This window comes from Pleurodeles waltl, chromosome 2_2 (genome assembly GCF_031143425.1).
Source record: "Pleurodeles waltl isolate 20211129_DDA chromosome 2_2, aPleWal1.hap1.20221129, whole genome shotgun sequence".
NCBI lineage: Eukaryota > Metazoa > Chordata > Amphibia > Caudata > Salamandridae > Pleurodeles > Pleurodeles waltl.
This window is the reverse complement of record NC_090439.1, coordinates 1055588058-1055732236: the sequence shown is the minus strand read 5'-3', so window position 1 is coordinate 1055732236 and position 144179 is coordinate 1055588058.

Genomic DNA, 144179 nt, shown 5'->3' with positions numbered 1-144179 from the left:
TTGGGAGGCCATCCCCAGCAGAGACTCGGCGGTCTTCTTGGTCCCGCGGCGGATGTCCTCCCACCTCTTGCGGCAGTGGGTGCCCCGTCGATGGTGGACCCCCAGGGTCCGGACTTCCTTGGCGATGGCACGCCAAATCCCGATCTTCTCATGGGCGCGGACCTATGTGACACGTACAGGGAGGGAGAAATACCACGTTCAAGTTTGTCTGCATTTTCGTTGCCAGTGGCCCAACGCCCCCCATCCCCGCCAGGCCCCCCGCCAGGCCCCTCGCCAGGCCCAACATGCCCCCCATCCCTGCCAGGCCCCCCGCCAGGCCCAACATGCCCCCCATCCCCGCCAGGTCCCCCGCCAGGCCCAACATGCCCTCCATCCCCGCCAGGCCCCCCGCCAGGCCCAACATGCCCCCCATCCCCGCCAGGCCCCCCGCCAGGCCCAACATGCCCCCCATCCCCGCCAGGCCCCCCGCCAGGCCCCCGCCAGGCCCAACATGCCCCCATCCCCGCCAGGCCCCCCGCCAGGCCCCCAAGCCAGCCAGTGGCCCCAAATCCATATTGAATTAAACTCACTTGTTGGTCTGGAGGACCGTAGAGTAGCGCATACTGGGGGAGGACCCCATCCACAAGTTTCTCCAACTCTTCTCCAGTGAAGGCAGGGGCCCTTTCCCCAGGCGCAGCAGCCATTGTCCCTTCCATACCGAGCTCACAGCAACACTTGCAGCATAGGTCCTCTCCTGTGAAAGTTCAAGTCGCGAGTGAATAAGTAGATAGAAAATGGCGGTCACGCCCGCGGCGGTGCGTACCGCGGCGGTGCGTACCGCCACCGCCGGCGCCCTTCGCCATTGGCTCCTGAAACCCATAGGCTTCAATGTTAATCAATGCGGCTTTGCGCCGCGGTCTTCGACCGCCGACCGCCGCGGTGTGCCACGCCAGCGCATTGACCTCACATCCCATTGTCACACTTCACAGGTCAGGCAGCCGCCATTTCGAGGGTCCACATGGCTCAATTTCAACTGCGTCACACAGGCCTAGGCCTTGCATAGCCACTCAGACACGCCATTAACTGCATAGAGAATCGTTTACTGTGCAAGCCGTGAGTACGTACCTGTGGGTTGCTTGACTCTGTGCTCCATGTTGTCCTTCCTAGGCACCGTCCGCTGGGTTTGGCGAGGAGACGGATGAATCCTCGCGTGTACCGACCGCTGGTGGACCTGTCGACAATGGAAGAACGCCACATTATCCTGACCTACCGGCTTGACCGTGCCACTATACATGAACTGTGTGCCCAGCTGGAGCCCGACCTGATGTCCCCCATCCGCCAACCCACAGGGATTCCCCCTCTGGTGCAGGTCCTGTCAGTACTCCATTTCTTGGCAAGTGGGTCATTTCAGACAACAGTGGGAATTGCTTCTGGGATGTCTCAGCCCATGTTTTCGAAGGTGTTATCCAGAGTGTTGTCTGCCCTGATGAAATACGTGAGGAGCTACATCATTTTCACTGAGGTGGGCGAATTGGCTACAGTGAAGGGTGATTTCTACGCCCTTGGACATATTCCCAACGTCATTGGTGCCATTGATGGGACCCATGTGGCTATGGTTCCCCCAAGAGACAGGGAGCAGGTGTACAGGAACAGAAAAAGTTACCATTCCATGAACATCCAGGTGGTGTGTTTGGCTGACCAGTACATCTCGCATGTAAATGCCAAATTCCCAGGGTCAGTGCATGACGCCTACATCCTGAGGAATAGCAGCATCCCTTACGTGATGGAACAGCTAGAGAGACACCGTGTATGGCTATTGGGGGACTCTGGGTACCCCAACCTGTCGTGGCTACTGACCCCAGTAAGGAATCCCCGGACCAGGGCAGAGGAACGGTACAATGAGGCCCATGGGCGTACTAGGAGGGTGATCGAACGCACCTTTGGCCTCCTAAAGGCCAGGTTTCGGTGCCTGCATATGACAGGGGGATCCCTAATGTACTCACCTAAGAAGGTGTGTCACATCATCGTGGCCTGCTGCATGCTTCACAACCTGGCTTTGCGCCGCCAGGTGCCTTTCCTGCAGGAGGATGGTCGAGACGGTGGTTTTGTGGCAGCTGTGGAACCTGTGGAGAGTGACGAGGAGGAAGACGACGGGGCTGAAACAGACAACAGGGACAGAATCATTGAACAGTACTTCCAATAGGACACAGGTAACAATTCAAACATAATTTAGTAAATGTGAACTACTCTCCTGCATCTCTGCTGCCTGTCTATTTGCCCCAGTGTATGATGACTGAGTTGTGGCTTTTCCCTCCCTATTTCAGATCTGGGGTCCCCACTACGAGTCCTGTGCTTCGTTTCCCCATGGACTACAGCTTTGTGGCAGCTGTTTGTTGACTTCACTATGTACAAGGACATATTTGCAATGTCATGTCAATTACAATATTTTGAAATCACAGCCAGGCTCCAGATAGTTTTGTGCAAAATAGGTGTTTATTTCAGTGCTCAAAATGGGATGGGTGGTTTCAAGTGGGTGGGGGCTATGGTGAAGGAATGTCCATGGCAGAGTCCAGAGTAACAGTCACACAGGTGCATTGTCCAGAGGCCTGTGGAGAGATGGAGCATGGGCAGTTCAAGGATGGACAGGGTGACAATGTGGGACAGTGGGCTGACATCAGGTGGTATCCTTTGCTGGCGGGGGTCTTGACATCCTACTCTGTCTTCTTGCGAGATCTCAGGGCCCTCTTGCGGGGTGGTTCTTCTCCTGCAGGAGGTGGGGGTCTGGTGGGCTGCTGTTGTGCGGGGGCCTCCTGTCCACTAGCGCCGGCGGAGGTGGTTGGCTGTTCTTGGTCCAGGCTAGTGGCAGGGGCCCTTTGTTGTTGTAGAGTGTCCGTCCTGGTGTTGATGAGGTCCTGCAGCAGCCCTACCATGGTAACCAGGGTGGAGGTGAGGGCTCTGATGTCCTCCCTGTACCCCGATAGTGTTCCTCCTGCAGTACCTGGATCTCCTGGAACCGGGCCAGTACCGTCGCCATCGTCTCCTGGGAGCGGTTGTATGCTCCCATGATGGTGGTGAGGGCCTCATGGAGAGTGGGTTCCCTGGGCCCGTCCCCCCCCTGTCGCACAGCTGCCCTCCGAGTTGCCCTGTTTCCCTGGGCCTCTGCCCCCTGGCCGGTGTGCCCACTACCACTGCCCCCAGGTCCCTGTTGTTGTTGGGGTGGTGGGTTATCCTGGGTGCCCTGTAGTGGTAGACACACCGCAGATTGACGCGCCCTGGAGACAGAGGCATGGGCCCGCTGGGTGGGAGCTGTGCTGGTGTTCCCAGAGGGGTTTGGGTCTGTAGTGGCCTGTGCCTGTGTGAGGGGAACCGACTGTCCAGAGGTCCCCGATGGTCCGGGCTGGTCATCGGTGTCCAGGTCGACAGAGCTGCTGTCATCGCTGACGGCCTCTTGGGTGGGGGGTGTGGAGAATTCTGGGCCCTCCGTGGCGGTGTGTTGACGGTCGGGTCCTGCAGGGGTATAGAGGCATGGTTATAGTTTCAATGTGTGCCATATGGGTGTATCTGTGGGTTCCCGTGTCCCCAAGTGCTGGCATTTGTGTGTGGGGGCTTTGGTGAGGGTGGCTTGTGGGGGGGATGTGTATATGCATTGGGCATGCTTTGGTGATGGGTGTCCATGCTTAGTGGACGCATGCAGGCCTAGGTTTTGGGATGTGTGGGTTGTGATGGTGAGACATTGGCAGGGAATAGGTGTGCTGGGGGTGGGGGTGAGGATGGTGGTGGGGGTGAGGATGGGGGTGGGGGTGAGGGTGGTGTTCCAGGATGGGGGTGAGGGTTGGGGTATGATTTGGCATGCAGGTGGGGGGGGAAGCAGTATTGAAGCTTCAACTTACCAGTATCCATTCCTCCGCCGACTCCTGCGAGGCCGTCAGGATGCAGGATGTTCAAGACTTCCTCCTCCCATGTTGTAAATTGTGGGGGTTGAGGTGGGGGTCCTCCGCCAGTCTTCTGCACGGCGATGTTGTGCCTGGATACCATGGAACGCACCTTCCCCCGTAGGTCGTTCCATCGCTTCCTGATGTCTTCCCGATTTCTGGGGTGCTGTCTCACAGCGTTGACCCTGTCGACAATCCTCTGCCATAGCTCCGTCCTCCGGGCAATGCTGGTGTATTGGACCTGTGTGCCGAAGAGCTGGGGCTCTACCCGAACGATTTCCTCCACCATGACCCTGAGTTCTTCGTCTGAGAAGCAGGGGTGTCTTTGGGGTGCCATGGAGTGGTGTGTATGATGTGTGGGGTGGAGTATGTGTAGTTAAGTGTGTTGAGTGTGGTGGTGTGTGTTGTTTTGTGTGTGGATATTGTGTGGGTGATGGTGTAGTGTGCCTCTGTGTGATGGTATTCTGTGATCGCTGATGTGTCTCTCAGTGCTTCTTTCTGAATTTTTGGTCGTAGGGGTTTGTGGGTGATGTGGGTGTGTGTTTTATATTGTATTGTGTGTGTGGGAGTGGTGTGTGTATGTGTATCAGGTGTGTGGAATTCAAATCGGCCAATGTGGCTGAGTTTTGTTCGTTTGTGTGTATTCTGACCGCGGCGGTGTGTCCCGCCAATGGAAAACCGCGTTTGAAAGACCGCCGCGTGGATTCGTGGGTCGTAATGGCATGGGCGTATTTCTGTTGGCGTGACGGTGGAGGTTTGGTCACCTCCACTTTTCCGCCGACCGCTGGTCTGGCGGTCTGTTCTGGCTGTCGGATTTTCGGAGGTTTGGCTGCTGCGGGTCAGAATGACCGTGGCGGGTTACCGCGACCGCGGCGGAATTATGGAGGATTTCTGACCAGCGGTAGGCGCCTTTTACCGCCGAGGTCAGAATGACCACCATAGTTACCAATCTTGGTGCCCAGGGAAGAAAAGGAAATAACTGTGAGTGAATGTGAATGACAAAAAGTGTTCAAAGAATTGTACCATTAGTGTCACACAACCCAGCAACGTACTCAATCCAGGTACTTTCAGGAATAGATATTGGTTTAATGGATTCCATGATGCATATAGCTTGACCAATCTGGTGCCAATATCTTCTCTTATTTTTAACTTCGCTGCCATTTTTATATCATGCTATGTGCAATGCTACAATTTAACAAAGTGTTTTTTCTGGAGTATTTACTTTTTTCATAAGAGATGTGATTAGTTTTTTGCTTTCTGGAGGAAATAACTTAACATACCTTGAAGCAAGATGTGTTTACTTTTATATATAAATGTTGCTCTCTCCTCTATTTGTTAACATATTATCTAGTTTTCCTCTGGCTCTAACTTATTAGAGTGAATTATCTGTGTAAAACTCTCTCAGGTCTGCCAGTGCAGTCTGTGTGTGCAGTATTAAACTGCCAATTCTACCTGGAGCAATAAACATCTTGCTAGGCTCACTCCTGCCTTTTTAATACACATGTATTCCCCTAAGGTAGGCCCTGAAGAGTCCCAAAGGCTGGTATATAAATAAGTAGGCCATGCACGTTTAAGTTTTACATGTCCTAATAGTCCTGATAGAGAAAAACTCTTCAATGCATTTTTCATTACTGCCAGACCTGCTTCTCCTGTAGGATAACATTGAAGTTACCTCATTACATTGAATAAGCTGTAACTTCCAAATGGGAACAGGTAAAAAGTTCAAGCCTGGTGTCTTTGGAATTGTAATGGAAAATCCTCTTTTATTGTAAGGTCAGACTTTGAATTACAAATTTGAAATGCCACTGTTAAAAAGTGGGCATTTCCTGTCCTATCCATTTAGTGCTTGTAGCCTGTCTCTGGGTCACGATTGGGAGTAATTGAAAGTTTGTCTTTCTGTATTACTCCTACATTTTCACACACAATAGATAGCTTAGGTATGCCTGCATGGACCATCACTGGCAGGATGGGAGTGAGGAGTTAGGCAAAACCCCACTTACAGATGGATAGACTGCCTTCACACAAAGGACTGCATACCCCCTGTAGTTAGTCTGGAGCCTGGGCAGGGAGGCAGGAAACCTGAGCACTTCAAATGGAATGCGCTAGGTGTTTCTCCCACTTCCAAGTAGGTATGGGGTATGAATATTGGATCTCAGACACCAACTCTTCTGTACACCTCTCGACCTGTAGATCCTACAGAAGAAGGACTGCTGTGCAATTTTGCTGCCAGAAGAACTGCCACTCTGCAGCCCTGCACTCTGCTGCTCTGCTGCCTGCCACCATGCTTGCTGAGAAGGAAGATTGGAACTGCACCCTTCATCCCAAGCAGTAATGACTTCACTGGTCATCCAGCTTCTGTTCTAGGCCACAGAGACATAACAAGGTATTGAGGTTCCCTGTAGCTCCCCAGCTGACCTTCCCCAACAGCACATGCACTCAGACCTGCCTGAGCTCTGCTGACTTCTGCTTGAGTGAGTTCCTGACCCACAAGTGGGGCCCCCAGGTCCAGGACCCTTAGAGAAGCATTAGTTGTGCTCTCCTGAAATATAGGATATGATACTCTAGTATGGGGTCTATTAGCATGCTATCCAAATGGTTTCTCTACCAATGTAGTGGCAGGATATCACTCCCCTTACAATGCCTTTGAAAATGAAGAATCAGTCCTGGGTGGATAGATTAGACTTCTTTCATTTGGGACACTTACGTCATTTTGTGTGTCTGTAAATGTGCTCTTGGTTCTGTCTTTATGCAAGTATTGGCCATGAGAGTGTGTCCTGAAAGTATTTGTGCCTGTGGGTATGTGCATCTGTGTATCCAGTGTGTGCCTGTATGAGTGTGCTATTCATGCCCAGGTTGTTTCCCTGCATGTCCCAGTTGTTCCTACTGATTTGTTGAAAGATGGTTAGCATTGAGTTGGTGTTAGAAATGAGGTCTTTGGTTGGCAGTCAGGTTACCCCCTGTCCAAGCAAGGACCCTCACTCTAGTCAGGGTAAGTCACACACAATCCAAATTATCCTGTGCCCACCCTCTGGTACCTTGGCACTGAGCAGTCAGGCTTAACTTAGAAGGCAATGTGTAAAGTATTTGTACACTATATAGCATGACAAAAATACACCACACAGTGTTTAGAAAAATATATAATATTTATCTGGATATCTGCAGATCAAAACGATAATAGATGCAATAAGATATTGTAGAGATTCTGCTGAAAAGTGATATGAAGTGTCTTAAGTCTTTAAAAAGCAAACAAAGGGTGTTATTCTAACTTTGGAGGAGGTGTTAATCCGTCCCAAAAGTGATGGAAAAGTGACGGATTTACCACCAGCCGTATTACGAGTCCATTATATCCTATGGAACTCGTAATACGGCTGGTGGTATATCCGTCACTTTACCGTCACTTTTGGGACGGATTAACACTCCTCCAAAGTTAGAATAACCCCCAAAGTCTCTTTCAAGCACAAAGTACCTGGTTTGGAGTGAAAAATCTCCGCAGAGGGCCGCAGAGGAGGAGATGCGTGGAAAACGTTGTGTGCGTCGGTTTTGCCCCTTCACACACAGACTTGCGTCGTTATTTTTCACGTGGGGAAGACGTTGCATCGATTTCCGGCACGGGGACAGTCTCCTCTGTGGGTTGCGGGGTTTTTAGACACCCCGTGGTCAGTGCGTGGAATTCTGGGCTTGTTGTCCGGCTGCGCGTCGTTCCGGTGGGCTGTGCGTGGAATTTTCTCCCTCACGGCAGGCGTTGAGCTGATTTCCTCTCTGGAAGTTGGGTGCCGTTGTCCAGGCGGGCCGTGTGTCGAAATTCCGGTCGCACTGCAGGCGCCGTGTCGATCTTTTCCTTGCGAAGTCGAGCGGAGTCGCCCCGGGTTGGCGTGCAGTGAATTTTTCACCGCCGAGCAAGCTGTGTGTCAAAGTTTTCGCCACACAAGGAGTCCAGTTGAAAGAAAGAAGTCTTTTTGGTCCTGAGACTTCAGGGAACAGGAGGCAAGCTCTATCCAAGCCCTTGGAGAGCACTTCTGCAGCAAGGCAAGAGTTCAGCAAGGCAGCAGGCCAACAGCAAGGCAGCAGTCCTCTGTAGAAAGCAGTCAGGTGAGTCCTTTGGGCAACCAGGCAGTTCTTCTTGGCAGGATGCAGGTTCTGGTTCAGGTTTCTTCTCCAGAAAGTGTCTCAGGTGGTAGGGCAGAGGCCCTGTTTTATACCCAAATGTTCCTTTGAAGTGGGGGAGACTTCAAAGAGTGGCTTAGAAGGGCACCAGGTCCCCTTTCAGTTCAATCCTGTCTGCCAGGGTCCCAGTAGGGGATGTGGCAGTCCTTTGTGTGAGGGCAGGCCCTCCACCCTCCCAGCCCGGGAAGACCCATTCAAAATGCAGATGTATGCAAGTGAGGCTGAGTACCCTGTGCTTGGGGTGTGTCTGAGTGAATGCACAAGGAGCCGTAACCTAAACCCAGCCAGACGTGGATTGTAAGGCACAGAAAGATTTGAGTGCAAAGAAATGCTCACATTCTAAAAGTGGCATTTCTAAAATAGTAATATTAAATCCAACCTCACCAGTCAGCAGGATTTTGTATTACCATTCGGGCCGTATTAAATATGACCTTTCAGATCAGCAGCTACCACTTCAATAATGTATGAGGGCAGCCCCAATGTTAGCCTATGAAGGGAGCAGGCCTCACAGTAGTGTAAAAACGAATTTAGGAGTTTTACACTACCAGGACATGTAAACTACACAAGTACATGTCCTTCCTTTTACCCACACAGCACCCTGCTCTAGGGGTTACCTAGGGTACACATTAGAGGTGACATATGTAGAGAAAGGGGAGTTTTAGGCTTGGCAAGTACTTTTAAATGCCAAGTCGAGGTGACAGTGAAACTGCACACACAGGCCTTGCAATTGCAGGCCTGAGACAAGGTTAATGGGCTACTTAAGTGGGAGGCACAACAAATGCTGCAGGCCTACTAGTAGCATTTGATCTACAGGCCCTAAGCACATACAGTGCACATTACTAGGGATTTAGAAGTAAATTAAATAGTCCAATTGGGTATGATCCAATGTTACCATGTTTAAAGGGAGAGAGCATATGCACTTTAGCACTGGTTAGCAGTGGTAAAGTGCGCAGAGTCTAAAAACCAGCAAAAATGAGGTCAGAAAAAGAGAAGGAGGAAGGCAAAACGTCTAGGGGATAACCCTGCAGAAGGGCCATTTCCAACAGTTGGGTATCAAGAAAAGGGTGTCGGCACCAAGATACCCCAAGGAGTAAACTTGTACTTTACAAATACAATATGCATGCTCTCCCTGTGGAGTAGGAGCACTGCTATAGCATGAGATTCCAATTATAAGAGCAAGGAAATTGGAGAATACCAATGGAGAGGGAACACTCTTTCTTTACACCAGGTGAGACAGTGTGTTTATGTGTCTTGTGTTTGCATTTTGAAAAGAAAATAAGGTTTTTAAACATTGCTAGTGATGCAATAGTTCTGGGATGAGGGACACTGTGCACCTTTTTCATTAAATTATATTGGAAATTTTACAGATTTACATGTCTAATGGGAAATAATGTATGGTGGTGTCTTGCATGATTTTTTTAACAGACATTTTCAGTGCAACCTAGTCTCCAAGGGCAGAACATTACACAGAATCACTTAGTGCAAACTTTGTATGTCGCTGTGTTTCATTGATTACTGAATTTTCCTTGGTGCAGTTTACATTCCTCCTAGGCCTATGTAGAACTATTTGGGAGTGTTCCACCAGCTATTATACTGTAGAAAAATGGCCACGGCTATACCGCCGGCCCCTCCACTATACCGCCAGGCTTCTGCCTGGCGGTCATAATCCCCATTGCAGCAGTGCAAGCACCGCTGCCCTGGAGATTATGAGTCCCCGACCGCCAGCCTGGCCACAGCAGTAAACACTGCCATGGAAAAGTTCGCATTAAGGGGGACTACGGTGCCCCTGGGGGCCCAATCGCGCATTTCACTGCCCGAATTTCGGGCAGTGAAATGCGTGATGAGTGCTACTGCACCTGCTGCACATCAGCATTGCCACAGGCTCTATTATGAGCCAGCAGCAATGTTAATGTGAATTTTCCGCTGGTCCAGCGGACGGTAACACCGTTACCGTCCGCTGGCCCAGCTGAAAAGTCCAAATAGGGAGCCAGAAATACCACCAGCACTGGCGGTATACTGGCGCCCACAGCTTCACAGAAGACCGCCGAAGTTTTAATGAGGGCCTAAGCCTGAGTGTAGAGATTTTCAACACTTTGACCATTGCTCCCTGACAATGAGACTCCCTCCTCGGACACCACCTGCAGCCTTTCCTGCTGAGCTTCACCTTGTCAGAAAATTTTGCTCTGAAATTCTTCGAAGTGTAAAGGTAAGCGCAGAACAGGCCCAATCCACTCCATGTATCCCAGCTGTGCTCCATTGTGGTTGGACATATTTTTCGTCTTTGCCCGGTCTCACACAGCTAGATGTCCATGGTTGGCTCTTTGATCTTTTAGGAGTTTGTTTTTATAAAAAAAAATAAAGATTCACAACTCCAGTTCTACTGATTGGATTTTTGTCATTTTAGTGTCAAATAATTTATGAAAATGTACTCTTTTTTCCAAATTTGCATAGCATTTTTTGGGTTGTGTTTTTACTTCATTACTGTTCGCGTTCTGCCTAAATACTTTACACGTTGCCTCTAAGTTAAGCCTGACTGCTTTTTGTGCAAAGTTTCACCGGTTTAAGCACACGTTCATTTAGTGACCTTTTGTGGTTCGCCCTGCAAGGCATTGTGGCTGTTGCTTGACCAGGGCTCACACCCCATTTAACCAACAACCCCATTTTTTATACCTTCCATCCTCTGCATACCTTCTCTTTCTGAGTATAGTCTCCTTTCAGCCTCAGACATGCCTGCCTGCCTCAATCCTTCTTCTTTTGATTCTGAAATTGTCTGACACCTCATTTGATAGAACATATAGGACCTCATTTAGAAGGAACTGACGCATCAGCTCTGATGCACCAGTTTCTTTCATCTCCCTGTGCCCTCCTAATGACACAATGGTAGCACTGTATTTATAATACAGTGAACCATGGTTCTAGTTAGCACAACAACATTGTTGATGCAGTTGTGGCCCTTTGCTGAACAAGCATAAAAAATTGTGACACTAGTCCAGCAAAGCTCGGGATGGTGGATTGAAATGAGCTTAGTGTCAGTTTAACACCTGCCCTGGGAGGCAATAACAAATTATGCTAGAATGGTGCAGTGAGATCTTGTAGATATTACTGCGCTATTTTTTGGGTCTCCCTGTGGGGGAACGCCTCCCTTGCATTCATTATACCTGGCGCAGATATAATGTAGTCCAAAGGTTTACAATCTGGTACAATGGTGACATTGCCCCAGTTGGTTAATATGGCGCATGGTGGGGGACTGTTTTTCACCATTGTAGCATCAAAATAAATGATGCTACGCCAATTCAAGGGGCTTGTAAATGAGCCCGTTGATCCTTAAAATCATATCCCTGTAATCAAACATTACCTATTGTTCACCAACCTATTTATCTAACCAACCATTCACCTGACACCATATAGCCCTCACTAATGATCACACCTACCTGATATTAATACATTACAAAGCAACTGGAGTGAATGCATGCAATTTTGTTTCTTGCGAGCAGGTGACTAAGATATTTAACACAAAGACCGAGGTGAGAGAAACATAACCCTCCACACGTCCTCACAGAAGCTAACCAATACACACCAAAGGTGTGGAGGGGGAACTAAGTTAAGGTGGGTGTGTTCACTTGAGGCTCAACCAAAGAAGAGACATAGCAATAGTTCCACGAGTAGGTGTGCTCACTTGAGGCTCAATACAAGAAGACAAGAAGAAACATATTAATAGTTACACAAGCATTTATCTGTTGACTGGAGTAGCAGGAGCTCCTCCTTTTTGGAAGAGGTGGTCTCACACTCTTAATAGTGTCATTCTTCATCATAGACCACCTTTCCACACCCTGGTAGGACAATGCCACCAGAGTGGACTCAACCTCTTTGTTCGGGCCTCCCAGAGGGAGTTCTTGGACCAAGGTAACAAGCTATTAATGGAATCTAGGTTACTAAAAATACCTAGTGGACTACCAGTGATTGACCTTTAATTAGGGTGTCCACTAATATGATTAAAAACAACAATCAATGATAAGTATACATGCAATGACTCAGCTCATCTTCAAAAAAGTCAACATATTTCTGCCCACTCTAAAAGCCTGCATTGGTCTGGGGCATCCACCAGGGCTGTGGATCCTTATCTAAGTTAGAATGGAAAGTTGCCAAATTAGTTATACTGTGGAAACAAAGATCACTTATGGCCTACCTGAGTGGCTATGATCATCTGAGAACCTAATTGGGATAGATCACAAGTCAAAAAATAGGAAGACAAACTATGTCATCATCTACAAGGGACCTAAATAGTGAATATGCAAGGTGTGAAAGACACTGCAAACCACTGCAAACATATTTGATTAAAAAAAGTGTTAAGGTAGAAACATGCAACCCTATCTTAGTTAAGCTGAGCATATTCCAAAAAACACACTTCCTGGAAGCATCCTGTAGGTATTGTAGATCTTTGTGCCATGCCACCTTATGGCACGTCAAGAGAATGTGACTTCAGTAACACATTCTTATCCTATTCAGATGAGTTAAAGGCATTGAGTCTGGGATGGGGCGATGCCCCTTGTAGTTGCACACTGTCGGCAGAAGGAAATTATGCAGATGCTAATTCATTGGCATATCATAAATAGTATAACAAAGGTTGAGTGGTAGAAGGCAATTCTTGTTGTCATCCACGTCATACATTGATCGGGCTGAGATACTAACAGGGTCAGTAAATATTTAGATCATCAGAGCATTGCTTATTTTATACTCTAGTGTATGAAATTGGTTCCCAAGAAGTTCAAGGATCATTCTGCTGCTACAGTAAAAAGTGATGTGTTCCCCCATAGAAATACCCCTCATAGTTGATTTTATTTGTCCATCCCCTCGTAGAATAATCTGTCCAGGCTCTGTTGGCAGGGTTTCCCTGTGGCGATCCCTGCAAGGGGTAAATGTCCCCTACAGCCAATTGTGCATGCAGGAAGAAAGAGCATGAGTGTGGTCAGGGTATAACCTGGCTTTGATATGCGTGCAGGAAACAGGGTAGCATCTAAGTATTCACTGACCCTCTTTGCATCTCAGCCCAACCAATGTTTGATGTGGATGACAGCAAGAATTGCCTTCTACCGCTCAACCTTTGTTGTACTATTTGTGATATGCCATTGAAGTAGAATCTGCACTACCACATTTTAGAGAAAGAGCACAAGCAATTTAGCATTGGTTAGCAGTGGTAAAGTGTTCAGAATCCTAAGGGCAGCAAAAATGAAGTCAGAAAAAACAGAAGGTCCGAAGGCAAAAAGTTAGGAGAAAGCACGCCCAGAATGCCAGGTCTAAAATGAAACCTATGTAGCCAGCAGATTAGAGCAGTGTCAGAGAAGGTTCACTGCTGCTTTACCATCCTCCAGTAAGTATTCAATAAGTTGGACTATAAAGTTTTACGTCAAAATTGCAGCCCTTAAAAATTATTGCTGGGCTTCTTGCAGTTCTTCAAATATTACAATCAGGAAATTGGATTTAAGTAGAGATAGTTGTGAATGTCAGTTTGTCCAGGAGGGTCAAAGTCTCAATAGGGCTCCAGCATATTTTTACATTGAGGCCAAGTCATGTTCGAGAATTATTTAGCAGACTTTCTGGTATTGTGGGCAGTGTACATTCTTTCTGATCTAAAGTTGTTTTGCACTATCGTTCACGTCTTCTTTATACAGCAAAGGAAATAGGACCATGCCACCTTCATGTAATTTGCTTTCACATATTTGCATGAAATTTCAGAAAAATTATGCCACATACACGTAATTATCCAAAGTAAAATCTGTCATTTAGCGCTATGTTTTAGAATGAAATGTGTCCTCGCATCTAATGAGGCCTCTTTTATTGTAAGACTATAGAGCAAAAAGCACAAGAGCGATGAGCAACAGCCACTAATCTTCTGGCCGTTTGTGTTATTCCATGCGCTCAGGAATCGATTTTACTGCGAAAGGCACAAAATTATGTGATGTGGCTTCCTGTCATAATTTTGAGATTTTGTGTTGCAAGCATATGCTAAATTACTGAAATTAAGGGCCAGATGTACAATGCTTTTTGCACGTCAAAAACTGCGAATTTCACTGTTTGCAATGTGCAAAAAGCACTTTGCAATGCACAAACCTCGTTTTGCGATTCAGTAACCTGGTTACCGAATCGCAAAACGGCTTTGCGAGTCGCAATTAGGAAGGGGTGTTTCCTTCCTAATTGCGAGTTGCAGTGTAATGCAGGATTGGTTTGTGACCGCGAACGCAGTCACAAACCAATCGCAGCTTGCACCCTTTTGAAATGGGTGGTAACCCATTTGCAAAAGGGAAGGGGTCCCCCTGGGACCCCTTCCCCATTGAAAATGGCACTGCAAACATTTTTTCAGAGCAGACAGTGGTCCTATGGACCACTGCCTGCTCTGAAAAAATTTAACGAAAACGTTTTATTTTTCGTTTTTGTATTGCATCTCGTTTTCCTTTAAGGAAAACGGGCTGCATTACAAAAAAAAAACTGCTTTATTAAAAATCAGTCACAGACATGGTGGTCTGCTGTCCGCAGCATTCCACCATCCCTGTGAGGGCCGCCATGCGCAAGGGGGTCACAAATTGCGATCCACCTCATGAATATTCATGAGGTGGGCCTTTGTGACCCACTTGTGAATCGCAGTTGGTGTCAGGGAAACCATCCAACATTCCGAATTGCAACTCGCAAATTGCGAGTCGCTCTGACTCGCAATTTGCGGGTCGCAATTCGGAATCTTCCTACATCTGGCCCTAAGCAAATTATGCAGGTGTAATTTTAACTTCGCACAGGCCTAATTGCAATGCAACATTGGTGCTCTTTGTAATCCTTGCATTGTTAATAACCTTGAAATAAACATCAACGAAATGAAGGAACTTATTTTTAGGAAATCCCAATTCACTAATAAATTTGCCCGGTTGCTATTGTTTTTTTTAAAATCTGAGAACGCTCACTTGCGGACAGGGATTTATTTTTTTAAATCAGCAAAGAACTTAGTAGAACTAATTCTGGTTTAAGATGTCAAAGTCTCTTCCGTCCACCTTGGTTTGAACTCACTTTTACGGGGGAGGTGGAATTAACAGAGAAATAGAAAATCTAGGTGGCCATTCTAAAAGTGTGGCAACATTAATGAGCCTGCCTTAGTATAATGTGAAGGATGCGGCCATCTACATGTGTAGACAGAAAGGTCAGCTGGGTAAGAGCCAAGATATTCTTGGAGTCAATCAGTGTTTTCTAGTGGCATCTATCCAGCTGTTACAGTCATCCAGAATGAGAATTTGAGCCCAAGGGGCAATATGAATTTGGCTAAAGCTATGCCAAGTTTGTGGTTAGACTATAAATGGAGAAATTAAATTAGGAGATAGCATTGTTTTAAAAAAAGTCTCAGCTAACTCAAGAGAATGGCCAATCAAAGGGTCCACATGGAGGCAGAAGTGGAATGTCAGACCTCTTCGGTTTGCCATAAGGTTTGCAAATGGTAGGCAATATTATTTTAGGAGGTTTTTCTAGAGAACAAAATCTCCAATTTGGATTGTTCTAGAATTCTCTACATGGGGTTGGGGTAGGGGTGCATGGATGGTTGATGAGGCATTGTTGGATAGTCCACTGGTGCCTGGCAGCTAAAACTCACCCCCACTTTTAAAAAGCCCTGCCCTAGGCATTAGATAGTTGCAATGACCCTGGACCAGGAAGGTGACAACAGCAAAAAGAATGCCTAGCTGGAAAGAGAAGCCAGTTGATGCACTGCACATGGACTAAAGGCTCCACTCGATCTCCTTTTCAATCTTCTGTGGTAGGCCAAGGCTGAGGGTCAGAATACCAAATAATTTATTTTAACAATATCCCCTTTTTGGGGAGGAACCATGCATTAGTCCCCTCTATTCATACATTGTTATGACCCCGAATTCCCTCTCTCCCAGTGGCTGGCACTAGTATTCCCTTTCTGCCCCCTTTCCCTTTCTGTCCCCTTTCTGCCTGGGGGACCCCATACCTTGAGGCAAGGACACTTCCGCTTAGTACATTGCCACCCCTTGTGCCTGTGTCTGTGAGTGGGCATGTGCACACACCACCAAGTTGCTGATCCTGTCACAGGCAGGAGTGAAGGATCAAGCAGCTACCTAGTGGGAAAAGCAGAGGATGTCCTGGTGCCCACATGCTGCACCAGAGGTCTACAGGTGTGTGGGGAACCAAAAGGGCAGTTATGATTGGGTTCCTTGTGCTACCTGCAAACCCCTACATGCTCACGTGGCACCCAGGACCCAAAAATAAATGTAGAGGAAAACATGTGATGCATGGTCTCTAGATAGGCCAATGAGTGGAACAAGTTGCTCTTTTCATGTGCACTGAAATATGTGCTGAGCACCCCATTATTCCCTGAGAGGGCTTATTCAAACATTTCATTTTGCTTCTGCTGACAAACTTAGCAGGGGCACCATCACAAATTTTCACATGCACTGCATTTATTACAAAAACCTGGCCCTCGGTCAACCTGAGGCATAAAATTCTTCAACTTGGCAAATGTTTTTTTTTTGTTTTGAAACACTCTTCAAGCTGGAGCTTTTATTGTTGTGCTCTGAATGTGCTACCCCCACATGTTGGTCTTATGAATACATTTTGTGGCCTGCAGTAAATGAAGATAGTCTCAGACACATGGGTGGTCATTACAACCTCGGCGGTCTTTTAAGAAGACCGCCGAGGGACCGCCGTGCGGAAGACCTCCAGTAGTGGCGGTTTGCCGCTCGGCGTATTATGACCGTTGGCTGCCCTCCGTCGTTTTTCCGACGGAGAGCTGCCAACAGCCATACTTGCAGGCGGTGGGGAAGTGGAGGTTGCTCCACCTCCATCGCCACGCCAACAGAACACCGCCGAGCTAATCACGTCCTGTGATTCTGCGCGGCGGTGTTCTGTTGGCGGTGTGGTGTTGGCGGAGCTGCCCCCATGGCTCCCGTCCCCTCCCGGAGGATCGACAGAACAGGTAAGTCGATCGTCCGTTAGGGGAGGGGGGTCAGGGGGTGTTGTGTGTTGTGTGGGTGCATGGGGGTGTGCGTCTGTGTATTTAGGGGGGTGTGTGAGTGCGTGTATGCTTGCGGGGGTGTTGCGTGTTTCGGAAATGTGTGCGTGTCTGTCTGTATGTATGTCTGTATGGATGTGTGCGTGAATGTGGGTGTGCATGTCTGACTGTGTGTGGATGTTGGCATGTATGTCGGTGTGTGTGCGTGTATGTGTGTTGGTGGTGCCTGCGTGCGTGTCAGGTGTGTATGTGTAAGGTAATGTCGGGGGTCGGGGTGGGGAGGAACCCTGCCACCTTTGGGGGGTGGCAGGGGTGGTGGGGGGTGTAGTGGTGGGAGTCGGGGTAGGGGTGGGGGGTGGGGGAGACCCCTATCAGTGCCAGGTAAGGAATTCCCTGGCACTGATAGTGCTTACCGCCATGGATTTCATGGCGGTTCCTACCGATGGAAATCAACGGCGGTAAGCCGGGTCACAATACCGGCTGCGGTATTGTCACGGCCGCCGGGCTGGAGACCCAGGTCTCCAGCCCAGCGGTCGTCTCCGCCCTGGCGGGCGGAACGGGGAAGCAGCGGATGACCATGGCGGTAACCGCCATGGTCATAATACAAAAAAAAAAGACCGCCAGCCTGTTGGCGCTCTTACCGCCGCTTTAACACCGTCCGCCAGGGTTGTAATGACCCCCATGATGTTTTATTGAAATGCTTTATTGACAACCTGAATATTGTATAACAAACGTTTACCATTATGATGAATGCTCATTAATGTTAGTGCTGTTTTAATGGTGTTATAAGGTTTAATCATGACATGTTGACTATATTAATAATGACCTCTTGTCAAAGCCAGTAGGCCTATGTCATGTAGGTTGACATCCGGTCCAGTGTATGACATTGCAAAATTATAACATATGGTCATTATTATTTATGTTTTGACTCCTTGACAAAGCCAAAAGGTTTGCCTTACAAAAAATGACATGGCACTCCCTTGTATCATAATGTGTCACCTGATATAGGTGGGGGTATTGTTATCATAGATTTTCAGCACCCACAATGGGTGTAATGTGATATATGGGTGTAATCAAAAGTATAGCCATCTGTTGATGTAAATATGTTTCAAATGTAATGCATAGTATTTAGTAGTGTGTGCAATAAAGGTACATTTCATTTTTAAAAGAAAAAGCACTGACTGGACAATAATTTATTGAGTTTTCTTCCTGTGCACAAGAGAATTGGGATTTTCAACCCACTCCTTCCCCTGAATAGAGAAGAAGAACAAATTCAGCAGATTCATAAAATACAGTGGTGTTTCTACCAACACTGTAGATCTTAGCACCAAAATACTTTACTGATTTGCACTCACTTTGCACTCTACCTCCATGTTTAATTTCTCATGCTCATGGACACCTCTGAGAAATCCAATCTAACAATTGTGAATGGTTGTTGGACATTGAAGTCTGCATTTAATAAAAGTGGAGAAATGTGTGATGCAAATATCTGCAGTGTTGCATTGCATACATAGTAAAAAACACTGGTCCTGATATATAACTCAGCAGATGAGTTAGTCCATCACAATGGTGACGGAAGTACCATCCCCTGAAATCTAAATCCCAATATGTCCTATGGGATTTAGATTTCAGCAGGTGGGATATCGGTCACTGTTGTGACAGAGTAACCCGTCCGCTGTATTCTAAATCAGTCCCTGTTGGACCTGGTCCTTTTACAGGGTCATTCCCCAGACTTTTTATCTATTGCCTCCTTATTTTTCTGACCTTTGTTAGCTGACGTTTTGACTCTGAACACTTTTTCACTGCTATCCAGTGCCAAAGTGCATGTACAAAATTTGTATGATTGGCTTATACTTAATTGGTATATTTAATTTACCTATAAGTCCCTTTTAAAGTTGTATCCCTATACCCAGGGCCTGTAAATTAAATGCTACTAGTGGGCCTGCAGCGCTACCCACTGAAGTAGCCTTCTAAACCTATCTCAGGCCTGCTAGCGCAGGGCCTGGGTGAGCAGTTTTCTGCCACAGGGACCTAGCATCTAAATTTACTTGCCAGTCCCAGAACTCCCCTTTTACTACATGTAAGTCACCCATAAGGTACTCCCTAGCTAGCCCTTTGGGCAGGGTGCCATGTATTTAGAAGGCAGGACATGTGCCATGATTGCATGGCCTGTCCTGGTGGTGACAAACAGCCTAACTTTGGCCCATATTTATACTTTTTTTAGCGCCACATTTAAGTCGAATTTTTACGCAAATTCGGTGCAAACTTACAAAATACAATTGTATTTTGGAAGTTTGCGCTGATTTTGCGTCAAAAAAACGACGCAAATGAGGCGCTAAAAAAGTATAAATATGGGCCCTAGTGTGTTACTGCTGTGAGTGCTGCCTTCTCATAGGATTGCATTGGAAATGCCCTGCCTTATGTGTAAGGGGTATCGTCTGATTTATGAAGGGGTTGCGTAGGTTTGGGATGGTTGTGATAGTGGTGAGAAATGCTGCTTACTGGTGTTGGTGTATTTTTTATTAATACCACAGAATTGCCACTTCTAGAAAGTGTGCATTTATCTGTACTTATGACTTTGGTGTTTTGCAGCTTGCCTCCAATCCACGTCTGGGCAGACTGACAGTTGGGGCTTTGTGCATATTTTCCAGACAGCCCAAACAGAGGGAGGGTGGAGGTGTCACAGAGGTGCATCTACATATTGTAAAGCCTTCCTGGGCTGAGAGAAGGGATAGGCGGGGCACACCTGCATTTGTAAAGGCTGTGCCCTGGCCTCACACAATAGGGTTGTTTACCCCCCACTGATGTTTGGAGCCTGTGCTGGAGGAGAGAAAGGGCACTCCCAGAACCAGTTGTAACTGGTCGGAACCCCCCCTCCTCCCCATTGTAAAACACACTGAAAACTTAGTATAAGTACAGGGGAATTTCCTCCCACAATTTAGACATAATTTGACATCACAGGGACACCAGTAGAGAAAGAGGACCCCATAGATAGGGAGTCCCTTACTGGGTCCTTCCCTAGCAGCAGCTCCACCTCCTCAGGTGACAGGGTTGTCACCTGAGGAGCACAGAGATAGGTGGGAAGAGAGGGACCTGAGTCTAGAGACAGGCTGAGGTGGAAAAAGCCTCAGTCCAGGAGAGGATGGCAGAGGCTGAAAGGGTCTTTGCCAGGGAAAGACTCGCTCTAGAGCGCAGTCTGACAAATCTGGACTCACCAGTACTGCAGGTAAAGTCCAGTGGTAGCAGCATAAATTGTAGTGTTGGGCACAATCCTTACCTACCCACAGACTTAATACCTGGGTTTAAGGAGGGGTACAACATACATCAGTGGCTGAGGGAGTATTAGGAAGCTCTAGTTCCCTGCAGGATTCCTAAAAAGATTGGGGAACTGTCCTAGAAAGCTATGTTCCTGAAGTGGAAAGGGATGCCCTTCTGGACCCAGAAGGGAGTAACAGGCAGGGGTATCCCCACATCAGAAAAGTATGGTCTCACCCCTGAAGACTACAGGTTGAGGTTCAGAGGCAGCAAGAAGCGGTCTAACCATTCTTGGGAGAATTTCATGGGGACTTGTTGCAATGCACTAAAAAGAGGGGTGGAAGGTAGCAGAGCAACCACTTATGAAGGGCTGTTTAGTCTCATTCTAAGAGAACACATGTCCCGTTGCTATTTTTCAGAGCTACGCCAACACCTGTCACACTGTGAGTTCTCTGACCCTAGGGAGCTTGCAAAGGAGGCAGACCTCTGGCTTAGTGCCAGAGGAACTGGTCAGACATCAAGGGCCAACTTAGGTTCACCCCTGGAAGGGGTGGTGGAGGTTCTGGGTAGTCCAGGCCAAGTTCTCAGCGGGGAGGGAGTAGGATCGCGAAGGACCTATCCTCTTATGTATGTCTTAGAGGGCTCCTTATTGGTGCACCAAGGCGAGAATTTAATTTCCAACAGTCCCACTTTGCCATATACTCACAAGTAGCACACCAATGATGCCACAACGACTGTAAGAAATTGGCTTATTAGGCGAGAAGGGTGGAAGGCCCAGTCAAAAATTAGACACAACCATTGTCAGGGTGAACCATAAAAAATCACTACCTTCACCCTCTGGTAGCTTGGCACAAAAGCAGTCGGGCCTAACTTAGAGGCAGGGTGTAAAGTACTTAGGCAGCACACAAATCTTAATAAAAAGAAAACACAACACAAGAAAAATGTCACGTTAACTTAAAACAGCAGAGTAGATTTTGAGAAATAGAATTACATCAAATAATTATATTCAATCACTAGAACCAGAGATATGAATTTTAAAAGTTTTTTGTGAAAAGTAGCTCCAAACAGAGAAAAACGACAACCTTACAACTGGTCACACAATAAAAGGACAAAGTCATAAGTTGAGGCAGACTGCAATGGAGCATGAGTCAGATGCAAGTACCAGGCTTGCCCAGTTCAAGATTGACTTTTGAACTTAGAAGAACATCTGAAGATTTTCTCAAGAAGGTAGAGTCTTCAATGGTGCCAAGCAACAGACTGTAACTTAGTAGAGGTTGTCAACTACAAGGAGCTGCTAGAGGAAGTCTTGGTGAAGCCGTCAATGATGGCAGAACAGCTTTGAGTGGTAAAAACTGGACTTTCATGCAGAGGAGATTGTCGCTGTCAATGGAATGCTGATTGCCGCTGAGCCCTGCAAACATTTCTACTTTTGGACATAGAAGTTTTCTGGAACTTGAAAGAACCCAGCAGGACAAAGCTGCATGCTGGAGCCAAAGAGGGCTCAATGATGCTGGATACTGTAGTTGAGAGGTCTTTCTAAAAGTGATTTGCTGATGTGAAGAAGAAAGAAGCAAGAGCTGCGGCAAAGTCAATCCCACTGCCAATGCATCTTGTCTCCAGTCAGTTCTCAGAACAATTTTTGCAGAAAATATTTTAAGTCCCATGTTTTGGGTCTTCATGAGTGAGGCCACTTTAGCACCACACCAATGGTGTAAGACCTGGTGACAGGACCTGGGGACTAGGATTCACTCCAGCAGGGAACAGAAGCAGTGGGCAGGTTAAGTTGCATGGTTTCTGGAGCTCAGTGTGCTCCTGTAACTCACACAACAAGCCAGCCAGCTACCTTGGAGTCACTTTGGTGGCCTTGAGTTCAACAAGAAGGCCCAGTCTTCCTCCCTCAGGCAATACAGCAGTCCTTCCATCAGCGGAGCAGCAGAGCAGTCCTTCTTCTGGGTCTTCAACAGGTGCAGAAGAGATCTGATTTGGGACCTCGGAGTGACACATTTCATCTCCAGTGTCAGCCTTTGTATGTGGGACAACACCTGGCCCACTCTCCTGCCCTTCAGGGGTTTGGTGACAAAAGGCTAGCATAAAGTCCCTTTCTGTGTACAGCAGGCAAGGTCTTTGAAGTGTAAGTCAAGCTGAATACAACTCCTTTCCCAGCCATATTGCCAGGATAGTCCATCCTGTCACATCTGAGCCTTCTTTTGTTCCCATATGTGGGAGGAATCAACAATCCACCACCGAGAAAACATCTTAAAGTACAATCCAAAATTGTCCAATACATGTTTTTCTACCTGTTCCCAATCTGAAGTTAAACTTTAATAAATACAGCAAAGTAACCCAGTGATAGTCAATGAGAGAGGTAGACTGGCAACAGTGAACACTTAAAAAAATACAAAGGTTACAGGGACGTTATAGTTAGGCTCACATTTTAAACGTACCAAACCATAGAAAATCACCTGTTATAGTTAGAGTTAATTCAAGTAACTATAAATCGTGCCCTAAGTTAACTATAACTTGTGTCTTGTGCCATGCAGTTTTTCATCAAAAATGTTACTGCAAATATTACATTGACATTATCAGTGATATTATCTAAGATGTCATGAGTGCTGTATTTTGTGCAGTAATTAGCAATGCATGGCAAGGGTGTGAGCTATAGTTACCATAGTACATGAGTTAAAGTTACTTGAGATAAATATAACAGGTGGATTTCTATGGTTTTGTACATTTAAAATGTGAGCCTAACTTTAACTATAACATCCCTGTAACCTTTTTTTTTTCAGTGAATTTCTATGGTTTTTCTAACTTGTAGTAATTTTCCAACCACTAAGCCAGGCCATGAGGCCAACCTCCTATAAGCACACAACCTTGCACTGTGCACAGTCTTCGCCCGTGCACAGCAGGGGTTGCCTGAAAGGCCTGGCCTGCAGCCAGTACCTGGGGCTAACCCCCCCAACCACCCAACCCTGTTCTGCACACAGCCCCTTGACCATGCATTGCAGGAGTTGGCCGCAGCCTATTTATCTGGGTGTGAGAATAGGTGTAAGAGGGTGTATCTGGGGGTGAAAGAGGCTGTGAGAGTCTCTGGGTGTGAGAGTGCATGCATGAGTGTCTTAGTGGGTGTGTCAGTTCTGTGCTCATCTGTAAGTGAGTGCATGAGGGTATCAGTGGGGATTTGAGTGGGTGTGTGAGAGTCTGAGTGGATTTGTGAGTGGGTGCGTGAGTGTCTGAGTGGGTCTGTGAGTGGGTGCACGAGGATCAGACTGAGGCTGTGAGTGGGTACATGAAGGTCTGACTGGGTCTTTGGGTGTGTGAATGTCTTAGTGGGTCTGTAAGAAGGTGCATGAGGGTCTGACTGGGGCTGTGACTGGGTGTGTGAGTGTTGGAATGGGTCTATGTTGGGTGTTTAAGGGTCTGAGTGGGTGTGTGAGTGGGATAAAGAAATTGAAAAAGTGAGCGGGAGACAGAGAGTGAGAGTTAGAGGGAGAGAGAAAGAGAGTTTTTAAAAGTTTTGTGGATGATAAACTTAGAATGAGATATTTCTGGACAAACTGAAAAGAAAAAAAATGTTTGTCTATTAAAAAGAGTGAATTAACCTTTCAGTATGAGACATAAATGTTTATAGTTTGAAAAAAACTTAAAGGAGGGAAATGATCACGGACAGGCCTGGAGTAGAACCCTGAACTTCCATTGTGAAGGTCTGAGACTTTGACAATTAAGCAATAGATTTTTTTTAATGTTTTTGGTTTTGTGTCCTTTATGGGCTATCTGTGACCATGGGGTAGCCCCAGGGTCCCTGCCAATTGTTTAAAAAAAAAATGTTTAGCCCTTATAGGCTGGGAACGCGGGGGAGCCTCTAGGCCTTCCTCGTGGTCCCAGCTAGCTCCTACCTCCTGCATGAGGCAGCATTGCCCCATCAAGCAAGGAGCTGGTTTTGTGGAGCAATGTGTTCATCTGTCCTCCCTGAACACCTATCTGCATGCAGGAAAGACAGATGGAAACTCCGCTTTCTGACACCAAGACTTGTCTGACAGATCCCACTGTCAGAAAGTTATGTTTGATTTTGCTTGGAGGGATCAGTCAGCTCCCACCAAGCAAAAGTAAACAGCTATGTCCCAGGGGTGCACCCTGGGACATAGCAGGAGCTGGGCCTGGGGGTTTGGCCTCGTTCCCCCCCACCAACAATCTGTATTGCACCATGGAGGTGGTGGTCCCTGAGACTGCGGGGGTGCTGAACAGTTCCCCCGTACTTCAATAAAAACTTGTGCCCTGGGGACATGGTGGTCGCTGGGCTGGGAAGGGGGGCCACCTGCCCCCCGCATTGAATCTTAATAATGCCCCAGGGAGGTGGTGGTCCCTGTGGCTACGGGGGGCACACGGCCCTCCCCGCATTGAATTTCACAATACACCGGAGAGGTGGTGGTTACTGGGGGTGGGATCACATGCCCCTCCCCCACATATTTTATGTATCACTCCAGAGAGATGTGGTCCCCAGGGTTGTGGGGAAGGCCGCTGGGCCTCCCCACACATAAAGGTGTTTTGCCCCAGGGAGGCGGTGTCCCCAAGGCACGGGGGACACACATCCACTGCTCACAAATAAAAATCATCCTGGTGGGGGTGGTGCCCACTGGGTCTGTGGAGGGGCCAGGAGACCCCACAAATAAATACCCCTTGGAGCTGCCCCACCTAAGGGCTTTACAAAAAACTAATCGTGTAGAGCCGCATTTGCTTTATTTATTTTTTTCCACTAATTTGTGAATACTGTGAATTTGTGGGAAAAAATATTTAAAAATAATGTTTTTCTCTTGTGGATTCCTCTGGGACACCACCACCAGAGCTAAGGGGTCAGGGTGTCCATATATATATATATATATATTTGGGATATGCTTACCGCTTTACATTTTACCACGCATATGCCTTTAAAAACCATGTCTTTACACTGAACTTTTCATGCTAAAAGCAGATTTGTGGTTAAAGCTTTCATTGTATATACTTGAGTGGTAATGACAATGTATTGTAGTGACCGCGTTGTAAAGGCATGCGTGGTAAATGCATGCGTGGTTCTGTCATACATCGTTTTAAAGTGCTTCTTTATTGGGTGGCGCAATTTATTCTGAAGACCCCTTGTAGCTTTTAATGTACAGGCCCACAGTACATGTGGTATTTACTAGGCACTTACCAGTAAATTAAATGTGGCAATTAAGTGTAGGCCAGTTTTACCATGTGTTAAGGAGAATGCATAAGCGTTCTAGCACTGGTGAAGTGCACAGAGTCCTAAAGCCAACAAAAATGAATTCAGCAACATGGGAGTAGTGAAGGCAAAACATGTGGGGGAGTCTCACCCACAGGTCTAAGTTCCAACAGCCACGCTCCTGCAAAACTGCTATTTTAGAACAATACTAAGCTTTGTGTCCTGGTGCAAAGAAAGGCAAGACATTGGAGTCTATTGTAACATTGTGCTTGAGGTCCAGCCTCCAGTATAAAGTGAGAAACAATGACAACCACCCAAGGTAAAGCCACATGCAATTTGCAATTTCACAGAAAGGGATCTTGATACATGAAAAAGTCATGCAATAATCCACTTGCCCATTGTTTGAACCAGCATTTATTTGTTGCTACCATTTTTCATAAAGCCTGACTATATTAATAGATAAGTCTAGCTTGACATAATTAGATATTGTGCTTGCATCAATATTTGGGGCAAAATATATTTTACATTTGCCTTGATAAAAGCTACAAGAATACCTGGCATACACAGCAGAGAGGCACCCCCACCCCCTTCCCTGACCTTGACCACACTAATCCTTCTCCCTCCTGCAGTAATTAGTGACAAGGTCAAAGACTCCAGTGTGTCTTTTATAGTGTATCTCTTAGAGACTGAGCAGGACTGAGGCAGCATATTGACATGTGCTGCAAAACAGAGGAGATCAAACTGGACAAATAAACCAGAAAACCTGAGATGAATCCTGACTTCACCACCTGACTAAATTGTGTGATGAGAGGCACATGTTATATTTCCCTAAGCCTCCTTTTTCTTCATTATCACATATGGCCGCCCTTCACAAAACATGAACACAGGGTGTGTTTTGTAAAAAAACCTTTTTTTGTTTGTATTAATAGATTATAATAATGTTGTTTCATGTGTCATTAGAATCTATGCTACATATATGAAACACATGACAACTGGTTTCCCTCTTAGATCGTAAGGGTCGTAGAGGGGGGCAGAAATATTTCTACGTTCATGTTTAAAAACTATCACTTTTAATAAATGCCTTTCAATACAGTTATATAATCTGATGCACTAAGGTGATAGGCTACCACCTGATAAAGAAAGACATTTTTTAAATTTTGAAGAGATTTGTTATATCTTCTACCAAGGCAACTCAGTTTACATCCAAAACTATGGAAAACCAATGAGTGGCAACAAAATAAAGTAGTGCAAAAAAAGCTGCTAAAAGTGCAGCAGTGTGCCGCAAAACTTCACATATTGTGCCCCAAAATTGCCTTGCCTCTGTCGCAATAAATGCACAGTAAATCTAGGATTAGGGTTCTTAGGCTTCACACTGAGGAGCAGACTCCAGACAACACTCTGTGGGAGGTTGCTGAAAAGACATCTGCAGTACAATTAATTGGATTTTTGCTGTTATCTGTTGAGATGTGTTTATGTTGTTTACTGTCAATGCCTGTTCTTGCCTCAGGGCTGTGCGCGGCTTATGGCAATTTAGATGTAAATAAAAATCAAAATCAAATGTTTTATGACATGAGGACCTTCTGTCTAGTGAGCTTATTTTAGCATTTGTTTTATCCTGGTTCATCCCACAGTCTCTTAAGTGCTAACTTGTGCGCAGTGAGCTATAGTTAATAAATCCTTCACATCTGAAAACTGTTAATTTAGGTCATTACATTTGTGTGCTGATTTAGGTAAAAAATTTGATATCCCAGGAATTTTTGTGGATACATCCTCGCACGCAACGCTAGTTTACATGTTCCTTTTCTTTTCTTTAAGTGGATTATTGCATATTCTAGGAATCACCGGTATATTTTATGTATTTGGGCACAATTTTGCACTCTTGTTTACAGCATATTTGACATTTGAGAATGTGTACGAAATTCAGACCGTAAAAGGTCCTGATTCTACTTGTACAGCATGGGGCAGGAATGAACAATTCAGTAAAACCCAAACCATATTATCCCTGGTTCCTAAATTGCCAAACTCAGAAAAAAATCATCCCAGGGTAAAGTACTAAAGCCCTCATTAAGAGTAATCTGTTAATTCCAATGGGGCTCGTAGCTTGAGTTCCCTGCCCCATCAGAATGATGAGATCTGAGGAAACAGCACAGATCTCTTAACTTTCACCCGGAGATTTAGGCTGATAAAAGCACCTGAAATCTGTGGCTGCAGAACTCAGAGCAATTACTAGGTGAATCGAACCTGGAATTTCGCATACCCGCAGTAATTCCTCATGTGTTAGTGAATCCTCAGGGTGCAACCCATAATAGAGCGCTTTTTCCCACTCCCTGAGTTACGCATTGGTAACTCCGGGATGGGGAATTCTTGTTAGCCCACTCAAAATGTTGGCCGTACCCTCACTACAACTTCCCTCTTTATATCGATTTGACGGAAACCGAAAGTTCTTCACCAATTTGGCCTTATGAGGCATGCCATTATTTAAATTACTGTGAGCCACACCCCAGAGAAATCAGGGCAAACCTAGAAGAATTTGTTCACAGCAAAGGTCCAGGAGTCAAAAAATGATATGTGATGTTATCCTCTGTGCTTTGGTGTCTTCATAAGGTAATTCTGAACCCCGGGGTTACCGATTCATTCAGCATTTATTTTTTTCTGGGGCAACATCACTGAAGCACAATGACTACTGTACATGCATTGTGGGAATAGATGCAGTAAGTTTCTTTCCAGGGGGATAACGATGGATAGATGTGAGTACAGCACAAAACTGAATGTATCACTACATTGATAATTGCAAAGAATGTATTTGTTTGCCCCAATCAATATGATCCAGGAGTAGAGAACTGAATGATGTTTTTTTTTTTTTTTAATTCTTTTGAATAGTGCATTGCTCTGTTGTCCTTTTCTTTTCAACCTGACAGCTACTGAAAGGCACTCTAAGCATCCTTTGCGTCTGTCATCCTCTCTACTATATGTTTCGCACTCCACACGCAATGCTCTACATTTCTTTTATGTAAGGAGTTGCTTACAGAAAACTGTCTCACATTTTTGACAGCTTAAGCACACAAGGATGAATAAATACATTTATATAGTGTAAAGTGTGGAGAATGCAATAACCAACGCGTGATGCACTTAGTATGCAAATATGTGTCTCAGGATGAAGTTAAAGGACAGACCAAGAGAAAGGAACAGAAACGTTTCTGACAACCTTTTTATTTTTTGAACAAGAGACTCTCAAACGTTCAGAAAATCGAATGCGTTAAACACGCCAAGAGATAAGCTTTTAAGTTCATGGTTCTCAGCTCTCATTTTATTGCTGAATGTAATCTGTGGGGGTTGGTTGGTAAGTATAGGAGACAAAATGTGATTGAGTGCACATAACTGATGTGATTGAGTTCATTTAACAAATTCCTCTAAATATACCCTTGAGAACTATTGGACCAGATGGATCAAGGAGAAATAGCAGCGTGTTCATTCACATAAGAACAATTATCTACTGAATGGTGAAATTAAACACCTATACACAAATAAAAAAAGACACCCATCACAAAAACAGAGAAATATTGCATCATTCCTATCTGTTGGGTTTCGTGATTTTGGCACACATTGTTTTTCATCAAATCATGCTTTTTAAGGACGATGAGCATATTACCTAATGTTATTTTTCATTACTCTGAAAATTATTCCCTCCTGTCTCAATCAACACAGTATGAGGAATTCCCGTCTTCCTGACAAAAACGTTGATCCCCTAGAGCTAAAACAAATTGACGTTTTTATGCCTTGCCCTTCTCTTCTTTTCATATAGCCAGCCCCCCAACTTTATAACCTTATTTAATAGCATAGTTCACGTTAAGGAATAAGTAAAAGAACCAGCTGCAAACTAGGTCTCTGATGAGGAAGATTAAGGTCCAGGGTGATAAAGATTATTGATGCATGATATGTTCAGTAGCTCCCAACCCGCCCTCCCCATCCCCGTCAACACAGTATAAAGATATACACAATATTGCTTTCTACAACTCTTCAAATACCACAAAACATTTGCCAAGAAAGTACCAATAAAAGCAACAGAAAACATGACTCATATGTTTTTACATAAAATGCTGTAATTTACTTCATTAAAGACTTTAGCACCCTAGATTCAAATTAATAACGTCTCCCAGTTCCAATAATTACTGTTTAGCAAATGTATTTATGGATGACCATGCTATAGCCCTGCACATTTTCACGAAGATAAAACCATTTACTTCATCCCAGGTCACAGCTGTCCCTTTGGTAGACCTCCCTTTTATACCACCTGCAAATTTTATCACATAGGAATAGAACTTGCCTTACTCACTTACTTAATGAAGCTGTTGATAGTTTCTTACCCTGATTTACTAGGTCAAAAGAAACAAAAAGAGAATTTGGCTTTCAAAAATCTCTTGTACTCTTCAAATAAATCAGGCTTGCCCTCTTAATATCCAGAGAGTTTTGAACTTCATCTTCTTCTTTAGACTGGTCGAGCGGAAGAACAATCTCTTGCTCTAAATGAAATTGACATTGTACCTAAGAGTTAAGTTTTGGATATAACTCAATCTTCTGGCTGAGGTGATTGCCACTAGAAAAAATAAATTGATCATTAACCACTAGGGAGTGGAGGACTTCAAAGGCTCAAAGGGATGTTCTTTTAAACCTTCTTAAACTGTGGGTAAATCCCAGGTGGCACTTTTGATGTTTGACCTGGTCATTTAAGCACTAAACTGTTCAGTAACCTTTTTACTAGAGGGTTAACCCCTTGGAATAATCAGTCAAGGAGTCATTGCCCTTTCATGACTGCGCATTAGGACGAGTAGAAGGAGAAACCCCTTTTTCAAAGCCACTCTCTAAAAACTCTAGTACTCTAAGAGAATCACAAGCAGTGGCAACTTTGTTTTGTACAGAATACCACTGCTGAAAATTATTCCAATATTTCGAGTATGATGCTAAGGTAGACAGCCTACTGGACTTCGGAGTTGATTTTGCAACCTCCTAAGAGCAACCTTAGCTTTGTTACTCAACATCCAAGCCAACAGATTTCAGATCTGCAAAACCTTGAGGCAGAGGCTGAAGGGAGGATGCCTGATTGGTCAAAGAAAGAGTATGAGCTGAACGCACTCTTTTCCTCCGGTTGCAACAATGTTGACAACTATCCTCTTCTGGGCCAGAATGTAGCTACTAGGATTGCCGATACTCTTTCACCCTGAATCTTCCAAAACACCCCTGGGAGAAAGTGAATAGGAGCAAAAGTGTAGGATAGCCCCATCAGTAACCTGAAGGACAGAGGATTCTCTGCACTAGCCCAAGTCTATGCCTGAGAGCCCTTTGTTTCGTAACAAAAATGATAGAGTAACATATTGGACAGGGAGAAAAAGAGATTCAGCCATGAGAGATTGAAATCCTTCACCACTAGTTGAACTGTTCCATCACAAGATGAAAAGTTCAAGGAAGGAGTATTTCTGCTTAGGCTGTCTGTCTGACGACTGTCTTTAACTGGTATATACATTGCTGAAAGGGATAGAAGGTGTACTTCTGCAAAGACATAATGGCTGTGCTTTAGGGGGAATAATCCAACTCAATCCTCACCTATAAACCACAGTAATCCCCCCAAAGTGCTCTCCCTTATGCCCAGAGTGTTGTAAGCAATGGGAATACTTAAAAATAAAGCCATTTACTGCTGCGTGGAGACGACCAGTGCTAAAAAATTATGCTTGATCATACTGAGGCCAAGATGGCAGACACAATGCTTGCAAGACAGGGACCAAGAGCCTGCCAGGCTATGCTGTGTGATGAAAAAAGGAGAGCAGGCATTCTATCATCAACCATATGGAGGACATTGGAAATGGACCATACCATCGGTCAAGAGTAACTGAGGGACCCCTGTCTGGTCCTTGTCTGATTTTCAGGCACGTGTCTCTAGTTGTCTGCAGGGGTTTGCCCCCACAGGAAGGATTTTGGCTCACATGCTGAGAGTCTGGTGGAGTTCATGGATTTGGTGACAGCATCTGGGCTGGCGCTGAAGAGCTCATGTTTAGGGGTTAGACCCTCTAAGGAGAGTCATTTAGTGGATAGGCCTGGGTCTGCTCCTGCCTCCCCATGGAGCTAGGATCGCCTTTCAGGGCGGATGCTGTGGAGTGAGCTTTTTTTCAGAGGATTGTTGCTTACAGATTTTTTATAAGGTGAAATTGTGGGAGGCCTGCAGCTGGAAATCCCCCACATCACTATCGGCTGCACCAGGTGCAGATGCGACTGTCTGGAAATAAGTGAATCTTCTTGGAGATTAAGTGGGCATGGGAGACAGAATGATCTGCATTGAATCCCACAGATAGCATCTCACTCCATGACAACACACTACAGGCTCAAGGAGTGGTTGCATTTAGAACAGCTGTGGACTGTAGCCAGTGGTGCAGCATGACATATGCAACTCACTAAATATCTCAGCTACTGGTCCTGACAATGGTGATGATGGGGATGAGAAAAGTCACTACTATGGGCAATGCAAGAGAGGTTAATCTCCATATGCTGCAAGATGAACACACAACATATATGACTACCATCACTCAAAAATTGGAATAATATCATTGTTGCCTGGTAGAAGCGGAACAACGGTTATCTTCCACAAGGACACCCTACAGTCCAAAAGAGAAGCTCTATCCATTATGGAAAAAATACTTCATGTAGTTTCTGCCCAGAGTGAAGACCAAGAAGCCGGTCAACACAGAATAACATCCATATATTAGGCACCCCAGAAACTACCAATACTGGACACATGAAGGGATATATTGAAAGGTTTCTGCTGAGGCATTCTTGTGGCTGTTGGTAGCGGAGTATGTGCACAGATCCCTGACTGGAAGACCTTCACTGGGCACTCCTGTGTGCCATATTATTGCAAGGCTTCTGAATGTCCGGGACACAGCTAAGGAAAACGCCACCTTTACTGTGAAGGTAATGAGACTGAATTCACTATAGCTGTGTAAGTAATTACCTAAGGCCAATATGAAGTGTTCTATGCTATTTCCAGCCTATCTGAGTATCACATATGATGGGAAACAGCCCATTTTTTAGGCCCTCATAAAAAGCAGAAGACATTTTGAAGAAATTACCGTGATAGAATTGGCAGAACAGGAATTGCCCACAACACAAGGAGTCCTCTCAAAATAAAACAGTGAACACACCACACCAAAATGATCCATATCAATTCAAAAAATAATCCACAGCATGTTACAAAATAGATATGCAATTAATGAACAAGATGACAAAAGTCAAGTTATGAATTTGAAAATATCTGCAAATATAGTGCCAACCGTGGCTATCAGGTCCCTCTAGACTGAGTCAAATCTGAAAAGTCAAGCCGACCATGATGGATCCCAGGTTAGATACCGGGAAAACCCTTGTCCCACTTCGATTGTACTTTTAGATGAAGGATCCGTCAACGGCCAGGTGATGTTGCTTCCCATCTGCGCAGTTAGGGAATCACTGTCAGCGAGTCCTTTGTTGATGAAGGCAATACATCATCATTGAGCTGCGCAGTTGGTGATGCCAAGTCCTCGAGCTCCAATGCATTGATGTTGAAGGAGATGTATTGATTTGAACTCTCACAATGCTGTGACGCGTTGATTTTGCTGGTTCAGCACAAGGAAACCCACTTCAAAGGGCTCAGGTCTGGATTGGCACTAGTTGTCAGGGAGAACTCACAGTTGGCAGAGTCCAGGTGCTCCAGCAGAGTTGGTGGAGGTTTTTAATGTTCCTGAGACATCAGAACAGGAAGCAAGCAGACAAACCCTTGGAGTCATTGAGGGTTCAAGTGGTATAGATCCAGTCCTTCTTACCGAGGCAGAGAGGGCGGGAGGCATGTCAGCACAGCAGAAAAGCATATCTTCCAGGGCAGCAGTCCAGCAGCACAGCAATACTTCAGCAGCACTTCAGTACTTCTTACTGGCAGAGTATCTACACGTCTAGAAGTGTTCTGATTTGATAAGGTCTGATATCCAGTTCTTTTACCCAATTGTGCCATGGAAGTCGGGATGACTTCAAAAAGGGGTCTTTGAAGTGCACAGAGGTGCTCCCTTCCTGCCCTGTCTCCAGAATCTCTACAAGGAGTTAAGCAATTCTTTGTGTGGGAGCAGGATGCTGCCTATGCAGGCGTAGGTGTCAGCTTCTCCCTCGCATCCTGCCTAAGACAGGCCCATCAACATGCAGGTGGCCACTCAGCCACACCAACCCTTCCTTTGTGTGAGGCTGTCTAGAGGGCATGCAGGAAACCAGCTGTCACCCCTGCTGAAAACAGTATGAGAGCAGTTGCAGGATTAGTTAGATTCACATCGAAGTAAACTGGGAGTGTCATCGGACCTCGAATCCTCGACCTGATAGCAGGCAGTAGCCTCAGAGCCTAGGTAGAACCACTGATGCGGACACCTCATCAATTATAAAGTTTGGACTCTTCTTTGCAAAGTTAGATAATCTGCCTTGGGCATGTGGGGCAGTCTGGCAGAGAGGCCACCCATGTGGAAAGCTCCAATGTGTCAAGGGGGAGGGGCTAGAAGATGTCACTTGGCTCCTCCTCTCCGCTTTGCTCCCCTCTGTTTTACAGGCATGTTGTCTCCCAGGAGAGCTGTTTAAAGCGTGCAAGTTAACACGCAGACAAAATGAAAACAAAGTGCCCTTTAATTAATCGCCTCATTCCCTCTCCCTTTTTCCAGCCTCATCATTTGTGGGACCAGCTGAAACATGGCATTCCTGTCCCTCTGGAACAAAAGGCCTGAAAATTCATTAACTTCTATAATTACGCGTCTTATATCTTCTTTGTTAGCCGATGGTTCCAGCATGTAGTAAATAATGCCACTGAGTCCTTTTGTAGTAGACAGGCATGCTGCTTTATCCATCCTCAGTGCACAGAATAAAATGTCTTTTCCTTCCTCCCACTCATGGGTGCAGAGGGGCAACGCTCTGCCAATATAATGTGTGGCACTCACAGTCTGCAAACATATGCAGCTTTGACGGGCAAGTCGGCAAAACCAGAAACCTGTTGAGGGCCTTGGGAATGGTGAGCTGGGTTCTACGATGTTAAGGATCTCATCTACATAGTGTTTAAGCATTTGGGGTGGACAAGATGCGAGGTGCACGCAATCACATTTAGACAGTGCTTAGGATTCTTATGTGTTGAGTTCTAAGACTTGATAGGAGTGTAGTGGCAAGTCTATTGAGGGGTGCAGCACCATGGAATTTGACATGTACACTCCTTAGAAATCTGAGGTGTGCATCCACTGCCAAGTCATCTGAGGTATGGAGTGCTAGGGAGTCTGATCTGAAGCCCTGTAAATAACTGGGTTTTTCAAAGTGACCTCAATGTTGTTTTATTTGTGCTTACTTGCATAATTTCTGGAAGAGTTGCACCTTTCATTTTCCTATGAGGAAATGGCTTCTGTTTCCTCAAATGCCCTACGTGTTTCACAGGGAATTTAGAGAAGGTGCTTCTCAATCGTTTTAGTCATAGAACAATTTTAACCACATAAACTCACTTATTACAAGTACATTGAAGCATGTGATCACATCCAAGAAGGTAGTATATTAATGAATATAGTTGTTGTTTAGATGTACATGACTGACGTCTCTATGTTCCTTTTGATTATCTTCTATCACCATGTATAATGATCAAACAGCCAATATATACTTTTCCGAAAGCGGCACTTAGGCCTGGGACTTTCTCAAAGCCCAGCTGGTCTGTCCTTTGTGTGGTGATATGGCTCGGAGTTGATATGCAGAATAGTCTTTAGGCATTAGAATCATGAACAATGTCAAGGTAAGTATCTTTGACATACATTTGGAGGTGAAATGTTTTCTCCCTGGTGACTGCTGCCTGCTGGACTGTGTAGAAGGATAATACACATAAATAATGCCACACAGTCTTGAAGAAGGGAAAGCTGGTCAGAATTGTAGATGGTGACATTTACATTTGAAGCAATTGAGATTGCCGTCAATGAGTTTTCAGATTGCTTATGTGTGAAATTTCCATGATTTCAGTCTACTATACAATTTGCACACTACAGTAACTATTAACCCCTTCGCTGCCAGGCCTTTTACCCTTCAGGTGACAGGCCTCTTTCTTGGCTATTTGAAGAAGTTCACCCTTAGGCCCTCATAACCTTTTGTCCACATAAGGTACCCATGCCAAATTTGTGTCCTTTTTTCCCAACATATTAGGGATTCCAGAGGTACCCAGAGTTTGTAGGTTCTCCTGCAGGAGACCAAGAAATTAGCCAAAATACAGAGAAAATGTTGTTTAAAAAAAAATGGGACAAAAGGGCTGCAGAATAAGGCTTGTGGTTTTCCCCTGAAAATGGCATCAACAAAGGGTGTGTGGTGCTAAAATCACCATCTTCCCAGCTTTCACGAACAGGCAGACTTGAATCAGAAAACCACATTTTTTAACACAATTTTGTCATTTTACTGGGACATACCCCATTTTTACTATTTTTTGTGCTTTTAGCCTCCTTCCAGTTAGTGACAGAAATGGGTGTGACACAAATTCTGGATCCTGGACAGTTAAACATTTCCAAAAAGTAGACAAAATTCTGAATTCAGCAAGGGGTCATTTCTGTAGATCCTACAAGGATTTCCTACATAAAATAACAGCTGAAATTGAAAAAAAAATTGAAATTGAACTGAAAAAACAGCCATTTTTCTCCATCTTTTACTCTGTAGCTTTGTCCTGCAATGTCAGATTTTCAAAAGCTCTATACCATTATGGCCCTCATTCTGACCTTGGCGGGCGGCGGAGGCCGCCCGCCAAAGTCCCGCCGTCAGGTTACCGTTCCGCGGTCGAAAGACCGCGGCGGTAATTCTGACTTTCCCGCTGGGCTGGCGGGCGGTCTCCTTCAGACCGCCAGCCAGCCCAGCGGGAAAGAGGCTTCCACGATGAAGCCGGCTCGGAATCGAGCCGGCGGAGTGGAAGCTGTGCGACGGGTGCAGTTGCACCCGTCGCGTATTTCACTGTCTGCGCAGCAGACAGTGAAATACATGTAGGGGCCCTCTTACGGGGGCCCCTGCAATGCCCATGCCAGTGGCATGGGCACTGCAGGGGCCCCCAGGGGCCCCGCGACCCCCCCCTACCGCCATCCGGATCTCGGCGGTCCGACCGCCGGGATCTGGATGGCGGTAGGGGGGGTCGGAATCCCCGCGGCGGTGCAGCAAGCTGCGCCGCCGCGGAGGATTCAATGGGGCCGCGGTACACTGGCGGGACCCCGCCAGTGGTGCCGGTCCGACCGCGGCTTTACCGCCGCGGTCGGAATCCCCATTGGAGCACCGCCGGCCTGTCGGCGGTGCTCCCGCGGTCCTCCGCCCTGGCGGTCAAAGACCGCCAGGGTCAGAATGACCACCTATGTCTGATGGAATCTTCTGGTTGCAAGGATATATAGGGCTTGTAGGTTCATCACGAACTGTAGGTACCCACAGCTAATAAAGGAGATGTGCCTTGCAAAATGGGTTTTCATTGTATACGGGTATGCAGCAATTCATTTGGTGAAATATAGAGAGTGAAAAATAGGCATCAATTAAACCTTTGTATTCATAAAATGGCACAAGATAAGGTGTTGAGAAGCAGTGGTTATATGCACACCTCTGAATTCCGGGGTCCCCATACTATCCTGTGAATTGCAGGTCATATCTCAAATAGATGTCTTTTTTACACATTGTCTTACAATTGGAAGGGAAAAATTTAGAGAAACAAGGGGCAATAACACTTGTTCTGCTATTCTGTGTTCCCCCGAATCTCCCGATAAAAATTGTACCTCACTTGTGTGGGTAGGCCTAATTCCCGTGACAGCAAACGCAACATGGACACATCACATTTTTACATTGAAATCTGACATGTTTTTAGGAAAGTGTCTAGCTGTGGATTTAGGCCTCTATCTCAGCTGACACCTAGAGAAACCTACCAAACCTGTGCCTTTTTTAAAACTAGAGACTTCGGGCTATCCAGGATGGGGTGACTTGTTGGCCTCTCACCAGGTTCTGTTACCAAGACTCCTTTGCAAACCTCAAAATGTGGCAAAAAACACTTTTCCTATCATTTCGGTGATAGAAAGTTCTGGAATCTGAGAGGAGCCACAAATTTCCTTCCACCCAGCGTTCCTCTAAGTCTCCTGATAAAAATGGTACCTCACTTGTGTGGGTAGGCCTACCCGCGACAAGGAATGCTCCAAAACACAATGTGGACACATAGCATTTTCCCAAGAAAACAGACCTGGTTTTGCAAAGTGCCTAGTTGTGGATTTTGGCCTCAGGCACATAGGGAAACTTATCAAACCAGTGCATTTTTTTATACTAGATTTCTAGGGGAATCCAAGATGGGGTGACTTGTGGGACTCCGACCAGGTTCTGTTACCCATAATTCTCTGTAAACCTCAAAATTTGGCAAAAAAACACTTTTCCCTCATATTTCAGTGACTGAAAGTTCAGGAATCTGAAAGGAGCCACAAATTTCCTTTGACTCAGGGTTCCCCCAAGTCTCCTGATAAAAATGTTACCTCACTTGGGTGGGTGGACCTAGTGCCTATGACAGGAAATGCCCCAAAACACTATGTGGACACATTAAAATTATCGAATACAAAACTACCTGTTTTGTGGGGTGGGGGGGGGCACCTGCATTTTTGGTCCTGGGCTCAGCAGCCTTCTAGGGAAACCTACCAAACCCAGATATTTCTGAAAACTAGACACCCGAGATAGTCCAGGGAGGTGGGACTTGCATGGACCCCCAGTGTTTTCTTACTCAGGATCCTGGCCAAACCTCAAATTTAGCTAAAGAATCCCATTTTCCCACATTTTTGTGTGGGATCACCGCACTGGGACAAATTTCCTACCACCCAACGTTCCCCTCAGTCTCCCGGTAAATATCATACCTCACTTGTGTAGGTGGGCCAGGTGCCTGTGACAGGGAAGAGCCAAATACATGTAAAAAATGAGGGGAAACCAAAACGGGACCAAAAGGGCAGGTTGAAAAAAAGTTTTTAGGCTGACAAGTAGGGCACAGTTTTTATCGGTATAAATACAAAAATGCTGGGTGGTAGGAATTTTGTGTATTCCTCCAGATTCCGGAAGGTTCCAGCACAAAAGTTGGGAAAAATGTGTGCTTTTAAGCAAAGTTGGAGGTTTGCAGGGTATTGTGGGTAAGAAAATAGTGCAGGGTACATGCGAAGCACACCACCCTGGACTCACCCAGATGTTTACTTTTGAGATTTGTCTAAGTCTTATAGATTTTTCTAGATGGCAGCGTCCCAAAGTCTAAAAAGTGCAGCGCTCACCATTCCAAGTGGGACGATTTTGAGAGTTAGACAATCTCTCATGGCTCAAATGTAAAACCAAAACCCAAAATAATAAATTGTCCTCTTGCTTGTCGTGGGATAAGATGTTTTAGTGTGTGGGTGAGAGCTGAAAGACTTTTACCCCCTTCAGTTGGGGTGGGGGCATAACCATGCCCATACTGGTTAGTAGCCACCAACACACTATTTTTTTTTTTAGTTCCCTGGCATCTAGTAGGCTTTCTGCCCTTTCAGGCAGTGGATCAGGGTAATTGCCTGATCTACCCACTGGTGGGAAGAACAACTTTGTCCCCATTTGTTTGGGGTAGGGGTATGACCATACCCCCACCCTCTTTAAAAAAAAAAATCACTGGTCTCTGGTGAGCTTTCTGCCCCTCTTTGGGCAACATGGGCCTTACAAAAATAGGCCAACAGTAATGTGCCCCCATGGGGAGTGACCCTTGCCCGAGAGGCTGCACCCCAAACAACACACAGACATACCAACCCTGGTGCTTAAGTGGTTTTTGCCCCCCTGGGGGCAGATAGGCCTAATAGAAATAGGCCTATCTGCCCCTAAAGTAAATTTGTCCACCAGGGGAGCAACCCTTACCTAAGGGGTCGCTCCCCATCTGTAAAAAATATATTTAAAAAATCCCAGACGCCTAGTGGTTTCTGCCCCCCTTGGGGGCAGATCAGCCTAATTAAAATAGGCTGATCTGCCCTCAAGTTGGGCAGGAGTGGCCTAAAACAAAATTACCCCCCAGGGGAGTGACCCTTGCCTAAGGTGTCGCTCCCCATCTGTAAAAAGTATTTTAAAAAAATCCCAGGTGCCCAGTGGTTTCTGACCCCAAATAAATTTGCCCCGCAGTGGAGCGACCCTTACCTGAGGGGTCGCTCCCTTTGCATTAAATTGGCACAAATAAAATCCCTGGTGCCCCTAAGTGGTTTCTGCCCCCCTGGGGGCAGATCGGCCTAATAGAACTAGGCTGATCTGACCTCAAGATGGGCAGAAGTGGCCTAAAATGAAATTACCCCCCAGGGGGGTGACTCTTGCCTAAGGGGTAGCTCCCAATCTGTAAAAAATATTTTTTGGGGCCCCTAGTGGTTTCTGTCCCCCTTGGGGGCAGATCAGCCAAATTAAAATAGGCTGATCTGCCCCCAAGGTGGGCAGAAGTGGCCAAAAATAAAATTACCCCCCAGGGGAGCAACCTTTACCTAAGGGGTCACTACCCGTCGGTAAAAAATAAATATTAAAATTAAAAAATCCCTGGTGCCTAGTGGTTTCTGCCCCCCTGTGGGGCAGAAATGGGCTAAAATAAATTTGCCCCACAGGGGAGTGACCGTTACCTGAGGGGTCGCTCCCATTGTGTCAAATTGGCGCAAAAAAAAAAATCCCTGGTTCCCCTAAGTTGTTTCTGCCCCCTCGGGGGCAGATCGGCCTAATAGAAATAGGCTGATCTGCTCGTCAGATGGGCAGAAGTGGCCTAAAATAAAATTACCCCCCAGGGGAGTGACCTTTGCCTAAGGGGTCGCTCCCCATCTATAAAAAATATTTTTTGAAAATCCTTGGTGACTAGTGGTTTCTGCCCACCTTTGTCACGACTCACGTGCTGCTTACGCCTGGAATCCGCAGATCGAGTGGCGTAGGTCTTGAAGGTTCGGCTTTGGCCCAGAAAGGGGCGACTCTTTCTAGTAGCCACGGTGCTGTAGGCAATGGAAACGCCAAGAACAGACCGTACCCTTTAGAAATAGCGCCAGAAGGAAAAACCCCTAAAAAGGGGAAAAAACCTCCAAACAGTAGATTCCTGAAACAAGAACAAAAACCAGGAATCAAAAAGACACAAAAGTGCAGGTAAACACAAAATTGGACAAGATTCAGAACCGAAGGCAAAGAATCAGGAGCGAAGACACAATCAGAGCAGATAGTGTTGCAGCGCAAGGAAAGGAAGAAAACAGAGCCCTTAAATACCAGGAAACAGGAAATGACCAACAGGAAGTAAAAGGACACCATCTTAGATAGGGAAAAGTGCATAGGACAGAATAGAGTAAGAACCATAGAGAATAGGGAACAAGGAATGCTGGGAAGAAAAAGGTAACATGGGAAGGGGGAAAAGACATAAAGAAAGTACAGTAAAATGCCCCAAAGAAGAAAAGAAGAAAAGAAGAAAAGAAGAAAAAGAACAGGTAAGGAGGGGTCAGGGGGTACCAGGGACGCAAGGAAAAGCAGAGCGAGGCCCCAAGCAAAATCTGGGGCCTCGCGAGGTGCACAGAAGGCTCGGGGCGCGCCGCGTCCTGAGGACGCGCTGTGCGGCGCGAGCTGAATGCTCAGCTCGCGCCGCGTGGTGCGGCGCAACAGTAGGTCCCCCCCCCCGAAGGCCCAGGTTTGAAGGGAAACAAACGAGGAAAACGAGAAATCAGAAGAGGAGCGTGAACAGAAGATGCATCTTCCCAAGAGCATTCACTAAGAGGATATCCCTTCCAGTGAATCAAATACTGAAGACGTCTGTGAAAAAGGCGAGAGTCACAAATTTCCTGAACCTCATATTCAGGTACATCATTCACCAACACAGGAGGAGGACAAGGAAACTGACGAGAGAAAGAGTCAGGTACATAAGGTTTGAGCTGGGACACATGAAAGACCGGATGAATCTTCCAAGTATGAGGCAAGCGAAGACGGACAGTGACAGGATTGATCAACTGAAGAATACGGAAAGGCCCGTAATAGCGAGGTGTGAACTTATTAAGAGAAAGGCGTGAGGGCAAGAATTTGGAGGAAAGCCAGACTTTATCTTGAGGGTGATAATCTGGAGTGGGTCCACGTTTCTTATCTGCGATCTTCTTAATATATCTCTTGGTGTTCAATAAATTAGATCTAATTAGCCTATGGATTTGCAGGAGACGTTTGGAAAAAGATGAAATCGCAGGCAGAGGAGAGGTAGATTGAGGAGAAGTAGGAAAAGAGGTAGGATGATAGCCATAGGAACAGAAAAAAGGAGTGACCTTGGAGGCACTATGGACAGTATTGTTGTAGGAAAATTCAGCAATAGGGAGATAAGTGTTCCAGTTGCTTTGGGTAGAATTACAAAAACAGCAAAGGTATGGCTCTAATCCTTGGTTCAGACGCTTGGTTTGTCCATTGGTCTGAGGATGGAAACCGGATGAGAGTGCTATATTGATATTTAGTGTTTTGCAAAAATATTTCCAAAACCGGGAAATATAATGAGGTCCTCTGTCAGATACAATGGTATGTAGAAGTCCATGGAGATGGAAAATATGGTCGATAAATATCTGGCTCAATTCTTGGGATGTAGGTAACTTTTTTAGGGCAGTGAAGTGAGCCATTTTAGTAAAGGAATCAACAGTGACCATGATAACCTGGTTTCCAGCTGATGGTGGAAGTGAACACATGAAATCAGTAGAAATAGTATGCCATGGAGCTGGTGGAACAGGCAAAGGCTGTAGTAATCCTGCAGGTCTGGTACGCGGAATCTTGACTTGAGCACATATGGGACAAGCCTGAACGTATCTTTCAACATCTGACTTCCAGGTAGGCCACCAGAAAGATCGCGAGAGAAGTTCTTGTGTGGCCTTGATGCCTCTATGACCAGCAACCGGCGAATCATGGCACATCTGTAATGCCTTGTCTCAAACTCTGTTAGTAGGGAGGAATAACAGATTCTGACGATAATAGTATCCTTCCTTCTTGCATAAAAAGGTTCTTAGTTTCTCTACTTCGCTGTTAGACAGGCTGGAGTACTCCAGTTGTACCTCCTCCAGAAAAGATTGAGCAACTCCAATGATCTTACTAGGTTCCAGTAGATACTGAGATGGGAAAGGAGTAAAATCTGGATAACGGCGAGACAGAGCATCAGCCAGAATGTTTTGGGATCCAGGAATATAGGTGATGTAAAAATCATACTGACTGAAGAAAAAGGCCCAACGGGCCTGGCGACTATTCTGGCATACAAAATTACGTAGACATTGTAGATTACGGTGGTCTGTTCTCACCTCAAAAGGCTCCTTGGAACCCATCAGAAACTGTCTCCATTCTAGGCAGGCTGTTTTCAGAGCTAGCAACTCCCTTTCTAGTACTGAGTAATGTTGTTCTGCTGTAGAGAGTATATGGGATAAATAGAAAACAGGATGTTCAAGACCATCATCTTCTTGTTGTTGGAGTAAGACAGCTCCAATAGCTTTTTCAGAAGCATCGGTAACTACAATAAACTGTTTGTTGGTATCTGGATGTCTTAAGATGGGGGCTTGAGTGAAAGCCTTCTTTAAATCTTGAAAAGCTGTTTCAGCCGCCTTAGTCCAGACAAACCCCTTCTTTAAATTTTCCTTCTTTAAAGTATGAGTTATATGGCTGGTCTGTTTAGCAAAGTCTAGAATGAACTGCCAATAAAAATTTGCTAATCCTAGGAAACATTGTGTTTCTTTAATAGAAGAGGGAGAAGGCCAATCGAGAATTGCTTGTACTTTTTCTTGGTCCATAGCTATGCCGGTGGGACTTAAATGATAACCCAGATATTTGACTTCCGTCTTATTGAACTCACATTTTTCGGGTTTACAGAATAGTTGATGTGCCCGGAGTCTTTGAAGGACTTGTTTCACATGGGAAGAATGGAGTTCGGAATGTCTGGAATAAATAAGGATATCGTCTAAGTAGATTACAACTGTCTGGTTCAAGAGATCAGAAAATATTGAGTCCATAAATCTTTGAAATATTGCGGGGGCATTCGTAAGACCAAAAGGCATGACCTTGTACTCAAAATGACCAAATGGTGTCCTGAATGCTGTTTTCCATTCGTCTCCTTCCTTAATACGTAAGAGGTGGTAGGCTCCCCGAAGATCCAATTTGGTAAAACGTTGAGCCCCTCTGACTGCCTCTAGAATATCCTTGATGAGGGGCAAAGGATAACGATCCTTTATAGTTATCTTATTCAGGCCTCGAAAATCCAGGCAAGGACGAAGATCTTTAGTCTTCTTGGGTACAAAAAAGAGAGGAGCCCCTGCCGGAGAAGACGATGGAACAATAAGACCACTCTGTACATTTTCCTCCAGATACTCCTTTAGAACTTCCTTTTCAGGTTCTGTGAGAGAATACATCCTCCCAAAGGGAACAACAGTTCCAGGTTCCAAGGGAATAGCACAATCGTACTCTCGATGTGGAGGTAATACAGGTCTGGATGGTTTTTGGAACACATCTTGAAACTCTAAATAGTGTTCAGGGACTCCTTGGACTGTATTGATGGAATATTCCGTAGTACTTTTCATAGGTGTTATTCTGTTCGGCGACCAATATTTGTCGGAAGCAAAACAGTTCTCATGGCAAAACTGTGAGGACAAGGAGATAGTCCGGGTTGCCCAGTTCACATACGGATTATGTCTTGTAAACCACGGAATTCCGAGAATGATGGTATGGTTGGGAGATGAAATAAGATCAAAGGAGATGTGTTCTTGATGATTACCAAACTGTAAATTTAACATCACGGTCGTAGTATCGACTGGACCAGGATATCAAGGATCCATCCACTGTGTGCACTTGTTCAGGGATGTCTTTGGGTTGTGTTGGAATCTGTTGATTAGAGGCCCAAGTCTTATCCATGTAAATACCACTAGCACCACAATCTAGTAATGCCATAGTCCTTTCTTGACGGCCATCAGGTAGTTGTAATATGACGGGTAACATGAACAAGTATGTCGTATTGTCATTAAATGAACTGATGGAAGGTATAGCCGATGATCCCGTCCCCTCCCTTCTTACAGAGGACGGGAAGTGGCGTTTCCCGAGGGTCTTGGTAACGTACAGGGCAGGTACGAAGCATGTGACCAGCAGAACCACAGTATAGGCACAATCCTTTCTTACGTCTGTCTTCCCGCTCACTAGCGGAGAGCGGCCCTCGAGTAGTATCCACTTGCATGGGTTCCCCCTCAATGTCACTAGCAGGAGGACGAGATTCCTCAGAACGAGGCAGATACACCCGTGAAGTGCTTGGCTGGGAAGACCCTCTACTCCTTCTCTTCTCGATTCGTCGCTCTTGAAGACGATACTCGATGGAAAGTGCTTGATCCATCAGGCCACGAAGATCTTCAACTCTGGTGGAATGTACTAATTCGTCTTTTATTTCTTCTTTAAGTCCTCTGCGAAACAAGGTCACCAGGGTGCGCTCCACCCAGGTGGTCTCTGCCGCTAGCTGACGAAAACGTGTAATATATTGAAGGACATCTTGGGAGCCTTGCTGGATGTCACATAAGGCTTCTTCTGCAGAGGCCTCCAATCCTGGACGACTAAACATTTGTTTGAAGCGAGTCACGAAAGCAGAATAGTCCGACAATACCGGATCGTTGGATGATACCATCGGGGTTGCCCAGGCCAAGGCAGGACCGGATAATGCACTGATAAGATATCCCACCTTTGTCCTGTCATGGGAGAATTGGGTAGGTCGGAAGGCGAAGTACACCGTTAATGCATCAAGGAATTCACGCAGTTTAGTTGGTTCACCAGAGAAACGAGGAGTAGAAGCGGAGATAGTTGGAACATCGCCACTGCGGAAGGCCAAAGCCTGTTGTAACACAACATTCTCATTGCGTAGTTGTTGCAGTTCCTGAGCTTGTTGCTGAATAGTATTCAGAAGAGATTGATCAGGATCTGCAGCAGCCACCACTGTATCATCCATGGTGTCAGAAGACGTCGGTATGGTTAGGCGCTGCAATCTGTCACGACTCACGTGCTGCTTACGCCTGGAATCCGCAGATCGAGTGGCGTGGGTCTTGAAGGTTCAGCTTTGGCCCAGAAAGGGGCGACTCTTTCTAGTAGCCACGGTGCTGTAGGAAATGGAAACGCCAAGAACAGACCGTACCCTTTAGAAATAGCGCCAGAAGGAAAAACCCCTAAAAAGGGGAAAAAACCTCCAAACAGTAGATTCCTGAAACAAGAACAAAAACCAGGAATCAAAAAGACACAAAAATGCAGGTAAACACAAAATTGGACAAGATTCAGAACCGAAGGCAAAGAATCAGGAGCGAAGACACAATCAGAGCAGATAGTGTTGCAGCGCAAGGAAAGGAAGAAAACAGAGGGCCTGATTATGACCCTGGCGGACGGCGGAGGCCGTCCGCCAAGGTACCGCCGTTGAATGACCGCACCGCGGTCAAAAGACCGCGGCGGCCATTTAAACATTTCCTCTGGGCCGGCGGACGCTCTCCAAAAGAGCGCCCGCCGGCCCAGAGGAAATGCCCCTGCAACGAGGACGCCGGCTCAGAATTGAGCCGGCGGAGTTGCAGGGGTGCGACGGGTGCAGTTGCACCCATCGCGTATTTCAGTGTCTGCTTAGCAGACACTGAAATACTTTGCGGGGCCCTCTTACGGGGGCCCCTGCCGTGCCCATGCCATTGGCATGGGCACGGCAGGGGCCCCCAGGGGCCCCGCGGCACCCCCTACCGCCATCCTGTTCCTGGCGGGCGAACCACCAGGAACAGGATGGCGGTAGGGGGTGTCAGAATCCCCCATGGCGGCGCAGCAAGCTGCGCCGCCATGGGGGATTCTAAGGGCAGCGGTAAACCGGCGGGAGACCGCCGGTTTGCCTCTTCTGACCGCGGCCGAACCGCCGCGGTCAGAATGCCCTGCGGGGCACCGCCGGCCTGTCGGCGGTGCTCCCGCCGACCCTGGCCCCGGCGGTCTTAGACCGCCGGGGTCAGAATGACCCCCAGAGCCCTTAAATACCAGGAAACAGGAAATGACCAACAGGAAGTAAAAGGACACCATCTTAGATAGGGAAAAGTGCATAGGACAGAATAGAGTAAGAACCATAGAGAATAGGGAACAAGGAATGCTGGGAAGAAAACGGTAGCATGGGAAGGGGGAAAAGACATAAAGAAAGTACAATAAAATGCCCCAAAGAAGAAAAGAAGAAAAGAAGAAAAGAAGAAAAGAAGAAAAGAAGAAAAAGAACAGGTAAGGAGGGGTCAGGGGGTACCAGGGACGCAAGGAAAAGCAGAGCGAGGCCCCAAGCAAAATCTGGGGCCTCGCGAGGTGCACAGAAGGCTCGGGGCGCGCCGCGTCCTGAGGACGCGCTGTGCGGCGCGAGCTGAATGCTCTGCTCGCGCCGTGTGGTGCGACGCGACAACCTTGGGGACAGATCGGCCTAAACATTATTTCTCCCCAGGGGAGCAACCCTTGCCTAAGGGGTCGCTCCGCTACTGTAAAAATATAAAAAAGTAAACAATCCCTGGCATCTAATGGTGTCTGCCCCCCCCAGGGGGCACATCACCCTAATTACAGGAGGCCGATATGCCCTCAGTGGGGGACCTTAAGAATGTTTGCCTTCCCGGGGAGTGGCCTCTGCCCAAGGGGCCATTCTCCTTATGCATAAATAAATGGGGAAAAAAAACCTCCCTGGTGTCTAGTGGGCATTTCTGCAGCCCAATTGCATCACAATCGGGCTGCAGAAATGTTCACAGAGGCATTAAAAGAAAGGAAAGTCCTTTCCTTTCCTTTCATGCCTCTGCCTGCCCCCACCTCCCGGTCGGAAGAGAAATGCGCACTGAGGTCACTGAGAGGGGGTGAGGGTGGAAGGGGAGAAGATTCTCCTTCCATCCCTGATGGGGTGTGGGCAGGCCGATGCAGGACAAGCTGGTCTCATCCTCGGCACACAGTGACTGTGACCGAGGGCGAGACCAGCTCGTCCAGGGCACCCAGGGGGTTTAACATATTTAATGTAGTAAGATATGAGGCAGTTTTCATAGTGTTTACAAAGTTCAATACTACCTATTTAATTGCTTTATAAAACTTGTTTTCTCTTGGTTGTGCTTGCATGCTTCAGAAGCGTTTGAAGTAACACTCATGCCAAACATGTTTGCCTCTCCACTTTTAAAAGTTACTCCCCCCCCACTGATCATAAAGGCTACTTAAGTGCATAGCAAAAACAGTGCTGCAGGCCCACCAGTAGTATTTAATTTACAGGCCCTGGGCACCTATAGTGCACTTTACTAGAGACTTATAAGTAAATTAAATATGCACATGCAATGGTGGATACACCAATGTTACCATGTTTTAGAGGATTGAGCACATGTACTTTAACACTGGTTAGCAGTGGTAAAGTAACCAGAGTCCTAAGGCCAACAAAAACAGATCAGCAAAAGTGAGGCAAAGCAGCCAATTAGTTTGGGGGAAGGCTGACAGGTATAACAGTACTGCATATTCCTTTTTTGCCTTGTGCAAGATTTCTTACCCCTCTGGCCATTCAAGGGTCCCTATTTCTCTCTTAATTACTGAATCTGCTTCTTAAGAGCCTGACATCATGACTCATACCAAGGATGATTTTTTACAGATGGAGGTTCCTTTTGTGGAGTAATTGTATTACACTTCCTGACCACAGGTATCAAACAATTTACAATCTCTGATATGATCTACTTGTACCATGTTAAAACATCTCTGTAACCTTCTGCACGGAAAGAAGATACATAGATGGCTTGATAATGGGTCAGCTTTGCAACATCTTTATCATCTATCCACAGTGTCCTTTATTTAGGAAAGGAAGTTTTTAAATGGACCACAGTTTCCCTTTGGAGGCGGTCAAAGTAAAGTTCAGCTCTTAATGCTAAATGGTCACTCCTACGGATATCCAACTGTTGGAAATGGGGTCTTTGGTTGGCAGTTAGGATACCCCCTGTCCAAGCAAGGACCCTTACTGTAGTCAGGGTAAAAGAGAATCACCCTCAGCTAACCCCTGCTCATCCCCTTTGGTAGCTTTGCACGAGCAGGCAGGCTTAACTTCAGAGACTAGGTGTAAAGTATTTTTACCAACACATAGTAGCTCAGTGCAAACACTACAAAATGACACAACACAGGTTCAGAAAATATAGGAAATATTTATCTAAACACAACAAGACCAAAATGACAAAAATCCAACATACAAAAGTCAAGTTCTTAATTTTAAAAGCAAAAGAGTCTTAAATCCTTGAGAAAACAGTAAAAACACTGTTAGCATTGAAAAGTACCTGGGTGTTGTCAAAATAACATGCACTGGCGAGTGTGCATCGGAAAAGGCTAGCGATGCATCGATTTCTCACCCGCAAGTAAGACCGTGTGTCGTTCTCCTCCTCCGGTCATGTTGGCATGCTTCGTTTTTCCTCTCTGAAGGAGAGTGATGCATTGGTCCGAGCACACACTCAGATCCGGGCAGTCTTTGCGTCGTTTTTCCTCACCCTCAAGGTTTGCGTTGCAAAACCTGCTCCACGGTATCAGGAAAACAGCGCTATGTGGGTTGCGACGTTGTCAGCCTCCGTCAGTAGGTTTGGGCATCGTTTCTACAGCTGCATGTGTCGATCTTCCAGCCTCAATTTCTGCTGTGAAGCCGGCAATGCGTTGTTTTTCAGCCAAGTCTCGGAAGGTGTATCAATATTTTCCCTGCACGTCATTCTGTACTTGGACTTTCAATCTTGGTCTGCCAGCTTCACCTGTCAAAGCCCCAGGAACTGGATAGGGCACCTCTTGGCAGGGCAGGAGTCTCTGCAGAGAGTCCAGCAGGTGCTGGCAGTAGAAGTCTTTGATGGCCCTGAGACTTCAACAACAGGAGACAAGATCAGGTCAAGCCCTTGGAGATTTCTTCACAAGTAGGAATGCAGAACAAAGTCCAGTCTTTGTCCCCTTGAACAGGCAGAAGCAGCAACTGCAGGATAGCTCCACAAAGCACAGCCATAGGCAGATCATCACTTCTCCTCAGCTCTTCAGCTCGTCTCCAGGCAGAGGTTCCTCTTGATGTCCAGAAGTGATCTAAAGTCTGTAGTTTTGGGTACTCTTCTTACACCCATTTTGGTCTTTGAAGTAGGCTTACTTCAAAGGAAAGTCGGTCTTGTTTGTGAAATCCTGCCTTGCCCAGGCCAGGCCTCAGACACACACCAGGGGGTTGGAGACTGCATAGTGTGAGGGCAGGCACAGCCTTTTCAGCTGTAAGTGACCACTCCTCTCTGCCCTCCTAGCACTGATGGCTCATCAAGATATGCAGGCTATATCCCAGCTCCCTTTGTGTCACTGTCTAGAGGCAGGTGCAAATAGCCCAACTGCCAAACTAACCCAGATAGGGAATCCACAAACAGTCAGAGTCACGGAATGGTTTAAGCAAGAAAATGCCCACTTTCTAAAAGTGGCATTTTCAAATGCACAATCTCAAAACCAACTTTACTAAAAGATGTATTTTTAAATTGTGAGTTCAAAGACCCCAAACTCCACGTCTATCTGCTCCCAAAGGGACTCTACGCTTTAATCATACTTAAAGGTAGCCCCCATGTTAACCTATGAGAGAGATTGCAACAGTGAAAAAACAATTTGGCTGTATTTTACTGTCAGGACATATAAAACACATTAATATATGTCCTACCTTAAACATACACTGCACCCTACCCATGAGGCTACATAGGGCCTACCTTAGGGGTGTCTTACAGGCCCTGGGCACCTCTAGTGCTCTTTACTAGGGACTTACCAGTAAGACAAATATGCCAATCATGGAAATCCAATTAACAATACAATTTACACAGAGAGCATCTGCACTTTAGCACAGGTTAGCAATGGTAAAGTGCTCAGAGTTCTAAAGCCAACACAAGCAGGTCAGAAATAGACGGGGGCAGGAGGCAAAAAGATTGGAGATGACCCTGCAAAGGAAAAAAGCCCAACACCAATACCAAAAAGCTGCTACACAATTCAAAGGACCATGCTTGCATAAAAATATAGGGGCTTGTTTACAAGCCTCAGTGTGCCACCAGTGCACCACTTTTTTGACGCTCCTGTAGTGTGCAGTTCAGACCTATATCTGCAAGGCCATGCAAAGTAACCCTCCGTGGCTTTACACAGCCTTGCAGATATGGTGTAAGGCAACGCAGCGCAAGTCACTGCGTTGCCTCACACTGTGTTGGAGGATGTGTGCCATGGGTGTTGCTGTGGGTGTTCCGACTCAACATCCATGATTATTGACACTGCCTTAGATTTACAACATAGCGTCAATCTGGGGCAGCAGTACGTCTCCCCAGAACAGGCGTATTTATTGAATGGTGCAGGGCAGCGCAAAACATTGGCTAACATCTTAGAAGAAGACGCTAGCCCGGTGCTGGTGGCAATAGGGAAGGAAGGAGATGTGTGTCTCAAAATGTTGCTAGCCTGGTTAGAGGCAAAAAAATGGCTCTAACCAGACTAGAACCATTTCCCGGTGCATGACCACCAAAAACATGACTCTTATCTTAAGAAAGAAAAGAGTCATGCCCACCTCCCCAATGGCCAACACAGAGGATACGTGTCCCCTGGGCATGGCCATTGCACCCTGTGCTCACCACCCTAATGGCCAACACAGGCGACCAGAGTCCACTGGGCATGGCCTATGCACCCAGTGCCATGCAGGGGGGCCCTTGTTGGCCCCAAATGGCACTTTAAAAGAAATAACAAAAATACTTATCAATACTTACCCTATTTACCTGGGATGGAGTACCCATCCTCTGGTGCTCCTCTGGTGTGGGTGGGGGTGTTACTGGGGCTTGGGGTGGGCACCTGTGGTCCCATTCCATGGTGTTTGACCATGGAAATAGGTCCACAGGTCCCCTAATGACTGGTCTGTTCCATGCTTTAAATAATGGCGCTAAGCAGGCTTAGTGCCATTATTTAGGCCCACCCGTGCACCATTTTTGCACAGGAGGAAAAATATGGCGCTGATGGCTTAAAGTAATTTTTTGGATGGGAACGCCTTCCTTGCATCTCATTGACGCAAGGTGGGTTCACGCATCCAAAAAATTATGTTAACTCCTATATTTTGACAAAAGGCGGGTGTAGCATCAAAATATCAATCTGGAGTTAAGTTTTCCCTGATTTGCGTTAAAAAAAAAATGGCACACATCCACAAAAATAGATTGAAGATACTAAGGATAGAACTACTGTGCAAAATTGAGGGGTAAGAGTGGGGGGAACTTATCCTGTTGAACATCAATACCACAGCAGGACCTCTTCGGACTCTGCATACTCTTATCCCCCTGGGACTCTTTGGATAAACCTACTGTCCAATTTATACTGGCACTTACTCTACCTTTCTTCTGGGCCTCTGCAGCATTCTGAGGCTTTTTCTGAGGGGGCATCTCCAGACGAGCTTCTCTACTGGCACAAAACAGTGGAACTCCTTATTTCCCCTCACTCACTAAAACAAAGTCACCCTTCAAGACTGCTGCTTTCCCTGCACCCTGTAGCAGGTCGCTATGTGTTAGTACGCACTTCCTGCCAAAAACCACATGCGGTCCAGGACCCTTTTATTTATAGCCTCTGCCAACACCTGTCTATAGGATGTACAGGGTGTACAGTCCCAGGCAGCTCACTACATCCCTTCCCATCTTGGTATCAAAAGTCCTTCAAAGCACTTGGCATACAAAGTCTTTGAGCGGTTGGCTTGGTGGTGGATATGGCCTGAGGATGTATCACTGGGTGCATGGATACGTGGATATCTCTCCTGTGCCTTGACTCGGGTCAATTCTTCTTCTTCCCTAACTGGGTTGTTCTGGCTCTTGAGATTGCCTATTGATCAAGCTGTCCATCATGACACCTTCGTCCTCAGCATTTGGTATTTGGGGCCTCGGGAGATCAACCTTCCAGAGCCACAGTATGTTTTGGGTCACTTCTTCAGTCTCTTTCCATGCAGTGAGAATGGTGCCGGCTACCAGGAGCACTGTCCATACTCCTGATTTAAATGGCATCCTGAACTTTCACCCTGGTCATCAGCCTCTGATGATCAAGATATTGTTGCTTACATTCATGACTCCTTGAAGCCCTGACAACATCTGACGTATAGGATTCAGGAAAACTTCTGTCACTGAAGAGATGCCGAAGTTGAGTCTCTTGTATCTGCGTAATCCTAGGTGCATTGAGAAAGTGGTTATGTATCTGCCTTCTTCTGAGAGGAGCAGTTGATGGTATCCAGCATTGAGGTTGAGTTTTGAGAACCATTGCAATCCGTTCAGATCAGCTATGATCTTATCAATAGTGGGTGTGATGTGCCTCTCTTGTTTTATACCTTGATTTGCGAAGCCCCTGTTGATGCATAACTGCACCTTTCCTGGCTGTTAAGGCTTTTTGGTAATTACCATAGACAACACCAATTGCATTGTCCAGATACCTTTTCTATGACTCTTTGCTTCTGCTTGTCGAGTTCTTGTCCGACTAGTGGCCGCAGGTGAAAAGGCACCTAAAGATGCCCCATATGCAACAGGAATTACAGATTTGTCAATATGCAGTTTGATTGGCTGGGCTTTCAGATATCCCAGGCCAGTGAATATGGGGAACTGCCTCAACATTTCATCGATCTTATATACTTTCACGTTCCTTGCAAAAAAAAAAAAAAAATCCTAATCCCGCTACAGAGAGGCACGCTAACAGCGTGTTGGCTTTTTTGTCAACTGCATGGAACGCTGTCAGGATTTCCTGGTCATCCGGAGCCTCGGAACCACCACCTCCCTGAGGCACAAATTAAAATTGAATACAAGGGGACACTGCAGCCCTGAAAACCGCCACTTCCCTGGGGCACAAATTAAATTTGAATGCCGGGGCTGTGCGGCCCCCTGCAGCCCTGGGAACCCCCAACTCATCGGTGCACAAATTAAGATTGAATGCGGGGGCTGCACGGTCCCCTGCAGTCCCAGGGACGACCACCTCCCCAGGGCACAAGTTAAAATTGAATGCTGGGGGCCATCTGCCCCCTCCCATAGCCCTAAGGACTGTTGAGGACCACCACCTATTTAAAACAAAAAGATAGTGGGTCTGTTTCTGACCCCAGGGCCCTTAGGACCACCACCTCCCCAGGGCTATTCACTGGAGGGGGACTGCGGTTCCCCTTGAGGAGCCACATGCTATGTCACAGGGTACCCACCCTCAGGTCATAGCTGTTTGCTTTGACTTGGTGGGAGCTATGAGAGCTCCTGCCAAGCCAGAGCAAACACTCTGCTCTTAGTGAGGGAGAGCTTTCAAACAGGGCATCCTTCCTGTGAACGGAGGTTTCCTCTGTTTCCCTGCCCACAGAGATGCAGGCAGGGAAACAGAGGAAACATTGCTGTGACAGAGAGGGAGTTGCTTTAGCAGCTTCCTCTCTGTGACCGCAATGCTGGCTCCCACTGGAGGTGGGGAGACGACTGTGACTGGAAGAGCCTTCAGGCTCCCCCCCACGGTCCCCAACAATGTGAGTGGGTGCACTGGGTGCACCCAGATCACATGGCCAGGCCCCAGAGATGGAGTCTGTTGGGCCAACATCAGCCCTGGGGAGGTGGTCCCTGTGGCCCCCCACCCAAAAACAGAAAAAAATGGATAGGCCAGGCCATAGTGGACGGGGTCTCCGGGGCCAAGATCAGCCTGGGGATGAGGGCCACAGAGCCTCACTGCCCCCTAAAAAATTTATATTCAGGCCAAGTTCTGGGGGATAAAGTCCCTGGGCCGAAGTCAGCCTGGAGAAGGGGGCTGCTCAGCCCCCACCCAATTTTTTTTATATGTTTAGGCTAGGATCCGGGGATGAGACCCCAAGGGCCCAGATCAATCTGGGAGGCCATGGGTCTTCCCTCCCCTAAAATCTTTTATGTTTAGGCAAGGCCCCTAGGGATGCGGTCCCCATGGCTGAGATATGCAGAGGGAGGGGGTCCGCATAGCCTCGCTGCCTAAAAAAATAATTTTTAGAAGGCTGGGCCCTGGAGGAAGGGGTCCCTGGGCTCAAAACTGGCAGACCTATGCAGACCTTCAGCCACCTCCTGCTGTGCATGGCCAAAGGCTGTGTGCAGTGTGGGGTTTGGTGGTCATGGGTGTTCCCGCAGTGTGTGGCTACAGACCAGGCCCAGTGGCCAACCCCACCTAACAATGCTGAAGGTTGTGCGCAGTACAAGTTTGGGTGGTTATACACCCCTGAAGGCCACGCGTGGTATGGGTTAGCTGGTTATAGGGTTTGACCACAGTGCCTGCCGGCAAGCCAGGCCCTGTGGCAAACCCTTGCTGTGCACTACCGAAGGTCGTGCATGGCACAGAGTTAGGTGGTTATAGGGGATGGCTGCAGGGCCTGGCCGCAAGCCAGGCACTGCAGGCAACACCTACTGCGCACAGCCAAAGGCTGTGTGCAGTGCAGATTTCATTAGTTAGGAGTGTTGGCCACAGGGCCTGGCCAGAAGCCAGTCCCAGCGACCAACCCCACTGCGCACAGACAAAGGAATTGCGCATCGTGTGGTTGGGTAGTGTTGGCCATAAGGCAGTGGGTGGATTAACGTATAGTAATCAAAATTAGTTTATGTTAAAAGAAACATAGAAATTCACTTAAAAAAAACAAAGGCTACAGGGACTAGGTCTCACATTTTACATGTACAAAACCACAGAAATAATTATTTTAAGTAACTATAATTTGCTCCCTAAGTTAACTATAACTCACACCCTCCCCATGCACTGCTAATTACCCCACAAATGTCACTGTAACATCTGAGGTAAAATTATTGATCAGGTAACTGTGTATGGTGGTGACACAAGTTATATTTAATTCTCTTTCCTAAATATAACTTCCTCTAACCTTTGTTTTTTCAGTGAAATATATATATATATATTTAGAAAGAAAGACGTTCAGCAAGGCACTCCAACAAGGACTTTATATCAATTATTTATTTAATGACTATGAGCAAACGAACTACGCGTTTCGACCGACACGGTCTTTTTCGAGTTCTAAAAGTCCTGTGATCCATTCTGATCTATTTAAAGCTAATGACCTTATTAACAAACATAATGCATGTTGGGACTAGTGGTTCAATTAAATTAACAACAAATCATATTCACAGAACTCATTGCCACCCATCAGTGCTAACAGTAATAATTTCCTATGTGTTCCCCCCAAAAAAATATTATTACTATGTGCATTAAGGCAAGCAATAAAATCAAAATTAATTTAAAATATTTTTCGAATATTATTTGTAACGTAAAAAGTTAAAATATATCAATCAGATTCAGCTGAATTAATATATACATGAATTTATACATATTGACATCCCCCTCTCATGCAATTAATTCAATCATATTGTGTATATTTATCATTCCCCCTAGTATATACATTAATCAATTATCATATTCTTCAAACTATCATTAGCCACTTTCCTCATATATTCTTAGCATGATTTGCATATTCTCATATATGGAATAATTTATAATTCAATATTTTTTGACATTTTTTAACAGCTCCAAACATATCTCTGATTATTTAGATCCACGTTACAGGTGTATGTCAAGTTCCTGGAATTCATATATACTTAAATTTATTTATGCATATTAACATCTCTCTTGTGTAATTAAAGCAAATCCTATAATGTGCATATATCCTACCCCTATTATGTACATCAATCAATTGTCTTTTCTTCAAATCATCATTCAACCATCCTTCTCACATATGCTTTGCACATATGCATATTCTCATATATGAAATGACTCATAATCCAGTATTTTTAACTCCTCATAAAATGTATCTCTAATTATTTATTTTACGTATTACAGATGTATATAAAGTTCCTCGTCATTATTCAACCCAAATGGGGACTTCGTTTTCATTTGAATTATGTATCTAGATTCCAATTGATGCAACTTTTTAATTCGGTCACCCCCTCTCTTATGGTCTGGAATATGATCTATCCCATAATATCTTAAACTTCTCCAATCATTGGATAAATGTGTCTGCAAATGTTTGGCAGTTGCGTATGTGATATCTTTATGGGTTATCGCTCTAATATGTTCAAGTATCCTTTTCTTTATCATGCAGATTGTACTGCCAATATATATATATATGTAAACATACACATATGTATATATTGGTATATTATTTATATACATATATATGTATGCTCACTAAAAAACAAAGGCGAAGGGAACGTTATAGTTAGGTTCAGAATTTCCATGCACAAAATCATAGAAATTCAGCTGTTAGCGTTAGTAACTATAACTCATGCCCTAAGGTCACTTTAACTCATGGCCTCGACATGCACATTCTTCTAATCAATACTTTTCCTGCAAATGTTACAGTGATACTATTAGTGATGTCACAGAAGATGTCATGAGTGATGTAATAGCTGGAGTAACAAGGAGTGCATGGTGAAGGCACGTGTTAAAGTTACTTGAAATAACTTTAACTGTAACAGCTGAATTTCTATGGCTTTGTGCATCTGAAATCTGAATTAAACTATAACATCACTGTAAACTTTGTTTTTTAATAGATTTCTAAGTTTTTTTTTAATCCTATTTACTAAATATAACAATCCTGTAAACGTTACTTTCAGTATATTTCTAGGTTCTTTTTTAACTTAAAGTAAACTGACCAACATGATGCATGTGTGGGGGAGTTGGATACAGGGCCTGGCCTGACAGTGTGCTGCCCCCACCCAAGCTTGCTGCTTCTGCCCCCCCCTTACCATCAATTGTCCAGGTCCATGCCCAAGCACCCTTATAATAAGCCCTGTGTGGTTATTCTTCTGCCACTGCCTTTCTCTCCTGTCCAAAACAATTAGGCCCTGATTTTGGAGATCTTAGTGCCACTTTAGCACCGCCTTATTGTCACTTTTTTATGCTAAAGCAGCGCTAAGGTGGCCTTTCCCTGCACAAAATTTACAAAGTGGTGCAATGTATGCTTTGAGCCACTTTGTAACCCTTTGCACTACATTAAGCCTGTGCCAGACATAATGTATTCAAAGGGGGCATCCCCCTGTTAGGGGGGGCAAAAAAGTGGTGCAAAGAAATCTAATACCTCCTGCCCTGCATGGTCCGATGTGCTGCCACTGCCGTCTATTTAGCTTGATGTCCCTGCCTATTCCTGCTGACCTCCATTGCCCAATTCGATGTCCCACTATTGACCTCCTCGCTTAGCCTCTGTGCTAAGCTTGCTGCCCCCACCCTCATTCCCCCGGCTTACTGATGTCTGTGTGCTTGCCCCTGTACCCTCTTTTTTGTCCACTGTGTTCCATGGACCTACCAATGCCCCTCTTATCTATTCTGCCCTGTATGGTCAGTTTGCTGTCCCTGACCCCCTCCCACCTTTTCTCTATTGTCTGTGTGTATGCCATTATAATCTCATTGCTGCCCTGCATGGTGTGTTATGCTTCCAATGCCCATCATGTTCTCAAATAGTAACAAAGCACTTTTAGATGATTTGCTATCTTGATTTTTTTATTCACTTGATCACTTGATTATCTGTTACACTTAGAAGAGAGACTGTGGTGTTACAGCCAGAGCTGCAGACTTTGCAAGCGGGGAACCAGATTCGAGTTTAGATGTTAGCTTGACAATCTGTGATTCTGAGCAAATCACTTAATCTCCCAATGCTTAAACCCAGAGTGAATGTGTCCTCGTGTAATGCAATTGATGCTCATTTAAAGCTCTCTAATCCCCTCAGATAAAGTCTGCACTATTTAAAACTACAAACACAAAAAAACAAGTGTTCTGCACACTTCTGTCATTTGGCTATTCTTGGGCTACATTTGGGAGATATTGGTGCTATATTTGCGCTCTTCTTTCTCTGTAGGTCGTCTTGGGAGACTTATTTGTTATGAAGCTGCCTAATTTCCTCATTTACTGCAGTATCCTCAGTAGAAATGCTTTCAGTTTTCCACTTCCATTCCATCAAGATGATATTTAGATGTGCCACACTATTGGCATGCATTCAAAATAGTAGCACCTTAGTAGCTCATTAGAACACTGCAGTAAAGCTGCTGATCACCAAGAAGTTAACTGGCAGTCTGCTGCTAGTGTTGAAAAGACATGTTTAAATTTGCATGTCAGAATGTTTTAATGAAATAGAAGTGGAAGGTATTTGAGATCTCCCTTAAAGTGTATCCTAGTTCTTCTTTCTACAGCACTATCCATCATTTATAGTACAAAATGAACCCCCTCATTTTGTTCCTTTTAAAAATTAAATGTTTTACTAGTTTTATTCAATCAAGATGGCTTTAGGTGTGTCACACTTTTGTCATAAGTAGGAATGTTAACTCTCTAGTTGTTATTTAGAACTCTCTGGGAGGCTGCAGTAGAAAACAAGGGAATCAACTGACAGGCTAATCCTGTTGGAAGTAAATGTTTTACTGAGAATGTCACACTTAATTCTCATTTGGCTGAGAAAGATAGCGTGAATTTACAGAAAATATGCTTTCATTTTTGCATCTGGAACACCTTCCTTGACCTCAATTAGAAAATCATAAGAAAACTGTTTTCTCTCAAACATGATTCATGAAATCCCAGTAGAAGGCTTTTTCACGGGGTAAACTCACCACAGAACACACCACAATTCCTAAAGTTAGTATTGTACACCATCAACTGAAATCTCTTCTCAGCTTTCATCACTTCTCCTTTTTATGATCCTCAAAATTTGGCATTCACTCCAATGCATTTCAATCATTTAGAAGGTGGTTTCATGTTTATTGTTCCAAAGATGACTGTCAGCACATCCCGATTGAAGTGCTGACAGCCAATCATATCTCACCATGAGATCTGTGCGTAGGCTCTACCCAGATATACAAATGTCTTTTTTCATTATTGACTCCAAAACTACTGAACAGATTTACACCAAATCACATAGAGGATGCTTTCTGGACCAAAAGCTACCTTGCTGAGAAATTTGGTGTAATTCCTTACAGTGGTTTGGGCTGTAGCTGTGTCAAACAATCCCTAAGAAAATTGCATGGGGAATAAGTGGTTTGTCACCCCCCCCAGTTTTCTTTGCCTCGTTTAATGAATCACCCCAACACATTCAATAGAGCTGCTGAATTGAGTAGCAAACTATTTGTGAAAAGTTTGTGAATGTTTGTCAAATGGTACCAAAGTTATCAGCAAAACAAAAAAACACTTTTCCTATGGATACAAGGTTGTGCTATAACTACCTACTGATGATAGATATATATATGTTTGTGTGTAATTATTTCAACAGTTTGGTTCCGTTTTTTAGTTTGCTTAGTACATGCCACTCAGAATAAGATTAAATCAGCACTTATGCATTTTGCTAGCCATGATAATAAAATGGATAGCTCCTAATTAGTATGTTCCTAGCAGCCTACCAGCCTAAAGCTGCTTATCTGTGCTACACTATGAGAGCGTGGAACAGCTAGCTTCCCTCTACAGTTTATTTTGGCCCTTTTCACTACATACCTGTTCACAGCAGATCAGCTGTGATTAGCTGACTTCAGCCGGGAGACAGTGTTCCATTGAAAGTCAAATACATGACCAACTGGACTCAGTCCCTCTCCTAACTTGGTCGACTTTAAGAATGAGTGGATGCTCCTGCACTCTAGAAGGACCTCACATGATAAACTTGTGTGAAGGCCTCTAAATTTCAGTGGTCAATTTAAGGGGTTTTTATAGCCTTGACCACTGACTTTTAGACTACATTGCAAAAGCTAGTAGGGGCTCTCTAATACTTCGAGATGTAAATGGTCTGTACCGGCAAGATGAAGTTATGTCATTTCAGACTACATTTTTACTTTACATGTCTAATATCAAATTGGGAAACATAATATCACATTGTTTATGGCAGACTTCTGTCACCTGATGTTAAACAAAGTCATCACTTAGGTGAAATAACATTTTCACAAGTTCTGTGAAAAATAATGAATGTGTGTGAAGGTGGGCCTAAAGTTTACAAATGGAGTCTGACTTTTAAGGTTTATGACATTCCAAAGTAATCCTCAACCCTATTGGTTTACATCTGATATTATTAGTAGGATTTGCTGGACTTGGGACAAGCAGTCAACAAGCAACTGACACATTGAAGCAACAGCTTCTGCTACCATTCTTTCAAAATTCATTTAATCTGGAACCCCTTTGGTTATCATATGGTGAAACATTGGCATGAGTTGGAGGCAAGACCATGAAATTACTGCTCTAGTGGCTGCCATTAACCCATGTACCATAAAAACATCCTTGCATGGGTTTGCTGGCGAGACAGTACTCCTCAAATTCTATTGTAATGTTTGGATTCTTGTATCTGTCAAGAAAACACAGGCTCTCACTGTTTTGAAAAGTACTGCGATAAAAAGTCTTCATTTAAAAAAAAATATTTGTAATGCTTTTTAAACAGTAACACAGCTGAGCTATCATGTATAATTACATCATCAATAGACTTGACTTGAAAGGAACACTAGTGCTTTTCCCCCCTCCACGCAGGAGTCTAGCGCTCGTTCCTCCCCGTGCAGCAGTAGACTACAATATATCCAAAGCAATTAGGATCTTTCCTGCTCTTTATGGTGGTCTGGCATCATCCTTAGCTTCCAATTCTTCAACATGCTCATTCCACATTTTCCCATTAGCCTTAAATGGTACTAGAACCAGATCCACTAATCTGTATTCTATACAGTTGGCTTTATATTGAGCCATAAGTCCCAACAGGTATACACAAGACTGGGCCACCTACTATCTCAGCAATGATAGACATTACCTGTACCCACACTGGCTGCAAGACCCAGCAGTCCCACAAAAATGGATAGGGCCCCCATCCACCCTTCACACCTTGGACATTCTCTGATCATGGCCCCAAACAAGCTGTGTATTGGTTGTGAAGTGAGGTATGTTTGATGCAGATAATTAAATTGTGAGAAGCAGAAGTACACGTTCCAGGACACCCACATGCCTCGGCCACTGCATTGCTTCACTCCTTGGACGTAAACACCACAGCAAGGTCTGCCTCCCACTTTGCACTGTGTTTGGAAGACAGAACCAGCAGATGGCTGCACATTGTTATTACCACCCTCCTACCTCATGCTGAGTCAATATCCCCACCAACAGTAAAGAGACAGACGGCTCCAACAGAGTTGCCCACCAGCACTTGCGAATAATGTGCACAATGTGTTGTATGTGAGGCATTGACCATGCGTGATCTTTTACAATTAAACCAGGTCTTGGACGCCCTAAGTTTTCCGTCCATGAGCAAGTCTCCCACACTTGACACACCAGCCTCCCTTCATACCTGGGTCTCAACCAGACCCGCCAGATGACGAGCCTCAGACAACAGTCACAAGTCAAACTAGGGGAAATACGGGTAAGGCCCCCCACCAGTGTGGACATATCACAGGTAGTAGGAGTGAATCATTTTCAGTAGGGCAGTGGGGGGTGCCCTGCTGTTTGCTGGCTAAAGTAGTGAAGTCATGAGAAGTGGATCACCCTGCAAACCCATCACCTCTTGCTGATTGTCATTGGGACTCACCCCAACCATTTGTCACCCATGTTAGATGTGCCACCACCCAATACAACTTGTAATTGGGAGCCCAAGGCCACTCTTCATCATAGGATGCTGCACCTCACGCAGCACCACACATTGTCTGCCGCACCCCCATATGAGATCCAAAAGAAGGCCAGTAAATGTACAAAAAAGGACCAGATGTAACCACTAGCAATGCCATGAAAAATACAGGAGCCGAGATAAGACCAACATCTTTGCAATCTCTCCTCTTCCCACCAGCGAGAGAAGAAGGGCAGTCCAGAGCAGTGGACAGGAGTGCATTGATCTCAGAGCCTTGCCCAAGTTATCCTCTAGCAAGGTAGTGTACTCATGGCACACCATCAGACTCAAGTACTTAAATGAGTCATATTATGTGGCAAACCAAGCCTGGGAAACTTCCGGGCACCGGGCGATGGCACCCACCGAATGGGCAATAAGCAGGACTTGGGCCGGTTAACATTAAGGCCTGAGACCCTGACAAAAGCATACATTAAATAATCAAGCAGAAGCAATGTGACAGCTGCGTCCCTTAAATACACCAGGGCAACATCAGCATATAAAGAGATCATGTGCCAGAGACTCATCGCCCGAATTCTTCAAGTGACAAACCTTGTTTAAAGCAAACACGCAAGAGGGTCTATGGCCATTGCGAAGAGCATTGGGGACAGTGTACAACCCTAGTGGATGCCCCTGCCAATGAGTATTCAATCGGATATGATCCCACCAGTCTTAAACCTGGCTGATGGATGGTTATAGAGGGTGTGTATCCAACCCAGGGCCTTCCCTCCCTTTTGCCAGGATGGCCAAGAGGAAATGCCACCCCAGTTTGTCAAAAGCTTTCTCAATGTCCAACAACACTGCTAAGAAGCCCATCTGAGGGTTTGAAGCATCCCCCAGGAGCCCGATCACGTACCAGATATTTAAGAATGGGCTCCTGTCAAGAGTAAACCCCTTCTGGTTCAAGTGGACCAGGGCCCCCATCAGTGGCATCAACTGTTTTGCAAAGTGCTTTCCCAGTAACTTGTGGGTCAGATTTAGGAGGACAGAGGCCTATACAATTTCTTATCCACGGGGTCCCAACCAGGTTTAGTTAGCACCACAATTAAAGCTTACCTTAGGAACTCCAGAAGAGTTTCTGACATGCATGCAGCGTTATACACCTGCAGCAATTTGGGACACAGGTGGGTGCTGTATGCAGAGTAAAATTCAGCTGGTAATCCACCCATTACAGTTGTCTTATTGTGTGCCATCTGTGACACAGCCTGTAAGTTACCCCGATCAGCTTGCTGTGCTGCAGCAGATTAATGCAGGACAGTGGTATGCCATTTAGATAGGCCAATATGTGTTCAGTGGACTGCTCAGGAGCCAGAGAGCCCAGTCTGGTGTAATCATTGGTGAAGGTCGCATTAATTTCAGCCAGTGATGTGACTACAACACCTTTGCATAAAGAAATCTCTTGGTCGGAAAAGTCCATAAAGGGTGAAGGATCTTTCAAATCAAATAATGCTTTTAATCCATAATAGGAAATGATGAATAAGAACTCACTGTGCTGCCAACATCAGTTTTGCCAGACATTCTATGATACCTAGGATTGCTGATGGATCTTCTCCTTGCTGCAGACAGTCAGACAAGTGCAGGAAATCATTTAAGAGTGTCTGCACAGCACGTTTGACTTACCAACTGGTTCTCATTGAAAAGATAGATGCACCCTTTTTAATTGCTTATCTTAAAGATCATTTATGAGGGACTCTTGAAGGACAAAGAGGATATGAATATTGTTTAGTTAAAAGTATAAGGACGTGTGATTAATTTAGCTCTTTCCATTCATTCAATTACGTGTGAAGCGACAACCTTCTGCATCATTAACTATAAATCACTCTTAGAAACAGTATTTTCTTCCTCTTCCTCCTCTTCCTGACCGTTATTCCTTTTCTGGGCACAATTACTGTGCTCCATGACAGCAGCAGAATGCTTAGCCCACGCTCAGCACTGGACTTACTGATTTGAGTAGTAATTAAGTCTCTGCTCGCAAGGTATCAGTTACTATGGAAAACCCATCCAGGTCCCAGCCGCATACCATTTTATGAACAAGAGACCCTGCTAGGGTCTGCATAATAATTTCCCCACAGCAGAGACTCCACAGCCGGGTGGAGAACTCTGCTCAAAAAGGTAGGACAGGCCTAGCTTTTTATGTGCGATATCCTCCGCCACAACTGTGCAGTCTCTGCAGTCGTAATTAACTCGTAGTTTGTGTATACTAAAAACATGTAAACTTGCACATTAAAGTCTAAGCTTACCTTTGTGAATCAGGCCCAGAGTATTGATATGTAAAAATAAAGGAGATCTTTAGAATAAATGCAGTCTGATCATTGATATTTTAACTTGAAATGTTGCCTATAATATACCAGCTGTCACTCTCTGTAACTTCATATTCTCTATTGCAACTTGAAACTCAGGGGCAGATTTAAGAAAAGTGGCGTTGCACCCAGTGCAGCACCACTATTCGTGCATCCCTTAGTACCCCACTACTGCTATTATGTGTGCGCCATACTTAAATTACGGTGCTCCATGGTGCAGGGTAGGGGGCAATAGCATCAGAATTTCTGACGCTATTGATGTACTGGTCAGGGTTAGCGACAACATTTTGGCAGTAACCCTGAACAGTACATAGGGGCCCATTATAAATAATGGTGTGCCTCCTTTTAATGACTGTTTTGCGCAGGCATTACAAATGCTGAAAAAAGTGATGCAAAGAAATCTTTTAGATTGCTTTGCACCATTTTTTCGTCTCCCATGCATACATTATGCCTGACATAATCTGGTGCGAGGTGATACAAAGTGGCACCATGCATGCATGGCACCACTTTGTAAATCTGGCACAGCGATTTTGGCCTCATTGAGCCACATTAGCTTAAAAATGACTCTAATGTGACGCAAGGAGGCACTTGGGGCACTTAGATATTCCCGTCAGTCTTTCTTCTGAGCTGAAGTACAATTACGTTTCTTGTAATAAATGAATACACATCAGGATTGCGATGAACTTGCTTACTAACAAGGGCTAATTTCAAAGTTAGAAAATAATTTTTTGTATTCAAGTGGATAGCTGTAAAGTGAAAGCTTTGGCTAGTACTTCATGTACAGTTTCTAATTCTGATCATATATGTATTCACTAACTTTGATATCAGCTTAAGATATAAGAATGCTTGTATGCTAATGCAATTCTAATGAAGTTTGTAAACCTGCATGGTGGATTCCTTGCAAAGAGTGCAATAAAGTTCATAATCTTATGGACGACTTATGCGAAACAAACAAGTGCTATAGAGTTCTAAATCCCTATTGATTTCTTTTTTATTAAATACATTCCTGCAAGTCTTTTCATTATAAAATAGATCTTTGTTTCTCAAATGTCTGTGTTGACTACACATAAGAAAAAGGCAGGATTCCAACAGCACACCTGGGTTGCATGAGCTAAGAATTATGATTTCCTAGCAAGTACACTATGGGCAGTGGAGCACATGAACTTACCCTCTAGTTCAAAAGACGGCCCCTAGCGCCTGCTCTCAAAGTCGTAGTTCCTTTCACCTCTGGAGCCTTTAATCTTTGTGATTAGACCCAGTTCGATGATTCTGGAGATTACAGTCCCGCTGGTGAGACAGAGACTCTGCTCTACACAGATTCAAACTTACTTTCACGGCTACATAACACTCGAGTTCTGTCCTTATGACACTTGTTACAAACGTCTATGAGACAGCCTCATCTTGAGGAGTTGTAAGCACTTCATTGGCTTCTTATGCCATACACTGTGGGGTTGTCTAGCCCTTACTGCTTAATGGACTGCGATATGGGCCTCTATGATTAATTACAGTGGGACCCCTTCCAACCATCGATGATACTAGCATTCATTCTGTCTATTGATCTTTAAAACTTCAATAAGACTGTTTACCAAAAAAAACAACATTTAGTTCATATTTGACACATTCTCGGTCTCCTACCCCTGGTGTAGCTGCATGTGAATGACTAGCAGTAGCCAAGGTTAGCATCATTTCCCATTGGAAATCAACCCTCACACTCACGGTGAATTACTGGTCAAAGTTTTTTTTACCTCATTCACATGAGAAAATTACATACAGAGCACAAGCTGCAATGGATACGTTTACCAGCAACCATTATTACCTACACCGATGCTAGAGTAGGGTCCAGTATCCATTCTATCGACCTTTTGCAGTCTACATAAATAACGCCTCTCGCTGACTAAAAAAGGATCCTAGGAGATTAAACAAGTGTTTAGACTGGCTCTCCGCAAATATCAGATTGATTTTACTGGTTTTCCCTTCCTTTCTCTATTATATCGCACACGTTTTTTTGTTATACATGCCTATGTTTCATACAGAAATAACCTAAATACTGCTGAGTTATTACTATTTGTGACAAATTTCCAAGAACATGCAACTAGTGTGTTTTGGAGGAGCAATGGTATTTGTTCATACCACAATAAAGAAATGTGCCGCAAAAAAAAGATGACCTCCTCCTTCAGTGAGACTCATTGACTGTATACCTGTCTTTGACCCTGTACAATGCTGTGCTGCTTTTCTGGTTAGGTTTGCAATAAGGCAATTAGAAGTTGTATTGATGTTGAGTCAATAAAAGTGTTAATATTTTAAATACTGAGGCCCATATTTAACAGAAAATGACACAGCCTGACACTGTGCCAAATTTGCAGCGCCACGCTCCACCATTTTCACACCGCAGCAATGCGCCATATTTAATTGAGTATGGCACACCCCTGTGTTGTCCCCTGCTCCCGTGATAAACTTGGAGCTGAGCGTCATTGCAGCCACTCTTGCGACATAGAGCGAGGGTGGTTGCGTTGAGGGGGAGATTGTTTTTCTGCAGGGAGGGACACCTTCCTATACAAAAACAATCTTAAATGGCAATTTGCTCTTTCTATGTGTGCTGCATAATGACACTTTTTGTGGCTTAATACAACCTTGTAAATATAAGCTGGGCATAGCGCTACTGGAGCATCATGAAAAGTGACCCTCTGGTGGTGCTAGGGACTCTTAAATATGCCTCTGAATGTGTCACACAGCATTAGTTCCGAGTGTGGCAGGGCTGTGATGTGAAGTCCTGTGTCTAGATGCATCAGGCAGCAGCGGTTCCAGTGAGATGTAGGGTTGCAATGTGAGGTCCAGCATCAGAGGTGTGCCACGCAGCCATAGTTCCAATGTGGGATTGCGAGGAGTTGAGTTGCACTGCATCAATTCTGCTGGGCTGGTAGAGCATCTTTAGCCCCACTTCTGAAGGTCCAGGACAGAAGGGGTGCTACTTGGGGGGGTGGCATTCACAGGAGGTTTTGTGTCCCGAAGGGCCTGATCAGGAGGCCAGTCTGCCAGCCCTTGGAGTCACACTGGTGGTCCTGGGTTCAAGGTGCATGTCCAGTCCTTCTCCCTCAGGCAACAGAGCAGTATAACAGCAGAGCAAAAGAGTAGCAGAGCAGGACAATGCTCCTTCTTCTGAGTCTTCCACAGGTCCAAATGTGTCTGAAGAGTTGGGTCTGAGGGCCCATTATTTATACCTGGGGCCCACTTTGAAGTGGGAGATGCTTCTAGAGTCCTCCTCTACAGAGGTGTCTGGGATTTCCTGCCTCCTTGCCTTTACCCCTTCTTGTGTGTGGGCAAAAAAGATTAGTGTGAAATCCTTTGTGAGTGTGCTGAGGGATTGTCTTTGTGATGTGCAAGTCTAGTAGGTGACAGTTCCACCCGTTATCAAGTCAGTGATAGCCCATCCTACCAGCTCCCATTTCCCCTTTGTCTCACTGTCTGTGAGTAATATACAGGACCAGGGCCAGCTAAGCCAAGTCATGTCACCAATTGGTGCCTGCAGTCCAAGATATGGACTGCAGGCACCGAATGGTTAGTACAAGAAAATACCAACTTTCCTAAAGTGGCAGTTTCTGAATTTTGATTTAAAATCTCATTTGACCATTAGGAGGGTTTTAAATAGGCGTGGGTGGATTTCACGGATGAAGTGACCAAAAAAACTCAGCTGTTCTACGCAGAGTTCCGCGAAGTGGTGGAGTATGATAGGTGACTCCGTTCATGCTGATTTTTAGCACCAGGTGTTTGTCCTGCTCTGTTACGGCACCACACACAACACAAGAGGGCGCTGCTTCTTTTCTGCCACTCGAGTAGATTTTGTACTCGAGTGGTAGCTTCCTCAACACGAACGGAAGGTTTCTCTGCGCGATAGCGACCATCCACGACCTCCTGCTTTGAGAAATCCCACCGGTAGGTGGTCTGAAGTAAGATTTTCTTCACTGGCACTGGCAAAATAACTTTGGGGAGCAGGAGCAAGGAGAAAACTCTGCTTCATTCCACTATGCTGAGTTTTTTGGAACTCCCCGCTTTAAGCTTTAAGAGAGCTGAGTGGGAAAAACTCTGCAAACTCAGTGAGAGGAGTGGAGTTCTCCGCCCACCCCTAGTTTTAAATTACAATTCCAAAGGGGCCAAGCTCAGCTTTCCTAACTGCTATCACTTTAAAGTTATCACTTATTAAATGTAATATAGTTACCCAATGTCCTATGAGAGAAGCAGGCTTTGCAGTAGAGAAAAACAAATTTAAGAGTGTTTCACTATGAGCACATGTAAAACTTAAAAGTATATATTCCACTTTTTAAATACTCTGCCCTCTGCCTCCCATGCCATTTAGGGTCTCCCCCAGGGGTGACTGATGTGTATTAAAAAGGCAGGTTTAGGCCCGGTAATAGGTTTATTTTACATGGTTCACAAATGCACATACAGGCTGTAACGGCAGGTCTGAGGCATATTTAACTGACTATTTAACTAGGTGGCATAATGGATGCAGCAGGCCTACTAGTAGCATTTGATTTACTGGCCCTTGGTACATGTCAGACCACTTGATTAGGGACTTACAAGTAAACGAAATGTGTCAATTAGGTCTAAACCACTTTTACCATGTTTAAAGAACAGTGTTGAAGTGTGGAGAGTCCTAAAGCCACCCAAAAATGAGTTCAGCAAAAACAGGAGGAGTATGTCAAAAAGACAGGGATGAGGACAACCTTGAGGCTGACAGATCTAACAGTGTTTAATCAAATCTTCCTTGTATGTTTCTTTTGAATGAGACAACTGTGGTATTTAGGGTTACGTGCAATCGGTTAGTCACTGCATTCCATTAACTATCTGTGGTTAGAGACCAAATAAACTCTCCTACTCCTTTTAGCTTTAGGTGATGGGTTGTTGTTATTGCAGATGGGTTTCACAAAGATCCTTTTGCCACCTTTTAATATCTATATATTGGCTACAGCTGTTTTAATTCTTGATTGCTTTATTTACTTTTTTGACACTCCTGGAAATAAATTGGTTGATGCAAGTTACATGTTTTGATTCCTTGTGATAATTAGATATTCCAGAAAGTTATATGTCAGTTTTTGGCTATTCGTTGTGTAAGGTACTACTGATTGCCCAAATAATGAAAATAGTACATTTGGAAGGGGGGAACAAATATAATCTAAAAAATGAATATGTTTCAGGTAGGCAAACACTAGTGTTTCAGGTTGTCTGTATACATCAGTCGGTTTGTTTTTCATTTTTCTTTGATTTCTGATTTTATTGTTTTGGTGGGGGGTTGGCATGAACAGACCTATGCTGTTAAAACAACCTCCATAAGCTTGGCCTGCTGGAAGTTTCCATTCCTTCAATCTCATTGAAAGTTTATTGATCCATAAATTGTTTTATGTGTTCCATTTCCTACAGCATAGATGTTATGTCTCTATAGCTTGCATTTGTCTACATGGTTATGCAGTATCTCATATTTAATTGTCTAATTTCTGTCTTGGTCCCAAAATGTATTCTTTAAGTTGTACCTTTAGCAAGAAATTACAATAGTAGTGGTTGTTTTCCATTAGGGACAAACTCCATCTTTAGGTATTCAGTTTCATGAATGTGATGTGCATTTCTAAATTATAGCAGTGATAAGCTGATGCTTGGATTTTGTGTTTGGTATAGCTGCTCATGTGTAACCCAGTCTATGTGAATCGTGATTATTCATGGTAATTGCTAGGTACAAAACATTACATTTTTACATGTATTTTATTCTAAATTTATTACAGTTTTTCCACAACTTCTAGCATGCTGTAAATTCTCAATTTGTAATTTGTATTTCTGTGATCCAGGCCTCCCTTGTTTTTGTTTAAGGCAGATCAAATTGGTTTTCAAATTCCAGAATTCCAAGAAGAAATTGCTATAGTCAGTTTGTTTTATTTTCATTGATTGTTGTTGGGGTGTCCTTGTGTATAAATGTTACTTCTTCATTCTGAGTCCATGCTGATGTCTAAGCAAGGATACTTTCATGTAATCTAGCCTCTGTAGGAATCACCAAGAGCATTTGGTTTCAATTATGTTTCAATTTTTTACAATGTACCTTAATTGCTTTTGTTGCATTTTTCTTAAATAAACTTTTGTTCAGCTCTTCAGATTACGTAGGATGGTGCCTCAAGTGGTGATTGAGGATGCCATAAATGCTAAGACTGCATCATCCAGACATGGTCAACATCATTCCTGATTGATTTTTCCAATGTTTACTAAGGTGTTGATCATACAAGATGTTCTGTCGTTGGTATAAAGGATTCTCTAATGATGCATTTATGTTTAAAGATGATACTATGAAAGAGGAAATAGAGAGTAGCACAGTACCACACAATATACATACTGAAAAAAAAATGTTTTCCAATTGTGTCATGTCATAATTTCCAGACAGATTACTTACTCTATTGTTAAATGAAAGATTTAGTTTTTCATTAATCACTTTATTGTTTTGCTCTAATTGTGGATCACAATGTGTACCAAAGAGCAATTAGCAGGTGCATGTATTATTAATACCTGTATTTCCTTTCATTGTGAAATCTGAAAGCCCAAATTTATCGCATTGCCCTTTGCAACACCACAAAACTGAGTGATATAATTTTTTTTAGAATTCCTTTAGCTTTCCTATTCTGCAAAGATGTTTGTTAGATAACTCTCCGTCGCTCAATCGTTAAACAAATTTAACCTCCAAACGCAACCAAAATAAATGTGCTTATTGGAACTTGGGCGATCCTCATTTGTGAATGTCAATTTCAATAAAAATGTTAGATAAATTTGCATTTATAAGGTAATTACCCTTTAAGAATCGGAAAAGAAGTGTATCACCACGGACCCCAAATTGGAAATGTTGGGCCAGATGTATGAAAGCATTTTGCATTCGCAAACGGTGTGAATTCCCATTTGCGAATGCAAAATGCCATTTCAGAATGTATGAAATACATTCTGAATGCAATTTTAAGGAATCGCTAAAATAGCGATTCCTTAAAATTGCGACCCTGTTTAGAGAGTCGCAAATTGTGACTCTCTAAATTAGAAATCGCAAATAAGGATTCCTTATTTGCGATTTCTTAGCACATGTATGAAGCAATTCCTAAATGTGATTTTGGCATTTAGGAATCACTAATTACCATCAAGTTGAACTTGGTGGTAACCATGTGCAAAATTAAAAAATGCATTTAAAATGCATTTTTAAATTGTACAAGTAAAGCACACATGCCCTTTTGGCATGTGTGTACCTTACATGTACATAAAAAAAAAATTGGGGTGCAGCAGAGGGGGCCTTAGGCCTCCAGCACCCTGGGGTTTTGCATTTCCAAAAGTGTGATTTCTGGTTAAGAAATCACAATTTTGGAAATGCAAAAAATTTGCAGATATGGGCCAACAGGCCCATAGGTGCGAATGGGGCCGGTATCGCAATTTGCGAATCAGTAATAGCATTTGCGTTTTTTAAGAAATCGCTATTACCGATTCGCAAATGTGATACATGGCACTTTGCGAGTCGGAAATAGCGATTTCTCAAAAATCGCAAATGGCCTTGATGATACATCTGGCCCTTTGTCCTAAGAAAAACCTTCCCAGAGTGGAATAAATTAATCCAAGCATTATTTAAATATACAGCGACTTTCTTTTGAAAACATTAAATACAGAATTACCTCATTAAATAATGTAATCTAGTTGATGGTTTTATTGGCTTTATACGTACTCCTCAAATGGAGTTAGTGGATGGATAGTTGTGTCTAACATTAGTTATCCTACTCAAGTATTTTTTACCTTGTTGAGAAACCAGCTGGCTCAGGATAGTCATACCATAGCAAAAGCCAGGTCATTGCCAGACTAGAAACAGACAATCCACAAAAAGCAGAAGGCCTTTTTCAGTGATGTACCTAGTTTGTGTATCAATACTGCCACAAGTAACTGAAATGCCCATACCCTCATACAATTCTGAATGAAACAAGAAGTACATCTCCTTCTCAAACCAATAGGACGCAGCCCCCTGGCACATTCTGCTTCATTGTACAGTCATACATTGTAACAGATGTTTTACATGCTTTCATCATTGCTCTGCTGGTCCCTACCTAAGTGCAGACTACCAAGAGAATTATAGACATAAATGCATGGACACATTCATTTCATCAATGAATGCTGCTCTCATGTATAAGCTGTTTTTCCAAATCTTTTGCAAGAAAATTAATGTGAAACACAATTTGTTGGCTTCTGGAGATTTTGTTCATGCTCAACCAGCTACAATTTCATTGATTCATAAGATGACTGGAACTATTTCATGGTCACTGCAGCCAATTCACAAAGACATTTATGGGTTTGTGAATTATTACTACAGAAATTCTACTTCTCTTACTCATACATGTAAATATACACAGATGGCACATCCCTTTCTACTAACTATATTTAAATAACCCTAAAAAAAAACATATTAAAGTTTTGTGGCCAATTCACCAAGGCATGTTAATGTACATAAAGTAGTAGTACAGGAGTGCTACTTTAGGTATACATTTACATAAATGCCTGTGTGAATTTGCACATTGTACTTAATTTGGATTTCAGATACCTCTTCTGTATATAAAAAAAGGATTGTCAGTGTAGGATCTTATTCTCTCTTAGAAAACACCTCCACCACCAGGACCAACTTCCACAACTGCATGACAAAAGTTGCAGAATAGATGAAGACCAACTACCTGAAGCTCAACATGGAGAAGACTGAAGTGTGGATCTTTGGAAACAACACTGCCCCATTGAACAACACATAGTGGGCTTCCCAACTTTGACCCACACCAACAACGCACACCCCGCAACCTCAACATCATCCTAGACAGCAAACTCACTATTAAATGTCAGATCAACACAGTTACCTCAACTTATTTCCATACCTTTTGCAAACTCCAAAAGGTCTTCAGGTGGCTCTCCGTCAACACCAGAAAAAAAGTAATTCAAGCCCTGGTCACCAGCTGACTCAACCACAGCAATGCGCTCTACGCAGGAATCACCACCCAACTCCTGAAGAGACTCCAGTGATATTTACACTTCTAGCAAAATAATCTCTTTACAAGAAATTATATATACATAATTGCATTGAAGCTCATTTTCCGACAAATCACAATTCTTAAATATAACTTGTTGCTAATCACCTGTGAAAAATATACCTACTTTCAATGCCTTCCTCAGAACTCAGCTGCCGGACTCATGCTCAACCTTCCCAAAAGAACCCACATCACCCCCACCTCAGCTCTACCTCCCTCACCGTTGGTCACACTCCCTGCATCTGTTGAAGACTCAGTGGAGGATGCTTCTTCTCTTACCTCACTGCCAAGGCCTAAAGCAACCTTCCCCTCCACCTCCGAACAGCATCTTATCTCACAGATTTCAGAAAGGGACTCAAGTCCTGGCTCTTTGACTGACCTCAGCATAATCCTAGTGTCTGGATACCCTCATGGTTGATTGGCCATGCTCCACAAATCCTGAGTGATTGAGTGATAGTTTGCTTTTTCATAGATATCAATTGTGACCCCAAGAAATCCTCAATGAGGACCCTGCTTTGGGAACCCTGGGTGGCAACCAGGAAACCCCACTTAAAAAATAAAAAGAGATGGTGAAGCCGGTTCTTGCCGGAGCACAGAGCTATCAGGGCTGTGGGGCTCTGGGGGTCCCCCTGCAGCCCTGAACAAGAATAATAATTAAGGTGTCCCGGGTGACTACCGGGGCACCCCTTAAATAAAATAAATGTTGGCTTCTTGACAGCCCCTGAGAAATGGGGCCACTTACAGGGACCCATGGGGGTTGTGGGTGCCCTGGGGCTTCCTCCACAGCCCCTCTATAAAGAAAGCAATGGGTGACTCAAGTGGGTCCGGGACACTGAGAAAAATGTTTAAAAAACACGAAATGTGAATAATAAATAAGTGGCCACAGCTGCTCATTTATTATTCACTGCTCCTTCAAGGAACGCTTCATTATGCCATGCAAGGGTTGTTTACATATTTTGTCTTTTGGTGATGTCCCTAGAAGGGACACCCCAAAATTTTGGTTTAATGTTGTGTATACAGGGAGCTCTGAAGCTGCCAAGTAACATTAAAAAAACAGTAAGTCACATTGAAACCACGATCCCTGGCAAACTTACCAAACCGCTTCCAGACTGCAGCTTTTGTTCTATGGCTGGCACTGCAACACGTTCTAGAGGCTGAATTTATAGTTGTGTTTTATGTGGCCTGAAGATGTCTAAAAATTATAAGGCTCTCTTGTGGTTGTTTTTATGAATGCATTTTTGGGCTGACAAACGTTAAAAGAAAGACCTAGAGAAAGGTTTGTTGTTTTAGTCTGAATACTTATTTTAACATTTTTCACTAAAAAATATAATAATAAATAGTAATTAAAAAGAGAAAGTCATACACATGTATTTTAAGAAAACATTATTAAATATGTTTTAAGTAATCAATAGTAATAAACATTGGATTATAGACTTGATTAACATTACTGATGATTTTTGTAGGAAGATGAGAAATCTTCTTTATAGAGACAGGGTTGGAAATGTGAGTGAAAGGTGGGGTTTGGTGCGGGGCCTGGACCCAAGTTGTGTGAGACAGGGTTGGTGTTATATATAGTAGTAAAATAATACTTTATGCCACAAAAAATTGAAATTCTTTGATAAAACAAAGATTAAACTGATGTTAGTTAGATCAACAGGTCAGTTAGAAAATGCCATTTTAAATGTACAAAACCTCTAAAGATTCTCCAGCTAAATTCAACTCAAGTAACAATAACTCATGCCATAAGGTAGCTATTACGTGTACCCTTGCCATGCACTGTTAATTAACCCACATATTGCATAACTCATGGCATCCCATATAACATAATTGATAATACCACTGCAATATTTGCAATTAAATTATTGATGAGAAAACTGCATGGCACACATACACCCATGCATACATTTTGTTTCTGTAAAATAGCAGTTACAGCAAAACTGCTTTTGTGGTTACAAAATTGAAACTGCAAATTTTAGAATATACAATGAAATTCATATGCTGTTGTGCACAATAGTATTTAGCATATGGTTGTATGGGAAGGGCACCATTCTAGTTCAAAATACAATGCTTAGACTTTTCCCACCTTGGAATTCATGGACAGTGATGGCTGGTCACCCATGGCAGGTTGGAAGAAGAAGCTTCTAATAAATCAATCAATACATTTGTAGAGCACACTACTGTCACCCCTGGAGATATTTGGGCCTGGGGTATGAGGTCTTCATTGAAGAGCCAGGTCTTGAGTTTCTTCCTGCAGTCTGCTATAGAGAAAGCTGTTCGGAGGTAGAGGGGCATGACGTGTAAGGCCTTATGACAACTGCAGGTGTGACGGATTCGAGCTGAGTGTGTGAAGACCAGTGAGGAGGAGATCAGCTGTCTGGCTGGTTGATAAAAGTTCAGTTGATGGTTGATGTAGGCTGGTCCTTGGTCATGTAAGGCCTTGTAGGCATGTGTTAGGATAATGAACTGGTATTTCTTCTGGACTGAGAGCCAGTGGAGGTCTCTGAGGTGGGGGTGATGTAGGCACATTTATGGAGGTCCGGGATGAGTCGAGCTGCCATGTTCTATATAGGCTGGAGTCTTTTGAGGAGTTGGGTGGAGATGCCGAGGATAAGTGTTCTACTATAGTCGAGGCGGCTTGTGATGAGGGCCTCGGTGATGGTTTTTCTGGTGTTGACTTGGATCCTTCTGAAGATACAGGGAAGCATGCAGAGTGTGTGGAAGCAGGAATCGGTGACTCTTTTGATTTGTCACTTTATGGTCAGTTCACTATCAAGGCTGATGCTGAGATTGTGTGTGTGGTCTGTCGGTGTGGGGATGGGTCTTAGTTCAGCTGGCCACCAGCTCTGGTCTCAGATGGATGTGTTATCCCCCAAAGAATAGGAATTCTGTTTTCTCTGAGTTGAGTTCGAGGCAGTTTGCTGTCAAGCAGTTGGCTACTATGATCATGGCATCACAGAAATTAGTACTGGTGGTGGGCAGGTTTTTGGTGAGTGAGAAGATGAGCTGTATATTATCTGCCTAGTATATGAGGTTGAGATCGTGGAATCTGATGGTGTCTGCTAGGGGGCATGTAGATGTTGATCAGTGTGGGGCTGAGGGATGATCCTTGGGCTATGCTGCATATGATGGCCTTGGATTTGGAGGTAAAGGAAGGCAGCGGGTGCTCTGGATGCATCCTGTGCGGAAGGAGGTGATCAATTTGAGGGGTTTACTTGTATGCAGATGTGGTGGAGGCTGTTTGATGAGGGTGTGGTGTGATACGGTGTCAAAGCATGTGAGAGGACGAGGAGGATCGTGGCTGCCGTCTCTTGGTGATGGATGAGTGTTGTTATGTCATCTGTGGCTGACATGAGTGCGGTCTCAGTGCTGTGGTTCGCTCGGAATCCTGATTGGGAGATGTCAAGCAAGTATTATTGCTCAAAGTATTCGGTGACCTGTTGATTGATTCCCTTCTGGAGTACTTAGTTGGAGTAGGAAAACAGCAATATCAGTGAGTTTTTGAGTTTGCTGGGGTCGACGGATGGTTTCTTTAGTAGTACTCTGATCTCTGCATGTTTCCATTTGTCCAGGAAGACCGCTGTGGTAACAAAGGTGTTAAAGAGACAGGTGAGCTCTGTGCTGATGTGATTGGTTCTGAGATTGAAGAAGTGGTGGGGGCATGGGCCATGGGGGCATGGAGCAGGAGGGTGCTGTAGAGTGGATGAATGGCATGATGGGCGAAGTGGATTGAGAAGTGAACGGCGTCCATGTGGTGGTAGTTCGGCAGGTGTGCACTGGTTGGTTGAGGCTCCTGTGGGTTGGGGGTAGAAGTAGTTGTATATGGTGGCAATCTTGCTGTGAAAGTATTCCAAGATGGTGCTGCGGAGTTCTTGGTAAGGGTGGTCTGCATTCTCTGTAGCTGTTGGGTTGGAGTATTTTTTGATTACTTTGAACAGTTCCTTCATCAATTTTGTCTACTGTATCAATGCATTTTGGTGATGGCTGCTTTCTTGTTTTCCTTGATTGGCCAGTGGTAGTCGTTAAGGGCTGCTTTGTGGTTGGCTCTGTCAGAGGGGTTCCTGGGGCTCTGCATTATTTCTCGAGTCAGTAGCAGTTGCACCTGGTGTTTCTGAGCTCTGGGGTGTAACAGCTGGCTTGTCTTAAGGATTTGTTGGTTCTGGATGACTTCTTCGAGGTGACTCTGTGAGCACATTTGGTGATCCAGGTGGGGAAATTCTGGACAGCCTGTTCTAGGTCTGACAAGGCTTTGGGTTGAGAGGTGTTGAGGCCCTGGGTATGATGTTTCCTTGTTACCTTGCCCCAGCTCAGGTGGGAGGGGTTGTGGCACCTGGTGTGCTGAGTGTCAGAGATGGTGAAATGAACGATGGTTTGGTCGGACCAGGTAGAGTCTATGACATTGCTTTAATTTTACTTTGTCGGTGGAGGTAAAGATGGGCTTGATTGTGTGTCCGACTTTGTGTCTGGGCTCAGTGACCATTTGGGTGAAGCTGATGTTGCTCATGTTCTCTAGTGGCATGATGGAGTTGGCATTGTTGGGAATGGGAATGTGGAAATTGAGGTCTCCGAGTAGGATGTAGTGTTTGGAGTTGATCGCTAGTGGGGCAATGAGGTTGGGGATAGCATTGCAGTTGTTTTGGCATTGGTTTGTACCATGAGAGGAGAAGGGTGATCGTTTGTGGCTATGCATTGAATGGTTTCCTTGAATATAATGGTGATGCCTCCACCATGTTTATTAGTGTGATCTCAGTGTATCATCTTGTAACCATCTAGTATGACGGTGGCTATGATAGGGTTCGAGCAGGGGTTGAGCCAGGTTTCAGTGATGAAAACTATGTCAAGGGTGAGGGAGATGATGGTGTCCTAGATTTCTGTGGTGTGGTTGCAAAGGGATTGGGTGTTGAGCAGGATGCACTTGAGTGGCTCCAGGTAGTTTGTGGTGCTCTGGGAGGGTGTGGTCTGGGGTTTTGTGTGGACTGGTGGTCCTGTGTTGCATGAGAAGTGGCAGAGATGGCAGGTGAATGGTCCTTTGGTTGCTCCGGGGAGGAGGTGCAGCATTTGCTATTGCAGCGCAGGGATCCATGGGCAGGAGCTCCTTGGCAGTATAGTGGTGGTTGATGGGAGGGCCAGGGATCCTGGTGCTTGGTGTGGTCAAGGCCCAGACGGGCACAGACGAGTATGCCTTTGGCATGCTTCAGCACACCAGTGGTGCACCCGGTGCCTGCATCAGCTGTGCAGCCGTGCTGCGGTCTTCATTAAGTAGGTTCTGGGGGAGAGAGAGGTGCTATGTGGTGGGAGGGGGGAAAGAGCAGGAAGCATGCAGAAGTGGGCAGGAAGCAAGATGCGAGGGTAAAAGCAGTAAAAAATTGGCAAAGGCAGAAAAGGGGGAAATGCAGAAAATGGAACAAAAGCATAAAAAGGAGGCAAAAAGCTGAAAACGGGATGGAAAGAGGTAGAGGCTGATTGCAGAAATAAGCAAGAGCAAAGAGGCAAAAGCAGAAATGCAGAAAAGGAGGCAAAAGCAGAAAAACGAGGCAAAAGCCGAAAACAGGCAGCAAAGAGGCAGAGAGAAGAAAGAGGCAAAAGCAAAGAGAAACAAACAGAAAGGCAGAAAAGGAGGCAAAAGCAGACAAGCATTTGCAATGCAACGGGCTCACACTTGCTTGAGTTAGAGCTATTAGCATTGTAAACTCCTAACCGGACGTTTCTTGTCACACAAATTAAAAGAAAACAAATTACGCGCGATTGCACTATTTAAAATGCAGCGTCATCACGCTGCATCTGAAAACAGAAAAACAGAGCGCGTTTGCGCTATGTAAACCCCAGCGCAATCACACTGCATGGAAAATAAAAAGATACGAAAGTCCGGAAACCATGCTGAGAGCATGAACCCTTGTATGTTTTCAGTAGTTTACCGGTGCTGTGTAGGTGGGCTAAACACCGGAAAAGGCATGATGTATGCATGTCTTTCACAAATAAAAGCAAGTGGATTTTAAAAGGCAAACCCATGAATCAATTAAAGTGACTGACGTGACTTGGGTGTGGTTAGAAGCCCAAAGGGAGATTACTGCAGGGGACGGAGCGCTTCGCGCTTGCCCCTAAAAAAGGAGGCAAAAGCTGAAAATGGACAGCAAAGAGGCTATTGCTAGCTTTGGTTACAACTTTTAACATATGTTTAAAAAAATCATTCCATGAAAAAAAGCAGTTAAATGGCAGAAGGTTTCAAAAATGTTTTAAAAACCACTGGAATCTAGAATTTATATTAACTCCTATTGTTATGGATTGTTAACCCACAGACCGTTCAACTACCACTCTAGCCAGGACTCGCATACCAAATACAATGAATATATAACCTCATAGTATTTATACCAATAAATAACAGCAACTTAGTGGAAAATATAAATAATTACCAACACATCTCAACAACTAATCCTGTATTTATAGATATCTCTTTTACACCCTTAAGTGTAATGTGATATGTAATCTCATCTGTGCAATTATTCACAACATTTATAATTGCACATCAAGGGTGAGGTCGACATCATTCCATTTGCTGTGTTAATTACAGATTGTAGAGCTGACTATAAATTATGCCACTCTGCACATTTCTCTTTAAGTGGGTCTTTGCTGAGAGCTTCTCTCTTCACAAGCACTGCCATACTTCTGGGCTGCATTGTGCGTTGCACACACCTGACAACCATTGTACCTAATGACTGTAGATTGCTTTAAGAAAGGGCCTTTGGATTCAAGGTCTGTAAGTATTTCCTACTTGTTTTGCATGTTGAAATATATGTAGTAACTTCCTTGTTAATTCCCTTGAGGGTAGGACCCTGAGCCCTCAAACTGCTGTATGGGAATTTCGAAAATACAGAGATACTAACATACATAATAAATCAATACGAGTAATTAGTGTCTAATTAAAAGTGAAGTGAATTGTATTCTAGGTTCTTCAAAAAGCTGAAGAATAACAGCCACCATGTGTTTCTCTCTGTTGCAGTTTTCAGTCCTGGGGCTTCCTCAAGGCTGCAAATTATCCACAAACCCTAAATTACGAAAGAAAGAAACATAGGGCCTGATTCCAACTTTGGAGGACGGTGTTAAACCGGCCCAAAAGTGGCGGATATACCACCTACCGTATTACGAGTCCATTATATCCTATGGAACTCGTAATACGGTAGGTGGTATATCCGTCACTTTTGGGACGGTTTAACACCGTCCTCCAAAGTTGGAATCAGGCCCATAGTCTATACATGAACGTGTGCACAACCATTTTCTGTGAGGTCTGTATACAGTAAACCAACCAAGTGTGGGCACAATTGTGATGCACTGTAAGCCATGTTGTAAGTGACAAGGGGTTGCCATTTGTCAGATTAGCATTTCCAGTATAGAGAAATATTGGAAGCACATGTTTCATTCTTAGCATTGTTCTTGATATAGTGTGCTGCGGAATTTACTTGGACTGGTGATTTGATCAAGTCACTAGGAGTGATACCTAGTCACAGACAGGAGGTCCTGAGGTTGCGTGACAGTGAACGTGAGCTAAGAAGATAATATGTTTTCGAAAAAATTAAAAAAGAGGAAAAAAGACAGGAGGCTAGAAAACGGGGAGTCATGTGGAGCTACCTCTAAATTTTTAGGATGTTTAGAAAAACATCTTATGAACTAACAACCCTATCAATGGTGGGAACCTGAGATTCCTAACCATACTCCATATTGGCCATCAGTTTATTCGTCGACTACTGATGAAACATTGACACCTTCTAACCAGCAGCCTTCCCTCCAAGAGTACATCTCTTCACAACTTGAGATGGGCTTTTGAGGAGTGACAAACCTAAAACAAATTCAGTGCCCATATGAATTAAGGATAAAAGACAACCAACCACTACCTTTACACAAACACATTTGTCATGACTGTTCAATATGCAAATTTGGTCATACAAAACTCAAAACTTTCTCACCAGGTAAAAAAACTCAAATATCCATCAAACAATGGAGCTGCTGCAATAGCACATATGTAGTCTACATTAAACTCTTCACTTGCTCCAAAATCTATGTGGGTAGCACTAACTGACCATTGGAATTATGAATACAAAAGCATTTCTGGAATATACATAAATTTACCTTGTACTCGCCTTAACTGAACACTGCATAACATTTCATGAACATAATTACAATATATATATATATTTTTTTCATTGACCACATATCTCCACACTCACTAGGAGGCAGCAGAGGATTTATGATATGCAAAAAGAAAGCACATGCATGCCAGATAAGAAGGTGGTCATGTTCAAGATACTCTTACTATTAAAGTATGCAAATAATTATCAAGGACAGTGGTTCCCAACCTGTTGTACAGGGACCGCTGGGGGGTCCCAAAGCCTCTTCAGGGGGTCCACGACTGCTTAGAAAATTTAATAATATTACCAGATTAGGTCCCCACCTTTCAATAATGACTCAGTGGGGGATCCCCGGAGTCCAAAAAAGATTCATTGGGGGGTCCACGGAAGTGAAAAAGGTTGGGAACCACTGATCTAGGAGATGTTTGTGTGTTTTAACTAATTTACCCAAGTCTTCATATATGCCATTAGATATTAAATATATTTTCAGACCATTACTGTAGCCACCACCTTTGACTTCCTTTCGGCTTCCGGGTTCGCCCGAGCTTAGGAAAAAAAATCTTTATATTGTTTGTCTTATATATCTTACTTTGATCATGTGATTTCAATCAGTACCTCTAAAATGTAGGCACTCTTTAGATTGCAGTAAGTAATTGGTGGTACCGCCAAAGTTAGGTAACTTGATCATGTGATGTAAGATGAAAATGAAGCCAACCTTTAATCTGTACACACCCTTGGGTTTCCTTTGACTTCATAATAGCTCACCCACATGGCTACACATATGATTCTGAAATCATGAGACCACATGTACCGACTGAATGGACAACTACCCGATTAATCAGGTATGACTGTGGTGTTTTTTTTTGTTTTTGATGGGTGTCTTTTTTGGAACAGAAATTTCTTCATTTATGTATATATTGCTTCTGGACTTTAGCTCATACTGCTTGTGTCTCACTTTTTTCCTATTCTAAACTTATCAATACTGCAAAAATCTAAATATTACAGAAATTGGTGAGGTACCTTTGTGTGAATGATGACATTTTTCAAACATCAGTTAGAAATTGGATCTCTAGGTGGCAGAGGTATACACCCTTGTCCAAGTAGGGGCCACAATCCTAGTCAGAGTAAGTCATAACACAAACCAAATTATCCTGTGCTCACCCTCTTGTAGCTTGGCACAGAGCAGGCAGGCTTAACTTAGAAGGCAATGTGTAAAGTATGTGTGCAATAACTCATTCAGTAACACAGAGGAAGCACCACAAAAATACACCACACAGGTTTAGAAAAATAGATAATATTTATCTGAATAAAATAAGGTCAAAACGACAAAAATCCAATAAGCATAAGTTGAAATATCACTTTTAAAAGGTTTAAAAGAGTCTTAATCCTTAGCAATCAATGGTTGTTTCTGTGTCATAAATAACGATGAACGGGGACCATAGAGGAGGAGATTTGTGAAAAAATAAGGCATTGCGTCAGATTTTAGGGCGCGGCTCATATGATGCATTGTTTCTTTCCACACTGTAAGGTGATGCATGGAATTTCAGGAGCGCAACCTTGTTTCCTTACTGCGATATGGTGATATTTTGATGCCCAGGGTTGATGTGTTGAAAATCCTTGACACACTGGTAGAAAGAGCAGGCACTGCATCGATTCAGTAGGTGATGAGGTGAAATTTCAGCTGTGAGGTGGGCGTGGCATCGATTTATGGTTGCCAGTCTGACGCTGCATCATTCTGGTCTGCGGTGCGGCAATTTTCCAGCTGCGCAGCAAGTGTTTTGTCGATTGTTCGACGGACAAGGATTTCCTGAAGGGGTGAAGTCTTTGTTGGCCCTGCGACTTCAGAAACAGGAGGCAAGATCACTCCATACCCTTTGAGAGCACATTAGGAGGAAGGCAGAGTCCTTTCAGCAGAGTCAGGAGCACAAGGCAGCATGGCAACAGCAGGAAACCAGACCTCCAGCAAAGCAATCCAGAGGAGTCCTTTACGCAGCCAGGCAGTCTGTCTGACAGAGTCCAGGTGTAGGTCCAGACATGTCTGATTTGGTGGGATCAGAGACCCAGTTTATATACCCTAAAATGCCTTTAAAGTAGGGGAAACTTCAAAGAGTGGTTTTGAAGTGCACATGGTCCACTGTCTGCCAGGATCCCTGTGGAGGGTTATCAGTCCTTTGTGTGAGGGCAGGCCATTGGTCTTTGAAGTGTAAAAGAGAGCCCCTCCACCCTTCCTGCCCAGGGAGACCCATTCAGTAAACAGATGAATGCAGATGTGACATACTGTCCTGTGTTTATAGCTGTCTAGGTGAAATGCACAAGGGGAGCTGTCAACCAGTACAGACCAGACATGGATTGGAGACAGGCTGTAAAGCACGGATGGTAGTAAGTGCAGAGAAATGCACACTTTCTGAAATTGGCTTATCTAATATAGTAATATTAAATCCAACTTCACCATTAAGCAGGATTTTCTATTACTATTCTGGCCATACTAAATATGACATGGCTACTCCTTCCAGATCAGAATTTACCACCCAAATGTATATGAGGGCAGTTCTAATGCTAGTATAAGAGAGGAGCAGGCCTCACAGTAGTGGAAAACAAATGTATGAGTTTTTCACTACCAGGACACTTAAAACACATATCAATCAATCAATCAATCAATCAAGGATTTATAGAGCGCACTAATCACCTGTTAGGGTCTCAAGGTGCTGGGGGTAAAGCTACTGGTCGTAGAACCATGTCTTGAGGCATTTCCTGAATGTTAAGAGGTCTTGCGAAGGTGGAGCGATATGGAGTTCCAGGTCCTGGCGGCTAGGTGAGAGAAGGATCTTCCTCTGGTGGTGGTGCAGCAGATGCAGGGGATGGAGGCGAGGGCGAAGCTGGCGGAGCGAAGATTGCGGGTGGGGGTGTGGAAGGTGAGTCTGTCGTTGAGGTAGGCTGGGCCTGTCTTGATGAGGGCCTTGTGTGCGTGGATGAGGAGTTTGAAGGTGATCCTCTTTGACACTGGTAGCCAGTGAAGGCCTCTGAGGTGGGGGGAAATGTGGTCACGGCGTGGGATGTCCAGAATGAGGCGGGCGGATGCATTCTGGATTCTTTGCAGTTTTGTTAGGAGTTTGGTTGTTATTCCTGCATATAGGGCGTTTCCGTAGTCCAATCGGCTGCTGACCAGGGCGTGGGTGACAGTTTTCCTGGTTTCAACGGGAATCCACTTGAAGATTTTGCGGAGCCTGCGGAGAGTGTTGTAGCAGGAAGAAGAGATGGCATTGACCTGCTGACTCATGCTGTATGTACATGTCCTGCCTTTTACCTACATAGCACCCTGCCTTATGGGTTACTTAGGGGCGATTTATATGTAGAAAAAACAGGAGTTTAAGGCTTGGCAAGTAGTTTTAGATGCTAAGTCGAAGTGGCAGTGAAACTGCTCACACAGGTCTTGCAATGGCAGGCTAAGACATGGTTACGCGGCCACTTATGTGGGTGGCACAACCAGTGCTGCAGGCCCACTAGCAGCACTTAATTTAAAGGCCCTGTGCACTTGTAGTGCACTTTACTAGGACTTACAGGTAATTAAGGATGGCATTTGGGTAGGAATCAATGTTATCATGTTTTAGAGAGAGAACATGCACTTTAGCACTGGACAGTGGTGTGAAGTGTGCAGAGACCTAAAACCAGCAAAAACAGCATCAGACAAATGGAGGGAGGCAGGTAAAAAGTTGGGGGATGACCACCATAAGGCTGTCAGGTCTACCAACATGCATATCCACGGACGTACCGGGCACATTCAAGTGTTTTCCTATCGTTTTTTTTTTCTCTACCTAGACTTATCATCTCGAGCTCCCGACATGTGTTTGTTTTCTTAAACATCTTACTACCTTAGAAGTAACCCCATGGCTCTCCTTTTTCTACTCCAACTGCCCTTTTCCTCTACATTTTTTCAGATTTCGATTACATTCCATCTTTTTAGTTCACGATTATTGTCACACTGATGCATGACCTCCTGTCTATAACTGAATATCACTTCTAATGACTTGATCACAACACCAGTACAAGTAAATTCCACAATACACTTATCAAGAATACCACTAAAAATGCAACATATATTTTTAATATCTCCCTATTGTGGGAATGCTTATCTGACACGCAGCACATGGCTTATAGTGCAACACTAGTGTGTGCACACACTTGTCTGGTTTGCTGTATGCACACCTCACAGTAAATTGTTTTGCACACGTTTATCTATAGACGGCTTGGCTTTCTTTTTGCAATTTATAATTTGATGATGATTTGCAGCCTGGAGAAAGCCCCTGGCCTGCTTACTGCGATGAGGTAAAATAACTGTTGCTGTCGTTTTTTACCTTTTTGAAGAACCTGCAATAAAATTGATCTCACCTTACATTGGACCATGATTAGTGACAGTGGATGACTGTCTTCACACCTCTATATTGAATGATTTTTTTCAACGTACTTTCATGAATACAAACTTTGAATGTATTTAAAGATTAATTTAATTGGTGTATTAATATCTCCGTATTTTCTTAATTGGTGTACCCTATGCTTAGAATGTCTTTAAAACGTTTGACACTTTGCATATGTTGTTTAACTCTCCAGCAAACATGCAAACTTATTCGGAAATGTTTGGAGGAAATATAACTTTTTTCCTACGTTTAAACCATTAACAGATTATACAAAATCCTTCTGAACAAAATTATTTATGAAATAAGCAGAAATTGTATGCCATGATTCTGTGGCTACTGGCAGTGTTTCCAGGGCAACTGAATACTTGGAATGTAATATTTCGTTTGAGGACTGATGGGCCACAATCTGGCATTTTCCTGCACATCAGAATGAACTGTAAGCCATCAAAATGAACACAGAACAAGAGCCAATGTAGTATGGACTCTCTTTCAGCTTGGGAGAGGGCTGTGTTATAACATACATGCACCATATTAAGATAGGGCTCTTTAATAGAAATCAATATAGCTTAATGATTGAATACAAATTGTTTAGTATTGTGGGATAAGTCTTAAAATAAATAGCGTATAGCTCTTTAGGATCGAATTGTTCTTGAGCCCCTTTGACTTTTTCAAGCAAAGGTTAACTATTTCTAACCCTAGATTGTGAAGGTGTAGTTTTTTGGTCAGAACTAAATTTACAATAATCAGGAAATAGAGCATCTGTAGATTCTAGTATAATCATATTGGTTGAAAGAAAAAATGCCCATCTAGCTTGACCAGTATTCTTACAGTTCTGGTTCTGCAGGTAGTTTCCCGTGAGCAGTTCACATTTCAAATGTTTCCCTAATGCACATTAGCAAATGGTTCCATTCCATGCAAGACATTTTTTGAGCCAGTAACTCTCTTTATATAACTGAATAACTTCCATTTACTCTTTTGAAAAACACACACACAGATAAAAAACAGGGCACTGCATCAAATGCAGCACCACTTTTTTTGCGTCCTTTAGAGCCCCCCCAGCGCCACATATACGGCACACCATGGTCAGTGCTAGGTGCAAAAGAATCCACATTTTTGACACTATTGATGTACAGTGCAGAATACATAGGGGCCCATTGAAAACAATGTTATGCCCCCTTTTAACGCCTGCTCTGTGCAGGAATTAAATATATCTGCTACAAATGGCGCAGTGGAATCTCTTAGATTCCACTATGCCATTTTTTCAGTCCTCCTAATGGGGGAACTCCCCCCTTGCATACATTATGTCTGGTGCAAGCATAATGTGGCGCAAGGGGTTACAAAGTGGCATAATACATCCAATGCGCCACTTTGCAAATATGTCACTGCTAATTTGGCCTCTTTGGTCCACATTAGCAACATTGAACATAACGCTAATGTGCACAAGGAGGTGCTAGACCCTCTTAAATCTGGGCAAGGGTGTGTTTGTCCATCATCTTCATGCAATGGTAGCAGAATAGTTCCCTCTACCGTATCAGACGAGCCATTCCCTACTATAAACATTACAGTGGGGCTATGATTTCACAGGACAGGAGCCTAACTGAACATTCTTTTGAGCATGCTGATTCAGTTTGGGAGTTGAAGGCAAAACCTATTTTCATGTTTTCTTTCATCACCTTTGCATTTATCTGGAAATCAGGATCAAATGGGAACAATCCCTGCATCTTCACATCCCTGAAACCATTGGTGACCATGAATATGATATTTATTTTGTGGGCAAAACACTTGTGAGAAGAGGAATGGGAAAAGAGAGAGAGAAACAGGGGTGTTGGATATAAGCAGAGCCATTAACATCTACAACAAGAAATACAACTTTAAGCATTTTATGGGTTGCATTAAAATTCTCTTTTTCTACAATGACACATGATATACCTTGTGATAGTCTGGTGAAACCCTATGACATTATAGGGGTGAAAGATAGAATAAAACTTTGAAATAAATGCACAAAATAGTATCATCTGCAATAGACCTTCATGTACAGATAACAACCTGTAGTGAATTGTAACAAAGTCTGTGATCTGAATGATTCTCAACATGCATACTTTAACAGGTGTAATATAACAAATACAATTGGGCGCCATGTCGCGTAGCCTCTCATTATTCTAATGAGACTACTGGATTTTGCGCAGCAAGATCGTCCACAGTGTGGGAGACTTGAGGGGGTCATTCTGACCCTGGCGGTAAAAGGCGCTTACCGCCGGCCAGAAGACCGCCATCACACTGCCGCGTCCGCGGTAAACCACCACGGTCATTCTGACCCGCAACTGGCAAACCGCCAAAAACCCGACATCCACAAAAGTCCGCCACACCAAAGGTCAGCGCAAAAATGGCGATGACCAAACCTCCACCGTCACGCCAACAGAAATACGCCCATACCATTCCGACCCACAAATCCACGTGGCGCTCTTTCAAACGCGGTATTCCATTGGCGGTACACACCGCCGCGGTCAAAATACACACACACATAGAAAACACAGCCACATTGGTCAGTTTGAAATACACACACCTGATACACATACTAACACCACTTCCACACACCCAACACAATAAAAAACACACACCCACATCACCCACATGCCCCTACGACCCGGAATCCTTGACGAAGGCTAGAGACAGAGCACAGAAGAGACAATCCCACAACACAGAGGCACACAACACCATCACCCACACAGAATCCACGCACCAAACACCACACACCACCACACGCACCACACTCATCACCACAAACGCCACCCTACACCTCAACCACACCACCCCATGGCACCCCAAAGACACCCCAGGTTCAGTGACGCAGAACTCAGGGTCATGGTGGAGGAAATAGTCCATGTAGAGCCCCAGCTCTTCGGGGCACAGGTGCAGCACACCACAATTGCCAGGAAGATGGAGCTATGGCAAAGGATAGTGGACAGGGTCAACGCGGTGGGACAGCATCCACGCAATCGGGAGGACATCAGGAAGAGATGGAACGACCTACGGGGGAAGGTGCGTTCCATGGTCTCAAGGCACAACATTGCGGTGCAGAAGACTGGCGGCGGACCCCCACCTACTCCCCCAGAATTTACCGCGTGGGAGGAGGAAGTCTTGCACATCCTGCATCCTGAGGGCCTCGCAGGAGTATCTGGAGGAATGGACTCTGGTAAGGCAAATCTTCACTACTGCTTCCCACCCCCACCCCACCTGCATGCCAAATCAGAAGAGGCCCCCAGCGATGACAGCAGCTCTGTCTCCCTGGAGCCAGATGACCAGCCCGGCCCATCGGGGACCTCTGGACAGTCGGTTCCCCACAGACAGCCACAGGCTACACCAGACCCAACCCCCTCTGGGAACACCAGCACAGCTCCCACCCAGCGGGCCCATGCCTCTGTCTCCAGGACACGTCAATCAGCGGTGTGTCCACCACTATAGGGCACCCAGGTTGACCCACCACCCCAACAACAACAGGGACCTGGGGGCAGTGGTAGTAGGCACACCGTCCAGGGGACAGAGGCCCAGGAACACAGGGGAACTGGGAGGGCTGCTGTGCGACAGGGGGGGACAGGCCCGGGGAACCCACTCTCCAAGAGGCCCTCTCCACCATCATGGGAGCATACCACCGCTCCCAGGAGACGATGGCGACGGTACTGGCCCGGTTCCAGGAGATCCAGGAACTGCAGGAACTGCAGGAGGAACGGTACATGGGGTTCAGGGAGGAACTGAGGAACATCGGTTCCGCAATGGGGACCATCGTCCTGGCCCTTACCCAGATCGTCACCACATTGCGGGACCATGTGGCACCCCAAAGGGCCCCTGTCACTAGCCCAGGCCAGGAACAGCATACCACCTCCGCCGGCGCAAGTGGACAGGAGGCCCCCACACAACGACGGGCAACCAGAACCCCACCTCCTGCAGAAGAAGAACCACCCGCAAGCGGAACCTGAGATCTCACAAGAAGACAGAGTAGGATTGCAAGACCCCCGCCAGCCTAAGATACCCCCTGATGTCATCCCACTGTCCCACATTGTCCCCCTGTCCAACTTTGAACTGCCCCTGCTCCATCCTTCCCCAGGCATATGGACAATGCACCTGTGCGACTGAGAACTGGACTCTGCCATGGACATTACTCCACCCCCACCCATCACCGTTTCCCAATCATGTACCTATATGTAGCACTTAAAATAAATCACTTATTCCACCTAAAAAAACAGGAGTCTGCTTGTATTTTCAACAAATGTATTACACATAACGGTGCAATAATGTCCAGTTACTTTGTGATGACAACATACCAATCTCAATAAGCTTTAGTCCATGGGCAAACAAAGCTGATGTCAGGCAGTGGGTCATACAGCTCTGAAAAGGGAAGGGAAAGTCACAAATCAGTTACCAGGAACTGGGGGGAAACACAGACAGTGGTGACGCATGAGGCCTTCAGTAAATGTAAAATGGGGTGGCTGATTCTTACCTGGGTGCTACTGAAAGTATTGTCGTATGACTGTCTCCCGTGTCGTCCCCGTCGTCTTCCTCCTCTTCACTCTCCACAGGCTCCACAGCTGCTACAACACCACCATCTGGACCATCCTCCTGCAGAAAAGGCACCTGGCGTCGCAATGCAAAATTGTGAAGCATACAGCAGGCCACGATGATCTGGCACACCTTCTTTGGTGAGTACATGAGGGATCCCCCTGTCATATGCAGGCACCTAAACCTGGCCTTCAGGAGGCCGAAGGTCCTTTCTATGATCCTCCTAGTTCGCCCATGGGCCTCATTGTACCGTTCCTTCTCCCCTGGTCCGGGGATTCCTCACTGGGGTCAGTAGCCACGACAGGTTGGGGTAACCAGAGTCACCAATTAGCCACACACGGTGTCTCTGTAGCTGTTCCATCACATAAGGGATGCTACTATTTCGCATGACATACGCGTCATGCACTGACCCAGGGAACTTGGCATTTACATGGGAGATGTACTGGTCAGCTAAACAGACCACCTGGACATTCATCGAATGATAACTTTTTCTGTTTCGGTACACCTGCTCACTTCCACTGGGGGGAACCAAAGCCACATGGGTCCCATCAATGGCACCAATGATGTTGGGGATATGTCCAAGGGATAGAAATCACCCTTCACTGTAGCCAATTCGCCCACCTCAGGGAAAATAATGTAGCTCCGCATGTATTTCATCAGGGCAGACAACACTCTGGACAAAACCTTAGAAAACATAGGCTGAGACATCCCAGATGATATGGCCACTGTTGTCTAAAAAGACCCACTTGCCAAAAAATGGAGTACTGACAGAACCTGCACCAGAGGGGGAATCCCTGTGGGTTGGCGGATGGGGGACATCAGGTCTGGCTCCAGCTGGGCACATAGTTCATGTATGGTTGCTCTGTCAAGCCGGTATGTAAGTATGATATGTCGTTCTTCCATTGTCGACAGGTCCACCAGCGGCCGGTACACGCGAGGATTCATCCTTCTCCTTGCAAGTCCCAGCGGACGGTGCCTAGGAAGGACAACATGGAGCACAGAGTCAAGCAACCCACAGGTTCGTTCACACAGCTTGCACAGTACACAAATCGCTATGCATTGAATGGCTTGTATGAGTGTCAATGCAAGGCCTAGGCCTGTGTGACGCAGTAGAAATCATGCCATGTGGGCCCTTGAAATGGCGGCTGCCTGACCTGTGAAGTGTGACAGTGGGATGTGAGGTCACTGCGCTGGCGTGGCACACCGTGGCAGTAGGCGGTCGAAGACCGCGGCGCAAAGCAGCATTGGTTAACATTGAACCCTATGGTGACCGCCATTTTCTATCTGATTAATCACTCGAGACCTGATCATCCACAGGAGAGGACCTATACTGCAAGTTCTGCTGTGACCTCGGTCTGGGAGATACAATGGCTGCTGCGACTGGGGAAAGGGCCCCTGCCTTCACTTCTGAAGAATTGGAGAAACTTGTTGATGGGGTCCTCCCCCACTATGCGCTACTCTACGGTCCTCCAGACCAACAGGTTAGTACACAGGGTGCACGTTGAATGGGCTATGCCTGTGTTGAGTGGGGTGTATGTAAGATGGTGGGGAGGGGAGTGAATGAGGAGTGCAACGCACGAAAGATGAGAGCATGTGCCACATGGCAAGGTTGGGGAGGGGGGGGCCACTCACATTGACCAGGCAGAAAACTGATGCGCTTTCTTTTACCACCCTGTACATGTCACATAGGTCAGCGCCCATCAGAAGATCGACATTTGGCGTGCCATCGCCCAGGACGTCCGGGCCCTGGGGGTCCACAACAGACGGGGCACCCACTGCCGAAAGAGGTGGGAGGACATCCGCCGCGGGACCAGAAAGACCACTGAGTCTCTGCTGGGGATGGCCTCCCAACGTAGGAGGGGTGGCAGCCGCCAATTGACCCCCCTGATGTCCCGGATCCTGGCGGTGGCCTACCCTGATTTGGATGGCCGCGTGAGGACATCACAGCAGACACAAGGGGGTGAGTATCAGCACATTCTGCTATCTTTGCGCGCAGGGAAGGTGTCTGGGTGGGGGAGGAGGGCTGTGGCTATCTCCAGGCCAGGGCGCATTCTGTAGGCTAGGCCACTCGTTAGACACGCCCCTGTGCCCCCGCCCCCCACCTCTGTAGGGTGCCAAGTACAGCTATCCATGGTCCGGCCTCACCCATGTGTGCATTTGTCGTCCATAGACCCGTAGGACTAGTCTCAATAACTGAGTAGTGTACCCCCATTGCGCGGCCTAGTTCAGGGGGCTTCTGTGTCTGTCCTCTCCGACAACGGTGTTGCCAATGCATGCACTCAACCTGTCTTCATTTCTCCACCCCCCCCATTTTCTTTGTCTTCCTGTTCATGTGTGCATTAGCATCATCTGGCGGAGGAGAAGTGGCATTGGAGCACGAGGGAGCTGCATCTCACATGGACCCGGAGGGCCATACGACAGACTCCGAGTACACCAGTGAGACGGAGGGCGAGTGGAGCTCCACAGCGGGGACCCGTGGAGACGTCAGCGACACCGACACGTCCTCGGAAGGGAGCTCCCTAGCGGTGGCAGCAACATCCGTGCCCACCGCCACAACAGGTACAGCCGCCACCCAGCGCACCAGCCCCGCCCTCCCAGCAGCCCCTCAGCCTTCGCTCCGTGCCCGCTCGCCCAGGAAGGCGGGCATCTCCTTCGCCCCAGGCACCTCAGGCCCTGCCCCAGTTACCCCTGCTGCCCTCAGTGAGGAGGTCATTGACCTCCTCAGGACACTCATTGTTGGGCAGTCTACCCTCTTGAATGCCATCCAGGGTGTAGAAAGGGAGGTGCATCGGAGCAATGCATACCTGGAGGGCATTCATTCGGGTCAGGCTGCCCATCAGCGATCGTTCAACGCTCTGGCCTCAGCACTGACGGCAGCCATTGTCCCTGTCTCCAGCCTCCCTCTTCTGACTCCCTCCACCCAGTCACAGTCTCCTGTTCCTCTGCCTATCCCATCCACACCATCAGAACAGCCTGCACACACCTCTACACCCAAGGGCAGCTCATCCAGACATAAGCACCACAGATCCCACAAGCATTCACCCAAGCAACATCCAGATGCAGACATGCCAACAGTCACTACCACCTCTGTGTCCCCCACCTCCTCATCTCCCCCCTCCCTCCCTGTGACGTCTCCTCTCACACCTGCATGCACACCACCATCAGCCAGTACTTCCATCACCAGCACACCCTCCATTACAGTCCGCACATGTGCAGTCACCACCCCCACTGCCATTTACACGTCCCCTGTGTCCTCTCCCAGTGTGTCTGTCACCCACTCTTCCAAAGCACACAAACGCAGGCAGCCACCCACCCAACAGCCATCCACCTCACGACAGCCTCCGTCACAAGCACCTGCACCCAAAGACAGCACACTTGACTCTCCTACAACCACATCCTCTACCTCCACTCCGAAACCCACTACACCTACCCGTCCCTGTCCTCCCCAAGTCCTTTTCCTTTCCAACCTTGAACTCGTTCCAATCACTGACCCACCCCCTCCATCTGGTAAGACCAAAAAAAGCACCTCAGCCACCACCAGCCCTGCATCTACTGTGACCATAGTGCAGGGCTATTGGAGTCCACCAGATCCTAGGGCAGGAACATCGGCCAGCAGCAAGGGGACAGCCAGCCCCCCCCCCGGGAAGAGGACAAGGAAGAAAAAGGCCCGGCGCGACAAGCCTGAGACGGCTGCCACCAAGGACAGTAGCCTTGCCCTGTCACCTGGCACATCATCCAAGGGAGGCAAGGGCCATAGAGCTCCAGCGAAGGAGGGCAAGGGCAGCAGGGCGGAGAAGTCAGGCAGCAGGCGAGCTGCCCAGGAGGTCCCCACCAGCCCCATCCCGGGTGTGACGGACGACACCCACGGGCCCAGGACTCCATCACAGGAGGGCGCCGCAAGTTCGGATGGGGAATGAGCGGGAAGTCTTGCCCAGGTCTGGCTCCCTAGACACACAGGACAAGCACCGCTGAACGGGCCCCACCGGGAGGAGCACCGCTGAACAGGGCCCCGCCGGGCCAAGAACCGCTGAACAGGGCCCCACCGGGCCAAGAACCGCTGAACAGGCCCCGCCGGGCCAAGAACCGCTGAACGGGCCCGCCGGGCCATGAACCGCTGAACGGGCCCCGCCGGGCCAAGAACCGCTGAATGGGCCCCGCGGGGGCAAGAACCGCTGAACAGGGCCCCACCGGGGCAAGAACCGCTGAACGGGCCCCGCCGGGCCAAGAACCGCTGAACGGGCCCCGCCGGGGCAAGAACCGCTGAACAGGGCCCCGCCGGGGCAAGAACCGCTGAACGGGCCCCGCCAGGCCAAGAACCGCTGAACGGGCCCCGCTGGGAGGAGCACTGCTGAACGGGCCCCGCCGGGCCAAGAACCGCTGAACGGGCCCCGCCATCTCAAGCACCGCCCCGCTGGGCCCTTCATCTCAAGCACCGCTCCGCTGGGCCCCGCCGTCTCAAGCACCGCTCCGCTGGGCCCTTCATCTCAAGCACCGCTGGCCCATTGTCAGTGCCGGTTCAGTGTCGAGCAGGGCTTCAGGGAGCACTCAGGGCACCATGCCTCCTCCAATCACAGTGGAGTCGGTAATCCATCTGATGGACTGTGGCTTTGCACCCCCCAGGATGGGACAGTGGGCATGGAGGCCCCTCGTGGATCTGGCGTCGTGGACTCATGTGGCTGAGGTGCCCCCCCTTCCCTTCCCCCTGAGGTGCCTGTGCTTTTATCATCTGATGCCCCTGCAGTGTTCTCTCCAATCGTATCTGGTCTCCTGTGTGGGCTTTGCCCATGTGTTTGTGCACATTGGCCCACGGACTATGGAACTTTGACGGAATGTGCAGGACTTTTTACCTATGGATATCTTGTGGACTATCTTCATTCCTTATTTTTTTATCTTTTATATGGCATATTTGCCATTCCTTCTATGGAGCAATTTATACATACATTTTTTCGAAAATTTTAATTGTGTCTTTGCATCATTCCGGGGGGTTTGTGTGGTGTCACTCTGACTTGTTGCTCGGCAATGGGGTGTAGGTATTTGTGGTGGGGGGGTGGGTGTATGGCGCATGTGTGTCCCCGTAATCTTTTCTCCTCCCCCCTCCCCTGTGTCGTAGGTGCAGTACTCACCATTGTCGTCTGCGCCGGCGTTCGTACTCCTGGTAGATGAGCAGGTAGACAAGAGCTGGTAGGATGTGTAATTCGGGCTCCATGCTGTCCTCCTTCCTCGTGGAGTGTGTATAGGTGAGCGTTTTCCCGTTCGTTGTCTGTTTCCGCCGTGTTTTTATCAGCGGGGCTCCCGCCCCGGAAAAGGTGGCGGATTGGTGAGTTGTGATAGGGTGGGCGGTACATTGTCTGCCGCCTGCCTGTTGGCGGTGACCGCCGCGCTGTTTGTCGGTCCCGCCGTGGCGGTCGGAGTGTTAATGTGGCGGCCTGTGTTGGCGGTTCCCGCCAGGGTTAGAATACCATTTTTTGGACAGCCGGCCTGTTTGCGGGTTGGCCGCCGCTTTATCACCGACCGCCAGGGTCAGAATGACCCCCTGAGTCTGACCCACAGTGGGTGACACCTGTCGTTCCAAATCCGGGTTTTGCTCTGGCTAACTAGCAGTGCCTCGTCTCTCCCAAAAGGTAGACATGATTGGGCAGCCGAGCGCATGACATATGATACTTCTCAGGGAAGTCGTGGTCAGTTAGGTCGCATCCGGTTCTCTCATTCGCAATCCATTCTCATATATAAATGACAATAACAGCAGTATGAGTTTTAAAGACTGGTTTAATAAAACAACTGCATTTTAGATAGAAAAGTGTGAGCTTCAATAACCAGAATGACACAACATGACAATAATAAAATGGTGATGATGAGAGTGAAGCATAAGAATAACGCTATCACATTGCCACAACGCTTAGTAAAATTGAGAAATGCAATAAGTAAGTAAAACTTAAACTTTAAATGTAAAAAATAAAAATCCAAACCCTCAACCTTTACAAACTATCCACATATATAACATACAAAGTTTTCACCACCTGAAAATAAGGCACCTGTTCTGCATGGGAACAGCATCAACAGTAGACTTAAAAAATTGAATTGCAATAACAATCAACAACACATTTGTAACTATAAAATGCAAATCAATTTTTTATATTTTTATTCAATTAGTAAAGGAAAAGTAGAAAAGTATTTAACTGTTTTTCATACATGAGCCACATTTACAGCAAAGGAAGCAGATGCACCAAAGAATATTATTTGCAAATGTACAAAGCACTACTCTAATGTTCGTAATAGGAGGGCTACTACAATCAGTGATGTTGGTATTCATGTGGGAAGACACAACTACCCTCAAATGTAACCGAAATGGAAGTAAGACATATACTGCAGGATTGTAAAGAGGCAAGCACTAGTTCCCAAGTGTTCACTACCAAAATTCTAAAAGATATAGGCCCTCATTATGACACTGGAGGTAAATCCTACTTACCGCCATGCTGACAGCCGCCAACTTACCACCACAGCGGCGGATATCCGTTCACCATACTATGACACACACACACCAATCTGACAGAATACAGCCACATACACAAATCCGACAGATCAAAGATCAGTGATAAAGTGGCGGTATCAAAACCCACACCGTTACGCAAACAGAACAACGCCCACCATATTATGACACACAAATCACCACTGCAGACATTCAACAGTGATAAACCATTGGCGGAACATACTGCCGCGCTCAGAATGGACACCCACAGACAAAGCACCACCACATTAGACAATTCAAACAACACATACCTGACACCCATACATGCACCCACATTACCCACAACCCTTTATGATTACAAGTCATCGGCACGAAATTGACACCAAGACCACCTAGCCAACTAGAGCCACACACCACTCCCACCCATACACCATTCACGAACTCCACATCACACACCCCAAAATATTACCCAACATACCCTCACCAACACACCTCACATAACACCATGGCACCACAAGACACCCCCATTTCACAGAGGAGGAGTTAAGGGTCATGGTGGAGGAAATTGTCAGGGTAGAGCCACAGCTATTTGGAGCACAGGTGCAACAGATATTCATTGCAAGGAAGATGGAGCTATGGTGGTGGATCATGGACAGGGTCAATGCAGCGGGGCAGAACCCCAGAACAAGGGACAACATCAGGAAGAGGTGGATCGACCTACGGGGGAAGGTACATTCCATAGCAGCAAGACACCAGCTTGCTATTGAGAGGACTGGTGGTGGACCCCCACCTCCTCCCCCACAATTCACAGCCTGGGAGGAGCAAGTCTTGGCAATACTGCATCCTGAGGGCTTGGCTGGAGTCAGAGGAGGACTGGATTCTGGTAAGTCAACTCTCTGCTATTATCACCCCCCTACCTCCATGCCATCACATACCCTCACCCTTAATCCCATAACTCCACTACATCCCACACACTCCTACATCATATCTCACTAATCCCAATGACAAGCCCTGCATGCTGTGCCAATGCATGGACACCCCTCACAACAATGCATGGACACTCTTCACTAAAGCATGCACAGCATAGAGAACTAACAATCCCACCATACACCAACATACACAAGTAAAAGCTGGCAGGGCAACACCAACCATAAAGGGAAAGCCAGGGATGTACAATATGTCATACTCATTAACCATAACACATCAGTTACATCCCCACAGGTGCCCCAGCCAATGTCATTGGAGAGGAGGTGCCAGCATTATCTAGTCCCCCAACTGATGAGGCCCACAGTAATGACAGTAACTCTGATCTTCAGGATCTGGACAATCTACCTGGCCCATCAGGGACCACTGGACAGACGGTTACACAAGCCCAGTCACAGACCACCACAGAGCCTCCCCAATCAGGAAAGACCATCACAGCATCCACCCAGCGTACCCACACCTCTGTCCCCAGCACACATCAATCAGCAGTGTGTCCACCTGTACAAAAACCCAAGGCCATACCTTATACCTACGACAATTAGGGACCTGGGGTCAGTGGCAGTGGGCACATGGTTCAGTGGACAGAGGCACAGGCCAACAGGGATACTGGGAGGACAGGCCCAGGGAACCGAATCTCCAGGAGGCACTCTTTGAGATCATGGGAGCCTAGCAACATTCCCAGGACACAATGGGCCAGATCCTGGACAATGTGCAGGAGAACAGGCAGCTGCAAGATGGACAGTACCAGGAAATCAGGGAGGACTTGCAGGCCATCAACAACACTCTGATCTCCATAGCAGGGGTGCTGGTAGACATGGCCAGCATTATGAGGGAGGCAGTCTTACATCAGCGGGCCCCTGCCACTAGCCAGTCATCTGAACAGCCTTCCACTTCCACTGCCGCTAGTGGCCAGGAGGCCCCACCACAGGACTCACAGGCCACCAGCACCCATCGACCTGCAGAAGGTAAATCACCCCGCAAACCTTCCCTGCGATCCAGACAGAAGCCAGAGATACTTGCCAAGACCCCCGCCAGGAAATGAGACTCTCCTGATTGTCTCCCCTGTATCCCACACAGGCAGCCTGTCCAACTTAAACTGTCATTGCTCTCCTTCCTATGTCCCCTTTGACAATGCACCTGTGCTACAAACAGACTGGAACAATACCCTGGACTTTCATCCATCATCACCCCATTCCATTGCACTTCCCCCTATAAGTTAGCACTTCAATAAACACCTTTCGAGTATGTCATGTATATCAAATATGTATTGTTTGAAACAGGTACAACAATTGCAAATGAACTGTACATAGAATGAGCATAGATTAATGACTTGTAGCTGGCTGTAGTGATCACACCAGGAGTATTTGTCATATAACCAACATCTGCAAAATGAATAGCCAGAGGGAACATTAAGTGGGCATTGAATTGGGAATTACCAGCATGCCAATGCCACACAGAATACAACCAAAGTCATTGAAATGTAAGGTACACTGTCTTACCTGTGTGTCATTGGAAGTACTGATGGATCACAGATGTTCCATTGACCTCATCCTCATCCTCTGCCTCCTCATCCTCACAGTCAACAGGGTCAACTGCTGCCACAGGGACATCTCCAGTCTTCTCCTCCTGCAAAAAAGGTACATGTCGTCTAAGGGCCAGGTTGTGCAACATGTAACATGCCACTACTATCTGGCAGACCGTCTTGGGTGAGTGGCACAGGGATCGACCTGTTAGATGGAGGCACCCAAACCTGGCCTTCGGGACACCAAAGGTTCTCTCAATTATCCTTCTGGTTAGAGCATGTGCCTCATTATAACATTCTTCTGCCCTTGTTCTGGTATTCCTCACAGGGGTCAGCAGCCATGATAGGTTTAGGAAACCAGAGTCACCTGCAATTATTGAGGGATAACATATAGCCACACACTATCCTATATGGCCCTCACCATACCCATACACCAACATATACTGGGCGAGAAGCAGGGCTCACCTATTAGCCACACCCTGTGCCTCTGTAGTTGGGCTATCACATTTGGGATGCTGCTATTCCTCAGGACAAAGGCATCATGCACTGACCCAGGAAACTTAGCATTGATGTGGGAGATGTACTGGTCAGTCAAGTACACCATCTTCATATTCATGGAGTGGAAACTCTTAAAATTCCTGAACACCTGTTCATTCTGGCGAGAGGGGTGCAAATGCAATATGTGTTCCATCCATCGCCCCAATTATATTGGGGATATGTCCCATTGCATAAAACCCGGCCTTCACAGTGCCAAAATTCTCAAACTGGGTGAAGGCAATGTAGCTGCACATGTGTTTTATCAGGGCAGACAATGCTCTTGTCAGCACTACTGATAACATTGGCTGTGACATTCCTGCTGCCAAGCCCATTGTCACTTGGAAAGAACCAGTTGCCAGGAAATGGAGTACTGATAGCACTTGCACAAGAGAGGGATCCGAGTGGGGTGACAGATAGCAGATATCAGGTCAGATTCCAATTGGGCACACAGCTCTATGATTGTGGCCCTGTCCACTATATAGGTGAGTATTATGTGCCTGTCCTCCAGTGTAGCCAAGTCCACCAGGGGTCTGTACACAGGGGTATGAATCTTTGGAACAAAAGACTGAGGAGCTGTCACAAACTGAACAATCAAGCCACAACAGTAGCTTGCATTCTGTAAACATGTAATGAGTCAATGTGATTTGTCCAGTATGTGCCTATTTCTCCTGTGACACAGCATTATTCCATAGGGCTGCCCCCCCCCCCCCGAAATGGCGTCCACCTGTCCTGTGTTGAGGGACCGGTGGAAGTGAGGTAATTCCGCTGACGTTGTGTGCTGTGGCAGGAGGCGGTCGGGAACCGCTGTGCAATCCTTCATTGGTTAATATTGGGCCCTATGGGCTACAGTGGCCAATGGTGATTTACGCCGGCGGTGACGGTATGCACCGCCACGGACGTAACTGCCATTTTGTATCTGGTTCCTCACTTGTTACCCGACCTTCCATAGGAGAGGACATACATAGGATGTGCTGCTTTGACCTGTGTCTGGAACCTACCATGGCCCGTGTGACCAGACAAAGGGAGTTGGAGAGACTGGTGGATGGGGTCCTACCCCAATATGGACTGCTATATGGGCTTCCAGACCAACAGGTGAGTACACAAAAGCCAACAGCAACAGGTCAGAAAAAATAGGAGACAGGAGGCAAAAAGATTGGGGATGACCCTGCATAAGGAAAAAAGTCCAACACAATCCCCTACCAGCCTAAAGCCTGGGTAGAACAATCAATACTTTGATGTAATTCCCTGATTGGGGTGATAGAACAAGGATAAAACAAGCACCCAGGCCCACAACAGCAGGGGCATTTTCCATTTCTACGCCTCCTGACTCCAGTTGGATCCCTCTGTCCATACTCTCAGGGTCAACTAAGCTAACCCATGGAACCCTTCTCCTCATCTGCAGATACCATCTGTGCAGCACCTAACCTTACCTTGCTCACAGATATATCCCAGGGGGCAGATAGTACCACCAGGGCCAACACACTGGTGTTGCCCACTCCACCCCCGGGGTGTGACTCTCCTCCCCCTCCCCCCAGGGGCAACTCTGTCCACCAGGACAGCAAGCCACAGTGGCCCTTGAGAGCTGTTAGGAATGAGAGCCAGACAGCAGGCCTCTCCAACCACTCTGACTGTGGAGAGTGGGGGGCGGTAGCCCCAGGTGCCTGGCACCCTTTGACACCTCTCCCTTTCCACCAGGTCAGGGATAACAGCCTGACCCTGGTCCTCCCCTCTGGGTCCCGGTTCCCTTCCTACAGGAGTGGGACCCACAGAGTCAAAAATTGTCAGGGTGATTGTAGAAGCAGTCTTGCACAATTCTCCCACCAGTGCAGGGAGGTTAACCTGGGGTCTGTACCTTCAGGTTGGACCAGGGCCAGGGGTGAGGCTTCCTTCCCACTGCCCTCCCTTCCCGGGTCCTGTACCCCCCCAACTAGGAGTGTCCCCCCAGAAGACAACATGGTAGGGGCACTGTTAGCAGTAGCCCCTTCCTCTGGGTCGGGGGGACACCCTGAACCTGGCCTTCCAATCCAGGGTCTGTACCCTTAGATTGAACTGGGGTCAGGGGTGAGTTGCCCCCTGCCCCTACTTTCAGGGTTCTGCACCCCACCCTTAGGGAGATTACCCCCAGAAATCACACCAGGGGGTGTAATTGGGCAAACATCCCCCCCTTTAGGTCAGGGTTTACCCCCTGCACCTGATCTTCCAGTCCAGGGACTGCACCGTCAGACTGTACCACTGCCTGGCAACCCAGGACTTCCTTGGGGGCACACCTACTCCCCACCAGGTCATAGTTTACCCTCTGAACCTGGTCATCCAACCCAGAGTCACCAACCTGCGGTTGAACCACTGCCTGGCGCACCAAGACTTGCTGGGGTCACACTTACCTCCCACAAGAGACACACATGTCCCCAAGGGCCACACAATAGTCTGGATGGTGCAGGTCTCCTGCCCCCTGCCCATCTGGCGTAGTCTGGATTCCCCCCAACCCAGAAATGGTCTCACCAAGGTCATTCCGGGGAGGCTCTGCTCTCAGAGCTGACCCCTGACCCTCCAGGTTCTCCACTGGGGTCCGCAACCCCCTCTCAACCCTCTGTCTGGATGTCTGCACCCCCTCATGAGGAGTGGTAGTGCCAGACACCAGAACTGGTGGGATGCTGGCTACAGCTGCCCTCCCCCCAAGTTCTCCTGACACTTTGGGGTCTCCCTAAGCAGATGGCCCTACAGTACAGGCTAGACTCCCTTTCTGGTGTTCCCTCATGGAACCCTCCAGGACCTGGGACTTGATCTCGGGCACCATGGGCCTCAGCCCATACCCATTCCCTCTCCTCTGAGACTGGACATAGAGTCCCTCACCCAACCCACTACACAGGGACCTACCTGGGACACTGCAATCCTTCCCTACCTCACCTGGTTGGGAAATACTCAAACCACTCCTCTCAGGAGCACCCCTAAATGCCTCTTCAGACCTTCTGGTACTCACCTAGAGGTCTACCTCCAGTGTAAGTTCCCTGGGGTCAGAGAACTCACACTCCACCTGGTGTTGGAGTAGCTCTGGAAAATAAGGGCTAGACATATGCTCTCCAGCAATTACATCACACAGCTTCTCACATGAATTAACCAAACTACCCTTCACCCAACCATCCTGTGTCTCAGCCCTGAAAAAGCACCCCACATCACCCTCCTGAGACTGGTGAGACAGTACCTGACTATCCCTGACACTCAACCCACACTCTTCTGGGATGTCTTCACACTCCATAACCAGGGTTTCTATCTGCAGGAAACCCAGAGTCAGTAGAGTGTCCCTCCCACCAGTAGGAATATGACTCCTCACGCTAGTTCCCCAATCCACCTCAGGGACACTGCATCACTGGAGCTACCTCATACCCCTGAACCTCCTGGTGTGTGTTAACTCCGTCCTTCAAGTAGGGCACCACATCTCTGGGCATTCTTCAGCAGCACTGGATATGGAATTGTTGCTACCATCATTCCAGCTGGACTCAGCCCTCATGACTTCCAGCTCTTTCAGTTTTAGCTCATAAGCCAAAATCATCATTTTTATCTCTAAGTTCCTCCTCCTCTCTTCCATTTTCTTCCTCCAATTTTCTACCTCCAACCAGTGAGCCCTCTTTGCCTGTCTGTCCTGTAACTCTTCAGGAGTCAGACCCTTGGATGACACCCTGCTACCCCTCCTGGGGACCCTCCCCCCTGGTCTAACAGGTACCTACACTACACCACACCACTGTGTATCCTCTATACTCCCCCATCCACATCCTTCTCCTCTGTGTGCCCCCCAGCCCCCTTGACTGTCACCCATGCCCTCTGTGCCTTTTGCAGCTCCCCCTTCCTGGTGGAGCTCTTAATGGGACAGGCAAGAACTTTAGGAACAGTTTCAATTGAGCAACTGAGTACTCTTTCAGTTTCTCTAATTCCAACACAGCTCCAGTTGTTTCATCTGCAGATTGAGACATGATGGCAAACAAGTGCAAAGTTCCAAAGGCAGAAACAAGTTCCCAATGAAGTTCAAAGAAGATGGAAGAATAACAAAAATGAGTCCCAAGAGAAAAAACAAAGATCACAAGACAAGTAGTATGTAGTCATGTAGTGGTCTGCATTGAAAACAGTAGTGTACACTTCATCACTGTATGTCAAGAACAAATACAAGTCCAATCCCAACCGCTGATCACCAATGTTAGAAATGGTGTTTCTGGTTGGCTATGGTATGCACCTAAGCCAGGCAGAACCCACCCACTCTAGTCAGGGAAAAGGAGTTACAAGTCCAAGATAACCCCTGATCACCCCCTTGGTAGCTTGGCACGTGCAGTTGGCTTTACTTCAGAGTGCTAGGTATAAAGTATTTGTACCAACACACACAGTAACTTAATGAAAACACTACAAAATGACACAACACAGGTTTAGAAAAATAGAAAATATTTATCTAAACAAAACAAGACCAAAATAACAACAATTCACAATACACAAGTCAAGTTATCAATTAAAAAGCAAAAAGAGTCTTCATGTAGTTTTAAACACAACGCTAATGCTGTTAGCATCGAAAATGTACCTGGGTGCGTCCAAAATAAGACTGCAGGGGCGAGAGTGTGTCAAAAAGGGCTTGTGATGCATTGATTTCACTCATGAGCGAGACCTTGTGTCATTTCTTCTTCAGTCGAGTTGCAGTGCATCGTTTCTTCTCTCCGCAGGAGAGCAATGTGTCGATTCAATCCACACTCTCTGGTCCGGACAGGCCTTGCGTTGTTTTTGCATACCCAACAATGTTTGTGTCAGAAATCATGTCATACGATGATCCGAAAACCACTCAGCGAGAGTTGCGTTATACTTCAGCGATGCTGCGCATCATTTCTCCAGCGATTTTTCAGCCGCAGCTCGGAGTCACGTCGATCTTTTCCCCGCATGGCGATCAGTGCGTGGGTTTCTCACTCTTGGGCTGCCAGCTTCTCCTCTCAGGGTCCCAGGAACTGAATGGGCACCACTTGCAGAGTAGGAGCCTCAACGGAGGCTCAATGTGCTGGCAGAGAGAAGTCTTTGCTGTCCCTGAGACTTCAAACAACAGGAGGCAGGCTCTAAATCAAGCCTTTGGAGAGTTCTTCACAAGAAGGAAGGCAACACAAAGTACAGTCTTTATCCTCTAGCACAGGCAGAAGCAGCAACTGCAGGAGGGTTCCACAAAGCACAGTCACAGGCAGGGCAGGTCTTCTTCCTCAGCTCTTCATCTCTTATCCAGGAAGAGGTTCCTTTTGGTTTCCAGAAGTTCTAAAGTCTGTGGTTTTGGGTGCCCTTCTAATTCCCATTTAGCCCTTTGAAGTAGGCTTACTTCAAAGAAAAGTCTCTCTTGTTTGGGAAATCCTGCCTTGCCCAGGCCAGGCCCCAGACACACACCAGGGAGTTGGAGACTGCATTGTGTGAGGGCAGGCACAGCCCTTTCAGGTGACCACTCCTCCACTCCCTCCTATCACAGATGGCTCATCAGGATATTCAGGCTACACCCCAGCCCCATTTGTGTCACTGTCTAGTGAGAGGTGCAACCAGCCCAACTGTCAAACTGACCCAGGCAGGGAATCTACAAACAGGCAGAGTCACAAAAATGGTTTAAGCAAGAAAATGCTCACTTTCTAAAAGTGGCATTTTCAAACACACAATCTTAAAATCAACTTTACTAAAAGATGTATTTTTCAATTGTGAGCTCAGAGTCCCCAAACTCCACGTGTCTATCCTCTCCCAAAGGGAATGTACACTTTAATCATATTGAAAGGTAGCCCCCATGTTAACCTAAGAGAGGGATATGCCTTACAATAGTGAAAAACCAAATTTAGCAGTATTTCACTGTTAGGACATATAAAACACATTACTATATGTCCTACCTTAACCATACACTGCACTCTGACCTTGGGGCTACCTAGGGCCTACCTTAGGGGTGCTTTACATGTAAGAAAAGGTAAGGTTTAGGGTGGGCAAGTGGGTACACTTGCCATGTCAAATGTATAGTTTAAAACTGCACACACAGTCCCTGCAGTGGCAGGTCTGAGACATGATTACAGGGCTACTCATGTGGGTGGCACAACCAGTGCTGCAGGCCCACTAGTAGCATTTGGTTGACAGGCCCTGGGCACCTCTAGTGCATTTACTATGGACTTACTAGTAAATCAAATATGCCAATCATGGATAACCCAATCAACAATACAATTTACACAGAGAGCATTTGCACTGGCCAGCAGTGGTAAAGTGCTCAGAGTTCAAAAGCCAACAGCAACAGGTCAGAAAAAAATAGGATGCAAAAAGATTGGGGATGACCCTGCATAAGGAAAAAAGTTCAACACTTTGTGTGAGGGTGCTGTGTACGCCAATGATGGTGTTGGTGCAGTCATTGACCCAGTGTATCCTTTGTCTCTCTCCCCCTTTCTTGTTTTGTCATCCTGTCCTTATGTGCATTAGCATCATCTGGTGGAGGAGCAGAGGCACTAGTGATGGAGGGAGCTGCATCCCACAGGACCATGGAGGCAGAGTCCACCAACGCTGAGGGCACCATTGGGACGGAGGGCGGAGGGAGCACCACGGAGGAGACATGAGGGGAAAATACAGACTCTGATACCTCCTCTGATGGGAGTCCCCTGGTGGTGGCGAACACCTATGTCACCAGCCCAGCTACAGGTACAGCCACCACTCCCCGTACTAGCACCACCCTCCCAACAGCCCCTCAGCGAGTTGCCCCTGCCCGGGGGGTGGGCATATGCTTCGCAACAGGTACCTCAGGCCCTGCCCCAGTGAGCCCTGCTGCCCTGAGTGAGGAGGCTATTGACCTCCTGAGATCCATCTCTGTAGGGCAGTCAACCATTGTGAATGCCATTCAGGGGCTGGCAACCCAGATGCAACAATCTAATTCATTCCTGGAGGGCGTTCACACTGGATTGGCGGCCCAACAGAGATCGATCCAGGCTCTGGCCTCCTCTCCTTTTTCTACCCTTCCCCACTCCAACTTCCCAGTCCCATTCTCCGCAACCCCAACCCATCCCAAGCACACAGCCTGACGAGCATGCACACAGGACAACACCCAAGAGTGTCACAGGTAAACACAAGCACCACACTTCATCCCAACAGCACTCACACAAACACCATTTAGTTGCAGACACAACAACATCCACTATTTCCACTATCTTCCCCACTTTCTCCTCCTCCACCTCCCACCCAGTTACATCCACACTCACACTTGCATGCACTACATCATCAGCCACTACCTGCATCATCACCACACCAAGCGGAACACACACCTCACTGGCAGACACCTCCACAACATCCATGCACCCATCCCATGTGTCCTGTCCCACTGTGTCTGTCCTCTCCAAGGTACACAAATGCAAGAACTCAGACACCCAACAGCCATCCACCTCACAACAGCATACAACCCAGGCACCTGCACCCAAATCCAGCAGACAAACACCTCCAACAACCACTCCCTCATCCTCCACTCCCATTACATCTCCCTCTTCCCGCCCCAATGTCCCTAAAAAGCTTTTCATTTCCAAAATGTACCTCTCCCCTACCCCTCCCCCGTCCTGTACGTATGGCCAGGGTATCAAGAACCCACCTCAGCCACAAAGTCCATGGGCCCAGTTCCATCCGCACCTACTTGTGGTGGAAAGGATTCTAGGCCACAAATACTGAAGGGGAAGGAGCCTGCACCAGCCATCAAACAGGGGAAGGAGCCTGCACCAGCAAGCAAGAATGGGAAGGTGCCTGCACCAGCAAGCAAGAAGGGGCAGAAAGGGGAAGGACCCTTCACCAGCAAGCAAGAAGGGGAAGGAGCCTGCACCAGCAAGCAAGAAGGGGAAGGAGCCTGCACAAGCAACTGTCACAGAGCCCCGCCACCAACTGTGCAGCCATCAGTGACCCTCCCAGCACCACACCACCACCACAGTACAGCCATCGCAGGGTGCAGGGGCTGAGTAGGAGCTTCCCACTCCCATCACCACTTCCACAGTGCAGCCATTAGATAGTGCAGGGGCTAGCAGGAGCCTCCAACTACTACCACCACCACAGTGCAGCCATTGCAGGGTGCAGGGGCTGAGCAGGAGTCTCCCACTACCACCACAACAGTGTAACCATTGCAGGGCACAGGGTCTGAGCAGGAGCCTCCCGCTACGACCACCACAGTGCAGCTGTAACCGCTGGCGGATGCAATGTGATCCAGCCTCCATGGGCTGCTGTGCGGTCTGTCCCCTCCAGAATCAGTGGGGAAGACACCCACTCCAGAGACTGTGGCCTTGCACTCCCCAGGACCAAGCACAGGGCATGTTGCCCCCTCCAGAACCAGTAGGCAAGTCACCCACTCAAGAGACTGTGGCCTTGCACTCTCCAAGACCAAGCACAGGGCATGTTGCCACCTCCAGAGCCAGTGGGCAAGTAACCCACTACAGAGAGTGGCCTTGCGCTCCCAGGACCAAGCACAGGGGATGTTGCTCCCTCCAGAACCAGTGAGCAAGTAACCCACTCGAGAGACTGTGGCCTTGCACTCCCCAGGACCAAGCACAGGGCATGTTGCCCCCTCCAGACCCAGTGGGCAAGTCACCCACTTGGGAGACTGTGGCCTTGCACTTCCCAGGATCAAGCACAGGGCATGTTGCCCCCTCCAGAACCACTGGTCTTGTATCTGCATCCAGCTGAGGTGCCCCCCTCCCCCTGAGGTGCCTACCTATTTGCCAACTGATACCCCTAAAGTGTTCTCTCTGTATTGATGCAGGTAGCAAGTGGGGCCTTGGACTTTGCCCTGTGGCCAAGTGTTCCCCGTGAACTGAGGACTGGGTAGTGTCCCTTTTTTGTACATATCTGTTACATTGGCAAAATTATTATTAATATTGTGTTGATCTTATTACAATCACTTTAGTGAATTCCTGTTGTCCTTGCATTATTCCGCTGATTTACAGGGATACATTGTTTTCTTGGGCAGCTGGTTTTGTGTAGGTTGTGTGTGAATGGTGTGTGTGTTGTGCGTGTATGTGTCACTGTCGCTTTCCTCCCATCTCCCTTGTGTGCTAGGTGGCTCTACTCACCATTGTCATCCTCGCCGGCGTTTGTGTTCGTGGTGGACCATAACGTAAAATATCATTGGAAATACTTGCAGTTCTGGTTCCATGACCGCATGGTTCTTCCCTGTGTTTCCAATGGTGAGTCCTTTCACTTCTGTAAAGTGTTTCCGCCAGACTTTTAATGACGTTGGTACCGCCCCGGAACAGGTGGCAGATTGTGTTGTGATAATATGGTGAGCGGAACTTTGACTTCCGCCTGGCTGTAGGTGGCTACCGCTGTGGTGTCTGTTGTTTCTGCCCTGGCGGTCCATGTGGTACATTGGCTGTCTTTCGGAGATCTTTCCGCCATGGTCATAATTTGGTGGTAGTTACTGCCAGACTGTTGGTGGTATTACCGCCACTTTATCAGCGACCGCCAGAGTCATAATGAGGGCCATAGTCCCTGAAGTACTTGAAGACATCACTGAGCAGCCAGCAACTGTTCCCACTTTAAAATTCACGTTATCACAGACTAAGAAAGCTACCAGTGAAACTCCTGCTGCCCCTTGGAGTGACCAAAACATTCAAATTCCTCAACACTTGCTCTTTGTGTTGATGAAAAGTGCCACTGCATGCCCATTTGTGTCATTTGTGCATAGCCCTTTGCATTGCCACATATGTCCTAATGAGTGGCTATTTGTGTAGCGCTTTATAGGCCACTGCATAGAAGAATATGAGTTAGGTGGCTGGTGTAGACAGGCCATTGCATGTCCATTTGTGTTGTAATAGGGGCACTGGATTGCCTTTTCGTTGCTACATATGGGGAAGCACATTGGCTGCTAAGGAAGGCGTCACCAGTTACCAGGGGGGCAGGAGCCCTTTAAAAAGAACTTCGCGCTCCCGCCGTCGCGGGAAGCGCATTGGCTGCTAAGGAAGGTGTCACCAGTTACCAGGGGGGGCAGGAGCCCTTTAAAAAGAACTTCGCGCTCCCGCCGTCGCGGGAAGCGCATTGGCTGCTAAGGCAGGCGTCACCAGTTACCAGGGGGGCAAGGAGCCCTTTAAAAAGAACTTCGCGCTCCCGCCGTCGCGGGAAGCGCATTGGCTGCTAAGGAAGGCGTCACCAGGGGGGCAGGAGCCCTTTAAAAAGAACTTCACGCTCCTGCCGTCGCGGGAAGCGCTTTGGCTGCTAAGGAAGGCGTCACCAGTTACAAGGGGGGCAGGAGCCCTTTAAAAAGAACTTCGCGCTCCCGCCGTCGCGGGAAGCGCATTGGCTGCTAAGGAAGGCGTCACCAGTTACCAGGGGGGCAGGAGCCCTTTAAAAAGAACTTCGCGCCCGTCCTGCGCCCGTCATCGCCCATAAAAGGCTGGGCTGGGCCACCCCTCTTCCGTTCTCAGCAAGGAGTGACTGTTTAAATCTATTTAACCCCCGACGTGTAACCTGAAGTCCTTCTCCATGTTTTTAGTGGTCTTCTAAAAAGCCTAATCAGTCTTAATCAGTCTATCTTGCCTGTTGCTTGTTTGACTATTGTGAAAATGGGCAGGAAAAAAGGACTTTCATCTGGTCCTCTGGGGGGTGGTGGAGGCAGTAGCAGACAGGGTTGTGGTACCACCACTTTAGACTCCTTTCTTGCAAGAGCGGTCGGGGTTGTTACAAAGGAGATTGGTTTGGCAGAGAGGAGGCTATCCATGGAATTGGAGGATTGGCACCACGCCTCAATAGATAATGGTTCTTGTGAGGCTGTGGCTGTGGAGGTGGACTGCCTGGGGGGGCAAGGTGCTGGTATGGCTGATGCTGTGCCTGTCCAGGCTGGGATAATGGAGTCAATAGTGGATTCTGGGTTGCTTGGCCCCTCTAGAAGAAGTAAAAGACTTTTAATATCTTCTCCCCTGGCCTGTCCCATGGAAAAATGTAGTCCTCCTCCAAGGAAAAAAAAAGCCCTAAAAACACTGATACCCAAGACGAAAACACCTCTCCTGGAGCACCCTAAGGATGTGAGCAGCGACCTTGCACCTGGCCAGCTCTGGGGTGTGATGCAACTAGTATACTGACCAAATTTTGAGAAATTATACAGGAGATTTTGTCTCCCGTGATGGCAAAACTATCAGCCATAGAAAAAACAGTATCCCTGATTTGTGCGCAAGGTAGCCAAGGAGGACGCGGTATGGCTTCAACTAAGCATCCCTGCGCCGGTGAGGAGATGTCCCTACCAGAGGTAGCTGCAGGACCTTTGGGGCCCATGGGTAAATCACCTTACCTATTGGTGAATCCAGTAAATTCAGGGGGTCAGAGTGCCTGTGTTGAGACTGCTCCAACTGCACCAACGTCTTCAGTAAGGCCAGAGGGGACCGTCAATATGTTTAGCTGCAGGAGGCAGCCTGAGACGGTTTCTGTGGCAGCCAAGGGGGGTGGTCAACTGCTGTCTGAAAACAATATTTTGAACCCGCCAACGGCTAGGCCCTCCTCAGCTTGCTTGGATCTCCCCCCAGCATGTGCACCCTATGTGGTAGTCCTGACGAATGTGCCTGCTCTTGTTTCTGGGACAACTGAGTCTACCACCCAACTCATAAATAAGGTTGGCCACTGGCTGAGCAATAATTGTGATTTTTCATGTAAAGACTTCAAGTATATTCTGTTTGCCAGAAGAATTGGCTGGGTCAGTCCTAAAAATAAGGTGGGAAATGAAGACTGTATTATCATAAACGTCAGATATCCTGCCCTGACTAAAAGGCTTCTTTCTAGCCTTCGCCCTCCTGTTTGTAGAACAAGTAAAATGGGTATGGTCCCTTTGGGCTATTTCTACGATCACATGCGTTTGAGTACTGGGTTGTCTCTTGGTTCTGGGAGGAATCTCCCCCTGGGACAGATTAGCCTGCAGGAAAATAGCAGAAGAACCAACAGCAACCTATCCCTGGAGGGGGTGGATTGACAATGCGCCGAGGCGCTGGCTGTACAAGAAGAGGTGCTCACACAGTGTAATCTTATCTCATGGAACATTGCGGGCTATGATGCTAAGCTATCGGATCAAGCTTGGGTTGGGTGTGTGGCTAACTATGATGTCATCATGCTTCAGGAAACCTGGTCGGAGGGACTGTCTGTGTGGGATGGGTATGACAGATATGCAATTCCAGCTGTGCAGTCTCTTGGCGGTCGCTCAAAAGGTGGCCTGGTTACCCTAATTCGCCTCTCAAAGATAGTGGGTGCCTTTCAAATTAACTGCAACCATCAAGGTATATTGCTGGTTTGGGTACTCTTCTCTAATCATTTTAATATATTACTGGTCAACTTTTATAATGCTGTGTGGGATGTGGGGTGCCAAATTGGGGCCTTGTTCTCCGTTCTCAAGGTTATGAAATATAGAATGGAGAAGGTGGGATTGGAATTTCGTGCCATCATCTCGGGTGACTTTAATGCCAAATTGGGCAGGGTTAGCACTGTGGTTAATCCCTTTATTCCTGACCGCGAGGACTACTCAGCGCATGGTCTGCAGGACTCTAGAGGCAGAGATCTATTAAAGGAACTCAGGAAGTTGGGCCTCTTAAATTTCTATAATATTGAAGCAGTAGGCACCCATCAACTTCCAACCTATGTGGGAAGAGGGTCTGGATCCACCATTGATTATATTTTTGTGTCTCCTCCTATGAGAGGCTTGGTGATTGGGGGTAAAGTGTTAGGCGAGTGCTTTAGCGATCATAATCCCCTTTTACTGTCCTTTAAACTCCCTGGGGTCCTACGCTTACGGGGACGAGGTAGGCCTGGAATGGTGGAAACAAAGGATCAGGGTAGGAGGCTTGGGTGGAAGCAAGTAGACTCTCAAAAAGTAGTAGGAAGGGTTGAGGGGGATAACTTACACCTATTTATGGAAATACTCCTGACAGAAGCGCCAAATCCCACGACTGTTATAGATGCAATAACAGTAGTAAATGCAGCAGTCAGAGACTGCCTCTTTCCAGTTGGCAGCCACCCTAGCAAACGCAAATGTGGCTGGTACGACAAAGCCTGCTATGATGCAAGGGTAAATTTAAAGATGGCTACCAAGATTCACCCTAGAGACTGGGCTCTCGTAAAAGAAGCTAGAATGAGGTATAAAAGGGCCCTGAGGGATAGTAAGCTAAAATATAAAGATAAAGCTTGGGAAGAGTTAGAGCGTGCTACAGCTTTGAAGGACCCTGGCCTGTTTTGGAAGGTGGTAAATAGAGGCTCCTTTGAAACAGAAACCTCTGAGGGCCTTGGCTGTAATATCGCCCCGGAGGCCTGGGTAACTCATTTCTGTGGAAAATTTGATGGTACCCCCCTAAGAAATATTCGGGAGAGCGTGTATGATGCGGCTCCTAACCTAGCAATCAGGTTTTCACTACAGGAGGTTATTGATGCAATACAGATTAGCGCGCATAATAAAGCTCCGGGCCCGGACTCGATCCCGATGGACATGTATAAAGCTAACCCTCAGTTATGGGCACCCATTCTCCTAAATGTCCTCAATGCAGCTGTTACTGTGGGTATCCCTGCCTCTTGGAGACTGGCATGTATAGTTCCAGTGTTTAAAAAGGGGGATCGTAATGATCCTAAGTCTTATCGCCCCATATCACTCCTGGACTCCTCTGCGAAGATTCTGGGACGAATTATCCTAGGCCGTCTGGAGGCCTGGATGATAGGAAATGATATTCTAAGTCGGGAACAGTATGGCTTCAGGGAAGGCCTCGGCATGCAAGAACAATGTCTCAATTTACTGATGATGATCGGTAAATACATCCAGGCTAGGAAAGGTACCCTTTATCTTGCATTTATGGACCTTAGCTGTGCTTTTGATAAAGTGAACCGGTCTTTATTATGGAAAAGGCTAATTCAGTCAGGGTTGGATCCTGATATTGTAGAGCTTCTCAGATATCTCCATTCAGGGACAATCGCAAATGTGAGGGTGGGCCCTAATGGGGAATGCTCGGAGGCTTTTAAGCTTTCAAGGGGTGTGCGCCAGGGGTGTGTTTTGGCCCCTACCTTGTTCCTACTATATACAAATGGATTGTCCGACTTTCTGATGGAATACTGTAGGGATGTCCCGAAGGTGAAGGGTATTGATATCCCTGTGCTGACGTATGCGGATGAACGGTCTCCGAGAATTAGTTAGAGCTTATGTTATCTTTATGTCAGCTTTGGGACTGGAGGTAAACTTTAAGAAATCACATTTTATGGTGTGCGGTAAACCTATGAGTAGGGTGGGGGAGCTAAGGGTGGGGGATCAAGTTATTAGCAGAGTCCACGAGTTTCCATACTTAGGGGTCATTTTTGATGAGAAAGGATCTTGGAAACCCTGTATTGCTAGATGGATTGTGCTTTTTCATGCAACAGTTGGTGCAAACTTTGACTTTGCGGCTAGGGTAGGCAGCAAACCTATCAAATCCCTGCTTAAAATCTATAGGCGGAAATGCCTACCTGTCCTCCTGTATGGTTCGGCACTTTGGGGGTTTAGGGATACCCGAGCCCTTATGGTGGAAGAAAATCGTTTTTGTAGAAGGCTTCTGGGTGTTGGACAAAATATTCCTGGCTTTTGCCTCCACCTGGAACTCGAGCTTGAGTATGTACAGGACACTACCCAGCTGGCCCCCCTTCTGCTGTGGATCTCAGTTTGGAGTAACGAACATGCCACCCTTAATAGGGATAGCCTAAGGGATTGTCTGGCCTGCGATAATGTAAAGCTTATTCCCTGGCTGTAGCACATAAGGAAGATGGCACATGACTTGAGGCGGCCTGATTTGTTTGATTATCCCGAGGACCTGACTAGCTATGATAAGAAATGGGTTAAGGATAACTTTCTGAGAATCCAGGAGACCAAGAGAGAGGGGGAGGTTCTGGGGAAAAAATTGATCAGGGATTTTATTGTGCTAAAGATATGGGTGGGTCCTGAGCGATATCTCTTAGAAATTAAGGATGTGAGGGAAAGGTCTCTCATAACTCGATTTCGCTTGGGGATCATTAGAAGTAATTTGTGCTTCCCCTTAGGTCAGTATGGGGAAAAATGTATTAGACCCTGCCCCTTTGATGGGGTGTCCCATCAGACCTTGATCCACTTTACACTTTTTTGTGTCTTTTATGCACCATTTAGAACTCGATTTTTATTACCGCTCCTAAGGAACAAGGGTTTCGTGCAATACCGTACTGCTTTTATGTGGCTGCAAATGGCCTCAGATGCATTGGTATGGAAGGGCCTGGGATCATTCCTGAAGGGAGCTACTACTTGGCGTAAAAATGTAGAATTTTTAGAGTGATTTCTTTTTATTCTTTTTCTGTTTTTATGAATGAGGTTTTTATGATGGGTGTTTTTACTACATATATTTTTATTGGTATTTTAATAATTTATTGGTTGATTATCTTGCTGTAATGGATGAATTTTTTCATACCGAATAAAGTTTCTTCTTCTGCTACATATGTCCTACTGCATGGCCAGTTGAGAAGCACTATATAGGACACTGCATAGGAAAAATACCTGTTGCATGGCTAGTTGTGCTGTGCTATATCCCATTAAATAGGTACATACTGTGAGAAAACTGGGCATTTTTGCAGATGCCCCTCATTTTTTAAAGTTACTGGTGTTTTCTGACGCTGGTTGTGCCCTGGACTCTGCTAACCAGACCCAAGGCCAGAGATCTGTGTAAAAAGGTATGAGGTAATTAGGTATAATTCCAATTGCTACTCTCAGCCTACCTAAAAGCCCCTAGTATAAGGTAGCACATGTGGGTTTAGAGGACCAGTAGATTTAATGCACTTAAGTTTGCACTACTGTGTCAAAACAGACTTCACATATGTGGTATGTAAATAAAGATTGTATTCAACAAACACATTAATCAATACTATATGAACATTGTGAACGTCTGCACATATATCACACTTGGAAATAGTACTAGCAGTACAAGGCCCAAACCTGCCTGAGTAGAATGACATCAGTAGTATGCACACTGGGGAGAAATCCTATGTTACCCCCCAGCTCCCCTATGTGGTGCATAACATTGTCAACCCTAGGCCCATCCTGGCAATTACCAAAATGCAATACCATAGAGCTTAGGGGGCACCCCAGATCACAACAAAATCAGAAATGTATACACACAGATATTGACAACACCTATAAGCAGCACTGTGGGCCAAGGACACATGAGTAAAACCAATTTCCAACTTAACATTCTGTGAGCAAGAAATCAATGAGTAAAGCAGCTCTACTGGCCCATTTAATCGCTAAAAGGTGGACCTCAGGCAATCACTCCCCCATGCAGTGCCCCGGATATCAGGCAGGTTCATATAAACCCACTGGAACACACACACATGCAGCATCGTAATGTGGTGCAACTGATAACCAGCAGGTCAATTGGTAGCACAATGCAGACCCCGTGGCCCAAGTCCTCTTCCACCCTCCAGCTCACCCCAACTACCCAACACCCATGGGTTGGAGAGAAATCACCCTCCTCCCTGATAAAAGGCCAATCGTGTCCAGAGTCCCACTTTCTCAGGAACTTGTGGGTAAAGGTGGAGGTAGGTAGCAGAACTGATTAGGAGGTAGTTGGCGAATAGGGGGTTTGGCAACCACTCGGGAGGTTCACCCCCAGGATGCAAAGCAAACGTGGCAGAGAGCAAAAATGTGTGTAACCCAAGGAATCTGTAATGTACCTTCTGCTACCAGCCCAGTCCTGCAAAGCACCAGGAGAGGAGGTTGTGCAATCTCTTTACTCACTTCTGTTTGTTTTCAGAAGCGTTCCTTCAGCCCAGTCAATTACTCTCACCACACAGGCCTAGTTTGGGCAATACTACCTGGCAACACAATGTCATTATGGACCGGGTGAGGAGAGGGAAGGCAATTTGTCACAAGGATGCTCCAAAAGGAACTAACAATGACGGGGAATCTAGCAGGGGAGTCTCTTAGAAGAGAGAGGCACCCCATCAGGTATTAGTCAATCAGAGTCGCACCCAGGCAATCTGGACACAGCGCCTGGTGCACGTTGATCTGGGTCACACCAAATGGTTCCAGTCACACTCATTGAAGAGTTATAAATTATGCCTTCCTGGAAATGAAGCATAACGCTTGGTGTGGATTGATACGTGTCACACCAGACAGTTCCGGTCACACACAACGAAGAGTTATAAATTCCGTGCCTCCCTGGAAATAAGGCACAATTCCTGGTGCACCTTGATATGGGTTGCACCAGACAGTTCCAGTCACACAAACAAACAGATGCAAATCCAGTGCCTCCCTGGAAATGGTGTGGGTTAATGTTGGTCACATGAGGTAGAGAAAGGCACACCCACAGGTGTGCCCTCATCTCCGAGGGCACCCGTGAATTAGAAACTACACACAATGAGCATGCAGTCAGAATGTCGCGTAAGAGAGATGTGCGCATTAGACTAAGCAGGCCATGGAGAGTCCTGAAACTGGTGATTCTGCTTACCACCAAGAAGGTGCTTTTGTGTGTTGTGGCCTCATGATGCAAGGGCCACACTCTTTAGAAGTGGACATTGCTCTTAGGGCTCTGCACATGACAACCCGGTCTCTAGGCAGAGTTTTTAGTTTTTTCGTTTCACGTTCACACTGCGCTAGCAGGTGGGATTCAGCAGACGATGTGCACATTTATGAGGGCACTGCTCTCCACGGGTCACAAGTAGTCAGTGTGGGTCTCTCACAGGAGGTCTTTGATGTCCCTGAGGCCTCCACAAGAGAACAGGGGGAAACCAACAAGCCGTTGGAGAGCACACTTAAAGGTGTCACACAGCAGCAGGTAGACAGCACAGGCCAGCCACTATTCAGGAAGGGTGCATAGTCCCTTCCAATTGGAGTAATTATCCTTGACACAACAGATTCCTCTAGCAATGTGCACCATGTGGACCAGGTTCTCCAGTCCCACGTCCCCACAAGTGTATCTCTTCCCTGCTGAAGTATGGCACCATTAGTTATACTGTAATGTGCCTTTGAAATTTGGGTGGCCAGAGGCTTTCCCTTTGAATCACAGTTGTCGCCCCTAAATTTCAGCACCGTCTGCCATCCGGTTATGGAATGTAGATCTTAATCTTTAGTGGGTCCAGGATCTGGCTCCCAGAGGCCAAGTGTCAAAACCTCTCCCTCCAATTTATCCTGTCAGGCCCTCAAATGGCAGAGCTCTGATGTTCCAGTTGTATGCCCAATGCTTATAGCTGTCCCTGTGGAATGCACAGATGTGCACCCCAGCCTCCAGTGTGGATTAGAGCCAAGTAGGAAGGCACACAACAAAGTTTAGAGCAGAGAAATGCCCAAATTCCAAATGTGGCTTTTCTAATGACAAATCCACCTTTGCCATCAGAAAGGGTTTGTCGTTGCAAATCTTATAATAGGAAACAATATGAAGCTGCTCCACTGCAATCCACTTTTGCAGTTTGAAGTGATTTTAATCAGTCCCGTGTTAGCCTTATGGGAAGAGCAACCTTCATAGGTATGGAAAATACACATGGTTATTCTTCACTAACTGGGCAGAGAACACCTCTGTCTACCTGCCCTGCCTTTCAGCTACCACTCGCTTCACCCCTTCAGGACTTACCCTAGGGGTGCCCTATTAGTACTGGAAGGTCTCCTTAGGGTTGGCTGGGGATTTAGGTAGGTCATCCCGAGCATATGTGCAATGGCACTCACACAGACCTGCAATGGCAGGCTGGACACATGTTTAAAGCACCATGGTGCAAGCGTGCACACTCAGGCCCACAATGCCAGGTTTAGCACACATTTGAAATCATCCTCAGTGCAAGTATGCACATGCTGTTAATCGCCACTTCCTAACATGTGTAGGAGTGGTGGACACACTTTCATACTGCACTTACAATAACAAAGTTCTCAGAGCACTAAAAGAGAATCAGCCAAACTTATGAGAATAGCTGATTTCCTAGGTAGGCAAAATCTACGTGGGAGTTCCTCACTACTGGGGCATGGAACACACATGTGTATCTACCCAGCCTTTCATCTGCCACCTGCTCTGCCCTCCATGGAGTGCTCTAGGGCTAGTTTAAGGCCCACTCAGGTTAACCTAGGGAGTGAGTCATGCTAACTTAAGTACAAGCCCAACTGCACCTCCACAGGCCTGCAATGGCAGGCTTGATACATGTTTGACTGTCTATTCTGGAGGTAGGCACACTCAGTTCCGCATCCCACCACTGGCCAGACCATACTGACCCCAGGTATGTGGTGTACGTTTTTACACAGCACTTCTGGGTACAGAACCTTAACCAATCATGTAAGCGCCCCCTTCTTGGCATGTGTAGGAAAGGTACGAGCACTTTCACACTGCAGTACAGGGGGAAAGTGCCCAGAGTCCTAAGGCCAGGCAAAGAGAGTCAGCAAAAAAACAAGAGGAAAATCCAAAATGTCTTAGAAAAATCCCCTAAGAAAAGCCATGTCCAACAATGACAGCCTGCCTGTCACACCAGGAATTGTAAATGATTCTTTCTTTTTTAGGGCTGTTTGTTAGTGCTACTGTTTGGAGAGTGTTTTGGTGATTTGTTTTTTGTTGAGTCTGTGTTCCACTGTGCCTTGTCAGGTAGTTTGGTTTTGAGCCTTAGGGTCATGTTTTGTAATTTTTTGTGTCTCATTTAGTGTCTGTCTGTTTTGGGGTAAAATCTATTAGGTCTAATTAAGGGGTTTTAAGCATGTTTATTATCAGTAGGGATTCTTTTGGATAGGGTCTATGCCATTTTGACAATATCTGGGAAAGGGAGAGTCAGAAAGTTCGATGGAAGGTGCACTGATATGGCTTATAGTGGACTACTTCCCATGGGCGCTTGGTGCTGGAGTGAAAGACAAAGGAGCGGAAAGACCAATGGGAGTGTGTGCGAATGCACATTTTCACTGTGTTCCAGGAACAGTGGTTGGTCAGCTAACTTAAGCACTGATGCGTGGATGTTTCTGCAAGTGAGGCTGATGTGCTGAATCTACTGGTGTCAGAGATCGCAGATCCTGTAGGTATGTGTCCATTTACCATTTGCTTGAAGTCATGTAAATCACTTAGTTTAACTAAATATAATTGTTAACATACACCAGTGATGTGTGGATGCCTTGTGACAAACACAGCAAGACAGAGTGACACCAGTTACCAGATGTATCAGACTGTTACCCAATGCAGCAATGTAAGCAAAACTCCTGGGCTGTGTTGCATTATAGGGAGGGAGCCTCCTTGATTCTGAGTAAGGTGAAGCAGATTTTGGAATAATTTTGTGTTATTTGAAGGCAATTTTGAGCACTGCAGAAGGTTTGGGCAGGAAACTAAATAAGGAAAATTACATTTGGAGCTTGTTTTCCTAACTTCTATGAAGCAAACGCTGTGCAAAATATTAGTAAATCTGACCCATTTGGCTAGATTCACAATACATATCATTACCCATGCTGCACTAGGTATTGTGTGGTAAGGCTATTATGATGGTTGTTAGAAATGGGATCTCTAGTTGGCAGAGGTATACACCCTTGTCCAAGTAGGGACAACAATCTTAGTCAGGGTAAGTCAAACACACTCCAAATTATCATATGCCCACCCTCTGGTGGTTTGGCACTGAGCAGTCAGGTTTAACTAAGAAGGCAATGTGTAAAGTATTTGTGCAATAAATCATACAGCAACACAGTGAAAACACCACAAAAATACACCACACAGGATTAGAAAAAAATATATATTTATCTAGTTAAAATAAGGTTAAAACGATAAAGATTCAAAAAGCAACAGTTGAAATATCACTTTTTCAAGTTAAAAAAAGAGTATTAAATCTTGATTACACAAAGTACATAGTTTGTGTAAAAAATAACCCGCACAGAGACTGCAGAGGAGGAGATCCGTGGAACAACAAGGTGTACATTCGATTTTCCGATGTAGCACAGATGTTGCATCATTTCTTTCCACGCTGCAAGGGGGATGCATTATTTTTCGGTGCATAGTCTTGGCTCCTTAATGGGGTGCAGGGATTTTTTTGATGACTAGGGACAATGCAACAAGATCCTGGGCACGTTGGAAGAAGTCACAGGTGTTGACTCCGGGAGGGTGGTGCATCGAATTTTCTGTCACAAGGCATGCACTACATTGAATTAACACTCGGGTAGTCAGGGGGGTGTCATTCTGGTTCGGCTGTGACCTGGTTACCCCTTTCTGATCAGAATCTACTGCTTAAACAGTATATGAGGGTAGTCCTAAAGCTATCCTATGGAAGAGCAGGACTCACAGTAGTGGAAAATGAATTTAGAAGGGGTAAAGTGTGCAGAGTCCTAAAACCAGTGTCAGAAAAGTGGAGGAAGGCAGGCAAAAAGTTGGGGGATGACCACCCTTAGGCTCGCAGGTCTAACAGTGATCCAATAATTTCACTGTGTGTCCTTACTTTGACACCACTTCTTGAGGCATGTCCTGAATTAAGCACACGGCTTTCTGATTGCTTTGACTATAAAATTAACGATCTTGTGGTTGCTCTTAACCTTTCAGGATCTGATAACTCCCTGGGCAGGAGGTGGTTGGTAGATCAGCCTTCTTCCACCTTAACTACTAGATTTTGCTCTTTGGTAGAATTCACTCTTATCTCACTGGACGAATCGGATAAAGCCCTAAAATCTTGTACATCTGGCTCAACAGATGATCCATCTCCCCCTCATAATATGGTGGCAAATCACGCTGCCATCGATCCAATTCTCAGCTCTCTCTTAAATACTTCCCTACTTCAGGCTACAGTTCTGTGGTGTTGGAAACAAGCTAAATGGCTATCTATAGGCCTATTTCCTTTCTATCTGAGTTCTGTAAAGTCTTGGAGAAACAAATTATTGCCAACTTTCCAAGTACCTGGAATCTCATCAGCTGCTACATCCATCTCAATCTGGTTTCACCCTGATCATAGCACAGAATCTACCCTGGTTGAAGTCCCTGGCACTATCAAGCTTGCAGTTGACAAAGGGAAAAAAGTTGCATTATTGATTTTAGATCTCTTGGTGTTTGATACAGTCCCTCACTCTATTGTACTGTAACAACTGGAAGATAATGGGATAGGTGGGGCCATCTTGGACTAGATCTAGTCCTTATTATTAGGCCTGGGTGGAGTTTGCAGAGTTAGCGGAACTCCACAGTGACCAAGAAATTCCACTGCGCTACGCAGAGTTCCACAAGCAGCAGAATGGGTTAGGTCACGCATTTCATGCAGATTTTTTGCACCATGCACAGTGCAAGAGGGCACTGCTTCTTTTCTGCCATGAGTGTCAGCTTCCTCAATGCAAAAGTAAGGTTTCTCAACACAAGTGGTAGCGGCCATTCGTCATCACCTGTGTTGAGAAATGTTGCTGGGGGTGGTCTGGAGTAAGATTTTCCTCGTTCATGCTCGCCAACATTAAGTTTTTCTGAACTTGGGGGGGCGTGGACGGCAAGATTGCCGATCGGCAGCACTAGAAGTGTGCTCTCGGCCCCGGCATATCAATCGTGGATTATCCTGCCCCCCCAGGCCCCAGTGGACCCGGCGGAATGGTCATGGAGGTCCCAGGGATGAGAATGGGGACGGGAGGAGCAAAAAAAAAAAAAAAAGCACTGCGATTGTGCCGCAGGGGAACGCGTGTGGAGTGCACCTGACCCAAAGATGGCGGCCACGATCGCGGCAGTAAACTGGTCCGAAAGCTGCTGAATGCAGCGACAGAGCAGTGCAGCCTAGGAGGGGGTGGCCCCGATGGGGGGGTCGCTTGAGGTGAGGAGTTGGCCGTGATCTCGGCGCCACACCCCCATTGCCCCCCCTGTGTAGAGCGAGCCGAGCTGTTGGTAGGACCTCCCCCAGACCTGGAGACCCACGGAGGAGGCCTGGAGGCAGCAAGTGTGCAGCTTGCCGGCGGTGCCCCTGGTGGGAGATTAGCCTTGTGGTGGCTGGTACGATGAAGGGAGTGGGGTGCCCCTGCTCGGTTGACTGTCTGCTGAGGTGGGCGCCCTGGCTGCAGGAGTCTGGTGTTTGCAGGGCTGCACCGGAATTATGACAGCAGTTTAGGGCCGCCGATGGACCGGAGATACGAATGCGCACCCCAGCTGCGACATTCTGGCTGGATGGCCCCTTGCTGACTGGTTCCTAAGATACAGGACCGGCCGGTAGTGGGGTCGGTAGACTGGGACAAGTAAAACACTTGCGCTGATACCACCTGTGCTGGAATTCGCATTGGAGTGGCTTCGTGAGGGTGAGCCCTTTAGTGACCGTGAGGTGGTGAGCGGTGAGGGCATGGAGATCGAGCTCTTGAGCTACTACTGGCAACGTGCATCCCAGTACCCGGTGTATTCGTTGGTAGCTGGCGCTCCACAAGGTGTATTACATAGGCAAGGACAGCAAACCTAGATGGACCAATACACAGCCCAGAGCACGGGAGCGAGTCTGTCAATAAGATCGCCCCGGCCCCACAGAAAAAGGAGCTGAACCCACCGGGGCACAAATCCTGGCTGCCATCGAGGCATCTGGTCAAGCGGCGCAAACACAAATTGCTGCCATAGCGGTTGTTAGAAATGGGGTCTTTGGTTGACAGTCAGGTTATGTCAGAGTCACCAGATCGGGTCTGTGCACGTTCCCAACACGTCCACCACTAAACAGCTCCAAGACTCTGATAGATAAATCACAGAGACTGAGAGAGTTCAAGAGGGGAAGAGGGGATTAGGAAGGGAACAGCTGGGAAGGAGACCTGTAGTAAGAAAAAGGTTAGAACACACAATATGAAAATTATATCTCCTGAAATCAATACTAGACTATGATTCTAAGCCTAGTCACTCTGAAAACATGAACAATCTAAGAGTTAAGTTTAAAATGACTAAGTTTCAAGATGCCCGGATACCTGTAGGGGAATCAAGATGAATTAAATGGAAACTTTCTTATTCAAGTACTTTTCTTTACATGAGAATCAGAAAAAACATTCTGACAAAATTTTAAACCAGTCATATAAATCCTGTTTTGAGAATGTATACTAGGACCATACAATATTGCATCAAGAAACTCTGGCCTTCTGTGTACTCTTGAAATGTTTCAACACAATTGCGCATATTGCAGATATATATATATATATATATATATATATATATATATATATATATGTATATATATATATATATATATAATAAACACCATAAAAGGATTGTGCACCATGAATAAAACAATATGGATTCAGGAAACAAATCACATAACTTGTCAACTCGAATATTACATAATAAATATCTTAGAATAGTAGCATACAATAAACAACACTAATTAAATTCAAGGAGAGAATTGTGCGTCTTGCCAATTCGAGTGTTACCATGTAAAATACCAAGAAATGGTAGCACGCAATGAATATCAAAGTCAAATCATCATTAATCGAATCGAGCGTCTTGCTTATTTGTAAAACACAATGTAAATGTCCAGGAATAACAGCTCACAAATAAATAACAAGATCAAAGTACAATGAAACTAATTGCGCTTCTTTTGCCGATTCTTAAGCCACCATGTAAAATGTCAAGAAATGGTAGCGCGCAATGAACAACAAAGTTAAATGCTCATGAAAAGAATTGTGCGTCTTGCCAATTCGTAAAACATCATGTAAATGTCAAGAAATAGTAGCACGCAATGGACAACAATGTTTAAACGCCATGAAACGAATCGCGCGTCTTGCCGATTCTTAAGCCACCATGTGAATGCCAAGAAATGGTAGCGCGCAATGAATAACAAAGTCAAACCTTCATGAAATAAATCGCGCATCTTGCCTATTTGTAAACTACCATATAAATGTCAAGAAATGGTAGCGCGCAAGTAATCTATTAATCATTTAAGAATTTAAACCAAGAATATGAAAATTCTAAGTGTCGGAACAGTCCAACTACCGTCTTTCCGCCTGGAACAACGATTACCAATGAAGGATTAGGGCAGAAGACTGGAAGATCCAAATAGGCCCCCGGGACAGGAGCTCAGAAAGAAGCTACTGCGCTGCACCGGGACCTCTGAATAGTGAGCACTGGGAGTTGGGCTGGCTCTCTTTTATAGATTCTTGGCCCAGCCCAGAACCACGCCCAGGCATGTTGCAGGGAAAGTCTCTAGAAGGCCCTGGAAAGGGGCCACACCCTAACACACTCTGAAAACCTGCAGCAATACATTGGAAAGGAACAGCATTTGTAAGCATATTAAAAATACGTTTTTAGGATTGAACTCTGCAATGCAAAAGGGTAAACCACAACATATCAGCACAATGCATAAATTACTTTGTTTTGAGAGTGCTGGGTTTTTGCATTTTTGTCGCCATTAGAGCACGTACTGCTCTGGTGTTGACAGGTTACCCCCTCTTCAAGCAAGGACCCTCACTCTAGTCAGGGTAAAAGAGAATCACCCTCAGTTAACCCCTGCTTGCCCCCTTGGTAGCTTGGCAGAGCAGTAGGCTTAACTTCAGAGTGCTAGGTGTAAAGTATTTTTTACCAACACACAGTAACTTAATGAAAACACTACAAAATGGCACAACATAGGTTTAGAAAAATAGGAAATATTTATCTAAACAAAACAAGACCAAAACAACAAAACTCCACCATACACAAGTCAAGTTATCAATAAAAATGCAAAAAGAGTCTTTAAGTAGTTTTAAACACACACTAGCGATGCTACCGTGAAAATGTACCTCTTGCGTGTCAAAAATATCCCCGCACGGGCGGGTATGCGTCAAAAATAACCCCGCACGGGGGTGTGAATCGAAAATCGAGCCGCATGATGATCCTAAAACCCCGCAGTACAAGTTGTGATCTCCCAGCCTCCGTCAGCGATGCTGCATGTCGTTTCTTCTGCTCCGTGCGTCGATTCTTCAGTCGCGTTTCCTGCTAGCGTCATTTCTCAGCTGCGGAGCCAGTGGTGCATAGTTTTTTCAGCCGCAGATCGGAGTTGCGTCAATCTTTTCCCCGCACAGCGCTCTGTACGTGGATTTCCTTGTCTTTAGGCTGCCAGCTTCTCCTTTCAGGGTCCCAGGAACTGGATGGACACCACAGGGCAGAGTAGGAGTCTCTCCAGAGACTCCAGGTGCTGGCAGAGAGAAGTATTTCCTGTCCCTGAGACCACAAACAACAGGAGGCAAGCTCTAGATCAAGCCCTTGGAGATTTCTTCTCAAGATGGAAGACACACAAAGTCCAATCTTTGCCCTCTTACTCTGGCAGAAGCAGCAACTGCAGGATAGCTCCACAAAGCACAGTCACAGGCAGGGCAGCTCTTCTTCCTCAGCTATTCAGCTCTTCTCCAGGCAGAGGTTCCTCTTGGTTCCAGAAGTGTTTCTAAAGTCTGTGGTTTTGGGTGCCCTTCTTATACCCAATTTCTCCTTTGAAGTAGGCCTACTTCAAAGTAAAGTCTCCTTTGAATGTGAAATCCTGCCTTGCCCAGGCCAGGCCCCAGACACTCACCAGGGGGTTGGAGACTTCATTGTGTGAGGGCAGGCACAGCCCTTTCAGGTGTGAGTGACCACTCCTCCCCACCCTCCTAGCACAGATGGCTCATCAGGATATGCAGGCTACATCCCAGCCCCCTTTGTGTCACTGTCTAGTGTGAGGTGCAACCAGCCCAGCTGTCAAACTGACCCAGACAGGGAATCCACAGACAGGCAGAGTCACAGAAATGGTGTAAGCAAGAAAATGCTCACTTTCTAAAAGTGGCATTTTCAAACACACAATCTTAAAATCAACTTTACTAAAAGATGTATTTTTAAATTGTAAGCTCAGAGACCCCAAACTCCACATGTCCATCCGCTCCCAAAGGGAATCTACACTTTAATCAGATTTAAAGGTATCCCACATGTTAACCTATGAGAGGGACAGGCCTTGCAACAGTGAAATACGGATTTAGCAATATTTCACTGTCAGACCATATAAAACACATTACTATATGTCCTACCTTACCTTAACCATCCACTGCACCCTGCCCTTGGGGCTACCTAGGGCCCACCATAGGGGTGTCTTAATTGTAAGAAAAGGGAAGGTTTAGGCCTTGCCAAGTCGAATTTACAGTTAAAACTGCACACACAGACACTGCAGTTGCAGGCCTGAGACATGATTACAGAGCTACTTATGTGGGTGGCACAACCAGTGCTGCAGGCCCACTAGTAGCATTTGATTTACAGGCCCTGACACCTCTAGTGCACTTTTCTAGGGACTTACTAGTAAATCAAATATGCCAATCATGGATATACCAATCACATACAATTTACACAGAGAGCATATGCACATTAGTACTGGTTAGCAGTGGTAAAGTGCCCAGAGTTCGAAAACCAACAGCAACAGGTCAGAAAAAATAGAAGGCAAAGAGATTGGGGCTGATCCTGCATAAGCAAAAAAAGTCCAACAGCAGTCGATGTCAATCTACTGAGAGCTGACTTGAGGGTTGTGGCAGAATGCTCAGTGGCCACTGAGCAACAGGTGATATGTATGCAGTCTGATATAGACACACTGAAGGCATCAATAGCCATCGTCGAAGTTAAAACGCGTAAATTGGAAGCGAGAGTTGAGGATGCAGAGGATAGGGCAAGAAGATGTAACCTCTGCATAGTAGGCTTTCCCGAAGGTGTGGAGGGGTGAACGTCGAGGCCTTTTTGGAGGACTGGATTCACAAAATGTTGCCTGACTCCCCTTATCATCTGTGTTTGTAGTGGAGCGTGCACACATGGCCTTAGCACCGCCTCCGTCACTGGGGGCCCCTCCAAAAACGATTATAGCCAAGGTCCTCAATTATAAAGACAGAGACGTTATCTTACAGGAGGTACGGAAACATGAAGACCCTTCCTATGAGAATCACACCATTTGTTTTTTTCCTGATTACACCAGGGCGGTGCAGCTCCAAAGACAATAATATGCAGGTATTAAACTAAAGTTAAAAGTACTGGGTTATACCTGGATGTTGCTGTATCCAGCCAAGTTGAAGATTCTCCATGCAGCCTGCTCTCATTTCTTTCAGTTTCCCGAAGCAGTGTGGGACTGGTTGGAGCAGAGTGATGGGACAGGAACACCAGAATCCCTGCACGGGGAAAGTAGCAGGAGACCTTGAGGGGCAGCGGAGGTGCAAACCACTGCACACGGAAGTAACAGACTCCACCGCACCGACCATGGAGGCAGAGTGATTGTACACCTGGATGGTATCCTGAGTTTTGACCGTAGGAGACAAGAGCATGAGGAGGCTAAACTGCTAGTTCAATCTGTCACGTCGGAGGCATCCTCACGCTCCAGGTTCCCATGTGGCATGGGCAGACTTTCTCCAGAAACAGACAATCTAGACACCTGAGGGATTTGATGGACATGCAGAATTGGTTAGAGACAGTAAGTCTTGTTTCAGGATTGGAGCTTAGGTTCTCTTCTCGTTTGGCTCTCCTTCCTCTCTCTGACCCCCCTCTCCTCTATGTCCTGCTGCCTTTGGTGCTGGGAGAGCGGGTGACTGGGACGGCAACTAGACTGGGGGCTGAGGCGGTGTGGTGAGTCTGCGATACCCCCCTGTTATTTTTCAACATTCTGTGTATAGTGTGTGCATGGTTTGGACCGTTTGCGTGTGGTGGGAGTGTCGGTACGCAGTCCGGACCAGAACCTGGCTATTGAGCAGGGACTGAGATTGCTTTCCCTTCTTCTGGGGAATAGAAGAGATAGCGGGGTACACACACAGTTGGGCAGACACTAGTTGCTGGAGGTGTTTACCTGGGGTGGGATGGGTGAATTGTATGTGAGTTCTAGTTGGAGTTAGAGTTCTGCTTCTGACACTGTGAAAACTGTAGGCATTATACTGAGGAAGAGGCATAGACATGTCTTGTTGCAAGTACACCGAGCCGGCCGGGGCACAGCTGTGTTGGGGGCTGTGGGGGGCCAGTCGAGAGCTGATGAATGGTGTGTGGATTGGCACAGATTATGGCAGGTACGCTAACACGTATAGTTACATGGAATGTTAGAGGGCTAAACTCCTTTGTGAAGTGCTGAGAGTACATACATATCTTAGACGCCTTGGTGTGCATATTGCTCTCCTACAGGGGACTCACTTGGTAGAGAATGAAGCACAAAGAGTACAGAAAAAGTGTCAGGGTCAGCTTTACTCGGCGACATATTCATCCTGTGCCAGAGGGGTCTCTATTTGGGTTGCCCCTGGAACTCCCTTTAAATTAAAAAGTCTAATGGCCAATGTGCAAGGTCGATAAATATTCTTACACGGAGTACTAGGTAGCCAACAGCTCCAACAAGAATTAATACTTTACACAGGGATGCCCATCATTTGGTGGGGTGATTTTAATTGTGTCTTAGACGGTACTCTAGATAGGGACCCGCCAAAGTTGAATACTATGACAGATATGACTGCCAAGCTAAGAGACATTATGAGGAATCTACACTTTGTAGATGTTTGAACAGAAATACACCCCACATCCAAAACATTTTCTTGTTACACACCTACACATGGGGCGTACAGCAGACTAGATAGATTTCTCCTTGCCAATGATGGCACACTTGACATCCACCTAGTTGTTTACCTGGTCAGGTTCCTATTGGATCATGTCCCCCTGCTATTGGAATGTGAGACACACGTACCCAAACCAGCGATCCCCTTATGGCATTTGAGAACTGAATTACTTGCCGATACTGAATATAAAAAGATCTTCAGGATGTGCTGAATGGATATTTTAGTGCAAATTGGGGCACGGCCAAGACCCGTGGCATAGAATGGGAGGCACTAAATGTAGTCATCAGAGGGGAAAGCCTTAGTAAATAATATGGGATCAGGAAACGGCTAGACCGAGAGCTCACGCAAGAGGAAGACACATTGACAGCCCTGCAGCGCCAAGCAGATAATGGCGAGGGATCGGAGTCTGACTGCCTTCTGGTGCATGGTAGAATAGAGGATTTTGGGGTAGACTGGATAATTATGTCCGCCGGGGTTTTAGACAGCAGCTATTTCAGGAGGGGAGCATTTCGGGGCATATGTTGGCTTGGTTCCTCCAGCAGGAACGTCCCATCCCCATCATACTGATTTTCTGGGGAAAAGATTTGAGGACAGTTATAAGTGAATTTGCATCAGCAAGAGCACTTGAGGAATATCTATGCCTCACCATGGAGCGTAGGTGATGCTCAGATACATGAGTACCTAAATGGACTCCGGATGCCCCGCCTTACAGATGATCAGGTTGAGGAGCTGGAGGGAGAGGTGTCGTTGGAGGAGCTAGAGGAGGCGTTGGGAGGTATGGCGTCACGAAAAGCGCCTGACCCGATGGGATACCTGTTGATTTTTACCTAACATATCCTGTAGTGGTTCTTCCCCGCTTGTTGGACATACTTCATGAGGCACGGAGTGAGGGTTTTTTGCCAGAGCATATGAGAGAAGCATTGATAGTTATGTTACCAAAACCAGGGAAGGAGGTTAAGGACCTGGGCTCCTGTAGACCATTGTCGATGCTTAACGTTGATTTTAAATTGTTAGCTAAAGTTCTGGTGACTCGGTTAAGTCCAGTGGTGGTACGCTTAGTGCATGGAGATCAATGTGGATTTATACCAGGGAGGGGGACTCATATGAACATATGGTGCTTATCACAAATAATGCACAAGACTCGTGACTTTGCGCTTCACACAGCACTGGTGGCCTTAGATATAGAGAAGGCATTTGATTCTTTATACTGGGAATACCTATGGGAGGTGATATGCAGGATGGGCATAGGTCTCGACTTCCATTCATGGGTGCGTCTCTTTTATGCAGCGCCTCTGGTAAGAGTGCGTATGGGGGTGATAGTGTCATACTCCTTTACTATCAAACGGGTCATGCAGCAGGGATGCCCCTTGTCGCCACTGCTGTTCGCGTTGGCCATGGAGCCCCTGGCCATACAGCTGCGGACTGGCGTGGATGGGTGGTGCATCTGTGTAGGGACGAGAACACATTTTATATCACTGTATGCAGATGATGCTCTAGTGCACGTACAGACCTGGAACAGTTGGTCTTCCTCTTGTTAAGTTGATGGATGTCTTTGGTCAGGTATCAGGCCTCCGAGCTAACCGACGACAAACTGTGTTATTCCCAATGGCAGGTCTGTCGACGGTGGCGCATCAGAATTACCACAATTGGGTCTGACCTGGGAGACTGAGGGCCATATTTATACTTTTCGACGCACAACTGCGCCAACGCAGTTGTGCGTCAAAAAATCTAACGCCATTCTGAAGCGCCATGCGGGCGTAGTATTTATTCAATGACGTTAGCCGGCGTTAGCCAGCGGCGCTGCCTGGTGTGCGTAAAACAAAATGACGTACACCAGGCAGCGCCGGCATAGGGGAATATGGAGCTTGGGCGCCAAAAAATGGGGCAAGTCAGGCTGAGGCAAAATTATCGCCTCAACCCGATTTGCGCCATTTTTTTCGACTCCCAAACCCCATTGAAATGACTCCTGTCTTAGCAAAGACAGGAGTCATGCCCCCTTGCCCAATGGCCATGCCCAGGGGACTTCTATCCCCTGGGAATGATCATTGGGCATAGTGGCATGTAGGGGGGCACAAATCAGGCCCCCCTATGCCACAAAAAAAAAAAAATTAATACTTACCTGAACTTACCTTATGTTCCCTGGGATGGGTCCCTCCATCCTTAGGCGTCCTCCTGGGGTGGGCAAGGGTGACAGGGGGTGTCCCTGGGGGCATGGGAGGGCACCTCTGGGCTCCTTCCGAGCCCACAGGTCCCTTAACGCCTGCCCTGACCAGGCGCTAAAAAACGACGCAAAAGCGGCTGGACGTCATTTTTTTTTTACCCGCCCACTCCCGGGCCCGGGAGTGTAAATACGGCGCACATGCCTCGGAGTAAATTTTTTAGAGGGGAACGCCTACCTTGCATATCATTAACGCAAAGTAGGTGTCCACGCTAAAAAGTGACGCAAACTCCATGGACTTTGGCGCTAGATGCGTCTAACGCCAGAGTATAAATATGGAGTTAGTTTTGCGTCGAATTTGCGTAAAAAAAAAACTACGCAAATCCGGCGCAAACGGAGTATAAATATGGCCCTGAGTACTTTCCATATGTGGGCATCCAGATAACACACTCCCTACAATTGCAATTTACTTTAAATATGGGGAGAGTGCTGGAGGGCCTCCGAGCCTCTATTCAGTTTTGGACCTCCCACCCATTATCGGTTATGAGTAGAATCGCACTTAGTAATATGATCTTACTCCCACGGTTCCTGTATGTTATGCAGAATTCATTCTGTGAATAGAGATTTGGAGATCTTTTCTGAGGAACCTGCCGAATCCCACCTCTTGGTGACACTTCTTGATCCTGGTGGGGACCGCAGTCTCCTATCTCGAACATATAAGGCTCTAAAAAGAGATAGGCTGATAGGTATACGGAGGACTAGGGACCATTGGGAAGCTGGCCTGGGAACGACACTCACAGATGGGGAATGGAATAGAACTTGTTCCCTCGTATGGGATGTGACTAGCAACACTATATTTAAGTTGACACACTTTTATTATTTGCATAGAGCATACCTGACACCTCAACGCATGCATAGAATATTCCCATCAAGGCCTGACAGCTGTGATCGCTGTGGCGTTCCGTCGGCTTCATTTGACCACATAACGTGGATCTGTGGCTCTCTTCAACCCTTTTGGTGATGAGTGGTGAAGACACTGCCTGCTGGGTCTGCTCCCCATTCCCCAAAGGGCTGCAAAATGGTGTACAGATTTGTGCAGTTGGGGCTTATTTTGGCAAAGAGGCTCATTGCGATCCAGTGGGCCAGCCCGAACCCCCTTCTCCATGTTACTTGGCTAGGTGATTTAACTGAATGGGCGACCACTGAGGAATGCCGCCAACAAAAGGTTCGAGTGGATGAACATGCTGAACGTGATCTGGAGATCTGGTGAAGTATAATTGATGAGTTACCTAGTGTGCAGGAGAGTGAGGGGGAGGACTCCTTAACATATGCTTCCGCTAGTTGAGCTTTAGCCCTGGTTAGGTCGCTCGAGAAATGTGTATGGGAGATATGGGGGTATGGTTGTGAGTTTTTGAGTTTTTGAGACAAAAGGGTGCTTCCATATCTCCCTCTTGGTGTAGGTTTATTCATGAATTGGCCCTCCTCTTTTCTTAACTAGTCCACGGGCTGATGTCCTGCTGCCCCCAGCTCTGGGTGTCTCCCCCGCATGTGCTCATTGGCTTGGATGAATGGATGATACCCATTACTGTCTCTTCAGGTTTGTGTGTGATAACTAAAGATTACAGTGTTATGTTCAATATTTGATGTTTAAATTTATACTGCACTGAATTTGTAGAGGATAATGTAACTAATCTCGATGTCCAGTCTCAGACAACCTATCCTATTACCATCATCGTGTTACTTCTCCATGTACGCTAGGTTATAGCACTGTGTGCAGAAATGGAGCTAACATGGTATGGACAATGGCCTGAGCAGCTATACTGAAATATACCCCTAAAGAAATGTGGATATAATGTAGTGCATATTTGTATGTGTTCTTTTATATGCATTAATAAAAAAATAAAAAATCAGAACTTTTGCGCTCCAAGTAGATCGCGGAATGGGAAACAAGCAGAGTGGAGTTCATCTCCCACCATTTATTTTTATCTGACAATCAATCAATCAATCAATCACAATATCTGTAAAGCGCACTATGTACCCGTTAGGGTTTCAAGGCACTGAGGGGAGGGGGGGTGTTGCTATTGGTCGAAGGGCCAGGTCTTAAGAAGTCTCCTGAAGGCGAGCAGGTCCTGGGTCTGCCGCAGGGAGGTCGGGAGGGTGTTCCAGATATTGGCGGCAAGGTAGGAGAAGGATCTGCCACCGGAGGTCTTGCGCTGGATGCGGGGAACGATGGCGAGGGCGAGGTTGGCGGAGCGGAGTTGGCGGGAGGAGGTGTAGAAGTTGAGTCTGTTGTTGAGCATGCAGAGGGTGTTGTAGCAGGAGGAGGAGACTGCGTTGACTTGCTTGGACATGGTGAGAGCGGTGTCGAGGACGAAACCCAGGTTGCGTGCATGGTTGGCTGGTGTAGGCGGGGGTCCCAGAGTGGTGGGCCACCAGGAGTCATCCCAGGCTGAGGGGGTGCGTCCGAGGATGAGGACCTCTGTCTTGTCGGAATTCAACTTCAGGCGGCTATTTCTCATCCACTCGGCGATGGACTTCATTCTCTCGTGGAGGTTGGCTTTGGCGGTGTGTGGGTCTTTGGTGAGGGAGAGGATGAGCTGGGTGTCGTCGGTGTAAGAGAGAATGTTGAGGTTGTGCTGACAGGCCAGTTGTGCGAGGAGGGCCATGTAGATGTTGAACAGCATCGAGCTTAGTGAGGAGCCTTGGGGTATGCCGCAGATGATGTTGGTGGCTTTGGAGCAGAAGGGTAGGAGTCGGACTCTCTGGGTTCTGCCGGAGAGGAATGAGGAGATCCAGTTGAGGGCTTTTTCTTGTATTCCGGCTTCGTGGAGGTGTGTCAATAGGGTGCGGTGGCAAACTGTGTCGAAGGCTGCGGATAGGTACAGGAAGATGAGGGCTGATGTTTCGCCGTTGTCCATTTGCTGTCTGATGTCATCTGTCGTGGCTAGGAGAGCAGTCTCGGTGCTGTGGTTACGTCTGAAACCGGACTGGGAGGGGTCCAGGATGGAGTTGTCCTCGAGGTGGTGGGTAAGCTGAGCTTTGACGATCTTCTCAGTGACCTTCGCCGGGAAGGGGAGGAGAGAGATTGGATGGAAGTTTTTGAGGTTGTTGGGGTCTGTCTTGGGTTTCTTGAGGAGGGCTTGGATTTCGGCATGCTTCCAGCTTTCCGGGAAAGTTGCGGTGTCGAAGGATAAGTTGATGACCTTTCGAAGTTGGGGGGCGATGGTAGAGTCGGCTTTGTTGTAAACGTGGTGGGGGCATGGGTCTGAAGGGGATCCTGAGTGGATGGAGTTCATGATCTTGTAAGTTTCAGTGTCTTCTACGTGGGTCCAGGCGGTTGGTGCAGGTGGAGCTGTGGGGGGTGGGGTCTGGCAGAGGCGTGGTGTTGAGGCTGTCGTGGATGTCGGCGATCTTCTGATAGAAGAAGGTGGACAGGGCGTCACAGAGTTCTTGGGATGGTGGGATGTCGTTCACGTTGGCGTTGAGGTTGGAGAGCTCTTTCACAATGCAGAAGAGTTCTTTGCTGTCGTGTGCGTTGTTGTTCAGGCGTTCTGTGAAGTGGGATCGTTTGGCGAGTCTGATTAACTGGTGGTGCTTGTGGGTGGCCTCCTTGTGGCAAGGCTGTCGGTGTGTGTTCGAGGAGCCATTTCTTCTTTAGTTTCTGGCAGGCGCGTTTGGAGGTGAGGAGTTCGTCAGTGAACCAGGCGGCTTTTTTTCTTTCTTGGTTGTCGGTGGGCCTCTTGAGCGGTGCAAGGGTGTTGGCACAGTCGTTGATCCACTGACGTAGGTTGAGGGTGGCAGTGTCTGGATCGGTGGAGTCGGTGGGCGGGTTTTGGGCGAGGGTACTGGTCAGCTGGTCTTCGGTGACTTTGCTCCAGCGACGGTGTGGTGGTTGTTGGGTGGGGTGGTGTTCGATGTGTTTCTTGAATGTGAAGTGGATGCAGTGGTGGTCGGTCCAGTGAAGTTCGGTGGTGTGGTTAAAGGTGACGTGGTTGCTTGCGGAGAAGATCGGATCAAGCGTGTGGCCGGCGATGTGGGTGGGTGTGTTGACCAGTTGTCTGAGGCCAAGGTTGGAGAGGTTGTCGATCAGAGATGTGGTGTTGGCGTCGTTGTTGTTCTCCAGGTGGAAATTGAGGTCTCCAAGGAGGATGTAGTCCGTAGAGGTGAGTGCGTGGGTGCTCGTGAGGTCGGCGATGGAGTCGCTGAAGGGTGCTCGTGGTCCAGGGGGCCGGTAGATGAGCGTACCACCCTGAGAGTGGTGTTGGGGTCAGTGTGCATCCGGAAGTGAAGGTGTTCGGCGTTCTTGAGGGTGTCGTCTGTGTGGGTGTGGATTTTGAGGGTGGATTTGTGGGCGATGGCTATTCCTCCTCCGATTCCATTGGGGCGATCCCTCCTGGTGATCTTGTAGCCGTCCGGGATGGCTATGGCGATGTCAGGTGCTGAGGAGTCGTTTCACCAAGTTTCGGTCAGGAAGGCTACGTCAGGGGCAGTGGTGTCGAGCAGGTCCCAGAGCTCGATGGCGTGCTTGCGTGCGGAGCGTGTGTTGAGGAGTATGTAGTGGGGGTTGCGTGGACCAGGGGGGGTGGCGCTGGGCACGGTCCAGGCGCGGACGGGCGCAGATGGGCTTGCCTCTGGCGCGCCAGCGGCGCTGACGCGCAGCGCCAGCCATTAAGAAGGGAGGGGGGAGGGAGGAGCAGCTGGGAAGCGGGAGGGAGCGGCAAATGGGGGCGCGAGGGGGGCGGGGCCGCAGGGAGGCAGCGGCGGGGGAACACGGCTAAGGGGAGCGCACAAGGTGCAAAAAGGAGTCACAAAACAGTCAATAAAGCACAAATGGAAGTCAAAAAGCACAAATGGAAGCAAAACGGAGCAAAAGGCACACTAAAGCAAGGCACAGAATACAGTCACAAATACGGTGAAAATGGCACAATGCACACAAGTCTAGCGACGCTTACCAGAAGCCCACTAGATACCAGGGATGAGGCGCAGGAGGATGCCTGCTGGTGGAGGAGGGCCTAGAACACGCTAGCAGCAGAGTGGACGGGGGTCAAGGACACGGAGACAGCAAGGTGGTGCTATGGATGTGGGGGAGCGAGCTCGACCAAAATCAGGTCAGAGGTCGCTCACCCTCGACGCGCACCGCCAGCCATTAAGAAGGTAGGGGGGAGGGAGGAGCAGCTGGGAGGCGGGAGGGAGAGGCAAATGGGGGCGCGAGGGGGGCGGGGCCGCAGGGAGGCAGTGGCTGGGAAACGTGGCTAATGGGAGCGCAGAAGGGGCAAAAAGAAGTCACAAAACAGTCAATAAAGCACAAATGGAAGTCAAAAAGCACAACTGGAAGCAAAACAGAGCAAAAGGCACAATAAAGCAAGGCACAGAATACAGTCACAAATATGGTGAAAATGGCACAATGCACACGAGTCTAGCGACGCTTACCAGAAGCCCACTGAACACAGAAACACACAGAAGCCTTACGTTTGGATTCCGCCTTTAGCATCAGACCCCAATCATCTAAAGTTCAATATCCCTTAGGGCTCTGCCATGAGGGCAACACTGTTTAATGTCTATTTGATTTTTATGACAGTTTTGGTGGAATCCTTTGGCTTCCAGGTGATGTTCTATATCAATGACATGCAGATTCTCCTTACCTACAACAGTGAAATCCCAAATACCCAGAGTAGATTGAAGTCTTGACTGTTGGCAGTATTTCAGTGGATACATCTGATCAACTTAAAATATAATATTAGCAAAACAGAAGTACCAGTACTTGCAACTCCTTCTCCCACTTGGGATGGAGAATATTGACCTGGTTTTGCTCTGCTTCCAACTAACCCTGTCACTGTTGTATGTAAGCTTGGGATGAAGTTTGATGATAGATTGTTCTTTGGCCCCCAGGTACATAATGTGGTGGGTGATGGTTTTGGCCTTCTCAGATCCTTAAAAAATGTTTGTTTTTGTTACCTGTGCAGTGCCAGAAGATGTTAATACATACCCTTATTACCTCCCAACTAGATTATGCTAATGCTTTCTAAGGTATTCTACAAGTTTATGCCAACTAGCCTCTTATTAATACCAAAAGAAAAAATGGGGCGGTTCATCCTTGTCGTCTCTTGCCTTCTCTGGGTGGAATTCTCCACCCTTTTATCTACCAGCCATGAAGCTCCTTTAAACGCAGCCTCCAATCATGGTTGTTTGGTCTGGCATATCAGTAATCTTTTCTGTCTTAACTGGTTAGTCAATTAGCCTTAGAGCTGGGGCACTTGTCAGAGTACCCGTCGCTCTATTAAAACATGATTGATTGATTGAGTTTCTGCTTCTAACCCAGGCATCAAATTGTTTGAATTGCCAGAAGAATTAGCAGCAGGTGGCTGTCTGGAAGAGGGACTTCTCTCAATAATACAAAGTAACATAACGTAGACCTGGACCAATTATCCCCAAATAATTTGTTTAGTTTACGGAATTGTGCATTACTTTTGTTTTGCCTAAATCCATCATAATGCCACATTACATAATTACACTGCCACTTTTTTATATACGCTCAATCCAAAGCAAATCATTTGGTGCTATTTTGTGAAGACTGATGAGTATTTATATATATGTGTGTGTGGGTGTGTGTGTAAATATATTTATTTTTAGACATATACACACACATATGTGTGTGTTTTTCTTTTTATTATTTTGTATACAATTACAATCAAACGCCATTTATTAGTTTTATTTCCTGAACAGAAATATTGAAATATTTTTGATTTGATAACTGTCTCCACTGGCATTCACTGAGTTGTTGATTGTCTGTTTATAACCACAATGTATCTCAGTTACATCTATCAAAATAGTTTGCTTGTGAACATTGTAAGTGGGTCACTGTTCTATTTCTTTTAGGATTTCATTACCTTTCAAACTTCTGCAGGCACGCTCGTCCCATGAGCTCTGGACTACTTGTTTTTAATAACATTTCATTCGTTTGCTTCAAATGTCAAGTTCTGTTTGACGTCCCATGTCAAGTGAGGGAATTACGAATCGTTATGAGGACATTGCGCAGAAAGGAAACTAAACAAATTGAGCCAGGGTTGGAAAATAAAGGTGTTTGTTTGTTCTCAATTTTCCAGTTTAATCTCTTGAATCTTTTTAAGGATTGTGGTTCAGGTCAGAAAATGCAACTCAATGTATATCAATGTAATTTTTTAATGAAAGCATGTGTGGTCCTTGAGTATTCAGTCAAAATTGTACTGCTTTTTTTATGGTGACTTACTCCATAGACTGATATACTGCAAATCCGTGGACACATTTACACAAAGTTGTGTGCAGATGTGTTTTATTGAAAAACTAAGTGAAATATTTACAAGCCCCTAACGCCACCGCATCGTCACAGGTGGTCTTGTGCCCTCTGCCATGTTTACAAGGTGGCTTTAAGCCACTCTTTGTGGCTTAAGGCCACCTTGCAAATATAGGCCTCCTGATGCACTTTTTGTCAGCAGGGGTTGTGCAATGGGTGATGGTGTGGGCGTACCCACGCAACACCCATTGCTTTTTGACATTGCCCCAGATTATAAAGGAATTGCGCAATGAGGAGAAATCCTTTTATTTCTCCTCATTTTTACTTTTTCCATGTGTGCTGCATTTCCTCATGCTTGCCAACTGTAGGTTAGCGAGTTCAAGCAAGAAAAATCAAACAATAGACCAGCTCCCAGTGAGATTTCTCAAAGCGAGCGGTCGTGGCAAATTGCCACCATTCTCGTTGAGAAACCTGCCACTGGCATTGAGGAAGCTGACATTCGAGTAGAACATCTACTCGAGCAGCAAAAGGAAGCAGCGGTCCTCTTGCACTTCACATTATACTGCTTGCTCTGATTTCCCAGTGTGGGATAAACTTGTGGCATTAAAAATCAGCATGAGCAGCGCAACTTACCACACTCTGCCGCTCCCAGAACTCCACGTAGTGCAGCACAGTTTTTTCTGCACTTCGCGGAGTTCCACGTAGCAGAACTCCACCGAGACCTAATGGATAGTAGATGTGTGCCTCATTTAATTACAATCAAAACTTCTGTCACTTTTCATACGCGGCTACACCTTTTTTTATTATGTTTTTATTGAGCATTTTCACAGGTTACAACAGTGCAAGACTATCAACCCCAACATTTCCAGAAGTGTTGCTATTTCAATATACAGACGAATACTGGAAGAAAGAAAAGCTTTATGAAAAAGCAAAAATGTAGATACTAACAGCAATAGTTAAAATTACTTAGAATTAATTATTATTACAACTCATTTGCTACTCTTTTGGTAGAAAAGCTGTTAATGTAGTAGAAAAATATATGATAATGCTATAGTGTATTCAAGAGGCATTACTTGGAGACTCAGCTATTATTAATTCTAGGTGAGAAGAGAGACAATCTTTCGTGAACAAGCATTGACAGTTTGTTTTTTAATGTGTTTTATACAGAGCATGATTGAAGGTGTTATTGAAGGCGGCCAACTCTATCATAGAAGCCAATGAAAACAAACATTCCACACGCTACATTAGCTGTGATGGCTTTTTTATTTAGTCTCCTGATGGCAAGGGAAAACAAAGAATCACCAACATGGTTTTAAAGAGTGAGGTGGGCGGAGACTGAAACCCGTACTTTGCCAAACATAGCTGACAACTGCAGGCTTAGAAATGTAATTGTGAAGGTGTTTGCTGCAGAGGAAAGTTTTGTGAGATATGTGTAAGCAAAGCATTCAGATAGACCTGTGTGACCCAGTAGGAGAAGAAGAGCCAGAGTAAATTGACCTCGGAGAGAAGACCTCCTGCTGCAATGGAATACCTCTTCAGGAACAGGAAACACACACACTCAATTAACGTGCAGGCCACTGTGGACCAATGTAGAATATTTACAAGCATCACTGCAAAATATCTGGGCAGTGTCCATCATACTATAACTTCAGACACTCAACAATTAACAATCCTGAGTCAGTCATTACACCATCCCCAGCTATGACTGTCACAGAGTATCTTAAGTAAATACCAACCTATTGTGAACGCAGAGCTGTAGTTCCTTTTCAAGAATAAGTCAAAAGGGTGTCTTGCAGGTTTGGAATCCAATTGTTATGATTGCTCTTTCAACCACATCATGTCAATCTACTTCTGGCAAAGATGACTCAATGGCCCAAATTTAAGAAAGGTTAACGCCGCCTTTGCGCCATTTTTCTTAATGCAAAATCAGTGCTAACTCTGTGCCATATTTAGATAGTGTCGCTAGAACAGTCTAGTGAGAAATGTCCTGGCTTAGCGTAATTTTTTAGGAGCGTCTCCTCACCTTGTGTTGTTTAACAACAAAAATATGCAAGGTAAGCTGTTGGAAAATGGGATATTGGTAAGGGCAGGTAAGTACCTACACTTAGCAATAGGCCACTAACCTCCACTTAGGTCCAGTTAGGTCTCAATAAATTAAACCCAGCTCAACCCTTGGTAGCTTGACAATGAGCGACAAGGCTTAACTTAGGAGACATATGTGTAAAGCATTTAAAAATCACAAAACAGTGAATAAGTAAAACACATAACAGAATAAAAATCCCAAACCAATTTATTAAAATAGATTCTATTTTTATCTTTAAAATGACACCAACACTAATAAAATCGGATAAGGGGAACCAGAGATATACATTTTTAAAGAATGAATGCTTTCTAGCGCGTAGAAACAAAAAGCACCAATCTGGTCATCTGGTTGCACCTCGACCGGGGCAAAGTCAAAGTTTAAGGCCGACCGTGATGGAGCATAGCTGGGCTACAGCCCTTGGGAGGCCTCGGTCAAAAGTTTACCTTAGGACTTAGTCATTTTTTTGGAGATTTTCTTCAGCGGGACCAAGTTGCCAGTCCAATCCGACCTCCTGGAACTCTTCCTCGGATACGCGCTGTGGGAGCCCTCGGTGGATATTTTTACCTTCGGACATAGTAATTTTTTGTAAGTGAAAATCCTTCGACCGGGGCAAACCTGAATCTTGATCCAACGTCCTTGGAGCCCTCTTCGGATACACTGCCTGGGAGGTCCCGGTCAACTTCCTACGTTTGTACTTAGTCACTTCTTTGGAGATTATCTTCACCGGGACGATCCTGCAAGTCAGGCCGGGTCGTGGTTGGGGCAAGCCGGCTTGAGTTGCCGCTTCGAGTCGGTCCCTTTATGGAGCTTTTTTTTTCAAAAATTCTCCAAACTTCTCCAAACTTCTGGATCTTCTTCCAGATGTTCCTTTAAGGGTCTTGTGAGGTCCACAGCTCACCCCAAGGTTACAGAAGCTCTGAGATGCTCCTTGAGGGTGTGGACTACAACTCCCAGAATGCACCTGGCACAAACTCCTTTATGGCCACTGGGCAGTGGTCAGCTTGTTGGTTTCTTCAGGAGTTTGTGCAGAGGACTCTGGTTAGCAAGTTTTCACCTAGAGCAAACAGGGAGTCCCTCCTTGAACCAGTTCAAGCCAGACAAAGTCCTTCTTGTGGGGAAGCCCAGGTGTGCAGCCGGTGCAGTCCTCCAGAGTGCAGTGTCCAGGTGCAGGTCAGGAGTCCAGCACAGCAGTCCTTCTTCGTCTGTAGTTCTTTCTTGTTGGAATCTGATAGGGATCTGAGGTGTGGGTGCAGGTTTGCCAGTTTTATCCTTGCTCCTGGGTGAAAAACAGGGGGCTCCTGGTTCTCCAATCAGGGGCAGGGTCCTTCCCCCTGTGATGACCACTTCCTCTGAAGTGTGGCAAAAATCAATCCCAGGGAGCAACATTCCTCAAAAATCCATCAGGGCTGAAGGGGATTTTTGGAGGTTACATCTGGCTGAGCCCACCCACCAGTGTGGCCAAAAATCCTAAACTCACCTTTCTCCTGCCCTCTCCTAATCTAATCAAGGGGGCACCTAATTGTCTGGGTTTTCAGGATGTGAGGGTGTTTTTTGGGTTGCTCCAACTATCCTTCCCTGCCTTTAAAGACCAGTTTGCCAGCCCTCCCCCTTCCTGCTTCCCCTTCTCCCGAGGGGAGATCTCCTGCCCCAGGCACATCTCTTTGTGTTGAGCCAGGCCACGTCACGCCTCATGCAGGCAGCCTGGCGAGTCTGCCAGAGGCTGGCGAATCAGAGCAAAGCAGCAAAAACACTGCAGGGCTGAAGTTGGCAAGTTTTCAGGTAAAGTTTAAAACTTCTTACCTGAACAAGTAATATTAAATCCCACAACTGGAAGTTGTGGGATTTATTATAACAATTCATTTGATACCAAACTTGTGACATCTGTTACTTGAGGGGACTTTTAAAATTAAATTAAAGTCTCCCCATTCTAGCCTATGAAGGCCATTCACTACAATGAGGGAAAAACATATTTGGCTGTTTTACCTCACCAGGACTTATAAAACTATGTTTATAAGGTCCCTGCTTATAGTTACATAGCACCCAGCACTAGGGGCACATAGGGCACACCTTAGGGGTGAAGTTTCTGTTGAAATAAGGTTATTTAAGACTTTGAAACTACTTTTAATTCCAAAGTCGAATTTGCATGTAACTTTAATTTAAAAGCAGCCAACAAGGGAGGCCTGCCTTTAAAATGACACTGGGTACCTCAACAGTGCACCTATGGGGGTATCACCTATTGCTGGGGTCCCTAAACCTAGATGCCCTACCATATCACTAGGGACTCATAGGAAGGTTGACTTAGCCAATTATAATTAGTCTAATTTGATTACTGATTTTACACAGAGCTCAGGCCCTGGGACAGGTTAGCAGTACCCAGAGTACCATTAGAGTCAGGAAAACACCAGCAAAAAGTGAAAAATGGGGGCAAAAAGTCAGGGGGCCTCTGCAATCAGCCCTGTTTTCTCACATAAGCGTTCCCTTCTAAAAAATGACCCTAGCCCACTAGCGCCATATCTACAAGCCGAGGGAAAAGCTACATATGACTGGGCCCAAAACATGATGGCAATTCCAAATAGCGTAAAAATCTTAATGCTTGTTCAGACCAGTCATTAAAAAGGGGCCCACCCACAACTACATAAGAAAAACACACAGAAGGAACCCTGGAAAGTAAATGGACAACATGGACCTGTTACTCCTACAGCTTGGCACCTGGCGAAGATGACAGTGACAACATCAAGTACCACTAGCACCACCGCAGCAAACATAAACACCACCACCGCAGCCACAAGGGCAGCGTAGAAGGAGGCAGAGAACATGCCACACACCTGCATCAATCCTTGGCCTCAGGTACTAAGAGGTCATTAGACTGTACCATCTTATCTGGGAGTCCATTGTACAGCTGCTCCACCACATTGCTCCTGACATCACAGCAAGAGTTGAAATTCCTACTACCATACCACCTATGACCAGACTCCTGACTGTCCTCAATATGCTGGCCTCTGAATCATTTCCGACCACTGCAGCACAAGTCAGTGGCATATCACAATCATGCCTTTCTGCCTTGCTCCCTATGGTCCCGGATGCCATCATTCACCTCACACCCCACCACATCCAGTTGCCCAACACCCAGCAACTGCAGCAGGAGAGTAAACAAGGATTCTACTAAATTGCTGGGTTCCGACATGTGCTGGGTGCAATG